Source organism: Motacilla alba, chromosome 2 (genome assembly GCF_015832195.1).
Source record: "Motacilla alba alba isolate MOTALB_02 chromosome 2, Motacilla_alba_V1.0_pri, whole genome shotgun sequence".
NCBI lineage: Eukaryota > Metazoa > Chordata > Aves > Passeriformes > Motacillidae > Motacilla > Motacilla alba.
Window position 1 is genome coordinate 136423386 of NC_052017.1, and position 144179 is coordinate 136567564.

The window sequence follows — 144179 nt, forward strand, 5'->3', positions numbered from 1 at the left end:
ATATCCAAACCACCCATCCTTCTGTTTGCTGGTTTAAGAGGATAAAATAAAAACGAAGGTCACTTTAATGTTCCTCTTATGAGTGGCTTTTCTGTGACATTCTCAAAATGCATTTTAAGACCTGTTATTTTCTAGACGTTCTTATTTGCTGTATAATGATAATATCTTTTTACAAAGAGACGTGTAACAGTTTGTGATTTTCCATTATTTTTCAAGTTGTGGGTTACAGCAAAATACCTGGAATGTCCAGAGAAATGTACTATAAATAAATGCATTTTGGAGTCATTGTCCCAGCATCCTTTGAAATGCAGCAGTGGCAGCACACTGTACCTGGTAACTTAATTTGACTGACAGACAACTGGAAGAAACCAGGAATAAACCACATGTAGGTCTGAAATTCAAATCAAATCAACAGCTCATGGTTTCTGATACCAGCTAGATAAATGAATATTTTGTAGTTTTACCTTAAAGCACTGTGTACTTAGGTAATATAATCACAAAGATTTTTCCTCAGAGGACTTTGAAAAATTCAAGGAAGCCAAGATATCATTACTGCCACTTCTATCATCAAAAAGGCCAAATATTTTTTGGGTATAAGACATTGTTTGTTAAGTGAGCAACCATTTCGGAAGCTATTTTCCAACAAAAAAACCAGGAAAAAATAAAAAAAGGTTAGAAGCAAATTAGGCTACTTTGCCAGTTATCCCCAAAATAACTTTTCTATAAACAAAAGAAAAAGTGAAAAACAGCCCTTAAATATTGATAACTGCCGAAAGGTCAGCAAAAAAATCTCATTTGGAAAAGGTATAATGTTGTGATGCACTAGATTGTTATTTGGATGCTGCACTGGGTGTTGTGTTAAACAAATGTTTCCCCCCTTTCCTCAGATGGTGTATCCCTTGATAAGGTGGTCTGTCCCTTGTAGCCCCTCCCTTCGCCCCTCCCCACTGGTGTCCCCTTGGCTGCGGCCTTCCGTCCCCGCATCCCATACTGCGGGTATAAATGTCCCTTGGGTTTGGAGCTCCTTCTCTTTATTCTCCTGGAAGCCTTACGATACGGATGTCCCCTTCCAGCTAATAAACAGGACATCAGAACCATGTGGAGAAAGAGCGCTTCTCGTCCTTTACTTCGTCCACGTAGGATCCGTGCGGGTTTAAATCCCAAGCTAGCCAGGGGGATTTACAGCCCGAAAACCACGGGTTCCTTCAGTATAATGAATAAATAAGCAACCTTGTTATGAAGGCATTTGATTTTTCTTGGCGTCAGATTGTGGCAATGGAGGTTTGAAGATATTTGGTCTCTCCCTGCATATTGCAGTGAGGTTTGAGGAGTATGTTTGGTCTCTGTCTGGGGTTGTTTGCCCCCTGTCTCGCCATGGCATTTAATAATTCCAGATTTTTCCTTGCCTATCCTCAAAAATCCTGCCCCTGTAGACACCTCTTTATCTAAAGAATTCACCGTCAGTTACGATTTTTCCTTTCTGCCATTGGTCTGTGACTTTCCCGCTCTAGGTTATGATTCCACTCCCCTCCTCCATAAAAGCCACTGTTTTTCTCTTTTTCCCGCTCTCTGCCTCTGCCCCCTCTTTGAGCTGCGCAGCACCCGCACCCCACTGGCACCCGTGCCCCGCCAGCACCCACTCTGCACAGGTCTTTGCAGCCAGCACCGCTTTCTGCCATGAGAAAGAAGAACACAGCATCAGCTGCCCTCTCCTGCAGCTGGATAGCCCTGCCGCCACCCGCGCTGCCGCGGCTCCTGCTGAGAGACAGAGATCGCTCATACAACCGCGGCCCGTGCGGCCGCTGCCACTGCTGCTGTTCATGAGTGTTATGTCATCTGCCTTGCTTCGGTGCTGTTCCTGCCGCGGGAAAGAATAACTCCAGTGCCACGCTGCGAATTCCAAGTGGTGCCGCCCTGGCACCGCTTCTCTGCGGGAAAGAAATAAAGCAGCTCCAAGAAACAAGCAAAGAGTCCTTCCTTTTTTCCTTTGCCCCGATCTTTCGGAGTTGGGTCCACGTTTATCTGTCACTTCTGGCAGTTTAGGACTCCAGCCAGTGGCCAAACCGTGATCCTGTCTGCAGGCAGCAGAAGTAGGGCATGGCCATTCCTGGCGCGCGTTCCAATCGCCTCCTGCAACCTAGACACAATGTTATCAGATGGATTCTGAAAATAAAAAATATCGAACGGAATGCAGAACAGCTCAGTTCCACCAAACTTTCACCAACAAACACCAATAATATCTCAGGGAAAAAAAGAGAAAAATATTATTCTGTTTGTAAATTATTGATGTTGGTTTACCAGAATTTTTTTTTAAAGTTCTCTTGGTATAGGGTACCAATTTTATTCCTGTATTCCGTCAGGAGGGATTGTGCCTTTCCAAAATGAAGTAAACTTTTTGTGGAACAAATTTTTAATGCCAACTTTCTTATGAAACAGAGCCTTTACAATAACACTCAAAAGAAAGGAAGTTTGCAGTCTGTTTGCAGCCGGTTCTCAGGCAGTTTTTGCTGAACTTGCTAATTCCTAAAAGCAAAAATAACATTTCAGAAGATTACCTAGTTCACAATTAGATTTATCCACAGACCAGGCATTTTGTGTATTCTGTGGCTGAGGATCACCAGGAAGAACTGAAATGTCTTCAGCCGTGTGTGATACCTGTATTTAATCAGGATGAAAATTGATCAGTTTTTGAAAATTGGCAGCTACAGCCAATATTCATGATAAATTTTAACACTAATTAACTTCTTAGACAAATTATGCAAAATTCAATAGTTTCTAAAACACAGGTTTCATTTTGTTAAGACTTAATTCTGAGAAACCCCATTGTTTATTCCCAAGCTCTGTGTCCAAATGCGACTGAGTCAAAAATGTAGCAGGGAAAAGCATGGTGTCATTTCACACTTCCTGTTCAAAGTGGTTTCCCTGCTCATTACTTAGGAATTAGAGCCCCTTTTAAATGTGTGGAGTCACAAGATATGATAAAATACAACAGTGACTGAGTTATGCATCATCCTGTTTGAGTCACATTGGTTATACTGAGGAAACGTTGCTGTAACATGGAATAGCTGCTAGGCTCTGTTTGTGTTCTCATGCTCTGTCATACATCAAGAAGAACAAATCCTTGGTTGTTGTTTGGTTTCCTTATTCTGATCTCATAGCAGAAATGTCTCTATACTTGGTTTGGCTTTGTAGAAATATAAATTCTGATCAGCAGTCTGAAGAACAGAGGGTAGGGTGGATAGCACTGTTAAAATCCTTCTAGGAGAATAAAAGTATCATGCCTGGACACATCTTGTAGCACATAAAGACTGATTTGAGCAGCTCTATTTAGTTTTCAGAGGACTGATAAGCTAGGGCATTGTGCCTCACTTTGTTCCTCTGTGATCTGGAATTCCCCTGTAATCAATCCAGAGGTTGCTTGGCTCAGTTAATACTGTCAGTGGAAAGCAATGATTCTGTTTTCTAAGCTTCATCCAAACTCCTGGGAGCATTCACGACAGCTATCATCCTTCTTGCTAGATCAGGTCAATCTTGTGTGACACCATCACCATTCCACTGTCAGAAAGAAAAAGAAGGAGGAAAAAATGCTATATATAAATTCAAGCTGCAGAAAACAGTGATGGAATATGAATTTCTAATAGAAAATTTTTGCTTGTTTATTATAAAAACCTGTTCTATAAAGCTACTTTTTCTTCCAATTACTTTTGCAATTACTTCTTTTCTTCCTACAGCAAATTCTACTGGTTGAGAACTGTAAAATACTACTAATAGCTCAGAGTGCCGGCAGATATTGGCTATAAAACAGTCTACAGGTGGCCATATAGGAAAGTGTCTACAGAGCTCTGGCAGATCAATAGTGTTACTTAGGTCTATCGGTGGTGCACACAGTAAAGAAGATGATCCAGAGAAATGCTCTTAATCTTAATCTTTCTTAAAATTAAGAAATGCCACCAAATGTGGGGGCAGTTTGTAAGCATTTCACTGCAAGTTCTCAGTGTTAGCAATTCAGTTAGAGAAAGGACAAATAGCATGAAAGCTAAACAATATTTTCACTGATGGGGAAAGTACATAGTTTTACCTTGCTGAGATAAGAATTAACTCTTTATAGTGTTAAATTATTTTTCTGCCATGCTTTCCTAAATTATTCATTGTTTTAACATGACTGTCAGTAACTTGATTTACTGGTCTGTTTGGGCAAAAACAAATTTCAGGAAGTAACACCCAGTGCTGAAAATAATTGGAAAGAACATTTAGTTACATACCACCTGTCTATATCTGATCAAAGATCTTTAAAAATAAGAAGACCATGCCTAAAAGATTAAATTTAGGCTTCTTGATGTCCTGTGCCTAATGACTCTGTTGTAGTCTCATCATACACATCTGTTTTCACAGAAAACTTACACAAGAAGTTTGTGACTTAACACATTTCTACAAATGTTTAAACTTAAATTTCTAGCAGTAAAACTTGTGTTACTGCTCTGAATCATATTTCTCAATTATTTTTCTCCTGTGACCTTTAGGAAAATATCAAATAAATTTTAAAAAGAAAATATGTTCGAATATTGATGCAGATTAAGTATCTCTTAGTGGTAAACTGCAGAGGCAGAGAATTTGCTGACCCTTCTACTGGCAATGACTGGGGTTTGTTCTCTGGTGTAAAGGAAAACTCACATAAAAGTTTGGATGAGAAAAAATCATAATTGCTGTTTTCTGGATAAATTGTATAAATATCAGCTGTTCAATGAGGAGGAAACACATTACTTCCTTCATGATCCAGACTTTAAAAAAAATAAACTCTGATCAGTGCTGTATTTTGTGAAGGGTATTAAGTAAGGTTGGACAACAGCCACGGGATCGAATCCTAAAGTCTTAACTGTGGACTACAAATGGTTTCAGAGCCCAAATTTGACATGGGCATGCTGAGTTATATGGCGCATCAAAATATGGCCAGGTCCAAGAACACACAGATATGGGGAAAGTGGGTAGCTTGAAAGTTAACAGAAAAGCAAAATAAAAGAGGTTTTTTTTTTTTACTGAAATATCTTAGAGTCACTTTGATACCTAAGATCATGAATAGAATTTTCTATAATTTATCAGTTTTGACCAAAACCCAAACTTTTTGTTTTGCTGCTTCTGAGTAAAAATTAATAAAGCCAAATTTGACACGTAAGAGGCAATAAACCTGAGTGTGGAATGCTAATTTAAAAATTATTTCTTGAGAAGATCGTTGAGGCTATAACAATTTTAGATTTTGCTCAAGAATCTGATTCAACAAATACTGTAGTTTAAAGCTTAATATAAATTGCCATATACAGAATAGTCATTCAATTCATGATCACCATATTAAAACCACATATATAACTTTGGTTTTAATTTCAGTTAAGGACATTTTTTTTAATAATGAAATAGTTTTTAGAAAATGCTACAGATAATAGAAAACAAAATTGACAAGAAATTAAATGAAGATGGCTACAACCATTGCTTTCCCTGAAAGGAGAACTGATGCTCCTTTTCAGTTCTTTTATGTTACGTGGCTCTATGTTTATATGTCAACTTCATGTTCAAAAATAATTTCATGAATACATGCAGGGGTCAGAGGATCTTTTTCTGAACACTCAAAATTTCCTTCAATAAGTATAGAATGATACACTTAACAGACAAGTTAATATTCAGTGATTCATCGTTATTTTCCTCTGCTAAATGCTTGCCATCCAGGGATTGGCATTGTTTGATGTTAAATCAGGAAATAGGAAATAAGAAATAAATATATCTTTAATAATTTTATAAAGGGAAGAAATGGGCTTCCTAACTCTGAATTAAATTCAACCTGTACATACTCAGTAGAAAATAATTATGTTATCCTTATTTTATTTAGTTTACTTTCCTCATAGAGATGGATAAAAGAAATGAATTTGGTGAATTAAATATTATTGTTACAATGAACAAATAGCTATTATGGAATATTTAACTCAATTTACTAGAAACAGAATACATAACACATATCTCTGGAAATTAATGCAGCAACATATTTTTTGGTGATTACATATATGGCTTGAGAAACCACACAGCCTGTGAATCAAAAATTTAGTTTTCTTGATATAAAATACAAAATTTAGCAACAATAGCAGTTTTGGTCCGACTGTAATGCAAATACATAATTCTCAAAGAAATAATATTTAAAGAAATTACTCCTCAAAATGCCAACTATTCCATGGAAGAATAAACAACATTATAATATTTATAATGACTTCATTATAATTACTTATTCCTGTAAAATTATTTAATTATAATTTATTAAATAATTATTTTAAAATGTGACTAGACATCAATGCCATGTCACACAAAGAATTTATTTCTTCTTAAAGGTATATATTCCTACACTTGTAATAATAATATTTTTCCTACTTCCTTATTCAGGCCTGTCAGAAGAACATTCCAAATCTTTAACTTTCTAATTTTAAGGAATTGTTTCTCCTTAACCAGTAAAAAGCAGCATACATTAATACAGTGAATTAATAAATATGGGAACTGTGGCACCACTGGGGTGTTTTGATAGCTCAAATGAAACAAACCCCAGAAAATTAAACAAGTGGATAAAAGTAAAAAAAACCCCACAATGGCTGATACACACTTTTAATCATTCAAACACTGTTTTACTACAGCTGTTATATAGATTCTGTCCAGTAAAACTACAGACCTTTAATAGCTTCCCTGGATTTGCAGATTTAAAAGCAGGCTTAAACTGGTCAGCAACATTTTTTTCAAACACAGTTTAGGAATGACACTTTTTATTTTCAAAATTGTTTACTGAGTGATCCTAAAATAAACTCTAAAATATTTTTTATTAGAATCTATTTTTTTTTTCAATCTATCCTCTCCTCATTTATTTTCAGGTGAGAAATTTCAGATACTATTAGAAACAGTGTCAGTAAAAAGGGTGGATATAGTTTAGCCAAAGTAATATTTAGGACATTAATAGTGAAATATTTTACTTTTGAGGTGTTTGGGACTGCGATACAGGAAAAAAAGAAATCTAAGATTGATTTTTGTTCAATGCTTCCCACATTTCTGTACAGGACAGAATTCCTTTTAGACATTGCAGGACTTGGAAATGTTATTTTTCTACATTTAGATATTGCTTGAGACACAGTAATTCAACCACCTACATAGCCTCCTGGTAGGACAGACATTTTTTAATATTGAAAAGTATTTTCTCTTAGAATTGATAGCACTTTTGCATGATGTTATTTCTGTGTTACATGCAAAAGGACAGCTCTCATAACAAAAGCCCACACCCATAATTTCTTTGTAATAATGTTCAAAACAAAGTAGGAATTTTATTTATTCGAGCTTTCTATTCTATTTCTCTCACAAGATTAACCTAAAATAATTGGAATTCTGCACAGATTATGTTGGATTTTCAGGGATGATGACAGCCTCACACTCCTGTTGATTAATCTCTCAGACACATTTGTAGTATGTGTTAAGCTGTATCACATAATGTTGGTTACTTCTCAGGAGCACTCGCTTCAGAACTTTATCCTAAGAAAGACTGATAAAAGTTGAAAAGAAATCAGTACATGACAGTCTGATGAGCAGAAAGACATGTTATTCAAGCTCTGTGGTGTCCATTAATGGCACCTTGAACAATAATTTGTTGGTAAAGCCAAAAGACAAAGTAATGTACCAGTGAAATGGCACAGCTATTATTTGATCCAAATAAATAAAGTCATGAGATTGGATTAATCCTTTTCAAGGAAGTAAAGTCATATAGATAGCCTGCCTGTAAAACAAATTTACATACAATAAAGTCATGAGCAACCTGATCTAGCTTCAAATTTGGACCTGAATTCAAAGCTGATCCTTCTTTGACCAGCATATTGAACTCAAGGACCTCAGGTTATCCCTTTCAGCCTACCTTATTCTTTAATTTTATGAACTCAGAAAGTAAAATCATGTAACTTGAGGGAAACATGGGTATATATATGTTCATAATGATACTTTGACAATTAAAGGACAGGAACTAATAACGGAGGAAAAAAGATCAGAAGAACCAAAGAATTATGTCTACAGTTCTCATGTCATGTGACCTTTCAGAAAGTTAAACTACACTGTGCTGTGTTTTGCTGGTGCAGACCTGCACAGCAGAGTGCAGTGAGAGCAAACTAAATGTACTCCTAAGATACCTATTCTGCTTCCTTTCTCTTCATATTCAAATTCTGAAGCTTCATAGCATCAGGGTACCTCCTGTAAAGTCTGATGGTACAAGGAAAGCCATTCCAAACCCTCTGAATTCAATTTTCTTTGCCTGTCAAGCAAAAATTTCTCATTGTTGATAGCCATTTCTGACTGCTATGATAAAGATACACCACAGAAACTAGGTTAGAATAGAAGGCTTCTATTCTGAAACAGGTTTATATCTGCTTAAGAAACATTTTAGCCTGCCAGAAACCATGAAGATATGCAGCTGGGACAGGTGACCTTACTGTAAAAAAAAGAAAAGAAAAGTGACATTACAAAATTGTTTCAGTCACAAAAATTCTATGTAGTAGCAAACGATAGTTGAGGAAGTACAGATTGCCCATCCAGGACACAAGTGAGCAAAGAACATAAGCACTCTAATGCTTCATTTCAAATATCAACATCCATTGTATTGATAGTCACTTCACCTTTACCTTTACTCCCTCGTTGTGTCAGTGGGATTACTGACACAGTGAAGAATTATCCAAGCCCTGTCTAGCCCTTTCCAGGGCACAAGATAAAAGCTTTTCTCTGTGATTGAATAATGACCAAGTGCAATTCCAACCTTTTAACTACATTCACTTGTGCAATGGACATTACCCCAAAGAAAAAAAGGAGGACATGGTGACAGAAGGAAAAGTTCCCTTCTCAAAAGTGATGATTTTGATTGTTAACATCTCCCCTCCCCAGGGCTACTTTGCCTCTGGCAATTCTTGTGGTCTCAGTCTCAGTATGCTTTCTTCTGCTATTCCCTCCCTATACTCATTATTGCTCTTTCTTTGAGATTCAGTAAAGTCCTAGAGAACAGAACACGTGAATCAAACCTAAAGTCTTATCAACTAACTTTCTCATCCCATTTTCCTAGTTCTGCTTTCAAAACATTCACTAGAACACATTTTAATGAGATGATCCCAAGATAACCAGGATTAGTCTATTTTATTTCACAATTCTTGACCTAGTTTTAAATTTCTAGTTGTATGTATACAGCAATTTTTAAACGTTGAAGACATTTGAACAGTAAAATTATTAATGGCTAATCATGTTGCATTAATCACACATCAATTTGTTACTTAATTGAAGAGCTGAAAGAAACTGAGAGTACAAGAGTTTGAAGTGTCTTATTTATGAGTGCATCTTTTAGCAATTTATGCTTAGCCTGGTGTATTTTGGGTGCCATAACTAATATGGTAATATATTAGCTCTGTCAGGCTAATTGAAATAAGTTTTAGCTGAGGAAAATAATAGGAAGTTGTTTATTGTAAAGGTTAAGTAGTATGCAGTGCATTGTCTCTGTATATAGTCAATGCTGTCACCATTAAGGGCAAAGACTGATAGTAGAATTCCTTACTAAAACATTCACTTTTCAAACATGCACAGAGATTTCAGACCACTCTTAATTCTTTCTCAGTCCTGATATATATCCAGAACATTGCCAGCAGCTCAAGGGAGGTGATTCTTCTGTGCTCAGCACTGGTGAGACCCATCTGGACTGCTTCGTACAGTGCTCAGGTCTCCAGTGAGAAACAGAGAGGGATGTATTGCAGTATGCTCACTAAGGCAGGGGAGCATCTGGAGTATATGAGGAAAGTCTGAGAGAGCTGAGACTGTTCAGCCTGGAGGAAAGAATGCTCAGGGAATCAATGTTTATAAATGCCTGATGGGGCCTAAAGGGAGAGGCGTTAAGAAGATGGAGCCAAATAGCAAGACTTTTCTCAGTGGTCCCTACTGACAAGAAGCAAGGAACTGAGCACAAGCCTAAACTCACAAAATTCCAACTAACCATAACCAATATGTCCTTTTTTTTCCTTTTTGCTGTGAAAGCTGTCAAACACTGGAATGAGGATATCTAGAGCTGTGGAATTTCCATCTTTGAAGGTATTCAAAACTGAACAACACATGTACTTGAAGAAACTACCCTAGGTAACTCTGTTTTGAGCAGGGGCTTGGATTAGGCTGTGTCTAGAAGTTTCAGTCTTTCTCTTATTCTGCATCTTTAGAAATGATACCCTTTGGCAGTGGAAATACTCAGTGGCAGGATCAGATCCTGAAAAAAGCAATTTGTGACATTGTAAATACAGAAATGCTCATGATTTAGCTGTAATGGATGCAAACAAATCATTCTCTCACCTTTAGCACTAGGTGCTGAAGTAGCTGTAAATCCTCTCCAAAATCTTATTCCTGGTATAGCATTAAAAGTACAACTTTGCCCATAGTTGTTAGATAGAAAAGAAAAATCAAGGATCGAGTAAACCAAAAAGGATTTTCTTGCTAATATGCCATGGAAATGGCTATGCAGCTCAACCTCTTGTAAATCTTCTGTCAACTGGAGGTCACTGCTTGGTATTTTATATCTAATATTTGCCTTGATATTTTGCATAGACTTAGACTTTGCATACTTTCCCTGTTGTATCAGCATATCATAAGAAAAAAATCACTGGTGGGAATGGTAGAAGCTTTTCTATTTGGCAATTATATGAAGATTTTGGACTCAACTGCAGGGATTCTGTATTGACAGAATTAAATACATTAGGAGTTTGCAGCAAAGAGGGAGATGTTTCTAGGTTAGGAGCCATTTCAGGCTCCTCAAAGAGCTTGCCAAGGGAATGTCAACTGCAGGCTTTAATCATGGGGGACCTCTTGGGCGCCTTGAGGACTGACCTGGTTACTGTGCATGAGCATCACCTTGAAAGAAGCAGAGTGCTCCATGAGGTGTCTTTGCCAGAAGCTTCTGCTTACTGAATATTACAAGAGAAACAAAATTCTTCATCCACTGAATCACAGATCAGCAAGCAACTACAGAATTTTTTTCAGATGGGACCACACACAGAAAACCCCATAATTAAATGTTTAGGGCTCTTTTAATTTGAAACCTCTCCCGGCACCCAAGGCTTAACTTTCCTGTTTCTTTCTTGGGAAACAGAACTGTGAAAATATTTTTCAGTACTTGGATACTAATTCTGCCAGCTGTGAAAATCTGGAGTAGAAAAATTATGTTCTATATGTCCAAAGGTCTGATTTCAAATAGCCCTGCATACTTTAAAGATAGTTTTCAGAGAATATGATTCCTGGATTCACTTACACTTACCTAAAAGAATCTGATGAGACACAGGGAGCTTTAGTGAATGAGTATTGGAAATTTTTTAGGCTTTCCTGATATTTTACTCTATATCTGCAGCCTAGGTAAGCTGTCATTATAAAAAAGGGAGTATTTGGAACATTTCTGAATAATAGTGATTTTTAATATCTCTCTGGTCTGGGGTGCATATCTTCCCAGAAATTTTTCATTATAAACTTTGCAGTTAAAATATTTTGTTAGTATTGTAACAGAAAATACAAACTGTACATATGTGATTAATTGACATCACACATTGATAAAAATTTAGGATGTAAATTGTTTAAATTTATTCCTATAACTAAATGTTTATTTAGTGTGGAAATTTTAATTTAGAAATATTTATTAATGTAGACATAATCCTTCTCTGTTAGTTTGTGACATTTGTATTTGTCTTTTTTTTCTTTCTGATTTTTTTCGGACTCTGAGACACATTTTTCTACAATAAAACTCCTAATTTGCTTCCTAACATTAAATCACATGTAGATTAGCTGATGCTTTTTAAACTTAACTTCTATATGGAAGACAAATTAATTCCTGTTGGTCAGATAGAAACAGCTGAATACGGGGGTTTTTTAGCTTTACAACTGGCTTTAGATGTAGCCATTAAGGATAATGTATAGTGGCAAAAAAGGTCATTAATATATCTGTTTTTATATACTGTCTCTGGTTTAATAAGATTTTAATATCATCCTTTATTTTCTGCCTTATTTATACATGAGACTAATAATCTACCACATTTTGTAGATATAGTATCTGTTGTAAATATAAGCAGCAAAAATATTTAATTAAAAGTAAGATTCAACTATTGTAGTTATCATTGAGAATTCATTGAGCTAAAATATAACAAAAGGAAACAGTTTTAATTTTTTGTCAAATTGCATGGAAAGGAAATTCTGGAGGACCTACTCTCTGTCACATCTCTTATTGATAAGAGATAGATGTGCAAGTTGCCTCTTGTTAAAATTAAAGTCAGAGATTTAAAATTTTTCTCCTTCCCTTCAATTCACTGAGGTATCCAGTGGGAAATAATAATTGTAAGAGTTTATAACTTGGTACTTCAAATTTTTCTAGTGTTACAGCAAATGTTTTATCCCCTGATTTTCTTTTCCATTGAAATAATTAGTTTGTCTCTCATAATAGAAATGGATAATTTCACTGCTTGTGCTATAATGTGCACATCTGGATTCAGGCAGGTTCCTCGGTGGTACAACTTTGCACTTCAACATCTACAGAGTTTTCTTTGATATATTTTTTTTCAGATTATTACTCTTCTTCTTTCTCCTTTGATTCACCATTTAACTGTAGCAGCCTCTACCTTTGGGTTTTTTACCCATTTCAGGATTTATGGTACGTGTGGAGGATTTGTAAGGTACATTATTTGGAGGACCCTGGAATGGGTCTTCCAACTAATATCTCATTGAAAAGTTTGTCATCCTGTTGTTGTAGAAATAATGCAATTGTACATATATGGGTATATGGTAAGTCCAAGGAGAAATTATTTCTCTCTTGTACCATTCTGGTTTTTTATTTTGTCTAAGACAAATAAGCAATTTATCTACACAAACATGCACACACAGAGTAACAGCACCCAGAAGAAAAAACTTGAGAAGCTCATAAAAACATACACATATGCAAGACATATAAAGTATAGATAAAAGGATATTTACTCTCTTTTTGTCCCTACATCAATGGAATTGCCCCAAAATTAGCATTCTAGTGATATGAAAGGGAAAGAAATATCAAGAGTCTGACAGAGATAGTCCATCAGGTTATTGCTGTTTTAAATCAAGGCATCTGTACTATTTATGACTTCCTCACAGTCGGCATCCAGTTAAACAACCTTCAGGCCATCCTGAAGGCCAATTTTTTCAAAATGCTCTGAGATTTTTCTGCATCTCATGCACTTACTTTTCTAGCACAAACAGACTTCAAACTTTAAAAAAGTGCAAATTTATATCCTATACTTTCTATAGAAGTGTGAAATATTTGTTTACCATTTCACAAAAAAATGAATGCAATTTTTTCATCAGTGAATGTTTCCTGAAAAACTTATTTTTGACAACAAAGAGCATGTTTGTTAGCATGATTTTATGATTTTTTAACATAAAAATCTTTTTTTTTCCTTCTTGCATGGACCAGAAAGTAATAACTTACAGTCAGCATCAGCAATTCCACTTTATAGGTTTTTAATTATCAGGGTTTTTTATTCAAATCAAATTAAAAATCAAATTTTCACTTAACCATCATTTCTTGTACCCTGAATAATGATCTCAAGTGTCCTGCTCTACTCCTGATCTCCAGTTTGCCTGCCTCTAAGAAATTTTGAATAAAGACTGCATTCTTGTGACACTGACATATCCAAATGGTATGGTCAAGGTTCTCAGCCTTTGTTAAGGCTCTGTGCAGGCTCAGTTTTGTACCATGTCATGCTTGGTTCATAGTTGTGCTAGATGTATAATATCTAAATAAGCCTACAGAGAATTTCTCAGTTTTGTTGCTCTCCAAAATTGAAGGACACACAGCTTTTCTCCAGTTCTACATGTTAAACACTGACATTTTTCCATAATGTTTTCCATGATGTTTTTCCTTCTTTAAAAATTTCTCTAGTACCCAAATTTTAGCCGTTCCTCTCTTTCTGTACAATTTTTGTGACATCTCATTTTGTCCCTTTTTATTATTAAGAAACTGATAAACAAGACCAGGAATCACAGAACCTTTCTTCACAACCAGTTTTAGCCAGTCATTTGTACTAAAATATAAATACCAAATACAAGACAGCAAAAATACATGCTATTCTGCAGCAAGATGTAAGAGTTTCTTCAAGTGCCCAGCAACACAATGAAAATCAGGCAGAGCCTAAATAGACTTGCAGCTGAAAGAAAGGTTGACTTACCAGTATTTCTGTGGACCCATAAGCATGATGAAACTGAGTATGTACTTAAACTAGAGTGAGCCAAAAAGCCATAAAAGTTGAAAGTGATTGGGTAAGAAGTACATCCTAAATAAAAATTAAACCAATTAGTTACTAGTTCTTACTCCTCTAGACAGCTAGTGTATTAGTGCTTTTCCTCTTTTTTTAAGAGCATAAAACTTTGGAAAAACGTCTTAAAATAAAAATACCAATATTGTGTTATCTATGTTTATAAACAGAATCTAAGAGAAATTAAACTTAAAATATACTGAGAGTAAATTGAAAAATTGAGTTAAAGTTCCTAAAATTAAAGATTGTATTTTGGATGTCTTATTGCTGAGCTGAAAGGTTGGCTGAGAAGGATGTGGGATCTCTATCGACAGAAGAATTTAAGAACAGCTCTTGACAAGCTACCCCTCTCTTAAAATAGGGGATTGGACTATAAGTTTCTTCCAGCCTTAACTTTCATGTGACAAAGATTATACTTCACCAGGCAGCTCTCAGGAAATCTGTGTTAGCAACTACTACAATGGAAAGGAATTAATTTCATATTTCAGTTTCTGTGGAAGTGCTTAGTTAGAGAGTGTAAAGAAATGAGAGAAAGTCAGGAATTCAGGCAAACAGGTAAAAAGATACTAAGTCGAAGGAAGACAAATCATATTTACATCAGGGAAAATTAACATTTCACTAAATATTTTCACTCCATTGTTGTTTTGGTTGTTTTTATATGAAATATGTACAAAATGCTATCATCTACAATTGCACTGAACTAGTGTGGTCACAATTAAACTTATGTGATACTAAAAATGTGGCTAATTATCTGAAGTTTTTAAATGTCAATATTTTGAATGACTGCTGTCTAAAATTTTAGGCTTTTCTTGTCTATCCTTTTTTCTCCATAATGATTTTGGTTGCTGTTCTCCAAACTAACTCCAGTATGTCTATCTTTCTGATAAATCACTTCCAGAAATTAACACAATGTTCCAGCTAGAGCCGCACTACTGCCACCTCATTAGTAAGTAATGTGGTAAACATTGATATTGATAAATGGGATACTACAAAATAGATTCATTCATAACTGAATCAACATTAAAATTCTGGTTTCTGGTATTCACTCCATATTTTGTAAATTTTAATCTGAAAGAAAATAAAATATGGGCTTTTTAAAAATATATGAAAAATAATTTAGTTTTTGAAAATATTCTGAGATTTCAAAAGTTAGATTTATTCTGTGTCAGTATGAGCAGGGTGCTAAAAGCAAGAGAAAAGAGCCCCAAATCAGGGCCTTCTGTTTAGGATAATGATGAAAAATGTGAGATCTGAATTGCTACTCTGCTTGAGTCAGGGTCAAGTTAGGTTTCTCATCTCCCTCAAAACAGCTCTAATTACCAAATTGTACAAGATGCAATCCCTACTATTCTGACCTTGCCGGAGTGGTGCAGTGACACAAATGTGATTAGGATATTTTTCTTTGATCTTCTCAGGAGATCAAAGAAAGGAGAATAAATGAGTAATTGATACAGTCAAATGACTGCAGATTTTTCAAATCAGAGTCAATTAAATATCTTAGTTAATTCTTATGTTTGCTGTCCAAGATACAAATTTCCATAGTTTATCTGCAGCCAATTGTTCACTTTTAGCCTCATGGACCAGATTTACAGAACATTAAGCATGAAATGTGATGGACCCACTTCATTCCAGCACAGTAGAAGATGTAAAAGTCACAGACCTCTAATTCCTCACCTCCTCTCTGAAGAGCAGAGAGAACACTGGCCATGCTCTGTCCTGAGGGCCCTCCAGGACAGCTGTCTCTCTCATGCACTGGGTATCTAATTCTGTAGCCCCCATCCCAGCCCCACCCTGCTTTTGTAGGTCCCAATCAACTGGGTGATTTTTGGTTTAACAGAACATCACTGCCTTGCATAGAATCTCTGCAAAACATAGCAGGTGTCAGCCTGAGTTAGACTGACTTTAATTAATGGTGTAAAACTCCAGATATCTCTAACTGAGGATGCCTTGACCCTGCTCTGTCAGTAGACTAAAGTGTAAGCAGAGTCCAAATATGGTTAATACAAAAATATTTTTGAAAAACAAAACAAAACAGAACAAAACAAACAAACAGAAACCCACACCAGGGACTGGAAGATAACAATTATCAAAATACTTTCATAGGTATGTGGTTGTATATGATGTTTTTCCTTTAAAAAGGATACAAACTTTTTGTAATAACATTGAGGACTGATTATTTAATAGTAAATGTAGGTATTTTGCTGAGATATACAAATTTAGAAGTGTAATTAGCTGATCTATGCTTTTGCTTTTACTAGTATCAGTGGAAAGAATACAGAAATCTTCCAGGCTGATTTTATATACCACTGTCTATGGCTAACTGGGTATTTCTGATCTTCCAAGTGAAAACAAGGAGAGTATATACTATGACTTCACACTGAATACCATAACTGAGAAAAATCATTTAAGGAAATTGTTGAGGGTCAATACTCAAGTTTACATTCAGCATAACTTTACTGAAGACTCATATTTCACAGATCCTGGAGAATCTGCACACACTTTCCTGCAGGGTAGGATTAACCTCTGTACCTTCATTTACCAAAATAAGAAACGTACTGAATAGCTCCTACCTAACTGACCAGTAGGAGAAAAGCTAAGAATAGTCCAAGGAAAGCCTAATAACAGATTAACTGGTCAGAGAATTTAACATATAACCACTTAACCAAAGGCTTTCATGTATATGGCAAAGTTGTGTATACACCTGTACTGTAGTTTCTCAAGAGATGACTCAGTTTGCATCTTGTTACATGTTCTAATAATTTGCTTGATTTAAAAAAAAATAAAACCTAACAGAACCTGTTCTGGTCAAAAAACAAAACTTAAATTACCGTTTTAAACATATATAATCCTGAGATAAATTAGAAAAATTAAGTGAAGAGAGACAATATTTTTAAATGAAATAATCTTGGAACTCTCCCCAGTCAATATGACAGCAGGCATAGGCAAAGTTTTAAATTTAATTTAGTAACCAGATGAAAAGTCTGAAGAGAGGGTTTCTTTTTCTCTTAGCTAGTTTCTTGTTTTTGCCAATGCACAAGAAAGAAATAAATTTAAATATAGTAAATCCCTAATTTAAAGCAAAAAATATGACAATGAAAGAAAACAGGGAAGGACTTTGAGATTTTGTGTAGCAAAAACTGTGGTGAAAGAAGAAAAGAAGAATCCTTTAACCTTCTTTAGCAAACCTGTCATTACAATTTGTGGTAGGCAAATCTCTTTTTCTTTTTACAGATTGGTATATGAATAACAAATCCTGGTATCTGATACTGAACTCTGTTTCTTAAAGATAAAAATCTGTTATTGTCCTTATCAAGGCTGGTGGAAATTTAGGAATGCACATGGACTAGATTAAGGTTGTTCTCTATTCCAGACACTTCTGGATATGCAGTTTAAGATTTTGGCATTTTCTGCCTTTTGCATAATTGATTCTTAATGACATTCCTGTAATGCTTATCTTCAGTGAGATGGAAAATCTGCTCAAAACTAATTTAGAGTACATCTCAGAGATCTTGGCAGATGGAGGGACCTTACCATCAGCCTCTAGGACAAAATTAATGTTATCAAAATGAAAATGCCTTCTCTAACTCTCCATGTCCTAAGAGGTCTCCTGTTTATCATTCATATGTATGACTCTGGGAAAATTAACTTGATTTTAAATATTTCTCTTGCAGACAGATGAGAGGAAAAAAAAATTTGTGAACATGTGCAGCATTTGTCTGATCTGAAAACTTCTGTGTGCCTATTTTGCATCTCTTTCAAACAAACTCCCTTTTTTCTCTGGAAAAAAAAAACAACAACTTAATAATAAAAAAACAACTTAATAAGCACTGCTTAACTTCTACTGAAAAAATCAGGTTTTGTCTCTTATTCAGGGAGTGGTTTGGGTTAGCCTACTGCAACGTAAACTGCTTGATGACTCTTACAGCACCTCTTAGGAAAGAACATGCACTTCTTTGGTATAATCTGATATATAATCACTTCTCAGAAGTTAACTCTAAGAACTGGAAATAATTAGTCCAATGTACTGGAAAATAAAGATAAGAAGATAGATTTTGTCTTTCAAGTAATTTTGGAGACTGGATTTCAGCCACTGTAGCCTCAAGACCCATCAATATGTGTAAGCTGTATAGATATATCTATAATCTAACCCATTGAACCTGAAGAGCAAACATATCCTTAAGAACTCTGGGTTCTTTTGTCTGTTTTGTTATGTTCTGTTTTGTTTTAATTCAGGACAGAGAATAGCAATAAGCTATATTGCTTTTGATGTGAAAATGGTGTGTCAGGTTCAAGCAGGCAGCTGCAAGCAACTGGGTGCCAGTGCTCAGACTGATTTGTGCACAAGATCCAAACCTTGCTTGTGGGAAAACACAGTGAAAGACACTAAAAACTTTATTATTGATTTTGATTAAGACTGGCCCAAGCACTTGTCCCACACATAGTCTGCCAAAGGAGACATATTGGAGTTGTGGATTACCAAGATGTTTTGGCACTGTACCAGACTTCAACTGTCTTGGCTAAAAAAAGGTAAAAGATAAATCTGATAATGGTGAGTAGATGAATATGATAATACTTCCTAGAACTATGTTTTGGGATATATCCCAGACTTTTGGAAGGTCTCTAAGTTGTGGAAAGCCAGATTCTCTAAGCAATTCTTGTAGCCAAAGAACATATATTGCTTCAGACAGAAAATAGATTCTCTCCGGGGACAGAAAATTGGCACATTAACTCGGGGGAACTAGAAGCTAAGAAATGAGTGCAGTTTCAAATAATAGGGACCTTGGGAAAAATCTAAAAACCTTTCATCCAACTTTTTACAACCTTTGATTAATCCTTAGAAATTGAATACTGAGAGATCTCTTTCCACTGTCTCAATCTCTCCAACGTTTCCCCCACCCATGTAGACATCCTGTCTCCTTGCCCAGCAAATCCTCCAGTCCCCTACTTCTTGTTTGGCAAGTCCCTTGTTTTCTTTCTAGTTCGTTGGGCTGTTTTTTCTGCTGCTACAGCCTTTAATCACTATCTTATGTACATATAAGTGCTTCCTAATCCTAGCTTATTATTGCAAATATTTTGTAGAGTCACTATATTCCACATGCACCTGAAGGACAGGATGCCATCCAGAGGGACCTGGACAAGCTTGAGAAGTGGCCCATGGGAATCTCATAAGTTTTATTAAAATGAAGTGCAAGGTGCTGCACCTGGGTCGGCACAAACCCCAGGCAACAATCCAGGCTGGGGGATGAACAGATTGAGAGCAGCCTTGCTGAAGAGGACTTGGGGGTGCTGCTGGGTGAAAACCTGGATATGAGCTGGCAATATGCGCTCACAGGCCAGAAAGCCAAATGTGTCCTGGGCTGCATCAAAAGCAGCATGGGCAGCAGGTCAAGGGAGGTAATTCTTCCCCTCTAGTCCATTCTCATGAGATTCCACCTGTAGCAGTGCTCTAGTGTTTCCAGCCCAAGAAAACCATGGACCTGATCGAATTAGTTCAGAGGAAGCCATCAACATGATTAGAGGGATGGAGCACCTCTCAAGTGAGGAAAGGCTGAGAGAATCAGGCTTGTTCATGCCAGAAGACTTTGGGGTGACTGAATTGTGGCCTTCCAGTATGTGAAGGAAGCCTACAAAAAAGACAGAGGGACTGTTTACAAGAGCATGTAATGACACAATGAAGGGGGATGGATTCACTCTAAAAGGGAGCAGGTTTAGATTAGACATTAGGAGGAAATTCTTTACTGTGAAAATGTTGAGGCAGTGGAACAGGTTGCTCAAAGAAGCTGTGAATACCATGTCTCTGGAGATGTTCCAGACCAAGCTGGATAGACCTCTGAGAAACCTGGTCAAGTGGAAGATGTCCCTGCACATGGCAGGAGGCTGGAACTAGATGATCATTAAGGTCTCTTCCAACCCAAACCATTCTATGATTCCATATGTGTTGTTAAGTTTTATTGAGTGCTAGGGTAGATCTGAGAAGGCTGTTTGCAGACAAAATCTGCTGGAAATTTCACCGGTTGATGCTAGATCTTAAAAACTTCCTCTACTGTGTAGAACAACAAATGTCTGTTATCACCAGCTGTGGTATGCATTAAGTGATACCTCAAACTGAGTTTTATGTGCTCTACTTAGAATTTATATGTGGTTTAATTGCAATAGTAAATTCATATTATTCCTCCATTTGTAAAAGTATGTAGGAACTGTTCGGGAGACAAGTTACAATAGATGGAATTTCTTGATTTTCAAGTAATGCAACAACTTTTGGATAAGAAGGTTTTGCTTTTAGCACTACAATGGCTACAGTAGTATTGTTAAGTTGGCATTGGATGCAGCCTGAGCGAACAGTGGCAGAGCTGTTTTGCACGGAGGTGAATATTTATTTGGCTTCACCATAAACTCTGAGCATTCCAGCAGTCTGTGGATCCACAGCCTGCCAGGGAGGAAGAAACAAAGCCTGTACTGACAAAGCTAACTGAAATGCCTGGATCAATTTTAATTTAATCTGTGTTACATGTGATAGTGTGCCTTTTAGTGATGTTCTGGATCTAAAATGAGGAACAAATCTGTTCCAAATTATGATACAGTGATTTGAAATTATTGAAATATTTTCATGTGGGTTTTTTTCTGATGATTTCACTTCCAACTAAAATGATATATATCATTTCATGTTTCAGAGAAACAAGGACTAGCAAAGGGAAGACAGAAAAACCAGCAAAGTGATTGCATGTGCAGATTTCACTTTCTCAGAGCTGATGATAGAAACATGGCTATGTAGGAATTATTGAGTCATTAAAGCAGTTAATTTAGATAATTATTTTTAAAAATCTTCCAATTTATGTTGCCACAAATCATGATATAAATTTAACTTTTGTAATGGTATAAAAATAGTAATGGTACAAATGTAATATTAGTATAAAGGTTGCATTTAACTTTACTGATTGATATTTTAAGAAATTTTTAATGAGTCTTATGTTACACTGAAGTTGTCTAGACTGATATTTCACTCTTCTCCTTACTCTTTTTCTGAAGAACTAGAGAGAGTAGTCTCATGGGTGGCTTTGCTAATGGAAGGAAACGATCACAGGCCAGGTGAGCACCAGAAGTGAGAAGCCCTTTGACACATTGTTATGACCTGCCCTGGAGATGGGGTAACTAAGGTTTGGCTAATGGATCCCTTGGAACAGATTAGAGTGAAACAACACAGAATGATTGGTGTTTTAAATATATACAGATATATGCATATTTTAAAGGAAGTATGTGGTTGTTTGGTTATTATCTATAGAAACATAGCAATAGATAAGGAAAAGAAAGAAAAACAACAGTTAAGTGTAGACAAAGGAAAGATACCACCACCCCTGGATCTAGCAACCAGACTTGATTGTTGCAATTTAGATGTCCGTTAGTTGATGCAGTGGTCACAATCTTGGTCCATCAGGGATTTGGGGGAGCCCCACAAAACACAAAGTTCAATGGGTTAATATGCACTCAGGTTCGGGTGGGAATGCCAAGGCACCTCCCATATTGTGGGAGTTTTATAGTCTCTCATGTAACACTGTAGATCATGCACAGTCTTCGGGTGGATGGCCCCAGAAACGAGTCCACGGCCACTTTGGGAGTATTTGAGACTTTGAGTATTTGGGAGTATTTGAGACTCTTTAAGACATGACATCTGCCTCATAAATTTGTATAGTTGATCCAGTTTTGTCAGAAGGGATGAATAGGATAAATACCTTCAGTCTTACATGTGAATGTGTGATCCATCCCTGGGAGGGTCAGGAGGGAGGACATTGCCACACAGGGAGAAAAAACATTACAGCTTTTTACCAGCCTTTTCTCTTATCTAGCTCAAATGTCATTAGTCCCAGTTTCTCAGGGACACAAATACTGCAAGGCTCAACCAGTTTATCTAAACAAAGGTTGTTTTGTCATTCTTCAGTGGTGGATGCACACGCTGTCAGCGCTTTGGCTGTTTTTACGCAGATGAGAGGTTTCACCACTTCATATCCAAAAACTCTTCTCCTCCCTCTTGGCTGGGGGGTTGCAAACCTGGCCTCAGCAAAGCACTTGCTGCTTTTGCAAAAGGTCAATTGCTTGAGTTGTAAAACCTTACAATTTCAGTCTCTCACACATATCAGAAAATTAACTGTATAAAAATAACTCCTTCCAAAATGCTGATTTGGATTGATCCCATGGATGCATGTTAAAATGGCAATAATTGGGAATGTGATGTAAAGGAAGGTGGAGAAGGAACCCAAGGAAGACAGAAAATTTACTTTAAAGAATGAGAAAGACTTAATTTGACTTATTGCTTGAGAAGACACCAACTTAAATGTACATTGAAACTTCATTATAATGAAATGCCAAAGAAGCAGCAGATCTGTTTTATAATGGAGACTCTTTTTTCAAACAAATGATGACTTCTAAGTCTTTAAAACATTCTGCATGTAATGGTTGGATAGCCATTTAGGAGTGCTGATTTAGGAGCTTTATTTTTTCAGAGACCTAATAATAGCAGAAATACTAAAATGTGTTGCAGTAGTTCTGAAATGGAGCTTCATTTGTCTTGTGAGTGTGAAATAAATCAAATTATATACTGCTAAGTAGTTACAGGCACTAATTCATTGCTTTTGATGCCACCTTTCATTTTAAATTAATGCTGAAGTTTCAATTCTTTTGGCTCTGCAAACCTGCTAAGTCCTGCTTTGTCTCTTTTATTCCTTTTGTAGTGTTGCCAAACAGAGAAATTCAGAGTTGGAATTCCACTTAAAATTAAGCTTACAATCAAACAGAAAAAAAAAGTGACACATCCTGAAACATTGGCTCCTCCAAGAGTTATGCAGGAGTGGACTTGAATATGATTGCTGAATTTTCACTGCTGCCTTAAAAAGTTCATATAAGAAATTTATTACAAGTATTCTTTAGAGGAGATCTGTATACCCTTTTTATACTTTTCTACTCAATGAGACTTGCAAATGAAAACACAAATACAAATAATAAAAAAGAAACCAAAAAATGCCTAGCAACCTTCTATTTTAAAATTACACTACTTCATATATTAAATATCTTCCAGGATCTACCTTGTCATATTTTCATAAAAGACAAGCAAATCCATAAATTTCAGTTTCAGAGTATGACACATAGTTTCTGACCATAATTCTATAATCATTGTAAGCTAAAGCAGGATCTGAAATAAAGCTATTGATCAACTCTATTGTAGAATTTAATACTTAAACATGTGGTTTGTTATGAAAATATAATTGGAAATTCAAACAGCATGCATTTAAAAATGTACAGTTAATCCCAAAGCTTGAAATTTCCTATGAGGTTTTTCTTGGATTCATATTCATACTCTTTAATGTATCAAATATAGTCTCACAGACAGCAGCTTATCTTTAATCCCTAGCTTCAGGGTGTGACATTCTTAAATAGATTTTTAGAAAACCTTCTGTTAAAATTTGATAACCATTAAACATAGGCCTCTACAAATTTGTATCCAGTCATGTCTGATTGCATTTCACTGCATTCCCAACATGAGAGCAATGAAGTGATGTTGGCCAACAGCTATAATATTAAACCATATATAAATTTGAGTTCTGAAATTTCCTTAATATTTTTCAATCTATTTGATTACTCTTTTCCTCCTAATGACATGAACAATTTTCCACAAACAGAAAGCAACAGTCCTGATTTAGGGAAGGTATGCTAACAAGGTTGTTAAAATTTTAACAGAGAAACTGATATATAGGTAAAATTAGGATATTTTCACATATGAAGTCAAGATATTTTAAAATCACTTTTCTGTAATAGATTTGTAGGGAAAGCTTAAGTTAGCAAGAATCGTTTCTCACATTAGCGTAACTACAACAGGAAAGCTCCTCTTGTATTATGAGTTGCATCTATGTGAAGAAATATGTCCCCATTCATGGATCACCACAGACAGAAGAATATGTGCCAGGCAGGAAGAGATGTTAGCAATGACATTAAAAATTACATCTCTTCTCCAGTTCTATCCACATCAAATAGAAACTAAATAATAATCTGTGAGATGAGCAGATGACTTTTTCTGTCTTCCCTTTCATATTGCAAGATTGAGCCATTAATTAGGTGATACCTACATTGCACAGAAGGGAAAGGTTCTAGGAAAAAATGGAAGGAGAAATTCAAATTGAATGATTTGTAAGCACAGAAATGAAGAAGAGTTACTAAAGCTGAAATGTCAAATGTCCCAACATGTATTTATGTGTTCATTCTGGTAGCTGCAGTGATTGAGGAGGCTCAGGATGACCTTATCATTCTATGCTTACCTGAAAGGAGGGTGTAGCCAGGTGAGGGTCAGCCTCTTCTCCCAGGAAGCCAGCAACAGGGTGAGAGGACCTAGTCTTAATCTGCACCAGGATAGGTTTAGTTTGGTCATTAGGAGGGATTTCTTCACAGCAACAGTTGTTAAACATTGGAATGGGCTGCCAAGGGAGGTGGTGGAGTCACTGTCCCTGGAGGTGCCTAGGGAAAGACAGATGCGGCACTCAGTGCCACAGTATAGTTGATATCCTGGTGTTTGGTCATAGACTCAATGATCTCAAAGATCTTTACTGAGATGATTCTGTGATGTCTCAGGGAACAGAAATGAGAAGAAATGAAAACCTCTTATTTTCCATGCCATTGAAGCAAAGACAGTATTCTACTGGCTCGACCCAGAAATGCATGAAAAACACAACACTATAATGCCTTATGAAACAACATTTTTTTCCTCACAGCTATTTCATGAACCTGACAGTATTGTTTTAGTTACAGTGGAGAACCTCTTCCATTTTTATACTTAATCCAAATTACTATTGAAGAGTGCTGTGGGGTTTTTTCTCTAGTCTCAATGAATGGGTTTCTTAGTTAAACTAACATACAAAATGAGCTAGGGCTGGCACATGCTTATGTTTCCCCTCATCTCATTTGAGATTAATTTCATCACATGGGGGAACTGTGAGCTTGCTGCCTATAAGATATACAAACCCACAGGGCCCAGTCAGAGGAACCAATGAAACCCTGAACTCAGCTTTAAAAGAAGATTTTGAGATCTCAGCTATTGCATAAGAAAATAAAGTCAACCAAAAATCCATTTCATATGTGAATTTCCACTGGTTTTCTTTGAATTTTTTTAATCTAATTTTTTCTGTCATTCATAACTATTGTTCAGGTCTTATTGTTGTTGTATTAAAATAATTACCTTAAAACATGTTAATGATACCTGGAATCTGTTATATTGTCTTTGACATTGGCCGGATTTTGAACTAATGAGAAATGCAGGACTAGATAAACACATACAATTTATGATGGGTTCGTTTCTTCATACTTTATTACTTTGATCTTCACAGCTCCAGTTTTTGTGTACCTTTTACAATTCATTCTGCTTTGAACAGCTGCCAAAATTCTAATTGAGAATGTAACAATCTAATCCTTTGTCCTGTTTGCCATGCCGCCTCACCCAGACTTGATTATGTGGTTTTGCAAAAGAGAACAGCAAGGAAACACACTCCAGGAGAAAGGTCAGTGATATGAATGCAGATTTGAGTTAGGAGAATATATGGAAATCCTGAAAACATGCTCTTGGAGAGTACTACCACCTTTCCCCCAACATGTACACTCCCTGCTCAAACTGGTCTGCCCAGTTTTCAGTGTTGCTTGTACTCAACATTAAGGGATGATCGTCACATCATGGAACCCAAACAGATACTGTGTATATCTAGGAAGACAGGGAGCAAAGTCCTGTATATGTGTATTTACTTGTTTGTTCATGTGTGGCAAAGAATGTGTCAAGCCCCTTATTAACTAATTTAATGTCCATGGATTCCACTAAGGTGTAAGACAGCTAGAGCTTCCTCAAAGGGGTAGGATGTTTAAGACATAAATTCCTAGATGTGCTATATCTCAGACATCTATGGTACATGATGTAAAACTGGAATTCTCAATGAGTCATTGTATATTTTGTATGTCTTGCATTGACTTATATTTCTTTAGTGTGCTCATAAATGTCTATCTTCTTTATTATATTTATCCTTTCTCTTTGACCCCATATTTTAAAAAAAATTTTTCATTGAACTACTTTTCTTCCAATCTTAGCTGATAAAACCAAGTGTCAATGTCTCCGACATTATTAGAAAAATTTCAGTTCTTGTATACTTTCTCTGGTCTGGATTTGGTGGCTTTAAGGTTGAAGGGTTTTTGGGAAGGGGTTGCCATTTTTTTGTTTAGACTTTTTTTGTTTGTGTTTTTGATGGTGGTGGTGGGATTTTGGGGGGGATTTTTATGTTTGGGGGGTTTTTTGATGGTGTTTTGGGGTTTGGGGTTTTTTGTTTGCTTGAATTTTGCTTAGTTGTAATAGTTGTTAGGTTCTCATGCTTTCCAGAAATGCCACCTGCAGAAAATATTTAAGCACATGAAATTACAACCATTTACTCCATTATGAGTAAAACTGTTCATTTAAAACCTATCATAAAAAAGAATAGGCTGATTTTCCTGAAGTGTATTCCTCTGTGTCAAACATTAATCTTACAGTGATTCAAATGAAAGGGAAGGATTGTACTTGAATGTATTTAAATAAATCTTCCAAACTTTCAATCTGCTAATATCTGTAAAACACAAGCAGATTGAATTTCAGCAACATGAGCTTTTTCACTATAGGTCAAACCTACGATGTTTTGCACAAAGAAGGATTGTGGTATTTTTCTTTCTGGTATCAGCAGGAAAATGGGAACTACGTGGAAATAATAATAGCAGCTTTTATCTTTTATTGCTTAAGACATGGAGGCTGCAGCAGCATTATAGGATGTTCAATGACAAATCAAGGATGCAGAAAAAAGGCTTGGTTGATTTGTATGGTGATTTGACCTGCTGTGTCATAGCTATCCTCCTTTTTTGTAGTGTAAAAGTAGAGACATCCTTTAGCTTCTTTTGAGAACCATTTTAGTGTTCAAATCCTAGTCAGTTTTACATTTGGGATTAAATATTGTTGCTGCACTTCTGTCATAAGAAGATGTTTCTTCAGGCCATAGACTGAAAAAAAATCATTTTTATTGTTAATAATAATCATGATGTCATTTGAAATCTATTAGTCAAGCTCCTTCAAGTGTTTTCGAATAGTTTCAAGTCTGTAGATAAAGCTGAAATTAATGACTGCAGTGATCAGACTGTAGAAAGAAAAATATTTAAGACATGGTGAGTATAAGAATATGATGATGTCTAGGAGAATATACATTAATCTGAATAACACAGGGCTAATTTGTGTTGGCACCAATACTAGTGTTAATGAAAATTATTTCAAAATATCAGAGTTACTGATTGTTGAGATTGACAATGCTCCATTTCCCCTGCCTGTTTTACATTATTTCCATCCTCCCCTGCAGAATTACTCAATTGACACTAGGGTTTTCTGATTACTCCTTGATCAGATTCATAACGGAGATAGCTCTGATCTGTACCTGGCTTTTTATGACTCCAAAAATATTGCTCACACCCCAGAGGTGGAAGTTTGGTGTACTTCAGCCACTTTATCCATTCCCTGGGACCACTACACTCTATCCCTTAGTCAGAGCTTCTATGGACTGTAATGCCTCAAGTGTGAAATAACCTATGTACAGAGGTTAAATTCAGCAAATCATTTCTATAAACACAAATGGAGAAATACTGCAAAATTATGGTTGCCCGGTGCCCCCACAACTGCTCTGTTGCTCCCCTTCTCAGCTGGACAGAGGAGACAAAACAGAAAAAAAAGCGCTTATCTAGATAAAGGAGAGGGAGACATCACTCAGAATAACTATTATGGGTAAAGCAGATTTGACCTGTGAAGACCATTTTAATTTATTACCAATCAATCAGAGTAATGAGAAATCAAAGTGAATCTTGAAAAAGACCTTCCACCCACACCTCCCTTCTTCCTTACTTCGACATCATTCACCATTTTATCTGCCTTCTCACTCCCAGCAGCACAGGGGAACAGGGAATGTGGCCTGTGAACAGTTCATCACGTATTGTATCTGTCAGTCCTTCCTCCTTTCTGGAAGGGCTCCTCAAACTCTTTCCCTGGTCCACCATGGGATTAATCCCTTGGGAGACAGTCCTCCATGAACTTCTCCAGCACAGGTCTTTCCAACAGCCTCCATTTGTTCATTAACTGATCCAGTGTGGGTTCTGCCCATGGTTGCAGTCCTTCAGGAGCAGACTTCTTCAGTACAGTCTCTGCTCTCCATGTGTCCTGCTAGGAGCCTGCTCCAGTTCAGTCTTGTCATAGAGCCACAGCCTCCTTCAGGCATCCACCTGTTCCAGCATGGGATCCTTCAGGGACTGCAGGTGGATCATCTGATCATCATGGACCTCCACAGGCTGCAGGGGAACAGCTGCCTAACCTTGGTCTGTACCACCAGCTGCAGGAGGATCTGCACTCCAGCACCTGCAGTACTCCTCTGGCTTCTTCCTCACTGACCTAGGTGGATGCATATGTGTTTATCTTACATATTCTCACTCCTCTCTCCACTGCTGTTATTCCAAGTAGTTTTTTCCCCCTTCTTAAATACATTATTCCAGAGGTGCTACCACTGCCATTGATGGTCTTGGCCAGTACCCAGTCTGTCTTGGAGTCAGCTGGCATTAGCTCTGTTAGACATGGGGGAAGCTTTCAGCATCTTCTCACAGAAGCCACCCCTGTAGCATCCCCCCAGATCCCCAGCTTGCCTCATAAGCCCAACACAATTATATTTTTACACTTTCAGAAGAGGATTATATATACTGAAAGGATATTAATCTCGATAAAAAATAAGTTTTAAAATTGTGTATATTCCTCAGCATAATTTCCATCTGCTTGATGCACAGCAGAGGTTTGTCCTGATATCTCCTCTGTCTTGAGATTATTCTTCCCAAGGAAGTTCCAGGGCTTTTTTTAAAAAAACTCATTCCTATTCCTAATTTTGCTCTACCTTCTTCAAAAGAGTTTGCACAACAAAACAGCATTGAATTATGGCAAGTTATTTCTCTGGTAAATGATTTAAGTACAAACAGGAGCATTGTCTTTGTTACCTGGTGAATATTTTCTTTCTGTAAAAGGACTCAGAGGAAAAGAAAATCATCTTAGATGAACAGAAATCGTTATCTGAGCTCTCAAATCCAATCCTTCACACAGACATAGGTGCAGAGAACATAGGGGCTGTTGACAATGACTGATCAGGAAGTATAATAATGCCAGACAGCATGCAGCAACACTCCATGGGCTCATACAGAAAGTTCATACTGGTTAAAGTGGAAGAGAAACATCTGATCAGTGTTTTATGTCAGTAGTCTTAAAGTGCTCCCAAACCCAGATCATATAAGGCAACTTTACAAGTAGAGATGAATCTGATGAAAAGTAAATACTTCATTTCCATTGAAATGCACAGCTTGCCTTCTGAAGTTTTGTGGGCATTTGGACTTCCGAGTGGTCAAGAGATCACCATAATTATTCTTCCCAAAGTTGAACACTTCCTGATATTTTAAGGCTGTAGGAATTTGTATATGTCAGTGCCACCTTAGTGAGGTCTGAAACACTTAGACCTACACACGAATATGGTCACTACAATTCTGACCTTTCCTGCTAACTTCTCCCTATGTTTCCTTATAATCAATTCTGCAAAAATTCATATAGCCTCAGTTTTATCAACCGGTAACTGTATGCTCTAGGGACTAAAAAAATCATGATTTGACAAGAACTTACAGTAGGAGTTAGACAGGACTTCAATTTGGAGGGCTTTTCAAGGAAACCAGTCCTTACTATAATATAAGGGTTTCAGTAGATTATAAATTCCTGAACTGTATTATATTTTTATCAGTTTTTTGTAGCATTTTGATTAGAACATTGCATTGAAGAATCAAATTCAAAATCTAAAAATTATTTTTCTGTTTTTCTATGTTTTTCTCCAGTCAGCAGGACTCCTCAACAAATATCTCAGCTTGCAGATGTTCTCATCAGTACATAGCAACATGAAGGACTAAAGCTTCTACTCTTACCAGCATACATGTGAATTTTCTTGTAACTATATGTATTTCTTTTTATGACTGTCCCAAATTAATTCATTCTTCAGCATATGCATCTTGTTTACCGCAAATAAATCAATCTGAAAAGAAAACCCAGTCATCTATACTTGATCTGAGTTATAATTTCATCGTGTAGTGCAAAACTTCTTCATTTTATACAGCATTCTGTTATTACTATCACAAAACACTTTAAGGGCTAAGTCAATCACGAGTGACAGAAGAGAAGGTATTAAGGTGAGATTTAGAAGAGGAAATGTGCAAATGGATCAGACAATCAGAGCACTGCAGACATGTAAAAACAATTCATGTACCTTTAGCTGTAGAGTAAGTTGGAAGACAATAGTTATTCTGGGTGGAGAAAAGAAAACAGGGTAGAGAGAGTTTATTTGCTCTAAGCTCATTTATATATGTTTCACATCACGATAAGTTTCCATGCCTCCTCAGGCCCAGAAAATATTTAATTTTCTTCTTTTTTTCTTCCTTTTGTTCCAATGTAATTTATTATGCATCACCCTTGTTATATGTTGCTCTTGTAGGAAAATGAGGGTCAAATATTTGGACTTTTAAGTATTAGCAATATAATGAGGTTGCCATCAACTGCTCATGTTCAGGAATGAGCTGTAAAAAAATGGGCTGCTTGCTGGGGAAGACATACCCCTGTATTCTGGGAGCAGTAGAGGGTATGGCTGACAAATCTGTCGGAACCCAGGACTCTCCTCTGGGTGTCCTGGATGGCCAAAGCCGCTGGCAGGGGGCTCTGAGACCCTGGCATGCAGCCAAAGACACACGTGGGGTTTTGATCTTAGCCCGTGGAGCAAATTACTAACTCTGTATGAAGAATTACAAGCCACACACACACAAGTTTAGATAGTATAGTAGAAGTAGTCACGAAGTAAAGGGTAGGATTTCTGAGTGCTGTACAGGGGGGTTTTAAGCCTTGTACGCAGGGGTCCAAGTTTTGTACGTGGGGGTCAGGAGTTCTAAGATGGAGGGACTTGGGTGTGCCCTGTCCTCTTTCTTTCTCCTTCCTAGCCTCCATGTCTTTGGTGATGTTGGCACTCACAGATTGGTTTAGAGTAGAAAGTCACCATTCAATATAGATAGTAGGTATTGGAGAGAAAGCATAAACATGTAGTACGTAATATATGATATAAAAGATGGCACCAGCCCCCTGAGAGGGCAGAGTGCCTTTGTCTGAGCTGCTGAACGGGCCACAGCAGTTCAGGAGAAGAATCTTGTAGATAACCAACAATAAACAACCTTGAGAACAGACAACAGAAGACTACTGAGTCTTTCTTCGAAGGCACGGGCTGGAGGAGGGACTTTTCCATCTTTCAGGGTCATCCCAATCCGGGGGTGAAACCCCACACAAATCCACCAGATTTCCTTCTCAGGTAGGAAGCTCTTGAAGAATTTTTCACTGGGAAGAGTTGGGACTGAGAGAAAAAGAACAAAAATTTAACTGAGTTCTGTCTTCAGAAAAGTAGCCAATAGACCTGTGAGCAGCAGTGCCCAGCCCTCTCCTTACCTGGGTGATACATAGCAGGTTCTAACAAGGCTGGCAGTTGAACAACCTAGGATATACATTTAGTTTAGCTCCAGAAACACATAGACTTTCCTTTCTTTCTGCTTGCTTGATGTAGGTTGTAAGATAGGACACAAACTTATGTACGTGCAAAGGACCATGGACATCTCTATTGATCAGATATCCTGGCTCCATTGGTGAAGAGAAATTTTGCAAACCGTTGTAGCTTAAACAGATACCCAAGAATATTTTCTGAGCAGCAGCGAGATTTCCTAAATTTACACTGTATTTATTATTTTAAATTCAAATAAATTTATCTTCTATGACCTTTGCTTAAGGAAAACACCCAGCTTTTAGGGCTATGAAGGGAGGCGTTCCCCACCCAATGTAGTGGATTTAGCTATTTTTGCCTCATTAGTTTTACAGTTAGAAATCAAACTCATGAAAGGTATTGACTGGCTATCTTCAGATACCATAGTCAAATGATCCAAAGTAATTTACCTTCTTTTCACATCTCATATTTAAGGCTGGGATTAAGTAGATGATAGTATTTCTTGCAAAATTGTTATAGAATTGTCATAGAATTGTCCTTTGTGGAGAAAATAGTGATTTCACATATTTCCTTTAATATTTTTACAATGGCTTTAAAAAATATTTACTATCACATTCAAGAGTGTACAATCACTTCAGAACTGGAACTGCCAGTTTTTAAGGGTAATGTCCAGAAAGAACTACTCAACAGGCGGTTCTGTTCAAGTTCTGTCAGCACAATATGAGACACTTGGTATTGTAATCCTTGTAAGAGAATTGTAAAAATATTTTATAATTAAACAGTGATAACCAGCATTCTAACAAACACCAGTGGAAATGCAAAAGATTTCTCAGTTTGATTAAGAAGAACTGTAAATTTTGGGCTCATGGAATAATTTTTATTCACAGATTATAAAACATCTGCTCCTTTACAATGACTTGACCGTGTGGACTCACGATAGCTTTTGTGAGATAATTACGATAATTTTTATGAGAGAGACAAAAATGACATAGATACATTTAACCCTACCTTGAATGTGTTATGTTATGTCCTGAGAGCAGTTGCAGTGCTAAAATTACATTAGAAAAATATAAAGGGTATTCATTTATTTTACCTTAATATACTTTTTAAAATAAAATGTGGATATATAAGTCTGGAAGAGAATCCCCTTGTCAGGAAATCTAGTTTGCTACCCAAATTAACGTCCTCATCATGTTCTCTCACTCAAAATGTAACATGTTCCCATTTTAGATCTAACTTTTTTGTCTCACTATGATGCGTATTAGGTGTAGAAGGTACAAGCCTGGTCACACCAAAGTCAGGATGGAACCTTTCATAGCCTTCAATAATGCATGACTAATTCTTAGATTAGTTTTATTCTAGAATAATTTTGAACCAGAATTCAAACAGTTTTTTTAATATGAAAACTTACTTTCTCACATGTTTTTTTCTTGAAGCAGTAGATTCTAAAAATATTTGAGTTCCACATGTTAATTACATGTCATTCAAGCATATCTTTATTTTACAGTTTAATTGCTGCTAGTTCCAGCACATGTTCCTTAGTTTTGTAATATAGAGAAAGACAAAGAGGATTCTGTTCCTTTTCCATATAGTTTATTCTTTCACAAATAACTTCTTATCATGCTTCCTATGAATTGTTTCTGTAAATAACATGTCACCGACATATTTAATGAAAATCATTTTGCCAGGATTTTCTTCTCCTGAGAAGCTGAGAAGCCTCAGGAGCAAAAGGTAAACAATGACTATCTGCTGCTGTGGAACGCAACAAGTAGATCTATGGTTGGTCTCATGTGACTGTTTCTAGTTAATGGCCAATCACAGTCCAGCTGTTCAGACTCTCTGGTCAGTCAACAGGCTTTATTATTCATTCCATTCTATTCCTATCGCACCTTCTGATGATTCCTTTCTTTCTATTCTTTTAATATAGTTTTAATATAACATTTTTAATATAATATATATCATAACATAATAAATCAACCTTCTAAAACATGGAGTCAAAATTCTTATCTCTTCCCTGGTCCTAGCTGCCCAGCAAAACCACAATAATATAGCTCTAATATGCTCAAATCTTTTTCCATATCAAAGTTTTAAGTAATTTTTCATCTCCTAATTTCAAATTAGCTTCATTTTTCCCTATTTCTGTTCTGTATCTCTGGAGGCGGCATGACCAGAATCAAGTATTCAGCTCAAGTAAAGTGCAGTCAATATTTTCATCTAATGGCATTAATGTTATAGAAGGACACCAGACCACATTCTGCCACTAGTGATGCCCTGTAATGTACTACTTCAGCTGCCTTAAAGTTGTAATCACACCCTTTGTTACTTTCACTGTAGATACTTGACCAAAGGAAATGCTTTAAATATTCACAGGCTAACATGAAGAAAATCACCTTTTGTTTTATCTGAAGCTGCATTTACCAGTAATGGAGAACATGGTCGCTGACTCACTTAATCTTTTAGAGAATGAAAGAAAAAATTACTGAGAAATTAGTCTGCAATAAACAAAAGCTTCAAAATCTCTTTGCGGTGCCTTTGGAGAAAGCTAAATTAAAGGCTTTGCAAGAATACATGATACAAACAGCATAACTTGAATTTAATTAATGAGGAACAGGGTAAACCAGCACTTAAATTCTATGTCTGGAGCAAGAAAGGTTCAGCAGGCTGCTGTAGGAAATTATGTTAAATATTATGGAGAACATGTTTAATATCTTTCAGTCTAATTAGTGTAATTCTTTGGCATAGTCTCAACACAAATGTGCTATAAGTTTGAGGAAGTGCATTTGCCACCTACTAATAAATAGTTCTTTCAATAGTGAACTAATGCCCTCTTGCACCGCTCTATCAAATTTCCTGGACACATTAGGCTCATTTCACATGTCAGGAGGTAGTGTGAAATGTATATCAAGCTGATTTGTGCATACCCAGAAAATTTGGTAAGTACAAAATCTTAATTTCTAAATGTCCAGTGTGGACTGGAGTTAAAACCTCCCCATTTACAAATACATCCCCTGTAGCTAGATTTGGCTCACTCTGTTAAAAGGCAAATAATTTCAGAGAGCTATGTAGATGCAGAGATCTCCAATGTCTCACACACAAAGCTGTAGGAGCCATCTACAGCCAAAGATCTTGCAAAGCTTCTTCTCTTCTGAGGAAACCAGTCAATACCAATTGTCTGCAGGAAAATGTGGGTGAAATACTCAAAATTTCAGCAGGGAACACTGTAGCATGAAGAAGGGCTCAGGGGGAAAACCTTAATACTAGGCAGTTATTCACACTGAAGATCAAATAAAAGGATATTTTCAGTCTAGGGCATAAAAAACAGTTTATGAAGGATAAGAACCCCTGTGTAAGCAGAAGTGACTGTTAAGGAATAGTCAAAAGCTTGCTGCTGGATCTGAGTTTTTGCCCCAGGTCTGCTTCTAGACATAAAACTGGAAAAAAGGGCACTAGAGCATGAGATTTCATTGCTGTGCTCAGTTACGGTGGTTACAACAGTGACAGAGTTATTCTCTACTCTCCACTTGTTGCAAGGGTAATTTCTTATGATTTCTCCAATAACAAGTGTGTTAACAATATTAGATACACAAAGTCTGTCTTCCTGGTAGTTGGAGTGAAACCCGAGGGAAAAATATACCCCATCTTAAAAGGCGACTGAATGGAAATCTGTAAGAGAATTGAAAGCAGACTCCAAGACTTAGCAGAGAATGACTGGTAATTAGAATAGTTCAATTTGGGTTAATGATTACTTGAAATTAAAGATAACGTTGTTTTACAATGTTTTCCTAAAAACATGGAGGGAAGACATGGAAGTGTTATCCAGTTTTCCAAATATTAGTACTCCACATGCCAATCAGAGGCATGAAAGATGGATAAATGCCCAGAATAGTGCTCAAGCTCTCTCCAAACAACCAAGAGATGGTGTGAGTGATTCATTAAGCGCACAAAGGTGATCATGTTGCTCTAAGGTGCATTGCTTTGGTTAGTAGCTGTGACTGACTGAACACTGTCTTGTTTGTGGGAATGCTATGAATGTCAGACAGAGAAATACAGTGGGTTTTGTTGAAAATGATGGCATGTATCTACAAAAAAAAGAGCTACCCTGTGATGACCTAGAGTGAAGCCAAGCATAAGATTTTGGGGAAAAAGTAAAATGTAGACATGATGCTGCAGATGGCAAGATCCAGTGTAACTGAGCACCAGAGTTCAACATTTTAAAAGAGCTAGCTGTCTCCAACTACAGTTGATTGGTACAGTATAAGCAAGTTCCAGAGGTAAATCAGTGACTATATAGGCTTTTGCCAAAATTGTCTTTTTTTCTCCAGCTCATTTTTATGGGTTCTCAGAAGGAAAATTCCTCCTCAAATTGCCAAGAGATAGAAAGTTATTCGAATGTCATACTGTAACACCCAGTGCAGTCACAGGTTTTATTAAAATTTTGTCTCTGTGTTTCAGGGAATTCATTTCATAGGAATTGGTATGATAGATTTCTTAAGACACTGAAATTCTAATAACTTTATGTTCTGTAGAAACCAAACTAGAAACTTTCTAGCAGAAAAGAAAATATGCTAAGATTGATTATACATATTGATAGACTAGAGCTCATGTTTTGCATCATCAAAAGATGTTAATTCTTTGGCTTGTGTCTTGCTTAAATTTTTCTTTTACGTTTCTATAATGAAAAAAATGGAAGAGTTTATCTACCTACTTGGTCCAGTTACAGGACTTAGCCAGGCTGTACAACAGGCCCATAATCCTGGGATGTGATAGAAATTAGACTGAGTGTCTTGTGATGTATGGTACTATAATACTTTTAAAAAACAGCTATCCTCTCACAGATTTTCACTGCTGGATTAGAAGCTCATGTACCTTTTACTCTGAGCTAAAAAATGTATATATAAGAGGTAAGGCAACCCACTGATAAGGCTGAACAGAAGGGGTTGTAAACAGTATGTAACGAGAAGTATGTTTGAGTCAAACTAGATCTCTTGAAGTTAGGCTATTTGGTGCTGGTAGGATCCTTACATCCTTTTTTGCTTTTTGGATCAGTAAAGGTTAACTTTGTTATCCATCTGAGATCAGCATACTGTCTTTAGCATTTTCCAGATCCATAGAGAGGTCATTTCCACAGGCCCATATTTCCAGCTGGGTGCTAGAAACCTTCAGACAACATGTGAAAGTGCATGGGGACAAAATATCAAATGCAGTTATCCCCCAGATAGCTTTCGGTCTGGAGGCACTCTCATCAGAGCACTCTCATCAGAAAAGGAAAACATGAGAGAAATGACAGATTCCAATATTTATTGTCCTGGTTTGAAACCCAGCAGGAAAATTAAATCCTCTCGAGCTGCCCCCTTTTCACTGCTCCCTTCTGATTGAAGAAAACACTAATGAAAAATGAGGAGATGGAATCACAATTTACTGAAAAATCACAATAACTACAATAATATTAATAAAGGACTGTAGAAAAGGAAGCATGTTTTACCCACAAAAGGATATTCACCACTGGGCAAACAAAAATGCTTCCTGAAAACAACACCCAGTGTGGTTTTCCAGACAAAGGTGAAACGGCAACTGGCCCTGCACTGGCCGCATGGTCTACGGGTAAAGAAAGTCAGTGTGTCAGAGAGTCTCACAGCTTAACTTTCCTCCCCACCCAGACTGAAAACAATGGAAAAATAAGAAAAAGACAAAACCAGGTGGGATATGACAGGGTTCTGAAACAGGTTAGGGGAATCTTTTCCTGGCCCTGACCTTGTAGAAGCAGTACTGGAGCACAAGGTGGTTCTTGTGGTTGCAGTGGTGGAGTCTTGCTCCACAGGGCTTTTCTGGGCTCACTCTGTGCAACTGCTGCTCTTTCCCTTTTCCTCAGAACATCCTAGGCTTGCCAGCACTGTCTTTTAGCACCTTCCTCAGCTCAGAGGAAATGGGAAAAGGAGCCACTGGTAGCAGAAAGGTGCTTGCCCAGCCAGGCTGACCCAATGGCTGCATACACCCTGCCTTGAGCCAGACAAAAGATGGAAACCCTTCCATTTCTGGCATCATCTTCCTTCTGCTGAAACCACACCATGGCCATGCTGTGGGTGGTATGGAATTAAACAGTGCTAATACCTCCAGCCCTTTCCTCTGTAACCACAAACATATAAAAAAAAATGTATCAAATTATATTCTATATACATGTATGCAAACACTATTATTATTGAAAAAACTATGGCATTTCTTATACCATATTTTAAAACCATAATTTTTCTTGCTAATATTTTTAGCATCTGACAAGTAGTAGGGATGAAGTCAACTGTGTTTACTTTATTCTTCTGTACTGAGGGAGAAATAGTATTCAAAGGTTATTTTTAAAGTGAGCAATGTAACCCTCAGATGTCCAAGCTTCCCGGTGCAGCAATGTACAGTATCACATGGAAACACCAGCTGAGCCCTTGGAAGCTATTGCATTAAAACAGCAGGGCTGTAGCATTTAACAGAGCTAATGTCTCTGCATGGTGCGAGGTGGTGGAACAGATTAAGTGTGTCTGACAGCGCTGTGAAGCGCAGCTACATCTCCTATAATGTAAAACTGGTTCCAATGAGTGTCATCAATTAGATAGCTGCTAATTTCAAACTCTAGTCCCTGTAACTGCCACTTTGGTCAACTGGCTTGAAATTTTTCTTTCATCAAGCAATAAAATAACAATATTACTTGGTCAACATGCAATCTAAAATGAAATTTGTAGAACCATAGTGTTGTTTTGACATATTTTTTCAAAGAAGAAATCTGGAAATTGGGGTTTATTTTTACCTGAATTTAAAACTTGTAGAATTCTGTGTTATAAATAAAATATCTCAACTAAAACTCTGGAAGAATATTCTCCAGAAAATTTAGCTCTGAAAATGGAATTAGACTTTGCAGCCCTTCTCTAAAATTCTCGCTTTCACGTTGGACACATTATCTCTAATAATTTGCAGTCATATTCCTGCCTTAGGAATAAAACATCAAAGGTCTATTAAAAATATGGAAACAAAAATTTGGCTTTTTCCTCCAAGAAACAGAAATTTGGCTTGGGGACAGATTTAATAATTGAATATTTTTCATACTTTGGAGCTTTGTTTTATTTATATAGAGAAGAAAATAACTCATCTTAAATGTTTCTATTGAGATTCTTGGCTCAAGAATGTATCAGGGCAATAAGCCTTCTGTGGTTCTTATTTCTGTATGGCAGTTTACAACATTTAGTTGGCCTTAAATACTAGAGCTGGAAAGTTTTACATTGATACTTATTCATGAACACACCAACACCTTGTCTCTCCTAGCAAGAAAATTTAAGTTGATTTCTTTACAAAACTATCGTATGAGAATTCTCTTAAAATTTAATGACTGCTTAATTTTATTTTTATTTTGTATGCATCCTTTGTGAGTTCTTGATCAAACTCATTTCAAGAGACCTTATAAGGACTAATGTTAAGACAAAGAATTTTGAGAGGTAAAATGGGCTTAATGCTTTCTGCTAGTTGCTGAGTTCATGAAGCCAAGAAAACATTATAGCATAGTTAATCATATTAGGGAGATAAAACTGTATGTTCGGAATTCATATTTATATTTTTGAAGAATATTTGGAGATATCTGATCCAGTTATTGAACTAAATTTAAGTTTGTCAAGAAAGCCTATTGTATATTAGCATCTCATCTTATGAGCTATTTCCAGCCTGAAGGCTTGGTGCATATCTTATTTAGGCTAATTTAGTCAGGAATAACTAATCCATTTAATGATCATACAAAATGAAAAAAAACCCAGCTGCTGACTTTTGAAGGTCAGCTGGTCCAATGTCCTCTTCTAAGAATGGTTATCTTCAGCATTAGAGACAGTTCCTCAAGTCTGGGGTACTGCCACAGATGGAGACTCTCTGAACAGTGTCTTCTGATAACTAACTCTAAAAGTTTCTTGGTTTGTTTCTGTCTTCTTAATCTTATCTCTTCACTCTCTGCTATGCAGTTATGCCTGGCTCTGTCTGCAGAGTCTTACATGATCATTTTAGGAAGAGAGCCAAGGAGCAGCAAGATGGAGGTGCTCAACTATGGGGTCAAGGACTTGGGAGCCAAGGGCCACCTTGGGGTTCTTAAAGAAGGAAATGTCTGTGAAAGTTTTTGAAAGAAGTATTTTATGACAGTCATGTAAAAATAATGGCCTCCCTCAAATTTCTGTCTTGTTTTTTAAGTATATTTTAATAAGTGAAGTAAGTCACAGTGGCTATGTATGGTCCTAAGGAAGAAATACAGAATTTTGTCATTGCTTCCAGCTGCACTAGAAGCTTCCCCTCCTCCGGAATATCTCATTAAAAAACAAACAACAAAAAAATAAAAGCAAAATTTAAAAAAAAAATTCACAGAACCCAAAAGAAATAAAAAATGACTTTATGAGTACTCCTACTTTAAGTGATGTAAATTCTTTATAGGTTGCTTTTTTCATGTGGAAACTACTTTCGCTGGTTTCCATTTATGTCCACAGAGCTGCTGCTCTTATCTTTTTCTTTAAGTCCATGGGAAATTTACTTATCCTCAATGTCTCACAACAGAGAAGTTAAGAATGGGTATTATCTTCTCTATATCACTCGTATTTAATATATTATAAAAAGAATATTCACAATCTTGAAATGTCCAAAAAGGATTAGCATATGATCAATCAAATGTAACCCTTACTCAACCCCTCCAAATTGCCATCACTTTCAATGCATTTTCTAAAATTTGTACTTTCATCTTTTTCAGGCAGGCATCTTGATTTATGTCTTCTGTGGATTCTCTATTGCCCTTTGTGTGCTTACTATAATAAAAGGGTGATAAATGATTTATATTGCTTTCTGTGTCTCTACATTCTGATTCATAAATCAATTGTTAGATGTACTTTAATCACCCTCATGCTTTTTGTTTATTCTGATTGAAATCTCTTGGATTTCCTTCAGCAGTTTTTTGCCTGGCATCTTCACAAGTAGCTGAAAAAAGATTTTCCACAAACATTGAACACATGGCAACAGCAATCAAATATGTATTGGATGCTTCATCCAGAACATGCTGCAGGAGTTTTGCCTTAAGTATAACCGGCGGTAGCAGATTCTGAAAGGAGCTGGGGTGTGTGCATGTAAAACATTTAATCTTTCAAACAGCAGGGTCCAATGCAAAACCTATGCTCTACTGCAACTAAGAAAACTGCAGCTGACAGCTTGTCCTGTTGTCATTTGCAAGATACATTAGCTTTCTCCTATAAAATATTAACACATTTATCAATTTTATGATCAATAGGCCATACATTTGTAGTACTTAGATGTTTCAAAAAACATTTCATGAAATGATGAATTGTTGCTCTAAATGCAGCAAGTGTATAATAACCTTAAATTACATAACTTCTCATCCATATATTTGTACATTCTTTTATTCCAACAGCTACAACGCAGAAAGGCAATCAACAAAAAATGGGCTCTTTCCCAGTAAAACAGAAAGAGGGGTTTAAAATGAAAAGTTTGCAAACTGTTAGTTTTGCTAATAATATAATGAATTGCACTTGTTACTATCTTTTTGGAATATTTAAATATCATGTAGCTCTTTCAGTTGTCCTCTGCAAAAAGCATAGTTTTCACCCATAAATGTAAGGCTATTCCTGTCCTTCTACAACTGATAAAACTGATATTGACCTGGAAAAGCCATGGGGTTTAATCCATTCCCTGTGAATTACAAAAAGCATTTGTGGTAAATGCAATTTTCCAGTGCAACTTTTCTCCCTGATGTATGTTTTTATAGCACAAATATTTTGGCCACCTATCACCTCTTCTTAGCATGTTTTGACCCCTATTTCTATCTTGACCACCACAGATGTTCCAATGAGAGCTGTAGGATAAACACTGTCTCAAATCACTCCCTTTCCAGCATTTCTAGCAGTTCTTAGCACTATCAGTAGAAGTGCCAATTCATCAACATTAACTTCACTGATAGTAACATAGTTGTAGGAGTTAATCTGAATCCAGATTTTTAATGATTCGTAGCCCCCTAATGTGTTTTGGGGTTTCAAATACTCTCACCAATTCACTATTCATCAATTGTGAAATTTGTTATGTGCAGGGATTCACAGTAATCTTAACCAAGCTAAAAAGACCCATTAAATCTCCTGTGTGCTAGCAAGCCATGTGCTTTGATACAGAATAAAGCCATGCTTTTTGAACATGACTTTTTAACAATGAAGGAAAGTCAAAGTGATTATCGTTTATTGTAGGCAACTGTTAAAACTTCTTGAAAAAAGGGATATGAAATCTTTGAAATTCAATTCACTCTGTGGGATAAAGATTTCACTTACAATAAGGGTAATATCCTCCTGCAAATTGAGAGTTGCCTTTGTCTGTAAATGAGTGCCACCTCATCATATTGTCTGTTACCTTTCTCTGATCAGCTGGTATTCTACCAGATGACAGCCCTAACAATATTTGCTTTGCTTCCCAAAACCATTTTTTTGCATGTCCCAGATGGTTTTCATTAAAGGACAGCAAATATATAATTTTTCATGCACTTATCTGAAAAGATCTTTGAAAGGTGCAGTGTGTTAGTTGCTTTTTAACAGGTAGTATAGGGCAATATGATTTGGATTGGTATTCAAATAAATGTTGATAACAAAGAGTATTTTTGTTATTGTTGAGAAATTCTTACACAGTCAAGGTCTTTTTTGCTTCTCACCCCACCTGTGTGGAGGTTGGGATAAACAAGATGTTGGGAGGGGATGCATCCTGAACAGCTGATCCCATCTGGCTCAAGGGATAATCCATACCATATGGCATCACACTCAGCCCATAAATTTGGGAGAAGATGTGAAAGGGGAGGACATTCAGAGTGGAGGTGGTCTTACCAAGTCACCATTACACATAACAGAGCACTCCTTTCCTGGGCATTGCTGAACACCTGCCTGCCCATGGGAAGTACTGAATGAATTCCTTATTTTGCTTTATTTGTGTGTGTGCTTTTAGTTTACCTATTAAACTCTCTTTATCTCAACTCATAAGTTTTCTCCCGTTGACCCTTTCAGTTCTTTTCCCACTGGGCAACGTGAATGAGCAGCTCGTGGGGCTGAGTTGCCAGCTGGGGTTAAATGACAACTCAGAGTTACAGAAAGATGTCATTGATGTTTTGTGTTCTTGCCAGACATGCGGTGCAACCTGATTTCTTTCCAGAGGACTTTTTTTTTTGTTTATTATTAATGCTTTTATCTAAAACTGTTTTTTCAGTTTATTTTCTATTCTACTTTCACCTTATTTCTCAGTTACCTTTCACCTTTGTTTCATGTTTTTTTCCTGCGTGTTCAATGGGAAACTGGATTCCACTGGGTTTGAGGGAAAGATGTACAACAGCCAAGAAAGAAATGCATCTCAAAGTAAACCCTGGACTTACTCTGTTGGTTTCTCTTCATTCCAGAGTGGCAGTCATTTACTGCTAGCCTAATAAAGCAGCAATTTTGTGCAGTTCAGAGCTCGTTCATTTATTTTGTCCAAGGCCTTATGTAGACTATTTTCATTAATGGAATGAATGGACAAGGACACATATTTATGCTCATTTGCCTGTACTCTGTATATGGGTAAGAGTAGAATAAAATTAATTTCAACTTGCAAATTCCATCTATATACAAAAAATTTGAAATAAAACATATTTAAGAAAATCAATGTATTTCTGTCTCTTTGCTGCTTTTTCTTTGTAGAAGTATGAGGAAACCAGGTCTTCAGAACAACATGATAGAATCCATATTGTATTACTTGGACTACATGATAGCTGCTTAAACTGTTATTGAGAAACATTGCTATCAAATAAAGGACACTGAAAAAAGAAAGAGCATTTATTTAAAATCAAAACAATTTTTTTGCTGAGTGTAAATGCTCCTAACATTTCACTGAAGGTGGCAAATCATTCAATGCTATTCTGTGAGAATTTGCAGGTTCTGTGAGTCACCTGATAACAAACCATGTACTTGTTTCAGATGACAGCCTCAACACAGAGTTCCTTTAATCTCCACTGAAGTGAGTTTCCTCCTTCAGCAGGTTTTCTGAAACTGATAACCGGTTTAAGAAGGCCAATTTTAGGATTATGTTCCTCTGTTAGGATTTGGATAGTGTCTGTGTTGCACAGTCTTTAAGAGTTTTCCCTAAGGTGCAGCATCTGGCTCTTTCTTTTGGTTGTTGGTTTTTTGTTGTTGTTTTTTTGTTTTGTTTTTTGGGTATTTTCTTCTTTTTGGTTTTTTTGTGGGGTCTTTTTTGTTTGTTTTTTGTTTTTTTTTAGTTTTTAATGGCCTATTCTTTCTATAGAGATTTTGTCTCTATGTCTATGGTCTTTGCAGGGCAGCCAGGATGAGGGAAGAGACGAGAATCTTGACTCCATTTTTGAGAAGGCTGATTTATTATATTACGATATATTATATCAAAAATGCTAAATTAAATTTATATTAAAACAATAGAGAGAAAAGAATCATCAGAAGGTGAGATAGGAATAGAATGGAATGAATAATAAAGCCTTGTGACTGACCAGAGAGTGTGAACAGCTGGACTGTGATTGGCCATTAATTAGAAACAACCACATGAGACCAATCACAGATCTACTTGTTGCATTCCACAGCAGCAGATAGGTATTGTTTACTAACTTACTAGTTATTGTTTACCTTTTGTTCCTGAGGCTTCTCAGCTTCTCAGGAGAAGAAAATCCTGGCAAAAGGATTTTCATTAAATATGTCTGTGACATATGTCAAACGAAGAGAGGTATGTGATGCTTTACTAAATCAAAGTTAAGTGTGAGCACTGGGGTAATTCATTAATCTTGTCAAGTTAGGATATGCTTGTCCATGAATGCATCACCTTACTCTCCTGCCTGGTATCCTTACCATGTCAGAAACTGTTAACAGTCCACACACGTAGAGAAACACATATACACACATAAGCTTAAGATAAATTTCTAAAACTGCTAGAGGAAAAGTCATGCTTTAAAGAGAAGTGAAGGATTCAGCTTTTGCTAGTATATGTAAAAAGGAAAAAAGAATTTATTGTTAATTACCAAACTTGCTAAAGCACCGGTGAAAGTGAGCCAAAGAAAATTAATGCAATTATGCATTTTTTTAAAGTTTCCTAGTGAGTCACCTTCAAGGAAGCAATCTTGGTAACAAAATAAACACATCATCACATGTGGTATAACAATATAGTATGCCTAAATATCAAATCAACTTCTCATGGGCAAACAAGTAACTATACACCTGCAGTATTTCCAAATGGTACAACTCACTAAGCCATAGGTTTTGCATCTGCTGTCCCACAGATGCCTGCAGTAAATTCACTAAAATTACACTTTTTAAGGATGTCACTCTGAATTTAATGATTTTCACTATGAGGGGAAGCAGAGAAGCAGCTGAAAGTCCTATCACATGCATGGCACTAACATTTACAGAGCTACCTGAGGAACAAGACCAGAGACCACATCTAACTGAAAACCTTTTCTTTTTACTGGGTCCATTGTCAACATTAATATTTATTCTGTTTGTCTCAAAGTGCAAATTGGAGTAGTAAAGGTAAACTGGGAGAACACAACTGGAGCAATTAGAAAACTGAAATTTCAACTTTTACTTGTGATGGAGTAATACTATGTCAGAAACATCTCCTGGGTTTCTTTATTTTTGTTATATTACTGACCATTGAGACCTGCTGATTTGCATCTTGGTAATAATGAGAAGTATTAACCTGCAATAAAGTCCTAAATGAAATGCTGCTGTGATGAGGTGAAATATATACTTATTTTCATGATTTTTAAGTGTGTAATAGCACATGTAGAACTGAAAATTATTGCTTGTAATATCTGTCTTTTTTTTCACAGAAGACTTCTAGAAGTATTCTGCATTAAATGTTCCTTAATTCCATTTTACACAATAGTGGATCTCAGTGAGAATACACAATTATTAGTTTTTTCTCTTTGGTGTCTAATTTTATTGCTCCCAGTCCAAACAAGCTTGTTGCTATGGAAAGGTTTCAGTTGGAACAGTCTGATTTCCATGCAGAAGCTGGATAAACATTAGATATCTTCAAGTAAAGCATGCAACCCAAAACACATGCTTAGACTTCCTCTATAATCTTCCATAAATTCCTTCATAATTCCATTTTAAATTCTAGTATGCATAAAGAAGAATAATATAAACCCATGCACCCAACCACACAAAGTGCTCTTGCAGGACCAGAGCTATTCAAGGCTGAAAGCAAAGCTGTCATAATGTGACCCATTACATTGCAAACCAGGAAAAAGAAGAAGGTGAGTAGAAGTACCAAACACATTACTATGGAAAACAGTGGCCATAATCTCTAATCAGAACTAGGAGAAAGAAGAGATCAGCCTTAAGGAAAGCAGATTGAATTTTCTGTGAAATGCTATTTTCCTCTCTCTTAAAGCTTTCAGTTTCCTGGTTTTAACTATGCTATATCAACAAAATTATTGAATGTCCCATGAAATTTACCTTGAGTACTTCTTAATCTCTTCTAAAGGAGTGAAATTAATAATAATGCCAAAAGTAGATTTACCTAGTAAATAACTCTATTTACTGTCCATTGAAATCATGCATAAAATAATTATTTCAATCAACTCGTCTCAGAACACTCCATAAATATTACCAAACTTTTCAATGTAAGGAGTAGGCTTCAATTAATTGTGTTGATACCACTCCTATACATACAAATCTGTAAAGTAGAGCATAGAAGTTGTACTAGACCAAGAGTCACAAAACACATTGCTAACAGACTGAACAATCAAAAATCTTAAGGAAGGCCAAACTCTTTAATCCTAGGTGTTATAATTTATAATTTCCTTATTATTTAATACTATTCTACCCCTAGAGAGTATTATTCCCTCTGCTTTTTTTTTTCAAGTCTTGAAATTTGTATTTTACAATACATTAAAAATACTAAGTCTAGGTGGGAAAAAATGATTCATCAGCAAATTGAATGGTGTTCGCCTCTTCTTCTCATTTCTCTAGTTAAAAAAAATAAATATACATATATATATGCATTTCAAATGCTGAAAATGAAAAACAATTAGCAGCCCCAGGCATGCATATTTATTGAAGCTTTAGAGCTCTGATTCTATTAGTTAAGGACTCATTTTCATTGAGGCAAAACACCCACAGAGATCAGTGGCAGCCTTTTATGTTCAGTCAGTTCATTGTTTCCTGTGCTTATTCAGTTGGGCCATGATCCAGCCATTGGGTCTGTGGTGTCCACATGGGCTGAACAGCAGGATCAAAGCCTGTGCATGTTATCCCTATTTTGTATGAATTCATACAGCAACAGGAAAAAGAGAGATGTTCTTTCAGAAATGAAAAAAATAAAAGTTCGGATTCTAAGTCAGGCAGGGAGCTGTAAATTTTGCTTAATTTGTCTTTTAAAATTTGTTACATTTCAGACATGAACCCAAGTTATTATTGCATAGAAGAATGAAGTTGATGAATCACACATTTCTCAAACATTGATCAATACAAACAAAAAATTTTCAATTGTTGTTACAGACAGAGTCGTATATATAAACTCTAAAAACAGTAGAAGAAAAATAAATAGAAACATTTTAAACAACTTGGCCAATAAGAGATTCAGGATAAGCAGCTATAAGACTGCCAGTCCTTGGCTGTTCCTGAAGAAGGCAACTTGATTTGAAGAGAAACAAGTAAAGGTTTATTTACATCATTACTAGTGAAATAATGCAGTCATACTTTAATGCAAAAGCCTAATAGACAAAGTCTGGTACACTTTTTTATGTTTGTGTGTGCTACACAATCAGACTTTATTGAAAATGGATAAATAATGCTTAATATTTTTAATGCACTTTGCAATGCAGAATTGAAATAGTATAGGGAAAACAGGAAAATGTATACTTGCTACAGTGGGAATAAATAATGTTTATTATCAAAAGAAACCCCAAACAACCATAGCTTATCAGCTACTTAAGACATACTTTTCAACCTAAATTTTAGCCCCCAAATTCAGACAAATTGTAAGCACAGTTGGTTAAACTGCTTTAAACTGCCCACGCAGAGAATTCGGTATCCCAAAGAGTATTTCAGCTTATTTGAAGTCTGCCATAATGTTCTATAGAAAAAATCCAGGGAAGTGACCAAATTTCTAGGTCATGTGATTCATGTATCTAATATTTAACTCAGATTATTCTTGATGAAGACTTCAGAATTAAAAATTTTCCAGAGTAGATATATATTGCCTTGTTTAGGATGTGGCAAAAGTTTCAGAAAATACAGGATGGCCAGAACTGAGAAAAGATGGTGTTATAATGTACCTAAAAGCAATAATACTGCAAAAACACAACATTTTTATTTCAAGATTTTGAAAGAGAAACATTAATATTTATATTAGATCAAAATTCTAGATTTCAAATCAAACAAAAAATCATGTTTTAATTTTTTTCCCAATTTTTATTTTTTTGCAACTAAATAAAATCTTTCAAAAAATAACTCATTTTTTTCCAAAAGTACTTGAGAAGCTGAGAATTTATTTTTAATTTTCTTTTTTATTGCCAGCCTCTGGAAGGAAGCACTTTTCTATCAATGTAGTTAAATTTTTGATGGTGTTAGAATAAGGTGTAACTTGGTAGCTTTAGAAGAAATGAAAGAGTTCTTTTTTTTTCCCCATCCTACTCATCTATACAGAGTCACAGAGTGACAGAATATTCTGATTTGGAAAAAAACCACAGGAATCATCAGGTCCAACTTTTAAATGAATGCCCATAGAGGAATCAAGCCCACAGCCTTGCTGCTAATATCAACATGCTTTCTGAGTTAACTATATTAAAATAAAGATTAATACTAAGAAAGAATATTATTTTTCCCTGTAAAAACCATGGTCTTCTATATTAATATTAGTATATGAGTCTATGTGAAAGATAGGTGAGTACATTCACCCTAGGTGAGTACATTTCAATGATTTATTTAAATGAGACAGAAATTAAACTGGGCTGTCATCAACACTTCCTATGAAATCATAATCTTTGAACTATTTCTGGTAAAGCTCAAAAACATTCCCAATTACCAGCAAAGGACAGAGTTATCAGAAATAGTGTATGTGAAGTAGTTTGTCTCTAAAATTCTCACAAGAAACTGGCAAATGAAACTATAAATCTTTTGCATCTTGGATCTTTCTCGCTCCTGCTGCCCTTGAGTGTGCACTTTGTGGCTGTGTCTAAGATGTCACTAGTCAACAGCCCAACTTTCTCTTTTGCTTTGCCATCAAGTTGCCACCATTTGCCGCCATTTCATGTAATGATGCTATTTTATGAGACACTACTTTTTCCATGGCTTCTTTCTGCATCATGATAGAATCCCTCTAGTTACCATTGCTTCTGTCTTAGTCTCACCCAAAAGCATGTTAACCATACTTTGAGAAAACACTCCTGGGTGTTGATACAAAAGAGCTATTTAGTTGATTAATTGATGTGTTGAATTTTACAGATTACAAAAATTAATCATATGATCAGAGCATGAAGGTTTTCTTCATCAGGAGGGTATGCAGTCATCATTCAAAAGCGTAGGTGATTTAGGAAGATGCAGTAGCTACCTGAAGTAATATATTAAATCTTAGCTCAATGCCCAGTATTTAATCAGATTGTTCTGAAACTGTCAAGTAAATCTGTAAATGAGTAATCTGTAGACATTAGTTAGTCCAAGAAGTTGTGCAGCTGACAATGCTAAAAAATTCTGTAGAAAGATTGACTCTCCCTTGGTTTCCTGTATCTTAGAGTATCAGTTATTTTGTAAAAAATAAGTGTAAAATGGAATCAGTCTGACACTATCTGCTTAGAGTGCTTGTGTTATTGCCCAAACCCCCTGTCATTTCTGGCAGTGAATTCTTGATCAGATCTTCACTTTACTATGAGTACCTTATACCCTCTTTGCCAAGATTCAAATTAGTTTACAATATAATAGAGAGCTGGATTGAGTAAGACAAAATCCTCAGCTGAGAGATCAAAATCTCATTGACATAGACATCAGTCCTAGAGGAAAAGAGAGAAAGAGCTACATCCTCAGGGCAAAGTCTTATCAAAAATCCAGCCTATGTGTTTAAAAAGAATAGTAATTTTTAGTGCTCACAGTTTTAGCTGTCTTTGTAAGACTTCCTAAAGAGACTACCCAAAGGATGTTTTCCAGAATTTTTTTTCCTTAAAATATGCACTTGATTTTCAGATATGCAGCAATATGCAAAATAACTTACCATTTTCATCCAAGATTAATTTACCCTGTAAATATTTTTGTTCAAAACTGGAATAATAGCTGCCCATGATAAATTTGAGTGGGATTCCTTTCATCAAACTTAAGTTTTAACTTAAGTTTTTCAAATATTAATAATTCTGTGCTGACTTTGAGGTTTCTGGAGAGAAAGGTATCCCTAAAGGCTGAATCACATATGGTAGAAATCTTTCACAGAAAAGGATGGATTGCACTTTTCAAGGTGTTCATTTCTCTTCATTGACTGTAAAAGAAACTTAGTCGAGTACCTTGGAGCAGGTACAGCTTAGGTTTATTTTATGCTGGCTAGATTGAAAGAACTGATGTTGAATGATATTACTTTGTATCCTTATTCATAGTCCGTATTAAAGTGCACTCTGCTCTGCAATTCTCACTGAAATCAAGCACTGCACATTAGTTTTTGATTGCCCAGCTTTGGATTTAGGAGCCTGTGGCAAAGGCCTGGCTTTACAGTCGTGCCTGATGGTCACATTGCTGTTGCTTTCCCTGCCCTCTGCCCCAACGCAATTTGTTGCTTCCTCTCAGTCACAGGTTACCATCGCTTGGCTGCTGCCAGCAGGAGATCATGTGTGCGCCCTCCCTCATCCTTGGCAGGCAGGCAGGTTCCACAGAGCACAAAGGTGTCTGACTTTATCTGATAGAGACTGATACAGTTCCTCCATCCTGCAAAGTGGCAGGGGAATGACCCTGAGAGCTGAGAGACAAACTGGAGGCAAAAATATCTGCAGGCAGTGCACCTACAGCCACCAATGTAAATTCCACTTCAGAGGATTTTCGTTAGCTTAGCTTTTTTTTTTTTTTTAAGAGGCAATAAATATATTTTAAACTATATCTCAGAACCTGAAGACATTTACAGCAACAATTTAAAATATCTTATTTGATTTTATATTTTTTTAATTTGGAAAAAAATAAGAGTAAATAAATAACTATTTGTAGAGATTAATTGGAGTAAAAATGGGGGGAAAGTGTCTTTTGCACTCTAAGGAAAACAGCATTACTATTTTTAAGTAGTTCTTTGTTCTTAATCAATATTCTACTGAAATAAAAATGAACTTATTAAGTGAAATAATTGCCACAAACCTCCTAAAGCATTGAAAAGCAGATGATAGACTTTCTCATCATGAATTGTTATAACAATTACCCTTTGAGGTAGGATTTGAATGAGTCATATAGAAATTACTGCATCAACTTACACACACTGAAGCCTTTTCTTATATGTTTTGACCTAATTTAAAATTAGAATTTCAATTGTGTCACAACCAGATACTAGAACATTTTGTTCTATCTTTCATGAATATATGCAGTTATGAATACATATTCAGTAAAACATTACTATGGAAGAAGTAATTTTATATCAAAACTACTGCATTCATTATGAAGAACTTATATGAAAGGTCGTACTATTGTACATGAATAATCTTTCTTTGAAGAAAGAGCATGGGAGGTTTTCAGCAGCTCAATGATGTTATAGTTTTCAAAGCTTGTAATATATTTACTATGACACTTTCCTTTCTGAAAAGTTTTTCTTGTTAGTGAGGACATTCATAAGCAAATGTATTTGGAAAAGTGGGTTATACATGTCACAGTGAGCTTTCAACTTAAGCCATCTTGAATAATATTAATTAAGCATGAACATTAATAGTATTATGTCACAAAAATATCATGGCAAAGAAAAGAGTCATCACACTTCCTTTTTTGCATCTGTAGTCCCATTTCTAAAGCCTATGAATTCTTTTATTAGATGTTTATATTACATTTATTTTAATTTATATTTTATTATATTTTTAAATTTTCCTTAAAAATATGGTATTGGAAGAAGAAGAATTTGTATTTTTATGAGTATCTGAATTTTAATACTTTGGAAAAGAAGAATCAACAATCTGAATCTATTTTTAGAGTCCCAAAACCATTGTTTTTGAATGTGTTAGTTATTTAATGACAATAGAGGACAAGATACTGAATCTTCAAAGGAGTACATTTTGCTCCCAGATGATCTGTCTGCAACTTTTTCTCTGAAATGAAGTATATAGTTTTCACACATTCTCTCTCTCTGATATCCCCTGACTCCTTTCATGCACATCTTCTCAGAGAAGAGCTCAGTACCTGTGTCCACAGTCTGCAGTTACCAAGAGAAGCTGTGCCACCACCAGCAGGCAGAGATCTTTTATGCTATATTCTGCCGAGGGTAAGCAATTATTTTAAACCAAGTATATGTTCACTTTACACTTCATCTCCACCTTTGCAAAACCATGAAGCTTAGGATCACAGGAGAACTAGTTAAAAAACAGGAGAACACACCAGCAAAGGTCAAAGAGATTTGTCTAAGACTTCTTTAACATTTCTCACAGAAAATTTAAATACGATGAAAAATTAAATCCTTTTTATTCTAGATATTTGACTTTGAGAAGCAGTTGGAAACCTTTAAGTCTGTCCCCTCTAAAACTTATTATACACACAGAGAGTAGGGAACTGTGATGAAATTAATCAGTTTTCAAGAGCAGATACAATGGACTCCTGCTCTATATCAAGCACAGTATTTTTGTTGCTGTATTGTAGGCATTATTTCAAAAAGCTGTCAGATGCCAGGAAGGAAAAAAAGTATGCAGTGGCATCCCAAGGTCAGGTTAGCAGCTGGAGGTTAGCCCACAAACATAGTAAGAGAATTTAGAGGGTGCAGTTTCCTTCCAGCTGTGGCGGGTACCCTGCTCCAGCATGCTGCGTTGCAGGGCTGCTGCTGGCATGTTCACCCTCCATACCTGAGGAGGGAGGGAAACTCACAGAGAACCAGGGTTTGTACAGGTTTGGTGGGAGTGGTTGTTGCTGCAAAAGCCTCTCTGCCTTGTGTAGAGATGGAAAGGGATTTGTTGTTTTTTAAACTTCAATGAAAGAAAACAGGTGCAAATGCAGAGTGGGTGTATGCAAAAGATGAACAGAAAGATCAGCAGTTTTAACACAGGGTTAGTCAGAAACTAATAGTGGAAAACAACTTTATGCTGAAGAAAGTTAAAAATGACCAAATTTTCTTCATATTCCTCTGATGCAGTGACTTATATAGTTCCATCGGTAGAGTTTGGGCTGTATGCATAATAGCCACTTACAAGCAAAATTACAATTTAATTCCTTTAAATGAAACTTCAGAATGTTACTACAATACATTGGTCTTTCAGAATTATCCCAAGTGGACTTAGTGAAATTCAGACTGCATTTCTGAATCCACATTGAATATAAGAATATTTTTGCTTCTTACTGTGAGCTATAATTTTCTGTCCTTGCATCATTCCTGTTTTACTCATTATTTTACTTAGGCTAATTCCTGATTGGGCTCTAGAGTTAGACTCCTCTATGAATAATTCTGTGCAAGGAGGAAAATTAAAACTAGGGTACGGACATGAAAATACAGTTTCAGATTGCCTTTAAAATAAAGGTGATGCTTAGTAAGGTGCAGCTTATCCTGAGCCGCAGACCTCATTGATCTTTAGTGTCTTTTTCCTTATACTCTTGGATAGTGTGAGTAGTTGCAGAGAGATGCAGGGATGTGTTCTTTACATCACCATTTGTAACTTTGTCTATGTTTTCCAAAAGTAAGGCATGAGGTTTTCAATAGCTTCTCTTATTAAAAAAAAAGATATATTCTTTGCAGTACCTGCAACAACACCAATGAAAAAGACAAAATAAGCAAAAAAGTCTAGTGGGGCTCATACTATTTAATAGTAGACACCTATGTTGTAAACATTAGCATATGTAGATACTCCAGATTCCTCTTTGATTAAATACAGAGAAACTGCCATTTTCGGGGCAAGAATGACTGATCTATTTTAGATGTCAGCTTTATGGTAAAATTAAATGCGCTGTAAAAGTATCCAGCGTTTTCTTTTCTTTTCTTTTCTTTTTTTTCTTTTCTTTTCTTTTCTTTTCTTTTCTTTTCTTTTCTTTTCTTTTCTTTTCTTTTCTTTTCTTTTCTTTTCTTTTCTTTTCTTTTCTTTTCTTTTCTTTTCTTTTCTTTTCTTTTCTTTTCTTTTCTTTCCTTTCCTTTCCTTTCCTTTCCTTTCCTTTTCATTTTTAACAGCCATCAACATTTAGTCAAATGATCCCCATTAATTTTGGTTTGAGTGCTATGACATTATGAAGATTGGCAGTGTCTACAGCAATGTCAAAAGGAATGTCTGACATAAAATATGTACCTCAACAGTGCTTTTCTTTTAAGATCACCAGTCTATTGCTATTATAGATCCTACAACACTTTTCTGCTGTTAAAACCTTCCCTGAAAAGATGTAAACATTGGTGGACCCACAGCTACCAAGGGTACAAGGACTGGGACATTCAGGCTGCAGGTGACACGCCTGGGACAAGAGACTGAAAGATATCCTTTGCAAAGGTTAGGGATCATCAGTTCTCTAGGGTTTTTTACTGCTTTGTTATGTGGAATAGAATTTTAGTATCCTCCTATGGGACATTTGAAAATTCATTCCCTCATATTTCCCAAATTTTTAAAAGTTTCTAAACAGCAGTCTAGTACAAGTTAGCTTGTAAGATTCAGTTGCTGGATATTTTTTCAAGGGTTTTAAAAGGGCTCAGGAATTTCTACAGGGTTGTTTTGCAAGAAACTATAAACCTGAAGAAGATTTATAAAATGTCAGTGTAATTAACTGAAAATTCATAATTCTTTTTCCTGAAATTTTAGAAGGAAACTTATTCTGTGAAGTAAAATTAATTTTCCTGGCTTAAATTTTTGAAAATTACAGTTATTTTATGCAGAATCTCCTGCATGTGTTATATTGTGGTGCTACTGTGAAATTGCTCAACTCAGCATTGAAATTCCAAAAAATATTACAATTCTGAAATATAATTCAATTAGCAGAGATGATGGGTTTGGATGTATTTTGTAAAATTAAATTTCCTCAGCTACCAGTAAGTGGTTTCATGAAATCATGCATTATGATTCTTCCTCAGCTGCAGTCTTAGTGCCCAATAGCCTTTATAGTTTTTCTTTCACCATCAATGTTTTCAGGGAGAAGGTTTGCTCACAATTTCCTTCTTTCCTTTCAGTTTTCCGAATTATTTCATGTGGTTTATTTTGTTTCAAATGTTCTGAATGCAGGTAAGGTTTTTATTCTCCTAGACCATTGAATAGATCTACTGCTATCCAATTCTGCTAAAAACTGAGGGACTAATCCATGTTCATGATCAGTTTATCCTCCATAAAGAATCTCTCTTTGTGGTTTTGATTAGGTTTGGAAGTTTGTAGTCATTCCAAAGCTTTTCTCAAAGATAAAAGTAAATGGCTTTCAGGAATATTCTTTCAGTTACAGTGTCTACCTTAAAAAGAGGATACATGCTATGCATGAATATCTTGGATACTACAGCGTTCCTTATCCATAAATAGGGCCTAATTCTTACCTAATTGTGACTAAATTAAAGCTTTCATTATATACTGAGTTTATTAGTTCAGAAGAAAATTGATGATATGGAAACTGTGATACAAGCATTCAGATCTTGGTCCTAGGCTTAAAGAAAGAAATGGCAAAGTTCCTATTGACTCTAATGGTCCATGATCTGAGACTGGAAGAATGTTGGTTGCAGAAGATTTTTATTAACGGTGTAAGACTTTGACACAGACTGACAGGCTTAAACTTGTGTAAATGTGTTTTCATTCTAGGCACTGTCTTATGAATGTTTCATATTGTCGTCACTGTAGTCCCCGCTACATTTCTCACTGTCATTGTTACAGTATGGCACCTATTCATGTAAGAAACCTATACGTAATAGAAGATTGTAAAAAACCAATGGGAAAGCAGTGACATTTTCTCAGACGCTACTGAGATCAAAGATCAATGTCTCATCCCTTTCATGTAATTTCGATAGCATATTCAACATCTGTTATGAATTCTGCATCTGTGCAACAGGAAGTAGAAAATAAAACTGTGTACATTTTAGAGACTTGCACTTCCTTAATTGTTAAATGCAAATGCTTTGCAGTGGCTGTGACTTTACAGTAGTACAGCTTGTAATTGCTTGTAAACTACACCAGGGCCAAAGTCTTCCGACTGCCATCATGCTGTCAGTCACAGACAAAGAATGATTTCTGTCCAATTAGCGTGGAAATGCATAACTCTTTAAGTTACAAAAATTCAGATACACTTGGATGAGAAGGAACTTCTATTTCTATGACTGTGTTGATGGAAAGCAACAGCTGAATTCCAGCCTAGCTGCAGGAAGACCTTACCAACCTACTGTCTGAGGCTGATGAATTTTTCAATTCCGTTCTGCAAGTCTGCTAATAATAGACACTAGAGCTTTAATCTTATTTATTTATTTGATCTTGCCTGCTTTAACTGGATAATTGTTGATTGCTAACTTTATTTGGCTTTTTCAATTAGCTTAATTTTTAGAAAATGTTCAGACTCTGGGCTGGATCTTGTCTATTACTGTTCTATAAAATGGGGGTGATTCAACAGAAATCAATATTGCTTACTACACTGTACTTTAAGGGCTGGATCCTGTTCCCATGAGCTTTCATAAGAAATGGTTTAGGCTCATAGTTACAGATTAAAAAATATACAAAGAAGATAAAAATTCATCTGAAAAAAAAATATTAATTTTTTAAGCTTTGTACTACAGCAGAGACATACTTGACAATTCTCAAAGTTAATGAATTAGACATACTAAAAATTAAAAAAAAAAAAGAAAAAAATCAGGACTTCAACTATTTTACCAAATAAAAGGGCAGGAAAAAAAAAAAAAAACAAAAAAAAAGAAAAAAAAAAAAAGAAAGAGAGGGAAGCTGGGGGGACAGAAAGAGATTTTGGTTGTCCTTGGCTTCTTAAATGAGGAACTTTGTACTTGGCTGGACTGGAAATAATTTTTGTTGGTAATGTTTTTTTTTCTGGCTGGAAAATGGGTTAAGAATCTCTCTCCCTGGCAACTTCTTTCTTTTTTTGGGTAGCTAGCTTAAAGAAACACCCTTGTTTATTTTGGCTGTCTGAATATGCCTGCTGTAGACAGAAAAATCAGAAAAAGAGGGATGTAACAGCACATCTGCAGGAGGATGATCAATCACAGTCACATACTGAAAACAGAAATAATGTTTAGAAGTGTTAGCAATGATTTGGTGATATTGTAGGTCTGTTTTTCTTTCAGAATATACATGTCCAATATATCACTGTTGAGAAACTTTACTTTCTTAGCCAATGTAAAATTATTTCCGTGCATTAGCTCTAATAAACTTTCATTTGTAGACGCCTATTTTATCTTCAAAAGAGGGGAGAAAACATCTTTCATTACTTTCCTCACCAGCCTCTCTCCCCCAAACCTTGAACTGTGTATTGATGTCCTTGACAACACAAAAAAAAAAATTCTGCATTAAACTGGGAGGAACAATACAGAATAATTAAAAGAAAGCTGCTTCCTTTCATTTCCACACAGCCTCTGGAAAACTCATGCTGCAAGAAGTATTTCTAACCATAGAGGACTGTGAATTGCACATGATAAATAACTGAGTAATCTTCTCCAACTCCTCCCTTAGAGGGGTTGAAAGGAGGAAAAAATCCAATCTTTTGGTCCATATATTGACAGGAAGAGGGAGGGGTGAAGTAACATTTTCTTATCTATCCCTTTAGTGCCATGAAAAGCACTGAATGCAAGTTGCCTGCAAACAGATGTCTTTATGTTTTGAGAGAGTGCAATAATTCGGGGAGAGGGCATTGCTAGAATGAAGAAATATTCCTCCTCACTAAAAGCCACAGGCATTTTCTTTACGTAGTTACTGTTGACATTGGCAAAAGTGCTCTGCAAAATTCCCACTCTGCACCTGTAAATTCCCCCAAGGCACATTTGAAACCTTAGGGGATGGACAGCCAGGGACAACAGACGGGCACGGTCAGGGCCTATGTGCGTGTGAGATGGTTTTTCAAGCATACCTCAAGGTCAAAGAATCCACGGGAAAAACATCCCACAAAAGTCCCTGTGGGTTCGCAGGACTGTGATCCCTGCTGACTCTGTGGGTGTCCAGACCCAACCCCCCCCAACATTCCTCAGCACATTATGCAGTGGAAACTGTGGCTCGAGCCTGCAGATCATTCTGCCTGATTTTTGGCCATCCCATGACTTTTTTTCCATGGGAGGATGTTAACTGAGCCAAAGTGTTTAACTGAATCTGGCAATTCTCAGCCATTTGCTGGCAGCCACCGATTTGGTGAATCGACATAATTTGTGACACTCTCAGTGTGGGAAACTAACTGGAGACATTTTTATTTTAAAAAGAATTAGCTCAACTCCTGTGAAGAAAAAATTAAGGGAAAAAAAAAAAAGATTTTTCCAGGACTAATTATTTCTTGTGCCTAAAATGATGACACAGGCAGTATAAAACTGTGGGATGAAGTGGAAAACCACTGCTCCCAAACAAGACAAACCATGACTGCCCACGCCCATTAAAAATTCTAGGAAACAGGGACAAACTCCACAGTTTAAACTGTAACCTTAGCAATGTGCTGTGCTGTCAATAAGAGGTAATACACAGTTACCCAGGAAAAAAAAAAAAATTCTTCCAGTCTTTCCTGCACTTCTTCTCATTGGGAAAAGAAATACTACTTTTTGCTTACCCTGCCCTCCCTTCTTCAGCCGTTCTCTAAAGTGATTTCTTCTTTGACATGCTTAATTGAGTGTTGCCCAACATAGTGTCTACTCCAGCAGCCACACTAGGCATGGAGCTGGAACTACCATCATTTGGGCTGTCTCCAAATTTAACGGCTTCCCCTTGCAAGCCTGCTTTCGGTTCTTCCTTTGTGGAAAAGAGCCCTTGCTCATTAAAAACTGCCATCATTAAACCTAATAATGAAACACTGCTCTTGAAAGGGTGCAACACTCAGGAAAGGCAAACCATGGGGGAATAAAAATCCTAAAGCAGCTTAGAGTTTACTCTCAACACAAATGCTTTTATGGCATCATACTTCAGCTGGCAGTAGCCAATAGTCAAAGTGGTTCCAGAATGCTGGGGCTTGTATTTCCACCTCTCTCCCCTCTTGCCATAGCTCTGAGCAGATTTAACAGAACGTTACTGAATCAACCTCAATCACTTAAACTGATTTTGAGCCCATAATTTATTTTTTTTTTGTCTCTGTGAAATTAATTTCACCATGCTAAAAAAGTATTAGGTGTTCATCTTTTGTAAGAAATGAAAATAACTCGTGGTCTGGGATGTTATTTTTTCCTTTCCATTTAAACAAGAGAATCATGTGAAAAATACAGCCTAGGGTTTAAAATAAGTAGGTTCAGGACTCCAGAGAATTTAAGCAAAGCAAAATGAACCTTGCAGTGCTTTCTGTTTAGCTGTGTTACAGTTGAATGTTTGGTATAAGGGCAGTGTATTATATATATATAAAAATAAATTTAAAAAAGCTATTGGCCAAATATGCTGCCATTTGTATACCATAGCAACTTACTAAAATCTTGAATAAAATCATACAGCCTCAACAAGTAAAAGTAGCATCACTGAAATCAAAACATATTTCTTCACATGGACACTAATGTAAAATGGAAGATTTGACACTAAATAAATAAATACAGAGTTTCTAAATATGTCAGTAACAATGGTGTTCAAGACCAGGTTGGGTGGAGCTCTGAGCTGTCTAATCTAGTGAAAGGTCTCTCTTCCCATGGCAGGGAGGGTGGACCTAAATGATCTCTAAGGTCGCTTCTAACCCAAGCCATCCTGTGGCAATTCTCTGTGCGCTTTGTTCCTCTTATTCTTCTCTTTTATGCTGTGTACTCCTACAGTTCCTTTTTCAGTGACTTGAGTTTTCAACCACTGAAAATGTTTAATCAGGCAAATTTTCATCTCAGAAAAGATATGAAGCCAGAGAAATGACAACATTATATTTAACAATTAATTATTTTTTCCCAAGGATAAAGAATATTTTAATAACCATCTAGGGTGTCAAATGGAGTTATAGATACATGCCACATGAAAACCAACAACAATCACTGAAATTTTAAATATTGTTTTCTTTTGGATGAAAAATATTTATTAATACAATATGCTCTCAAGATTTGGTAATTGCATTAGCCTCACATCATATAGGCTGCTGGCTGCTTGAGTGATTAGAGTGTTCATCTTCTTGTTTATTAAGTTAAAGTTACACTGCAAAAAAAAACTAGATTCATATTTTTTGTACATTTCTGAATATATAATTGATGAGTTCTAATTTTCACCATGTCCCTTATTCTCTAGAGCTATTTCTCTTTGAAACTATTTTTCTTCCTTCTTCATGAGAAACTGTCCAGTACTTTAGTGGTTACTAACAAATGAAAAATAAATCTGGAGTCAAGTGTGATTGCTTTGCTAGAAAGAATAAGGAATTTTATGCAACAATCTCTACTGCTTGTTCTCAGACAGTATCTAAGTCTCTCTGCACTTAGTTATGTCTCTAAAATCCATAAAATCTTGTTACCACAATTTCTCCAGGATTCTTTTCTATATATAAGTCTATATATGAGATGTGTGAAATGAAATTATATCTTAAAGTAAATTTTCTTTTAGTATATTGCAGGTTGAGGTGATTGATCCCATTTTCTACATCAAAGTACAATCCCCTGTGGTAATTTGTCTCTCCAAATCCTGTCCATAGTCCATCCTACTAGTAAGAGTGCTTTGCCAGAAAAGTTTTCTGAAACATGCATGTGGATGGGCTGTATACGCTTTGCCCGTTATCTAACCAACATATCTATGGAGGTTAATTTTCTGATTAAGAAAACTTGTTTAGTGTGTTGAACATATGACTCATTTGAATGTTTTATTACTTGGACACAGTGTCCCAGTCAAATTTTGGATTTCAAAATAAGATTGAAGTATTTCTGTGTTCTCGCAATTTTGTAAATGAAACCCCAATTTTAATTAGACTCGATATCTTCTGTGTTTATGAAATTCACTCTGCTTCTAGATCTAAAAACAGTTTAAGTTATCTCACCATTACAGAGGAACCTCAGAAGCACGGAACTTATGAGGCTTTGGATGTGTCATTTCTGCTGCAGGTGAAAAAAGGTGGGAAGTTGCTTGGAAGATGATAGAAGTCCTTCTCTTCTTGACATACAGAGGTTTGGAAACATTGAAAGTCACAAGAAGTTTTGCTGCTGGGAAAGATAACTCTATGAAATATTAGCCAATAGCTCACAATTCCTTGTTTAGTTGCAGCAGTGTTATTTAACACGATGCCTCAGAGCTTTTAGCAGGTGAAGTAGGAAGTCTGACCAGAGCAACTTCACTGTTATTAGCACGCTTTTTTCCTGCCTGGAATTAACCCTGACTAAGATAATTGTCAGTCATTGTTTCATTATTTAGAAGTTAGTCTTTGTTTAGGTAGTACGTGTCTATATATGCATTCAAATATATAGATTACTTGATCTGAACATGCTTGGTTTTCCCAAGACATAATAGTCAAAGGTAACAGTTTGTATTAAGGAACCAGCAGAGATCATTTCTTTTAGCCTTACCTCTAGAGAGCAGTTGAGTTTACTTAGTATCAAACCCATAGATTCAGATAATCCAGGCATATATAGGTCAAAGTACTCACCAAGGAAAAATAAAAGCATGTCGCTTCTGTTAGCTGATCTTTTAAAAGATGTCTTGTTGTCATTTCAGGCCTGGATCTTCTGATTTTCAATGGAATTGTTCCATTTTATCTGAGATGTAAAATTCTTTGAAATGGAAATCCTAAATCATTACCTCTTGACAGCTTCAAAGGATTGATAGCCCACTTTGAATCTCTTTGAAGTACTTACTTCAAATTAAAAAACAAGTTACCCTGAAAGAAGACAATTATACCTTGAGCAATAGACATTCTTTCTGAAAGGTTTCCTGGTCCATGAGCATCTTTGAAGTACATATTATTCACCAATTGTACTTCAGAGTTTAACCAGTAATAAACACTCCCTTGTAATACAGAGATGCAGTTTGACATTTTAATAGTCAGAGAGGAGTTACAATTAGTTTTAGTTGCTATGTACAACGTTGTTCCAAATAACCAAATTCATTTGAGGAAATCAGGTATTACAGGAATAGCAAGAAAAAGATGTCTTCTAACTCTCAACCTCATCTCAGACTACAAATTGCAGGATTAATTCAGCTAAAAAAAAAGTATAATGCTTCCTTACCCCATTCTGTTCCTGAGAAAATTAGCTACTTATTTTGACTCTTCATTTAACCTAATCAATAAATAATTCCTGAAATTCAAGAGCTGTAAGTCTATATTGCTTAAATTAATGTTCAGGAGATGTGTTGTTTCCAAAATTTGTACATTAAAACTGGAGTAACAAAATCTCCGTATTAAAATTCTACATTCTTGATCTTTTTTGAAGAAAATTATACATACAAAAGATTATGATCAGCTTAGATTTATGTCTCTTTTTCTCCTACTCTTCTCCTTTATGTCTTGATTTTTTTTTATCCTAATTTAGTCATATAATTAAAGACTAGGGCTGAAATAAAGATAAGATAAAGATTTTTAATCTAATCAATAACCTTTAAATAAATGAATAGCCCTTCTTTTTTTAGGACTTTAACTTGATTATAATTTTTACAAATTTTCATGATCAGGCATATAGGGGAGACTAATTATGTATCTAAGACACAAGTAGGGTTATAGTGGTGTTTCCTTATTTTTCCTACTGTACCTGTAGAAACCCCAAATATAACAAATGATCTGTTCAGTGAAATTCCTGGTCATTCTTGACTAACATCTATTTTCAGAGTTTACTTGCCACACAAAATTTCACTGTGTTTAGAAGAGTCAGCAGACTTGGGTGGACTGAAGAACTGATAATAAAGGAAAAGCAGGCTCAGTGTCACCTTTCCCATGAAAACTATATACTTGTTTCAAAGCATAGTTAATTCCATCTAGTTTGCAAGTGTAATACAATTGGCAAGTTAGACTTCTGATTTTCATGGCTGGCAAAAAAAACCAAGGGAATATCGGACACTGTATCAGGAGAATTCATGCCTCCTTAAGAGGAGGTAAGCAGCTGGCAAACATCAAAAATACTGTGATCTGGGCTTTACACAAGAAACATTATCTTGACAGTATATAAACTATCTTTACAACCCTCTCTCTAGCATTCCCTTTCAAGGGAAATTCCTAGAGAAGATGAGTAAATAAAAGCTTTTCAAGGAGGTGTTTCATACTTCATCCTCCTGTTTCATACTTCATGCTCCAAGGGGAATAGAAAGGAAAAAAATTTCACTAGTCTGATTCTTTATCCCACATATTTTGATATAATTAAGTGCAGCAGCATTGAATTTACTCATATTAAGCCACCACAGACCCTTCAGATCAAGACCAAAACGAGGTTTTGTGTATTAGTCCATTTTTACTTGTGTTGATAATGTTGATCCACTTATTCAGATCCCGCATTTTTTTAATTGGAATATGATTTATTGAAATAAAACACAACTTCTCTAGCTCTTAAAATAGTACTGTCTAGATCAAACATTCAAAACATAAAATAATATTCTTTTTACCATGCATAATAAGAGAAATACTTTATTAAGAGAGCTGATGTTCAAATAATGATGTCCAAAACCTGATCTTGTTATTCTTTCTATTAGTCACAATAGTGAGTAACACAGAATATCAGCTTAAAATGGATAGAATGAAATTCTAAGCAAAGGAAACCCACAACATCCCAAAAACATCACTTAGAGGGCACGGAATAAAAATGAACAAGAGGCAGGGAATGACATGAAGAAGTGCCCTCATCTTTCATTATTTCTTCTCTTCCATACATAAAAACAAACCCAACTATGTGAATTCAAGCTTTGGATTGAATAAAATTGGCAAGCACACTAAGAGTGTGAACATGGTCTTTTTTTTTTCCCTAATAAACACCAGCTCTCTGAGTGCTACAGACAGAAATACCAGATCTCCACGTGTCATAGGAATACTTCTGAAAATCAAATATCTCTTTACAATATAATCCAGAGTATGGGGAGATGTCAGGAGTTATAACAGCAAAAATTTCAAGTCATTGGGCCAAAAATCTCTGCTTATGTGTATGCAAGGGTCATTGACCTCACTGTAGTTAAACCATGGTGAGCTGCTAAGGTTCTGCCCTGTGCTGTGTGTCCAGCTGGATTTGCAAATAGGCACACCTATGGTTTCATCTGCTTCAGGTTTTCTCTCATTAGGGTGTGAGTGGGGTCTTTTCAGTTTTCAAGCCAAAATTTGGAAGACCCATCAGACTAATAGCATAGATGATAACTAATAGTTTTTTGGATTACCAGGAAACTCTTATTACCTGGAGAAATTGCAAGGTATCATGTGAAAATTTCTAGTGTGAGGTATAGGTGGCTCTTTTAGTAAGTCTTTATTGCTGGATGTTGTTCCTCTCATTCCACTGCTTTTTACATAGTTCATAGCTTTCAGCAGCTCTGTCTGGATGTTTTTGAAACATGATCAAGTATTGTTTGAAGGCTCCAAATTGACTCTTTCCTTTAATCACCTCCTTAAATATCTGAATTGCCTGTAAAGTAAACAAAATAAGGACAAGTATGTTTAAAAGAACAGTTTTGAAGCATTTTCACAACTCTAACTTGGCCCATAAACAGCCTTACCCATGAGTCAAAGCCTTTATTTTTCCTCATTGCTTCTTTCTGGTTTAGCTCAAATATTCTATCTCAAATATTATATACAAAACATGTCCAGATGTCTTCCTAATATGCCACCAATCCTACAAGCACCCAGATTAAAAATATTTCAGAAAATCGCAGTGAGCAGATAATAGAGAGAACATTGCTAACTCATTTTAGCTAATGTAGGACAGTTTTCTATGGTATATATTTAGTTCTTGATGTCCGTCTTGCATGAAATAGCTCCTGAAATGGTTATCTCATTTCCTTCAGGAGACACATTCCTAAACCAATACATATTACACTGCTGAAAATTTTCCTAATATCCAAGCTATACGTCTTTAATTAATTTGATCCTATTGCTATTATATACATCCCTCCACACTATACCTTCTCTTTTTGTACACATTTGGAAAATATATAGACTGCTTAGAACAAATCCTCACTGAAGCCATGCTGATTTAAACCAGATGAGTATCTGGTTCTTTATGTCTACTAAATAAATCACTTTAAATCTTTCCTCACAGCTTAGTCTCTATAGATCCCTGACTGTTTCAATTTTTAAATTTTTTTTTAGTTAAGAACAAGAGCAGAATGACAGTACTAGTGGTCTGTCTTTGGTAATATGAAATGCAGCTTTCCTCTCTCTCCACTGATTTTGTTCCTCTGTAAACTTAATAGACCCTCCAATAATTTTAGTTGCCATTTGCATACCCTAATCTCCTCCCTTATTAGAACTCAAAAGAAAATTTCTAAGTATTCTTTCCTTCTGGATTTCTATTTCCCTTGAATACCTGGGGTTTGGAAAAATTAGGCCTCATAGTTGTGGGGCAAAAAACCATGATTTGTTTCTGTTCTCGCTTGCAATAATTTTTCAGGTAGGGAACATGTCAATTCACAAATCAAATAAAAATTTACACAAGAATTGGTGTGTGAAAGGTATAAAGCCATGCTGAAACAGTAATAGAGATATGACTCTTGATGAATAAGGTTTAAATTTTGTATACTTTAAAATTCTTTCTTTGTGATTAACACTTGGGGTGCACAGATAGCTCAGTTGTATTTGGTTACTACAGTGGAATTATGTCCAGATATAGGGCTGTGTACTCTGCTTCTCCCTGTGTACAGAATGGGTAGTTACCAAGTCCTGTGACTGCTAACCTCAAATTTTAATAATTTCTTCTGTTTAAATTTTGCTGTGTTTTTGTTTCATCCCATTAAGCACTAATCTGTTGATTTTTAACAGACTTTATGACTCATTTTATGTAATATTATCCATTTGTTTTCTTCTAAATCAACATATAGTGTTCCTCATGCATAGTACATAGAGTACATCTGAAAATATTTTTTGACAGTCTAGTTTAGCCTCATTCTATGTCTAGGATTTCTGGCCCTGTTCAGCTGACTCTTGTGGCCTTGAGATATTTGGCAAAGGCCTCAGGTACAACCTAACTCACTTAAGGCATAACATGATCTTAGCTGAAGCAGCCCTGACTGGCAAGGTCATGACAATAACTATTAGTGTAATCAGTCCTAAAAGACCCTCATGAATCAAGACCTTGTTGTGTAATACCTGCTGTTTTTAACTGCTGCTGTATCTCCTGGGGAAAAAGAATGATGAATTCTGGATCCCTGCAGTTTAAAATAACTAACAGGTAACATCCCTGTGGTACAGATATGTTCTTACAAGTCTCTCTGAATCTTCCAAAACTTTGGAAGCTGCTCCAGGATCAGAGTTCTCAGCTTCTCAGAAATACGAAGAAAATTGAATTTTGTGGAAATAATAGAGCAAGGACTAAAAGAGAGGGAAGACAATAGGATTGTGACGATTGATGCATAAATCAGGAGCCCTGATAGAAAGCTGAGAGGAGTAATCTTAGCTTCTGGGAAGGTGAGAGAAAACTAGGAAATTGCAAAAGGAGTTTCAAGGAAAAGGTAGATGAAGAATTTTGTAGCACTTAAGGATCTGGAAAAAATTTAAAAGATATTCATGTTATTGGGAACTGTCATTCTTTCCCCCTTTATATTGCCTCCTCCACTGCCTTTGCTGAATTTGGGAAGAGGATTTTAACTTACACAGAGTTTTCTTTCCAAGACCAAATTTCTCCCTTGGAAATAGCCCATCATTCATCTTCTTTCCACTTTCTGCCTAACACAAGGAGACCAGATGTAGAAAGAAGGAGTAGGATCTTCTCTAACTGAGCAGAAAAGAAAGAGGTGAAGAAAGCAACAGAAGTGGCAAATTCTTCTCCTGAGATTGCAAGACCTGAAGGAAGAGGCTGAAGGCAGTTGCTACAGCCTCCATATAGAGTTGCATCATCCAAAAAAAGCCATGATTTCATGACTTCTCACATACATGATTAGCCCTTTCAGAGCAAGAAATTGGCTTTTTGGATCAGGCATTACTTGAGCAGCCAATGGAAAGAAAATGCTGTTTATTTTATTATTGTCATGGTCTCTTTTCCTGCCACAAAGGAATTGAAATTTAAATGTAAAATCTTATAGTATCTTACTTTTTCCTATCTATTGTGAAAATTGTCAATTAGTATAACCTAGACCCTAGTATCATGATATGAAAACTATTTGACTTTAAGAAATGATGTGTAAATGATGCAAAGATAAGTACCTGCAAAATAGATCACTGATCAGCAGAGCTGATTTGCAGCTATTTGCTGTTAACCTGAGGGCATTTGCTTTTGCAATACCAGGTAACATTTATCTTGTAGTTCAGAAATATGCTATAATAATAATGTTTAAAGACATAAATTACTCAAAACCAACTTGAAAATAGAAATTATGTACTGACATTGTTTAGCTTTCCTGCCTTTTATGTGTCTCGGATTGTATTTACTCAGGTTTGCCAGCTCTATTATGTTGTATTCATTGCTGCTCCAACACTGTTAAATTTCCAGTTATAGTCACACTTTTTGCTGTTATATTCTTCTGGTATAATTGATGTCACTGTTGCAGTGTGTATGGAAAGAATCATATAGCTTTGTTGATGTTTCACAGCTTGGTAGTCATAGTTATTTTAACTGCAGGGTAGGAACAATTCTCAGAAAGACTATCTTTTTTTACTGCATTGCTAACTTTTTAACTCTTACTCATGTTTTGAAGATGTTTTAATTGTTTTAATTAAGAAATGACCAGCACAGAGACTAATAATACAGCTGAAGATAATCTAGCTCCTGAAAACCAGAGGATTCAAAAGGCCGTCCTCTGTTGGCAAGTAACATGACAATGCATAGGAAGTTCCCCCTGAAAACAAAGAAGACCTATACTGTGCAGGTGACTGCCCACTGAATCCAACCCCGCTCCTGCAAGGAACTGCTCCAAGTCTTCCCTTCTCTTTTGCATTTTACCAGAGTGTTCATTCCCAGTTTGCTTAGGTAATCTCCCTCATTGTTATTACATTTCCTCACAGTTTATTATTTCAAATGGCCTGATGATATTTTGGTTAAAAGACCAGTACTGTGTAAGTCCATTCTTAGAATCACAAATGATTTTAGTCCCTTATCTCTGAGAAAGTATTTTGTCCACAGTATTTCTAAGTCACAGAGGTCATGCATAAAGACTTGTCGCACTGAGCTATTCAGTTAAAGCAAGATTGTAAAGAACACTGACAAAAAACAAAGCTCATCTGCAATGATCAGCTTCACTGAGTATGTTACAAGCTTCCTCATTTTCCATTCAGTAAGAGCTAATTATCACCAATCTACTGAGTTGGACGTCGCCTTACATACTAAGGAGCCTGCTGATCCTCTGACTTGTAAACAGCTTTACTAATTTTCTAGCTTCATCACTTATGATGTTACAAAGATACTCTGTGATGGCAGAACTTCTGACATCATATATATATTATTCAATTATTGGGAAAACATATTTGAAAAATAAAATTTAAAATGTAAATATATTAGCAATATCTTCTTTGTGTTTTCTTACAACCTGGGATCTTTACTTGCAAAAATTTTCATAGCAGAATCACAGAACAGATATTTAGTTACATAAATTTTCATATCAGAATCACAGGATCACAGAATGCATAAGGTTGGAAGGCACAACTTTGGGTTGTCAGGTCTAACCTCCCTGCTACTGCAGGGTCATTTTAGAGCCCATGGCACAGTATTGTGTGCAGATAGTTGTTGAGTATCTCCAGGGAGAGAATGAACTCTCTGGGCGATCTCTTCCAGTTCTCAGTAAGTAGAGTAAAGAAGCTCTTCCTCTTACTCAGGAGGAACTTCCTCTGCATTGTCCCATTGCTTGGAACCACTAAGAGCCTGGGTCCATCCTCTTGACATCCTCACTTCGGACACTGACAGACATTGGTGAGGTCCCCTCCCCAACATCTCTTTGTGGGGCTGAAGATGCTCAACTCTGCCAGCCTTTCCTTTTAAGAGAGATGCTCCAGTGCCTTAATGATCTTTGCTATCCTCCACTGAATCCATCCCAGAAACCCCATGTTGTCTCTTTTTCACTGAAAAGTGCAGAATTGGGCACAGCACTCCAGACGTACCTCACCATGGCTGAGCAGAGGGGCAGGATCACCTTCCTAGACCTGCTGGCAATGCTCTTCCCAAAGCACCCCAGGATTCCTTTGACCTTCATGGCCACAAGGGCACTGCTGGCTCATGGACAGTTTGTTGTCCACCAGGACCCCCAGGTGCTTCTCCACAGAGCTGCTTCCCAGCAGGTCAGTCCCAGCCTGTGCTGGTCCATGGGGTTATTCCTCCCTAGCTGCTGGACCCCGCACTGTCCCTTGTTGAGTTTCAAGCAGTTCTTTTCAGCCCATCTCCCCAACCCTTCTGAAGGTCTCACAGAACTTTGGGGTGTTGGCCACTCCTCCCAGCTTTGTGTCATCAGTGAGCCTGCTGACGAGGCATCTGCCCCTTCTTCCAAGTCATTGATGAATAAGTTAAACAACATGGAACCTTGGAGGACACCCCTAGTGACAGATCTCCAACCAGACACATTCCATTGATTACAACCCTTTGAGATCTGCTGTTCATCCAGTCCTCAATCCACCAAAACAAATGATATAAAAATACAAACAATACAAATAATAATTGAAAAATATAATGTCAAGCAATGTGAATCGCATTTGCTGGTTTGGTTTGGTTTAGTTTCTTTTGGTTTGTTTTTTGTTTTGTTTTGGTTTTCTTAATCTTATGATTCAAAAGAGAAATAATGAAATCTCTGAAACCATGATAATTGTTTCAATGTAGAAATTAACAGGTGGCAGAGCAGCAAAATTCCACCTGCTCAGAAACTTTCCATTAGTCTCCTAACTATTTTTCCTAGGCATCTTCTGTTCTCATGTCTCCTATTGGTTTTCCAAATTCGAAGTATATTTGTCTCAATGTCCCCAGTGGCTGACAAAGCAAATCTTTCATAGGAACGTTCCTGAAACTTCCCGAAGGCCTGACAAAAGCAACTTACTGTGGAAGTTCACTGGAGGAGTTCTTACCAAGGTAAATAGAAAGTGCAAATAGTATTTCTGCTTAAGTTTAACTAGACAACAGATATCAAAGAATACATTAAATTAAAACAGAAAACAGCTTTTTAATTGTTAAACATGTTTCAATGGAAATTAACAAGTCAAAATTCTAAAAAATAAAAGAGCTACAAAATATTAGTGATTCAAGCCTTTTGCTTGATCTTATCTCAGAAAAAAAGTTAATAATGAAACAATTTTATTATTCATGTTAATGAAGGACAATGTAACTGTTTCTAAATCATTAAAAGATATGAGACAAGGAATGCAGATAACACATAACATAAAATCACATAACCTGATTTTAATAAAAGCTAGAGATTAGGCTTACAATTAAGCTTACCTGTTGAAGATATAGTTTATTAATTCTGATCAGATCCTGTACATTTAATCAATTTTGCTCATTTAAGCAGTGCAAACATGCTTCAGGTAAAAGTTGAAGGAGAATAAAACTACTTCAAAAAAGCTTTAGGCTTGCCCTTACTGTGAGGGGTGTATTGCTTCTTTTGACTGTCATGTTCCTTTTGTGACAAAGATTCTGTCTTCTTTTCCTGTGGGTTTCCTTTTCCTCCTTTTCCTTCTTTTCCTGCTATTGCTGTTCCCTGGGGCCATGAAGTGTGTGACAGTCAAGGCCTTTTTCTCAGGGGGTATAAACAACCCAATTTCAGTGCTAAGGAGAGAATGGAAGTGTGTTGGAAAAGGTCACTAAACACTTCCAAATGCTACCAATTAATGTATTTTGTGGATTGTGCTGACTATAAAATATAGAAGCAAATCCCATCTTAGTTCAATACTGCAGGCTCAGTGGTCACTAGGAATGGCTTTTATAATAGTAAGTCAACAATAGTTTGAAGATTGTGAAGTCTGTTTTCTTTTTCCACTCAAAATGAATATGACATTTGTCCTGACTGTCAGCTCCTTGATATTTTCAGTCTACAGCACTGTTACTATGTTTCTCTGAGTTTTTAATCTGCATTCTCATTATAACCTTCATCCTTACTACCAAAAGCTTTATTTTTATATATACATGAAATTCTGAATTATAAGCTGTATTGGATACTTCCTGCAATAATTGCATTTCATCAAAGGTCAAAGATTGACTGTTGCCTAAATAAGACACTCCTGAGGATAGTGTTACAGTATGTTCATCTGAATCATCTGTTTTCTTCACTGAAACTTTTCATGAATATTTTGAAACTCTGTGGCAAACCTGAATAGTTGTAGTGCATTTCCTATAACACCTCTGAATTTAACATCTAGAATTTTGCTTTTGCAGTAGTTAAGATATCCATCAAGTTTTTAAGTATCAGAACCATAGATTAAAGTGTAAATGTTAGGGTTTGAGGATTTATGCTTTATTCTGTAAGTCCAAAACATTTTGATTTTGGTATGTGAAGGTGTCAGTAGGCCAATTCTGCCTTTTACCCATAATGAATTGATTCACCTTTCTGTCTTTCATGATGCCTGCATAACACCTGAATGGAGAATTGCAGGAATCCAGGTTTGTTTATTTGAAAATAAATTATTAAAATGATCTTTTTTAGAACAACAGACAACCTTTGGATTTCTATTTTCAGTCTGGTTGAACTGCCTTTTGAAAGGATCCTATCAGCCATAAATCTAAATCCTCCCATGTACTGTAAAACCATGAAATGTCTGGGCTGTATCAGTGGTTTTTTCTCATCATTAAGTCAATGGAAATGCCAAACTGTAGAAATAAAGGAATTCAGCCTTGTCTGAAAAGGACAACATAGCAAAAAAGAAAAAGAACTATTACGCAGTTTAAATTCATGGCTAAAATATTTTACTTAGGCTCTACAAACTATCACTTGATAGAAAAGCTCGATGAAGTTAAATATTTTCACTGGCATCTTGCAGCACTTCAAACAGTGTGAAACTTCAAGAAAATTAGACTGCTCTCAGTCTGGCATCTAGCATCAATGGTCTGACCACAGTCACATTTTTTTAAGGCATCATGGAAGAGGAGAATTTTAAGTTATGTCTTAGAGGCAAATAATGATGCAGCATTGCAGGAACATTTTCTACTCATCAAGAAGTAGCAAGAAGCAAAGTACAATATATTTTGTTTGGAAAAAAAATAGCTCTTGGCCAGTAAAGAAATGTCACAGTAAAAGAGGGGCCAGATTCTCATCAGTAAGGGAGATGATATACAGTGTGGGGCTAGAAAAGGACGATCTCAAAAGTGAACACAAAGATCTCAGAAGTGAAAACAAATTACCTGTGTAAGGTATGACAGACAACAGAGAGTTAGAGAAATGTTCTGAGAAATAATTTAAGGTTTTAAAGGAGGAATATTTTGACAAAAAAAGAAGTAAACAGACCTCAGAAGCCCCTAGTCCCCTCTGGGACCAATTTCCTGCAATGCCATATGAAATCTAGGTATTTGCCTAACTCTAAGCATGAGACAAAAAAAAAATCTATTAAATTATGAGTTTTATCCATACTTGATTTTCAAGCCTAGACTGGAAAAAAAGTCTAGATTCTTCTCTGACCTCCTAGTCCTCCTTTGGACAAGATATTTAACATTGATAACATCATGAGATCAGGCAGAGTTAGCCTAGGGGTAAAGAAAAGGTTGAGGTAGTCATGCTTCTTCCCAGGAGTCAGCCAGGAGGGGTAGGCACCCCACTGAGGTACTCATGGATCTCCCTTCCAAACCATGCCTTTAAGATCTGAAAGCAAAAACTTGGAAACTTTACTACCTTCAGCAGAATCTCAGTCTCCAATTTATAAAAAAATTTTAAAAAATCTTAGTAAACTTCAGTGATCACCAGTGGACCATTCTACTTTTTTTATAGTGAGGATGAATGAATGTTGTCTGGAAGGTAGATTTATTGCTTGTGAATGTTGTAGATCATAGACCAAAAAACCCATCAAGCAATAAATAAATTTTGCAGATTAATTAACTATAGTCTTTAAGGCTATCAAAAACACATTTGTCACTTTTTTTTCCCTAGAATATCAACAGTTTAATGACAAGCATTCTCCATTCCCACAAACTTTTGAGTCAATGAGTTCAAAGTTAATTCCAGATTGGTGGGTTTGGTATAGAGAAGGACTAAGCAAGAAAAACAGAACACAGCTTTCATTACTTCACTCAGGGACTGGGAAATAGACATGGCTGCTATTTACTAATAATAGTGCATAACCCGCTGTCAGGTATTGCATGATATAAACATTTGTAATACATAAAATGCCCTTACTCCAAATAGTTAAATTTATATTGTTAAAGTGAAAGCAGTGTCTCATACAGGGGTTAAGCTTAAAACCAGTCAGGAAATGATTACCAAAGTGCAGTGCACATCTATCATGAACAACTGCAATACCCATAGCAGCTGCCTCACACACAGAAACAAATTGCTGGAGTGGTGGGATGTAACCAGTGAAACCTTCTTTCATTCAGATATAAATTCTTCCTCTCTTGATCCTACTACCAGAGCAGCTCTAACTCTACACATTATCTTCCTTCTATCAGTCCACTAGCCATTTCCATATGCTAATTGGGCAATTGCATATTGGGTGGCTGAATTCTGTCTACTTTTTCCTCAGTGGTTTCAGTTAAATACAACTCCTTGGCCCCTCCTCTAATTAGCATAGCATTTAAAGCATATGTCATTTTAGACTCTACCTGTGTTCAAGGTATGACTAAAAATTATCAGATGAATCAAAACTTGTTAGGAGAACAGAGGGACTGGTACACAGACTGAAAGACATACAGACCTAAGACTGCATTTCTGGGCACTAGCCCAAGGTAAGAGACAAGATGCACCTGGTCACCAGCACTTCAAGGACCTTCTAAAAGAACAAAATTGCATGGTCATGCAGTTCTGTAGCATTCTTCTTAGCACTATAGTCCAGTTTTATCGCAGCATTTCTTGTGCTGCTTTTTGGCAAGAGCACCCTCTCTTGGGAAAATATGGTGGGATGTTATCATTCTCTCACAAGTTTTTAAACATTCATCTGGTACACTAATAAGTTTATGCATGTATGTTCACACTCTTTATATCTGCAGACCCAATCCCAGCCAAGTTATTTCCACCCAGATCTATGAGTAGGAAGGAATATTTTTCATTCCCTCAAGAGGAGAGTAGAAGTGGATTGTTTTTGTCCTAATAAGGTCAGTCTAGGTAATGCTTAGGATAGCTTAGAAGACAAATAAATTATGCTAATGGAATGTAATTCTTTCACTGACACATCCTATCACTAAAAGCATAAACCTTCCTATTGATTTTGTTTATGTGAATTTTGAGGGAAAATAAGAAAGCATAAGTAAAAATATTCTCTTGCTTCTCATAATGACAAAATAATCATTAACCAGTATGTTCCAATCATTTACTTGTTATGAGGAGATGGAAGATCAATGGGACATAGAAACAGTGCTAAAAGTTATAGGAATTGACTCTTTGCCACTTTTTTTCAGAAATTATCCCCAGAAAGAAGATTTAGATTTAGAGTTTATGTGTTTATGTTTTGTAAGAAGAAGGTTTAATAGCTTTTTATATTGATGTTGACAGCTATCTTTATAGAACTGGGGATTTTTCAGTGTAATGCTTCTCATCACAAAATCCCAAGACAGTGGGGAAACCAAACCAAACCAAAACATCCTTTTATTTTTTTAATCTCCTAGTTTCAATTAAACCTTCACATAGAAAGATATTTCAGACCAGGTTGGATTTTAAAAGCAAAAGTAGTCAGAACACACTTGAGCAGAACAGACACTCCTAGAATAATGAAAAGTCTTATAGTTAGGTTACTCCCATAAGAGTAAGGAGATTAAGCTTTTAAATTACTGCTCTGTGGGAGTCGCTTCAAGCGTTTGAATCTGGTTGTTTTTTGTAGGTGAATGATGTGGTCACAGAGTTATTGCTGTGTTCCCTCTATCCCTTACTAAAGGAGATGTACTTCTATGTGCATGTAACTAAAGATGTATTGTTTAAAAAGGTGTATTTCCATGCATTCATTTGTGCTAATTCAATTTTAGTAGTCCTAAATCTAAATATTTACAAGTGGCTCTGCATTGATAACTATCAATCCAGCAAAAATTTTGCCTATTTAATTATTTTTATTATTACTGACTTCACTGAAGGCTCTATTATGGATTACTGCCAGGTCATATGGCCAACAGAGTTCCAACTCTGAGATAATGCCTAAAAAGAAATATAGAGCCCTGCTTTTGAAACTGATGCCAATATTCTGTATAACTTTGCTTATGGGGATGTATAAGGTGTATTGTGGTCTTTTTAGTGCTGAAAAGATTCACTGTGAAACTATAGTGACCTAAAAATCAAACTTCCAGGTACTGACTTCCCTCAGGTGTAAAAACGTATGCAAAAAAAAAATCATTGGAAAGTACTGATATACCAGAGTGATACGTTAAATCAGTTAGAAGCAACAAATTTAATATTCTTTTAATGGACAATGGTTGGCAATTTCAAAGAAATCCAAAGAAATAATACTATCCATATATACAGAAAAAATCATTGTAAGGTAAATTTTATCACAGGTCCAGAGTTGCTTTGTATCTTAAAACAGGAGGGCTGTCTTTTGAAATTAAAGGTAAAAGGTTTAAATTCTGCAGTCGAAACATTAAATTTCATCTAAAATTTCAATATCTTTACTTCATATATACTTTTATAACTTTTATTCACAGAAAGCCTTTAACATTCCAATTGCCTTCTCACTCTAGACAAAAAGAAACAACCAAATATAGTAATACTGGGTCTGCTGAAATAATGGGAATTCACCTTTTGAGGCAGATCTATCTACAAGATACTTCTTACATTGTCTTTATTAGAGTGAATTTTTCTTGATTCCTAGAAGAGATTAGCTAGCCGAGAGCAGAATGTGAAGGTGTAAGGCAGAGATAATGCATACGTATTTAGAATATTTGCATTCCATAAATGAGAAGCTAAATCCTAAAGCTAATTTTGAAGCACCTTTAAAAATATTTGCTATATTCTGAATAGTGCAAATCATGCACAAATTTGAGGAATTTTAGGGATTCTATAATTTTACCAAAGTGTTTGCAGAAGTATATATCCGATACAGAATATTTCTTTAATTTATATGTCTTTACATCTGTAGAATATTTTGCTGTCACCTTATACCCTGGTATGATTCCCATTGTAATGAACAATTTTTAAAAACAGTTAATTATAGCTTAATTATGTCCTATTTTGGATGCTTGTTCAAGTGTTCCATTAGTTTCCCAAGATGTGTCTGTTATTTTCATAAATTTGTCAATTTGCACTGTTGACATTGAATAAACTTGATGCTGTCCAATTCAAAGTTTATGCTTTTGGCTCTAAAATTCAAGTTCCCTCACATGCAACAGATTTCTTCTCTTTTTCAATTTATTTGTTATAATTATTTGTGCAAAGGTTGAATTTTTGACTTCATATTTGCATGCAATGTGGCAATGCTGAGCTTGACATTATTTTTTACAACTGGAGAAAATCTTTTTGAAAATATGCATCTCATCAACAGACCAGCATGTGACCATTTTCAGAGGAAATAATTCTCATTAAGCCAGTAAAGCAAATTGCACGCTAGAGTTTTTGCCAATTACTTTTTTCCAGCCTCCTCTTCCCCAGCCCCACCTTTTTTTTAATGTTCTGCCATTTACTTGAAAGTTAGTGTGCCATAATTTAATTTAAAAGGAAATGGAAATGCCTTAAGCTTGCCTCTAAATTTGTGGTTCATTGTAAATGGTAAGTGCTGTCACACATATTCTTTGCCAATAGATTTCATATGAATTATTGTCACCTGGATGCTCAGCCTCACAGTAATGTCCAAAAATCTGTAATAAGATTTAAAAAACATTTAAAACACCCCTACAAAATAAATCTCTGAACTGGAGTATTTGTATTTATGGGTAAAAAGGTAAAAATTATATGATGACATTATTGTTTGTGTTTATTGGTAAAAAAGGTAAAAATGAGGAGATGATATTATTGTTTCACTTTCTGCTAATCCATCACCTAAAGACATCAGTTAGAATTCAGGCACTGCTGTGCTAAGCCATGCATAGAGACTTTACTTACATGTTGTTCACTGTAGCTGGAAGTAAGATGCATTTTGGTATTAATATGGTATGAAAAGAGCAGTAGGAGTACACTACAATGACCAGTGGATAAGCACAAAATAAATACATGGTTATGATAATATTTTGACTGGCAGTTACTGTTTTTTCACAATGACTTGTATGGTATTATGGTTTGTATGTGTGACCAAAACAGTATTGAAAGCATACCAGTGATTTAGTTATTGTTGATCAGTGCCCACACACTATCAAGGCCTCCTCAGTTTGTCTCTCCTCAGCAGTGACTGAAGGGATGTGTCACAGCTTGGCACTGTCCTCAGCAATAAGACTGATGTAAAAAAGGAGGAAAGGGGAACTTTGAAGTGATGGTGTTTGTCTTCCCAAGCAACTTTTAAGCCCTTTTAATAATGAAGCCCTGCTAGCCTAGAGATGCTTAAACATCTGCCTTCCAATGATGAGTAGTAAATTGATTCCTTATTTTGCCTTGCTTGTGTGCACAGCTTTGCTTTACCTATTACACTGTCTTTAGTTCAACACATGAGTTTTCTCACTTTCACACTTCTCTGCCGCATTCCACTGGAGAGTGGTTGTGTGGGGCTGAACATCTTAGCAGGGTTAACCCACAACCAACTTGTTCTCACAAACAAGGAAGAGCTCATTGTTAATGAGAAGGCTGGCTTGGCTGCAGTGGCTGTAAGAGCCAGGGGGTCAGCATCCTGTGATGAGGGAGCAGGGCAAAACCACAAGATCACGCCGCTAGAGTGCAGGAGATCAGGCTTTGGTCACTTTAGGATCTGCTTGAAAAAGGCCCATGGGAAAAGACCCTGTAGGGAACAGGACCCAAAAGACTGGTTGATATTTGAGGATCACACCCAAGCTGAAGAGCAGTCCACCTTGTCAATTAGGAAATCAAGCAAAAAATGACAGGTGGTTGTTATGGGAGAATAAGGAGCTCCTGGATAAACTGAAACATGAAAAGGAAGTATACAGAAGGTAAAACTGGGAGCAAGTATCCTGGAAAGGATACAGAGGTGCTGCCTGAACATGAAGGGATGAAGATTTCAAAGTGACAGTCAAATGGAATTGAACCTGTCCAGTAAAGTGAAAGACAAGTATTCCATAATTGCATACATGATAAAAAGAAGTTAAGGGAAAATGTGGGCCCACTGCTGAACAGGTAGGGGACCTGGTGACTTAGAGAAGGATGAGGTTCTGGATCCATTCTTTACTAGCCAGCCCGAAAGCTCACGGCCTTCTTGTATTTGTATTTTTAATAATGTCTTTTTTCTATTTGTACATATCTACTCTTGAAAACAGACTAAAATTTCTATAATCATGTCATTCATTATCAAAATGAAGTGTGTTAGAAGCAGACACCAACTCTCCAGTGGAGTTCTCAATGAGAGTCCCAATTTACTATAAATCCTATCTTGTCTAGCTTCATGTCAGGTTAATTGCTTTTTCTGTAATTTTCTATGTAAAACAAACAAATGTCTGAGATCTAGTTATTGCTTCTGCGTGATACTTCTTAAAGTTCTCAGAAATTGTGTACATTGTTAATAAAAGTTTGAGGTCTGTTACACTATTGTACCTTGACAGCACCTTTCCTATTAGTGTAATATTAGACAGCAACAGAGGGATTCGTACAACTGGGATCCTGGCAAACAGTAGAAATAAGAAGAGAGTGTCATGCACAACAGAAAAAAGAAGTATAAAACCTGAAATAAGCCAGGGACAGGCACTCAGTGAGGTTACTGAGGGAATTAAACAAAATCCATTTTCAAAACTAATGAGAACAATTACACTGCTATCACCCCTCGAGTTATGGGACCAGAGATAAAAGCTCACATGGAGTTTGCTAATAAACATATACCATTCTGTCAGTAAAATTGCTTAAAAATTTTATTGAAGATAACTCTGTCCTCCTCTCTTTCTCTCCATCACTAACACAACCATCCTTCCTGTTTATATTGGCAAATTTTCTTTGTATAAAATGGTTAGTCTTTGGACAGCTGAAGCCAGGATAAAAAGGCAAAATATAAGTAGGATTATATTCTGAAGAGATGAAATTATGAGTATATACAAATGTATATGCACATAGTGTAAATAAGGGGTTTATGCTTTTCCAGGACTATACTGAATTTGCAGGAGTTAGATCTCCAGAAATTTCAAAAATAGAAAAGCCTACCTCTATAATTTTATATTTTATATTTTATTTTATAATTTGTTTTATTAAAATGCAGAAGAATATAGAATCTCTATCTATACTATCTATTTATACTTGTCAAAATTTTAAGGTATCCTAGCTGCATCTAACCCTCAAATTGCGGAGTATAGAAAATGTCACCATTAGCAACCTCAAGTTCTTATTGCTTCACATATCTTATGAATTACCAAAATCCAAAAAAAAAAAAAACAACAAAACCCTCGTCTATTCTGAAAATAAAATTATACATGTTCCTTTACAGAAGGATAGCATATGGCACAGTCTGACTCCTCAGAACAGAAATACTTCTGTTCTTCCAGGTAACAACTGTCTTTTTTGTAGTGTTTGTTAGGTCACTTTTGTGACTATTTGTCAGCTTGCTTGCAGTAGAGATTGCGAATATGTAGTCAGCTCAAGAGAAATAGTCTTTTCAGTGCACCATGTTTCAGTTTTGTCCTTATAAATGCGGTGGTTATCCAACAAGAAATGTGTGTGTTGGCTTCCAACCCCCTATTGTGTGTCAATATAATTTGCCTGACAGCAGAGGTCTTATTTCATTACTATCTTGTCTCCTTTCTTTTGAGCAGTACCCCTTCCATCTTGGATGTACTGTTAAATTTTTCCCTGTATGAGATTAGCTTAGAGCTGATGCTTACCACCTAAATCTGATTGTGTGTATTTTGTAGGTGAAATAGTACCTTAAATTACAAATTCTAACCGACAGCAGATAATATTGAGTATGTGTGGGGGTGGGGGGGTAAATGAACTACTGAACACAAGGAGAAGCCAGCTACTTCCTAGCTGCAACCAGTATAGGCTGCACTTAAATTTTGATAAAACTTAAAGTAAACAAATTAGGCACATTCTGAATCCTCCAAGTAATAAAGGAACATGAGATAAAACCAACAATTTGGAGGGTGATCATAAATTGAACTTTTTCATCTGGACTATTTAGACTGGGGAAACTGAGTGCTTCAGGACTAAAAGGATAGTTCCGGGAAAGAAGTGGTACAAAAATATTTCTTCTGCCTTCTAATCATTTGTTTGGTTTGGGGGACTTTTTTTTTTTTTTTTTTAAGAAGAGAGGACATAGAGGTGATTGGGCAAAAAACCTTTGTACACAGGCATTTTAAACAACTGCTTGAGTATGCTTTATTTCCTATTTTATCCCTATGAAGGGTTATTGCATTCAGTTCTTGCTGCCTTTCTTTCACTGTATCAGTAAATAAAAAACTTCACATTCTCATTTCCCCCCACAATGATAAATGCTTTTTAAAGACTCATTTCTTTGTGCCATGTCTTTTATGCCTGTACTGGTTTCTTTGAAAGTCAGTAAAACATTCCCTGTGATCTTAGGACTTCTATAATGCCACTTCTCTGCATTCCAAAGTGTCTTATTTTTGCTGCTGAATAGCATTTTATTTCTCTTTTGCACCATCTCTAAAGTACTCCCTGTGATCAGGTTTCATATACCCTTGAGAAGACTAAACCTGTTAAAAGGATTCTCTTCAGAGATGTCATAATTACAACCAGGATTGCATCTGTATGCCCACAGATTGGCTTCCTGACATTGGTTTCTAATTCTTTCCTTCTACAATCTTTCCTCCATGGAATTTTCATTACTGGTTCAGAAAATCATATCTGTGGTATTATTACTTGCCCATACCTTACAGTGCTGTCACTGGTTCAGATTTTACCCTCCCCAGAAAGAACATTTTAGGAGCTACATAATACAGTGGGACTTGCCTCCTACTGCTGTGTACCGTGGCTGATCATTGCTCATTATGCAAAGAGCACACTGAAGAATATATATGCCAAAACATCAGATAACATCACATTACAGGGGTTCTAATATTTCTTTTTTAAAATTACTTAGATTCGGGGTAAATGACAGTACAAGGTCTAAGGCAGTGAGGGTTATATTATTCATGGTCTTGAGGACCAAGGCTTTAAGATTGGTAAATTATTCCACAGAGAAAGAAGTGAAACAATAGCTACAACTCTCAAGGGAAGATCTGAGATTTACTGAAAACTAGGACACATAGTCTGTTCTTGGAGCATATTAGAGCAACACCCTCTGATACATAGCTCATAAACAGCAGTTATATTACTGCTGTTCTTCAAGGAATCTCAACTACAAGCACATTAACAGGAATTATAATTTTGTAAATAAACATAAATGAGATTAATACACTGGAACTCACTGCCCATTTATTTAATCTAACAAAACCTACTTTTCATTCCAGTTGCAGTAACTGTTCCTCACTATGACAACACTGAGAGCCATTTGCCACTGAAAGTTATCCTATGGCAGAGGTCAAGTACTAGCCAACAACATTTGTTTGGTTTTTTTTCCCAGTGGCTATGTTTCACTAAAAAGAAAAAAAGAAAAAAGGAGAAAGACTTCTTTTGTAGGGAAATTTGGAGCTTTAAAAGGTGATAAAACATAATAATTTATATTTTGTATTCAAGACAGAAAGAAATAAATTATCTATTTAGAGGACTCATGAAGAAAACAATCACTGGCCAATAGCTGTGTAATTCCTTCTTCCACTTTCTTAACATGAGTTATTTGCAGACACTATCCAAACAGATTTCCCTTTATGTTTGAAAAATAGGTACATACATTACCAATGAAAAAACATTCTAACATGAAATGTGTATTAAACCAAACATCTACCAGGACTACTGAAGTAATGTTTGAACAGTTCAGGTAAGGCAAGTTATGTAATTACTGAATTTAATTTCATTACTGACAAAACAATATAAAAATAATTCAATCTTTCAGGAAGAAGATATAAGGCTAGGTCTTCCAAGTTTTCAGTAAATCAAGTATGTTAAACATGAACAGTAATCCTGTTTCCTAGTTGTGCTGAGGCCACCTCAGTAAGTATATGATTTTTACTTACTCAGTGGTTCTTGCTAGCTTCCATGCCTGATGGCTTGGCTGGATTGGTTTTGGAAGTATGGACTCCCATCTCTTATTGGTCACAGTTTTTTTTTGATTTCACAGAATGCTCTGAGTTGGAATGGATGCACAAGGACCACTGAGTCCAGGTCTTAAGTAAATGACCCATACAGGGATAAAAGGCACAACCTTGGCACTATTAGCACCACGCTCTGATCGACTGAGCTACTGTCATTAATGTCATAAATGAAGTTTGGCAGAAGTATGAGCACCAGTCTCTGCAATCCATAGAAGAAAATAGACCTATGGATGCATGTTATTTCCCATGGATTCTGGACACATTAGGTTTGTAATTTCTGTGTATGTAATTATTTTTATTTTTATATGGACCCTGTATACCTAACTCAGTGACAAGCTGTGAAATGTGCAGTAGCCATTTCTCTGGAATTTTTGGGAGCCTATTTGGAAGTTTTACAGGTCTACAAGATACAGTGGAATTCTTACATTCCAGGCTAATTTTCTAGACAGAAAAGAAAATATATTTCACAATGTATTTGAGAGTGGAACTGAGTAGTTGTTACAATGAAGTCTTCTCAGAAACCCAGCTCACCAGAAGAGGTATTCAGAGCAATGACCTCTTATACAGCATTCCGCAAAGCCTTAGAAACCTAAATTTAACACTAGCCTTTTACCAAGACCATCTGAATCATTTTCATTCTTTCTGTCCACTAAATACTCTGGAATGACACGACAATGTCAGAATCCAGAACATCCCTCTGGGTGCCCTGGATGGCCAGAGCCACTGGCAGGGGGCTCTGAGACCCTGGCATGCAGCCAAACACACACATGGGTTTCGATCTTAGCCCATGGAGCAAATTACTAACTCTGTATGAAGAATTACAAGCCACACACACAAGTTAGGTAGTATAGTAGAGATAATCACGAAGTGAAAGGAAGGATTTTTGAGTGCTTTACAGGGGGGTTTTAAGCCTTGTACGCAGGGGTCCAAGTTTTGTACATGGGGGTCGGGGGTTCTAAGATGGAGGGATTTGGGTGTGCCCTGTCCTCTTTCTTTCTCCTTCCTAGCCTCCATGTCTTTGGTGATGCTGGCACTCACAGACTGGTTTAGAGTAGAAAGTCACCATTCAATATAGATAGTAGGTATTGGGGAAAAAGTACAAACATGTAGTACGTAATATATGATATAAAAGATGGCACCAGCCCCCTGGGAGGGCAGTGTGCCTTTGTCTGAGCTGCTGAACGGGCCACAGCTGTTCAGGAAGAGAATCTTTTAGATAGCAAACAATAAACAACCTTGAGAACAGACAACAAAGGACTACTGAGTCTTTCTTTGAAGGCACGGGTTGGAGCAGAGACTTTTCCATCTTTCAGGGTCACCCCAATCTGGGAGTGAAACCCCACATCTGGCGTCCCTGGGTGGGCAGGAGACCCAACACGACAAGGATTTAGGAAATATTCAGAAACACTTTAAGACCTAGGTGTCCAGGCAACTTGTTGTAGGGACTAGTAAATTATAAAAGATGAGTCATTGGATGAAGGCCCTATATTTCAGACTATGTCTAAACTTGTGATATGGATCATATCCAATCCTCTGAGCCTGAAGGAGTTAAGAGTCATCAAATCTCACATTTAAACATGTAAGAGCTAAGTATATTTAAGCTTGTTCCAGATTTCATTGTCACAGAGATCAGCTTTTATTATCAAGCTGGCACATCACCGAATGAAAAATAAGAGAAGAAAAAGGGAGAAGTAACTGTGTGGACCATAGAGATGATGCCTGCTACTAATCAAATTGATGTGACTGTGAAAAAGTAATTGTGTTCTTAGTATGTGTCAGACAAAATTTAGGATGTGTTAGGTAAATTGCAGGTCAGCATTCTGGCCATCTGCAAGTAGAAACAACAAATTTGGGCAGAAGTGTTAAAGATAAAATGATAGGGCCTAGATAATTCCATTTCTGAAGAGTTCAAGAGCACATTTTGAAGGAGATAGTGTTATGGTAAGAAAATTAGCACAGAAAGAAGAAGGAATGTGGTCATATCAGGAAGATTGTTGAGAAACAACTCTGTTATGCTCTGTTATGTTGCTATGTTATGCCATGTCATGTTTTTGTTTTGTTATGCTCTTATGTTCATAGGCATATTGTTCTTTCCCTTCCCTTCCCTTCCCTTCCCTTCCCTTCCCTTCCCTTCCCTTCCCTTCCCTTCCCTTCCCTTCCCTTCCCTTCCCTTCCCTTCCCTTCCCTTCCCTTCCCTTCCCTTCCCTTCCCTTCCCTTCCCTTCCCTTCCCCTCCTCTTCCTCTACTTTTCCCTTCCCATCTGTCTCCCCCTCTCTCTCCTTTTCCATTTTCAGCTGGCCCAGATTCCAGCGTATACAGTATTGGGAGTAAACTTTGTATTTTGGGTTGGTGGGCCTGGAGGCTGCAGTCTCACGTAATAGATGTTATCTCCATAACAGCTTCATCTAAGTTGAATGAAGATGGAAATTGTACAATCCCACTTTTAGATATCTACAATGTATCATTATGTATTTGAGCTAATTTTTATGGTATTTTAACAATAGATAAAGAGAAAGAGACACTTGTGGAGCATCATTTATGTGATCTGTTTTTAAAGCTCTACTTTACAAGGATATGAATCTGTCCAAAATACATGTGTGGCAGCATCCGCACTAAACTAAAGAGGCCCATGGGCTTGAACTCTGGCATGTACAGACCTTTTCATGTTTAGTCACCCCTTAGCATGATTCAGAGGGATGCCAGCCCAGGTTCTCCCAAGAAAAACTCAGAGGTTCTCTATTCATCCAAAAGCAGGGGTAAGGGATTGTCTTGAGAATAGGGAAAGGGAAGAGATTTTTGAAACTGAAAAATCTCATCCGATCTGCTGGTTGCTTGTTACCCCATTTTATGTACTAATGCAAACACAGACTCAGCAAATACCCTAAATTGAAAACTACAAGTCAAAATTTACACCGAAGCCTCAGATGATGATCTTTTTTGGTGAACTGATTGAACCTCATATTTCATTTGACTTCTTAGACTTTAAAATTTTTAGAGAACTTCACAGTGACAGCAAACACTGTATCAATATTAACAGTCCTGTTAGATACTCTACTTTAGTGGGGTGCATACACACTTCTGATACCAAATACATGTATAAAACATTTCCAGAGACATGCACAATACCTTTGCTTTGCTTAAAAAATGCAATAAAATGTTAATCTGACTGAGCAGATGAAAAACTCCCAAGAGCAAAATAGAACCACTATTATATCCAAGCTTGATTACACTCTTCTACTTCCAAGCAACAGAATCACTATATATATATGCAAAACAGTTGATCTTTATGCTGAAAGTCACTACGTTTGGTATGCTTTGAACTAGCAGGTTCCAATGGTGGAATTGTCTTCATAAAAAACCTGTAGAAATTTATGTTAAGCTGTATCAATATATTATGAGATATTGATCCAGCAACAGTTTTGGTAATGCTTTGCGTGAGTAGCGGGTCTTGCCTGTAATAATGTCATAAGTGTCTTGCTCTCTATATCATCATCAACCACCTGTATTGTACCAGCAGCCTGTAAGCAGCTGGTATGGATGCCTGAGCCAAGACGTCATGTCCTACCTTGTGATACACTATTCACTAAGTGGGCTGTTGTGGTTTAAAGTGGCAGGCAGCTAGACCTGACCAGCCCATTTGCTCATTTCCTCAGTGGGATGCGGGACAGAATCAGAAAAAAGGGCGAAACTCAAGGTTTTATATAAAAACAGTTTAAAAGGAAAGAAAATTAAGGGAAAATACTATTAACAGTAAAAGAATATACAAAACAAGTGATGCACAACGCAATTGTTCACAACCTGCTGGCTGGTGCCCTGCTGGTCCACAAGCAGTGGGCCACCAACCCTCCAGCCAATTCTTTCAAAGTTTTACTCTTTGGCATGATGCCCTATGGTTTGGAATATCTCTTTGGCCAGTTTGGATCAGCTATCCTGGCTGTATCCCCTCTCAAATTCTTGCAACTCCAGCTTCTTGCTGGAAGAGAAGCATAAGAAACTGAAAATGAAAACATGGTCTTAAATCAAAAACACAGCACTATACAAACTGCTAGAAAGATAAGTAGCTCTTATCCAGACGAAAACAGGACACATGCAGGCTGATGTTACTTTCTGGGCTTGAGGAAACTGTGCTCCTGATTCCCACACCAGACTCTCATTTTAATTGCAGCTCAGATTGTTGCAGTTATTGCATTTCATTAAGTCACACAGACCAAGTCCTTCCTCAGGGTCATTCCTTTCTATACTGTTTTATCAGCTAAAGAAAAAGAAGAATGGAAGTCACTAAGAAAGAAAATGAAAAAGATCTATTAGGTCATCTGCTCCTTCTCTCTGCCAGGAGTGTGATTTTTCCTTATTGTTCACTTGAGAGTGTTTTCTCAACTGTAATTTAAAGTCATAGCTAAGAGTATTCCATTAATTTTGATAGGAAACAATTCCATAGACTAGTTAACTTGGTCAAGATGATTTTTCTTCTTCATGTAACATTTTATATCTCTTCATTTTATTACTTTTCTCCTATTGATAAGTTCTTAAAATTATAGTGTGATAAATAGCCCTTCACTATCCCTGATGTTTATGCTCTGCAAATATTTATAGATTATTATAGTCCTTACAAATTTGTCTGCCAAGAACACACATTCAAACATTCTGCTGTTTCAAAAACCACAAAAACTTTACAACGCAAAGAAAAAGATACATACAGAAATTTGATGAGTCAAGAACTTGCCCATAATATAAACTTTTAAAAGAGAAAGTTTAATCCTGTAATAAATATTAAAGCATTCAGGACACTTTTAACCAAGTGTGATATCGAGAAATTCTATTGCATATATTCCAAATCTATAGTGTCAGACCTGAAAGCAAAACATAGCCTTTATTTATAAATCAGGCAAATGGAATGTGTCCAGGACACTACAGGAAGTTGTGTGACAGTGTTCTAAAGCAGAAGGATTCCTTTAATAGCTAAGGTTAACAGTATGCCTGCATTTCAATGCAAATATATACATACTGAGTTGTTTCACATAGGATAAAGACTGCCTTCAGTCATAATTAGTGTCAGCCAGCCTACCTTTTTCAGCTGAAGTGATAGAGTCTGATTTTCTCAAGAAACTGTACAAGTTTTCCATATAGTCATTCCTAATACTGTAAAACAGTTAGAAGAGAGAGGAGAAAAAGACATATACAACTTTGAAACAGAAAATAAGCAGGTCTGATGAACTGAGGTATTAAGGAAAACTTTTTTTTTTTAAATAACTAGATTTTATTTTTAAAAATGTCAGTGCTGCAGGAAGCTAACTTGTATGCATATTTTTGTTTTTTGAGAGGATACTGCCCAAATCAACTACTTTAAGATGAATTCAGTTGATTCACATTTAGAATATGACATTGAAAATGTTAGTCTTCCAATCTCAATATATTTAAGCTTGGCAGGCACTCCCTTAAGACTTTAAAAAAAAATACCTGAAGGATAACATTATGAAATCAATGGAATTAGTGAGGAGGTATTGCACCTCTCTGCTTCATGAAAATTTTTCTCTGAACTGTGTTTGGTGAGCCATTTTGGTATTGATCAGAAAGCTACAGTCACATAACAGCTTGCACTAGACCTTGTACAGTACTTAAGCTCTGATGAAACTTAATTAACCTCACCTAGGATACAAAAGGATTAGGTTTTTTTATTTTTTTAATTGATTTTGCTTTCTTTACATCAATGCAAGGTATATGCAATGAAAAATATTGAGCTATTAATACAGTTTTTAAAGAATGAATAATGAACATTTATTTTAAAACTGAAGGATGAAACTAAAGTGTAAATTCATAAGACTTCAGGTAATTTTATTTTTTTGATCAAAGGTTTTATTTGAAATGAAGGTATGTTTCATTTCTGTATTTATAGATTTCAAGAATACTGAATTTTCAAAAATATTACATGCAGGGAAAGAGGAAATGAGACATTTTTTTGTGTTATCAAAAAATAAAAGTGTGAAAAATGCTAAATTATTATTTTTTAGTTCTGTTTATATTCCAAAGAAGGGTCATCACAAAATCCTCAGATTTATTTTTCTGTAGGTACCAGAGGAAAAGAAACATACTGGCCACTGAAAGAAAGAGCAAGAAAGGTCATCTGCTGGTCAGCAACACCATTACCAAAACTGAAACCGTCAGTAAAAAAAATTTAATCCCTACTGCTTCAGTCATCCATAACACATTAAAAACACTGCTGTTAGGGGCTTTCTGGGAATTTGTGCTAACATAGGATATATCCTATCAGACTTTGAGGGGTAAAAAAATCCTGCTTTGTTTCGAAAGCAGCTGAATGCAAGCAGAAGTATGTGAGAAAAAGAAGAAAACAAGTGAAAGAAAAAGATAGAAAAGAAAACCAACATGCAATTGAGACAAAGAGAATTTTGAGTCCAGTTTCCTATGCAATATACTTGAACAATTTTGTGTTATACCATCTACAGATTGATCCCCATTACAAGCTGCTTAGAAATATTTCATAACTGTATCCTTCTGGCTTGTACTTTCTTTCTAAGTTCAAATTTTAAGTTTTCAAAAATGTGAAATGTGCTCATTATGGCTGGAAATAATTAATCATCCACTGAAGTTATTGACAATAATCTTAAATACTGCCTCAAAGCATGGAACATTGCTGCCATCCTCAAAAATAAAAAAAAAAAAACAGAATGTTTGGTGCTTTGTTTACTAGTTCTGGAGCTCTATCAGTAGCTGGATTAGAAAGAATATGACAATGCACCTTTAAAAGCTATGTTGTGTAGCTTATAGATTGATAATAAAAATAACAACAATATATTCTAAATTAATTATATTATAATGGTATATATATGCTTAATTATCATAATTATTTTGCTATTATTAAGTAATACAATTTTAATATACCGTATTTTTCCTCAGGTTTTTTTCTAGAAACTAGTATAGGAAATAACTTGGAAAATTATGTCTTAGATATATGCATTGGTGCTCATGTAGTGAAAACTAAGGGCATGAAATCTACCCTCTCTGTGATACATAAAAACCTTGCCCATTGTATCTTCAGAACCAAAATACCAGATGTTGTCTGAAAAGCTTTCAAGTTCAGAAAAATTAGAAAAACATGTTTAGCTTTCAGGTCATATTAACATAGGCTATATAATACTGGCACCTAAAAAAGAGAAAGATGATGGCCTTCTTTCACTACTAACATATTTTATTTTAACAAAATTTCCAGTGTTTTGTCAGGAATTATGTTTTTTTCCCAAACTGGCTCATGTCCTAATTAGGAAAATAATACAATTTTTGAAGGTTAACCTTCTGATTTATCTAATTGACAAAGCTGAAATAATCCAGTGTGTTGTGTTAGTGGTTAAGGTAATTATGTGAAACAGAGAAATAAGAAATATATTGATTACTTCCTTCATACTCCTCCTTTCTTGTGCTAGACGGTATGCTCAGTAATGGTCACTTGTGTCAATAAACAAGGACAAAATTCTATCTCTTTTCCACCTACTTTGTTTCAGGTTAAGGTTTTTGGTGTCTCTGTGAGAAATACATTGTTTTGTGAAGGAAGAATACACTGCTGCCAGCAAAAAGTAGCTGTGGCCCTGCTGAAAGCAACACAAGGTACAAGCCTGCTTTGAAATCTCCTTTGTTTCCTTGGCAGATTAGGTTCTCCTCTAAGCACTGCTGTTGTATTTTCATAAATCAACAATTAGCAGACTTAGGATGCCAACAAAATAGCGGCAGCTTCCTCAACTGCTAAAGCTCAGAAAGCTGGGTATTATTGTTTATTATTGCTCATATGATCATTACACACTGGTAGGGATGAAAAACTTATTTAATTCACGTGTGTAGATGTGACTTCAGATGGCTGAATACACATGTGGTTTAACTACATTATTAAAGCATCAGAAGCTGCAGCATGATGTGCTCAGTATTCCCAGAGCCAGGAAGCTTGTTTGATTTGGTTTGGTGTTATTCAATCAAAAAAGTGAGAGGTTTGAAAAGGAGTTAACATTAGATGGTACTCTCAAAAGACAGGATTGTTTATTTCCTGTGTCCCTTTTTTCTGAAGTTGTTCTGCCAAAACAAAATCCCATTTCATGCTCAAAGGATCAACAATCATCCATTCTGATTAATGAATTTTGAGGTCTTTAAGCCTCTATTGTTCATCATATATGCTTTTGTAATGATTTTATGCTTTTTAAATTATTCTCTTGACTACCTGTTGACATGTCAGAGTCTACCACTTACTTTATTTTGCTGCATTTATTTAGAGTATTTATTTGCATATGAATGTTCTTGTCCAAGTTATTCAGAATGTCATAAATGTGTGTGACATTTTTTTCTGTTTGCAGTAGAGATCTCTCTCTGATATCTTTGTTCACATATCTAATAATCTCACTACTCATGTCATCCAATAGGAGCCATTCTCACAAAGATTATACAGTCAAGCTCCACAAATTTTAATGAAATACTTCCTATTCATTTCCCAAGCTACTCTAAGGCAACATATCACAGACCAAGTAGGCTGGGGACAGAAGAAAATTGAAATATTTCATATTTAAGACTAGATGTACTCTGTTTCTGACTTAGGCAGGGCTTTTCAATCAGAAATAATAGGTAATTCCTGGAAATTAGTTCAGTGTTCTGTTATTGTCAAAAGGGACATAAATATTCAGAATATTTACAAATTTGAGCATAACAGAAAAGATCATTATACTATTTTACAAACCATGACCACTGCATGCAGTGATGAGCATTTATCTCAGAAAATCTGTAGTAGAACTGAAAATGTGGGGAGATGCAGGAAGGATATTGAAATGTAGGATTTTTTTCTGAAGTAAATAGGTTAGAATTCATTAGTATTGGAAACAGGAAAGTGAGAGATGTGAAAGAAATCATTAAGGAACCTTTTGTGTCTGACTGTTCAGTAGCCACTCTGGCAGTCCCACTCCCACCACCAGAGACTTTCACTTGGTGTGCAGTGTTACAGGGACCTTATTTACTTTGGAAGACATGAAATATCCACTTCCTAAAGATTTAATACTATGCAGAAATGGTTTTAAGAACTGAATAATAAATTAGTAGTTAATTGTTCTGTCTTAATGTCTTCTGAAAGATTTCATTCATCTGAGAAGCTGACAGCATAATTGTTATTCTAAAACAATTGCATTCAAATTATATTCACAAGGTGTTTTCTTTCAGTCTTGAGATGGTTTTAGTTTTGCTTTTGGTATGTGTTTCTAGAGCACATGGGTAGCTGTCACTTAAACTTTGGTAATGAGGCAAGTGGCACTTGGAAAAAACAAAGTAATAGCACATTTCATCATGAAAAGAATAATAGGAACCAAAAACAAAGAACATACTGATAAAATCCAGTGGAAATGTGGAGAAGTACAATATTGATAATTGCTTGAATTGATTGCAGAACCTTCCATTATTCATATGACTCAAAGCCTTTGAAGTGATCGGTATTTTGGTGTGACTGTGCTCTGCAATATACTTGCTATTTGCTTTTCACATGGGTCTTTTTAAGCAGCTGCAGATTTGAAATATCCATGGCCCATTGTGGCAACGTCAGAAAATGTATCAGTTTGACACAGTGGTCAGAACTTTTTTCCTGGTTTTGTTTTAAACATAAGCCAATTACATGGAAATAATCTAAACTTTTTTCTTTAGTACTATTTGTGTATTTTTTTAGTAGATTTTGCATGCAAATCTTTTCTCTGTGGGTCTAAGAAATGTTTAGTTGAAATGGTTCAGTGTTGAATCTTCCTGGTATTGAAACATAAATGAAAGCATTAACAGAGGTGAAATCTGGAGGTTGGTGAGACGTAAGTTAAATATTGTCATTAATATGACAATAGAGTGATTAAATAGAGATATGTACAGTTAGTTTATGATGGTGAAAATGTCAGAAAAAAAGATTAATTGTTGAATTAATTGTTTAAAACAAAAGGGAAAATCTCATATAAAATCATCTGGTCAAACATACTGCAAAAGCAAATCCCTGTTAATTTGTATGGTTATTTTCAGTAATTTGTGTGAAGACATTATTCTTCTGTTTGGAAGATACTAACCTGAGATATTAAACAGGGTGTGGAGACAGGCTAATAAATCTTTCTAGGGTGGGTTTGGTTTGGTTTATTGTTGGAGGTTTTCTATGAGCAGAAAGAAAGGACATTAGTAGTTTAATTTTTTTTTTTTGATGAGGTATAATAAGGTTTTAGAACTGACAGCTCTGATATGCATCCCTTTTTTGCTCAAAGAATAGCAGAAATTGCTGCAATGTGTGTTTTTCCACACCCTGAAGGAGTGTGTTTCAGATTTTTGCAGAAATTACTTCAAATGCCAGGTCAGTTCAGACGCTGCTTATTCAAGCCTTTCTCTGTGCTTGATCCCTAGACTACCAACCAGGATGTCAATTAGTGACAATTGTTCAAAAGCAGCAATTTCTTGTCCCCTGGCACCAACCTGGAAATAAGGTTAAGAAACCTTGAAAGGGATCAGTTATCTTGTACACAGACACTTTCCACTAAATGTTGATTTCTGCTGTCACAAACAAAGTGGGTGGCAGTTTATTCTTACTGGCAGCAGGCATAAACTATCAACTTGCTTGCTTTGTGAAGGGAAAAAGAAAAAAAAAATCAATGTTAAACATAAAGCAGCCATGAGGCCGTGAGCAGGATGACAGATCATTGTAGAGGCTTTATTTTATTTTCAGAACCCTGTTAGTGAACAGTACAATGACTCTCAGATTCATTCATTACTTTCATAATGGCAGTATCCACCCTAAATTTGATTATTGGCCTTAAACAAAGGACTGTCCTTGAAAGTATTTCCTCTTCTCTTTGATTAAGAAGTGTCCCTACATTAATTACTGTAAATTCCATTTTTGCCTTAGATTTCTGCTGTGGAAACAAGCTGAGTGTATCACAGTATCTATCAGGCTTTTTAGAGATTATCAAGACTTCCAGAGACAAAAGGAAAGAAGTGAATAAAAAGGCATCAGGACTTCTTAAGTTCTGTCAAGGCAAAGGGATAGTACTGTATGTAGAAAAATCAGAAACTATAAAAGTAGCAGAAGAGATAAATGTACTCGAAGCTTTATGGAGACTACCTGCCACCTGTATTTGTTCGTGCAGTGGTTGCCAATTTCCTAGAGCAGCAAAGGAACCAGTCTCTGGGTGCTGGGTTGAGTTTTCAAGGGCAATCCAAGTCCCTGGTCTGACTTACTAAATGCAATTTGAGGAATGGAGAGCTGCCATAAAAGGGAAACCGTGAGTTTGGACTGATGGTTTTATACAGATGGTCAACAAGAAGCAGTATGACAGTAATGGCTACAGTAAAAAATGGTAGCCAGGACTAAGCTTTCATCATTTGAAAGAAAAAGGACACCACATTGTCAAAGGATAGCTGCAGGACATTGAAATGTAGTGAATCTCAAACTGATTACAAGTATTTGTTTCTGTGACACACTAAACTCAGTGCAAATTTGATACATTTTTTCAGGAAGCAAAGGTGATACAGACCCAAAGCCCCTTTGCCCACCTCTATTGCTGTGTGTGCTTCCCCTGCTGCACAAGGCAAGGACAACTGCACAGTTTCCTCAGTCATTTCAGCTGCATCTAGTCAGGACTGATAGAAAATATTCAGGGAAAGACTAGACATTTGGCTGGATGAGGAGAGCAATTTTCAGTGATGATAGACCTTACAAATTTAACCTTACACTGGCAGATTTGTAGCACATCTGTTATACATGCTGGAGAGTGGGGCTGATTTTGTTGTTCACTTTTTTTGAAGTACTGGCGCTATCTATTGTCAGAGTGAGGATACTAATCCAGTTTTGAATTTGCATGTGAATTGTGGCAGGTTCTTAACACAATTGCTAGCACAAATGTAGTAATGGAAATTATTGCATTTACATCAGACTAAGTGAAACAAAAAAAAAAAAAAAAGAAGGTTGATAATAACTATGAATTAACTTCCAAAAATGATACTTCACCCAGTACTGTAATGTCATATAAATTGTTTAACCCCTCTGTATTTTAGGATCCTCACAGTCATAGGATATTTTCTCAATCATTTTGGATAATTATTCATCTGGTCAGAATCAGAATCATAGAATGAATTTGGTTGGAATGAACCTTAAAGACAATCTAGTTCCAACTCCCCTGATATGGGCAGAGAGCTTTCCAGTAGATCAGGTTGCTCAGAGCCCCATCCAACCTGGCCTTGAATATATCCAGAAATAGGCCATCCACATCTACTCTGGGCAACCTGTTCCAGTGCCTTACCACCCTCACAGTAAAGACTTTCTGTCTAATATCTAATCTAAATTGACTCTCTTTCAGTTTAAAGCCATTCCCTACTGTCCTATCACTTAATCAAAAAGCCCTCCTCAACTCTCTTCTAGGTTCCATTCAGATATGGAAGGCCGCTCCAAGGTCTCCCCAGAGCCTTCTCCAGACTGAACAATCCCAACTCTCTCTCTGATTTAGAGATGGTATGTGGAACAGTGTCAAATATTCTGCACAAGTCCAGGTAGATGACATTTGTTCCTCTACCCTCATCCACTGACACTGTACCTGCATCATAGATGGCCACCAAATCTGTCAGGCACAATTTGCTTTAGTGAAGCCATTTTAGTTGTCACCAATCACCTCTTTATTTTTTTAAGTGCCTTTGCATAATTTGCAGCAGGATTTGTTCCACAATCTGGCTGGGCACAGAGGTGAGACTAACTGGCTTGTAATCCCCTGGGTTTTCATTTCTTTGTCTTTATAGGAAGGTGTGGGGTTTCCCCTTTTTCAGTCAGTGGGAACTTCACTGCCACAACTTCTGAAACTTGATGGACAGGGGCTTGGCCTCTCCACCCACCAGTTCCCACAGAACCTGTAGATGCATCTCATCAGATTCCAAGGACTTGTGCACCATCAGGTTCATTAGATTGTCTCCTCACTGCCCTAAGGATCTTGAACCACACCATTTTACGTTCATTGCATCCAATCCTGCCCTTGAGCTTCATCAGCCCCTCCTTGTTAGTGAGAGGAAGGTTCAGCACTTCTCCTTGTTGCTTCCTCTGTCCCTTGGAAAGAGAAGTTAACATGAGCACATTCCAGAAACCTTCTAGATTGCTCATGCTCTGCTGTGCTCTCCTTCTCTCCCAGATATCCAGGTGGCTGAGGTACCCCAAGAGGCTCTGGGCTTGTGCACATGAGATTGTTCCCATCTGTCTTCAGAGAGCCTCATTTACTGGGTCTTCCTGGTTGGGTGGTCTCTAGCAGTCCCCCACTATAGTAACACCTGTCCCTGCTCTACCCTTAGTCCTCGTCGATACATTCTCAGTTGGCTCCTTCCCCATCCCTAGACAAAACCCTGTGCACTCCAGCTTGTCACAGAAATAGATGGTGACACTCTTGTCAGAGACTGAAACATTATAGTTTATGACTTAAACATTTTCATGAAGGACTTTTAAAACTGTATTATAAAAGCTACAGAGATCACCACACCCTGAATGGGGCTCTGAGAGGCCCTACACCATTTGCTGATGAAAACAAGTTGTAGTAACAACTCAGGGCTGGCTGGGGACAATCACGAAGCACAAGCCTGGTACCTTTAGGGTGGAGACCACAGCCCAGGGCTAATAGCTGCCAGGCTCTCAACAGACCCACCCAGCAAAGGGTGGGGGAGAGAGGCTTTGGGTGTGTGTTGGAAAGGCCTCTGGTCAGGGGCAGTGACTGCCACCCTCCGCTGTGCAGAGGAGCCCGGCTGAGGGGCCCCTCACCCGGGGAGAAGTTTATCCACAGCAGAGGGGGTGACACGGCCCCTCAGAGGGCCCCCAAAGGAGTCCCCAGACCCTGCACCAGAGCACCAGAGAGGATGCAACAAACCCTCAGTGTTGCAAGGGACAGTGTCAAACTGGCCCCTTGCAAGCTTTTACATATCTACTGCTTTAGTTATTTGCCAAAATTTGGTTGTTATTAGTTTGCAACTATTAAGACATACTGTCTTACAACTTACTGCAATAAAACAAAAGCAGTGCTATACTTTCCTAAACAGGTTATACTATATATACATTTGATCAGCTTTACAATTTTCATACAGTTGTATCAATTATTCATTTCTATTGTGCTGTGTTAAATAGTAATAGACATAATTTCTTCTTTTACAGATGATTATTTTTCATTCACAATCTATGTCAAATGGCTTCAAATGGAAACTAAATTCAATTTAAGTGCAGAAAATCACCATCTTTAAATCATTTTTATTAGATGAATAAAAGAACACCAACTGGCTGGACACATAAGAAAATAATGTTTTCAACTTAAATTAAATTATCTGTAAAATGTATTTATAATATCTGTAGCTCAGTATTAAGTTCCTCTTGTTCTTCAGTTTTCTAGAATAAGCAGACCTCACGTTTCAGAAATATTTATTTTTTTAAAAGTAAATAAACTGCATTAAAGGAAATCCAAAGCTGTGTCTGCAGAATAGGTAGGCTGTCAAAAGGATTTTTTATACCTCCAAGAACTCAGTTTTTACAAAACCACCCAACCTGGAGGCAAGTTATCCAAAAAGGTAGTGAAAAATTTTCCTCCTGGGTTTTCAAGGCTCAGCTGGATAGGTCCTAACCAGTCTGAGATCTCAAAATGTTGCCAACCAAAGTAAACTTCTGGGTAATTCTTGGATTCTGTGATTCTACTTTAGAAATTTGAATTATAAGATGAAAGAGTAAATTGCAAGTGCAGCTTTTTTGTTTACCTTAAAATTTTAATAGGTGACAATAATTATATATATATTTCTTAAATTTATTTTAACATAACGTAAGATAATTAATTTTGAAAATTAAAAACATGCAGTTGTACACCTATTTCTTACATTCTTTTCCTTTGAGTTAAAATTAAATGTATTCACCTACTGCTTTTTTTTTTTTTTTCAATAGGTCATTTCCAGTTACAAATCATGAATGACAGAGGGAAAAAATAGATCGGTTTAAATTGCAAAAATGGACTTGGGAGGTCTGCCAGTTGTGAATTAACATTCCTGATCCAGAATGATTGAGAGGTATTAACTGGTTTGTCAGGTATTTCCTTTGAATATATTTTTGTATAATGATCAAAGTCTGGGATATACAGATAATGAGCTAAAGAAAGAAATATTTAGATTGTCTGATGAAATGATAATAAAATAATCATTGCTATCTGTCATGTACACTGATTTAAGAACAGGCCAGGTTGCTCTGTGTATTTTCAAATTGCATGTTCAAGGCATAAATTGTACTCAAAGACAACTGCGACACTGCAGCAGTTAGAACTTATAGGAATTGATACAGTCAAGCATTTATGGATTCTCTACTGTACACCATGTTTAAATAAAGATGAGATAGATTGCCTAAGTTATGCAATAAACCATACAGAACATAGAGATTTTATCCAGTTTGGAGTTAATGAAATTCTATGACCTCTGCTATGCGAGAGGTCACTAGACTAGTACATCTCTGTGGTTTAGTCTGTGCTTTGCCTCTATCAGTTAAAAGCATTTTGGGCCTTGTCAACCATAAAGATGCTCAAGAGCAATAGTAAGGGAGAAGGTTTAGCATCTCACTCACAGTTCAGAGCATATCACCAGATGCAAAGAGAAAAGATTACAGTGAATGCCTGCTTCTGTTGAGGTCAATAATTTTTTTTCCTTTATCTTTAGAGGACCAGAATTTAAACCAATTAATTTCTTGAAGATAGTGAAGTTATATGACTCCACAGGAAATATGCACTTGCTAATTAGTTTCTGTATTTGTATGCAAAATTATTTGTTGAATCATTATGTTCAACACAATGATATGCTGAATTTCTTCTCTTAAATCTTTAAATCCAATATGATCAAAACTGCTCCACGCCTACTTATTTCAATATATAAGCACTTTTTCAATGAAGATACTACTTTCTGGTGAAGAACAGAAACAAAAAAATCAGTACAAAACTTTCTCTTTACAAAGACAGCAGTAGAGTATCTAAATAGAGGCCCAGCCTTCAGTTTATAGGGGTGCCAGTGCAGTTATATATGCTCACATAAACATGACAATTCAAAAAATGTCAGTCACATCATTTGTACTTATTAAAACATGACTGTAATAGCATCTGAATGTATTGTAGGCTGCATTCAATTGAGAGTTCTCCTTAACCTATTAATCTCTGAACCTGCTATGTGTGCAGATCACCAACATTTCTGCAATAAACATAATTTCTCTAATAGCTTTGTATGCTTAGAATCTAGGAAGAATTCAATTAAACTAAAATGAAGAAAATCTTCAAGAAATAAGAAAATGTTATTAATGTTTTTTAAATCTTTTCTTCTTTCTGCACCAAATCATTCTTCTTCACAGAGCTCCTCACCATTCCTAGACAATAGCCACATTTCCCAGTATAGAACATTCTCTGAATAAATACCATCAAGCTTTAAAATTTGCCTTTCATTCAGACCATAAAGGGCAAACAAAGATCTTGTGAGACTGCCCAAGCAAGCAGAAAGAGTCTGGCTCCTAATAGTGCAAATCTTTTGTAAACAGCTCACTGCAGTCCTGTTTCATAAAGTCCACAACAGACTGCTCTGCATTTATAAGTTTCAAGCCTTCAGTGATGAACTAGCCAGTGTTAAATTTGCTTTATTCACTGTCAGTCCAATGCTTCAAAATTCCTATTAGTTCTCTGTTGGCAGTTCAAAGTCTACCATAATATGGAGTCAAGAAGTAACAGTTTTCCATGTATCTTCAGTGTAGGGATGGTTTCCTGAAGGGTAGAAATCAAGGGACGGATCTATGTGTAGAATAAAAAAAATAATTCAAGGTAGATTGTTATTTGGCACGTTTTGAAGTTAGATACCCTAATCAGAAGAAAACAAAAAGAAGTCCCAATTTTAAAGGGACAATTATCTATTAGATTGAACTGTTTGCAAAGGAAATTTATGTGCCAAGGTTATAAAGATTATAAAAGACACTATTTAATTATCCCTCAGTTGAACAAAGAAGTCCAGAAAGAGCTTGATATGGGACTAATGGACCAGCAAAAATGCAAAGTACCATTCAGCACTAGAGTAATTGGGCAGAACACAGAAAGAGACCAGGATAAATGATTACTTCATTAATTTTAAAATTAAAAGGCAAGATAAGGTGGTCACTATCATAGAGAGTTATTAAGGTAAAACTGGCTAATCAGCACAATTTAAATGTAAAGAAGTCATCCAATGCCTACCAATTTCAGAAGACGATGAAATAAAGCAATTTGATATAGCTTTATCAATCAATCCCTACAGATAAGTGGTTTAGTCTAAGAGTTTTCTAATTTATTGTAGCCTTTGTTTAATACAGTGACCACTGGAAATTGAGGATGGACATTTCTCAAAACATTAAAGGTTTGGGACAGGCTTATCCAAGACTTTGCAAATTTCAATGCTCTTCAGGAAATTCCATGTTCCTTGCTTCGATCGTGCTCCTTTAAAGAGTGTCATCATTTTTTTGACACAAATTCAGTCCCCCTACCTGTCTTACTGGCAAACATTTTAGTCTGTTCTTTATAACAGACCTTCCTTTCCCCATTTCTATTGCACTGACTCCCCTGATGCCACAAGTCAGTAAAAGTGCCTTTTCACTATTCATCTGCGAACTCACATTTTAAATATAATGCATTTTATTGTTGTTCCCTGTGAAGCCTATGGCAACATTCTTCATACAAATTTTTTTTTTTAAATGCAAAAGTTCAAATAGTCTTAAACCTTCTTCAGCTATACAGTCTTACTACAGGATATTTGAGTAAGTAGCTTAAATGATACCAAATCCTAGAATGCCTTCCCTATCTCTTTCAGTCCATCAGCAATATTCATTTGCTTACTCTAGAAGTAGTTAATATGCCTTAAATCCAATTCAGCATGCCTGACTAGCAGACTGTAACTCTTCATTTATTTATATTATATCCTGGTATTGCCATGGAAATGTAATGTCTCCTGAGAGTAAAAGCCTTGGGCCTTGTGTATTATATGCTTTATCTGTTATCAACACACCATTTTGTTTCCCCTTATAGCTATAAGTGAATTCTGGGACAATATTATGTTAATACTTTCTACTGACAGACAAGATAGTACATAATGAAAACAGGTTTTCCAGTTTATACAATGATACACTTCAACAATGATGTTTAAAGGAAAAAAAATAACATTTAAAGTGTCTAAACTTGAAACCATGCTTTTTCTAGGCTACCTGCCAAAGGAAATTTTATGAGGAAAGTTAGATAGGTGTTGACATAAAAGAAAACAGATAGAATAAAAGTTGTGACAGTATTTCTCTCTTCTTACACCATCAAATTATGACAATTTTTTTTTTCTGCGGATAGAATACTGGAAAAAAAACCCAAACCAAATTAAAAAATCTAGTTCACATTCTCTTGCTCATGTATTAATCTTAGTTTTTACACTGGGTTTCAACTGTGGCACATATATGAATTTATCTAGAAACACAGATTAAAACCACTATGGTATGCTAATTGGTGTTATTTATTGAATTATAATTAGGAAAGGCAGTGAACTGAAAAATCAAATCTGAACTGCCTGTTATTCTGAAACATCTTGGATTCAGACAAACTCTGGATTGGAACTTTGCAGTTACTTTTAAACAATATGAAGTTGAGCAGAAGAAGCATTTCAAGCTTCTATAGTTCCAAAATGTTTTTAACCCTTTATTCTAAGTTACTTTTGATTAGTATAGTTGATCTTTTACATTATGGTCAATCAAGATAAATGTAATAGATATGTCCACAGATATTTAAAAATGGTGGAACCTTGTGACTTTGGCCACCTGTTTTACTTGCACCCATTTTAATGCAGACTTGTGTGAAGGTATGTGATCTGATTTTAAAGGAGAAAACATAAACCTGCAGCTTCACCGACTTCTGGCATCCTGTCTTCTCAGCTTGTAGTGAATGGTTAGCATTTTGTGGGCCTATGACTTAAAAATTAAATCTTGTTTCGAATTACATTACTGTCCATATTTTGTGGAGGTGTCTGCCAGAAAACAGAAAGTAACTAGCTATGTAATGTTTTCATTGATGTGTATTTTTATGATTTTTTTAACATTTTAACTGCTACAGAATTAAAATGGCTCTTTGTTCCCGTTAATTTCTTTAGTTTTAAAAGAACTTGGAGTATGACTCTTTTTTTTTTTCTTCTGTAAGTAGTATGTAGTTTTTAAAAGGACTGCAAAATAAGTCATGTATTTAAATAATATATAAAGCAAAGAATTGACTATATAAAATTATACAGGGCAGAATCTATACTAGGCATGCAGACACATTCTAATGAGCTCCCTGCAAAATAAGTCTAGGAACATTGTCTATAGACAACAATGTCAAATAATCCTGACAGTACTGAAATAGGACAATGCATTATTAACAGAATAACAGCACCATAGGAATATATCTAACTTACATACCCAGGAAGACTTGTCTCATTGGTTCAGCACTGCACTGCCTGGGTTCACCAGCTTCTGTTCCCAGAAACCTGGGAACAGCTCATGGTAGGGTTCACCACAAAAAGAAGACACAACTGCTTGTGATCCACTAATACCTTTGTTCAATGTTCATATCACCAGAAAGTTTTTATTCATTTATAGAAGGGACAGCACCTACACACTGCAGAATAAATAGTGTGGTTTCTGCTGCTAACTCAAGGTGAGTTCTGCTTCACTCAAGGTGAGTGAAATTTCACTCCTGGAAGTGAAATTTCCAGGAGTTGCCTGCAGTTATGAATAACTTACGTGCAAAGGCTCTTGAAAACCAGTAATCCCCTAAATATCATGACAGCAGAAGCTAAGATAGGAAGTATTTTCAAAACAGCCTTCCTGGAGAACAACATGCTATATAAGTAGCTGATAAAAAAGGGTTTAAGTGAAGCATCCTGAGAAATGGGGTGTCCCTATTAAAACCATTGATTTGCTCCAAATCTTTGTGTTCATTCTGCAGCTTAGGCAGAGAGGCCAGCCCTGTCTATCCCTCTGCATGTGACAACAATATTCATTGAATTAGCTGGCATGTGGGGTCACACCGGGTTTCAGAGATCACCTAATTTACCAATCTGACTGGAGGCAAATTAAAAGGAAGGAGAGGTTTTCATTGGCTCTTCTGACACCCTAGTTAAAGTAGCTACCTGATCACAGTGGGGGCTCCAGTGAGTCTAATTCCTGTAATCTTTACATTCCCAAGTCTTTAATCAGTCAGTGGCTCTACGTGGTGCAATTCCTAAGCAATATTTCAGCGCCAGTCCCCAAACCTGAACAAAATCTGACAATTACTTCCAATATTGAACCATGTGCAATATATCAACACCTTTCAGTAAAGTTGTATTACTTCAGGGATGTTTGTTATACCTGTAAACAAATTCCACAGTAGCATTTGGTTACACCACTAATTACCCACAAAACCTATCACTGTCAAACAGCAATGTGTGTACAAAATAGATACTGAAAAAATAATTATTTTGATGCTGACCTTTTCTATTCCTACCAATGATGTGTATTAATAAACTATGATGTACTTGGCATAAAACACAACAGTCTATCTTCTATTTAACAGCCTTTTCAACTAAAGACAGCTTTAAGGTCTGCTATCTCCTGGATACTTGTGATTTAAGAATATAATGAAAAATACAGCAAAATGTGCCAGCTTAGCAGATAGTCTGGATGACAGGTTTAATTTATGACATGTAAGCGATAAAATAGCAGTTTAAAAGAATTATGAAACATTTGATATAATCTTTGGTATAGCACTTTCACCCTTGGCAAAGGCTCAGATACATTGTAGTGAACAATAAAGTAATGGTCTTATCTAAATTGGTTGATGATTAGGTAATTTTTACAAATGCATCTTTCTGTTGTAACTTGTTTAGTGTAAAAGCAGTGATATTCTAAGTAATGCCCTTATCAAGAGCCTGAGTTGTGCTGTGCTGTCCATTGTAATGAATACAAACAGAGCAACTCAAAGGTATTTTGAACATGGTGATAACTCTCATAATGTGCGTCTTCTATTTTTTTGTACTAAGTCACCTTGACAAGCTGTTGTTAGAGGCACAGGGAGTTATAAGTACTACCTGTATTTCTCACAAAAACTGACATTTATGAGTGATCACTGGAAGATTTGATATGAAATAAAAATTGAGTAAATTATTCCCAAATAACATATGTTTCCATGTTTCTCAGTGATGTTATTTTAATGGTTGTGCTCATTTTTTTTTTATCGCTTTATATTATCCTTTGTTAAACTGCTGTTAAAAAATGGGGGGTATTGCAACACTTTTGAAAAAAAATAGTTTATAAGTGCTTCAAAAATAATAAGTATTAATTCATTGAATTTGAAAGAGATTTCTATAAGACCACACAAATCAAATTTTATAACACAATGATCCATAAATGCTTTCTTTGCCAGCACCGGTCGCTCTGATGCATAACCATCCTAATTTTCTATGGGGTTTGTAGCTTTTACTCACCTTTTTTCTCAGAACTTCAATTTTGGTGTTCCATCAGGCTAAATACTTCCTGATTTTCCTGATTATTACCCCACTACTATTAGATTTAATTTTAGTTTTTGCTGATTATATAATCTATCTCTACTACTTGTCACTCCCGCCAACCATAAACCTGTATCACTAAAAAAACTGCAAACCCAAATAGTGGATGTCATTCTGTAGAAATGGGGCATGATAAGGGTTTTACAGATGGTTTTTGTGCAGCAAGGACCTGGTTAAGATACAGTTCAATATCAGAATAGATGGACATATGTTTTAGATTTGATTGGAAATACTATCTAGGCCAAGCCATTTAGGACTACCAACCGCTTTAAGGTTGGTAGTACTCCAGGCTCTTCTCTCAAATCTGAACTGTTTGGGAATGCCAGCTGCAATCTCAGCAAAACTTTGAAACACTGAGGGCAAGCATATTCATACCATATAATAGTCAAGTGGGAAACTCTGGCCATGGGAACTGCTTCCCAGTTTCTTCTCCTCCCTTCAACTGTAAAGGGAATTTTGGAGGAAATTAAAAGGCAAATTTGTTGCCAAAACATTAAATATGCAGAATTATACCTAGATGAAGTGCTTAAACAAACATCGAGTGAAGGATATAAGTGCTTTCTTACATATTTTGTAGAGTCCTAGCTAAAATCTGTAAATCATGTAAAAAAATTTACATATTATTTGGGTTCCTATGTCTGTAGGAGAAATGTGATTAATTTCACTCAATTTTACTAAGGGGGTAATTTTCACTACCCCCTTTTCACAAGCGTTTATCTTTTCATTACTGTGATTTCCACATTGAAGTGAAGGTCAGCACAGAAACACAACTTTTTAAATCTCTATTTTATTCTTAGACTAATTATTTTCTACAGTTTTTTAAAATTAATTTTAGCAGTCAGCCTGGGCAAGCAGAGCAAATCATGTGCCTGTTCATGTCTGAGGGAAAATCTGGGATGCATTTATCAAAACCAGGCCAAAGTTACCTATTTGTCTGAATTTTACCATTTGTTTGAAAGCATTCTGTGAATTTTTACAAATCATTATTTTCATTTTGTTATTGCTGCTGCTGTGGGAACAAATGAAGTTGGAAAAGTAGTTCACAAGGGAAGGATAAAAGTGTTGACAGATTTTTTTTTCGAAATAGGGAAAGTAGCAAATGGAAATAGAACAAGAGAAAACATGAAAAAAAAGGGTGGTGTGAACTTTGGGCCAAAACTTGCTGACAGCCAGGGAAAGGCCAAGAGGTGAGGGTAGGAACAAAAGAAACAGAGAAGCCTTCTGAGGCTTGTAAATAGGGACATTTGGCTGCAGGTAGAAAAGTTAACTAACAACACCTGGTTCCCTCCTCGAAGGATGTAAACCTAAAGAAGTGAGAGGTGTGGCAAGCACATATAAACTGCTATCCTGGATTGAAGCAGGGGTGTTGTTAATCAAGTAAGTTCTCAGCACTACCCAGCTGTTTCAGGGACGGTCTCAAAGACTGCAGGTTTTAGAATACCAGTCCACAGAATAATCTACCAAAAATCCTGTTAGCAAGAAATTGGCTTGTTCTTCTATTTTGGGTTGGTTTTCTTTCCTTTAGCTAGTGTAACTGAGAATTCTGTCAATCCACAAAAATAGACAATTCTTTTCTAATTCCTCGATGCTCTCTGGGTGTGAACCTGGCTGGAGGCCAACTGATGCTTTAAGACTTTGTCCCTGTTCACAGCTATAAATACTGGCACAACTACATTTAAAAGAGTAAAGGTGTGTGTTGTGTGCATACCCTATTACTCTATCCCGATTGGAAGATGTAAATCTTGGGAGTGTTGGGAGGGTTGCACCTTTTGTGCAACTTTGAGCAAATTATGTCTCTACTGTTTGCACATGTCCTAGTTCTAGCCAGGACAGAGTTGATTTTTGCAGTAGCTGGGAAGGGGCATGACCAGGACCCAGAGGTTATTCAGTACCACCTCCTGTCATTTCCAGGGATGGAGGGAAGGGAGCCTTACAAGGAGAAGGGATCCTTGCTGGTTGTTGCAGCATGGTGGAGACAGCAGTTGAGTATTGTTTTTTCTCTGTGAGATCATTCACCTCTTTCTTGTACCCTCTGTCATTCTTATTGTTGCTGTTACTGTTATTTTTCCTTTGCTCCTTGCTGCTCACAATAAATTGTTTCTATCTCACCCCATGATCTTTACCTTTTGTGTCTCCAACTCTCCTCTCTGTTCTGCCACAGGAGAGGGCGGTGGAGGGGGGGACAACAAACGAGTAAGAGGCACATGGTTTGGAGAGTCTCAGTGGGAGGACCATCCCTAAACAACAACAGCACATGTGTAGGATCTCAGCTGGATATACTAGAAATTTCAAAGTACTATCAAGTAAAGGGACAAATTTTTTCTTTGTGCTACATAAGATACTCTATTTTCTGTAACATCTTAAAAAAAGTATCCATTTACCTTGATAGGAGAGGACCTAGTTTCAGTTCCTCACTCTAGTAATTTTCTCTTGTCTTTGGTGACTAAAGTAATCTTTTTTCCCTTCAAATGTTTTAGAATTTTCCTTTTTACGTTTATATATGTATTGTGATGTTGGACAAACAGTGAATCCTCCTGCTATCTTGCCCCATTCTGATCCTCTTCTCTTTTCCTGCAAACAATTTTGAAGGCATCTAAGTCACTTATTTCTCCACTAAGCCAGTCTTAGTCTCATGAAAGAAAGTGCACAAGTATAAGCATACAGGTATAACTTTTCTAAGTACTGATTTAAGAGTTTGTGCATACATGGACTACGTTCTGGGTGCCATAATTCATGTATGTTCAAGTGTGAATATCTTCAACTTGTGTAATTCTCTTTTTCATTTCCTTCTTTTCTCTCACAGCTCATAACTCACTGTACTATGATTTTTTTTAAAAAAATTGTCTCTCTTTTTCAAAGATTTGTGTTCTTCATGACCTGTGTCACAAAAGTCCATGTCCCTGTTGCACATTGCAGCCTCCATCCAATCCATTTCCTTGAGTCATCTAACTAAGCAGTCTAAGTCAGATGTGTTACTGCCCTGGGCTGTCAATACTTCCAGAATTTCATTCATTTCTAAAGTGGGGTGAAATACCTTTTGGAAGTTCCTGTACCTTCACCTGACAGAAGAGGTGCCTCAGGTAACACTGTTCCTAATTTAAGCAATATGTGAAATCAGGTGAAACTGAAACAAGTCCCACAGCTTACAAATAAAATCCTGGAAGACAGAAGACTTTCCAGAAGAACAGGCAGTTTCAATTACAATTCAAGTAGATGGGAAAGAAGGAAAAAATAGTCTTCATGTGGCTCTGTTCATAACACATGCTACAGTGGAGGCCAATGTTCTAGTTCCTATGATCATTCTGTGATGATATAAAGCGTCATATTTCTTAAAATATACCTCCTCTGTACTAGAGAACGGAAATAATTATTTGTACTTTTATATTGTGAAAACCAGAGTAACCAGAGCAGAAGGTCCCTGATTGTTCATCTGTATTAAAAGCCAGATCTGTCACAAGAAATGTGTATGATTAATATACAAAGTGGAAAAGAATAACCCATTCAAGGATCTGAGATTATGCTAAGATATACTTATCTTTTCTTATAAGAAAAACTTATCATCTTAGATAAGTGATATAGAAAGCAAAGGCTGTTACCATGTATCCTGATTAGAAATTCAACTATAAAATTCCTTTCTTCTTCAATACTTGTAATAATAGTCCTTGCATTAAGTACTGAGCTGTCTTCAATGTTTCCAGTTCTATATAAGTGTGTAGTTTGTATTTTTTCCATCTCAGTAACTAAGGGCATTAAACATCTTCAGATGTCATATTGACTTTGAGTTCAAATTAGTAAATTCTGGTTCTGTGTCACTGTTAATTCTTCATACCAAACCAAACCAGACAAATAAATGAGGAAAAATAGAATGGAGTCCTTTTGATATACCCCTTGCAAAGGCACTGCATATTAAAGCTTGCATAGTTAGCAACATGGTAAAACACTCAAAATATGTTGGGGTATATTTTGCGGTTTTTGTACAGTTTTCTTCCCACTTACAAAGAAATACAGTTTCTAGTCCGTACAGCAGCCCTAATCAATAAGTATATCCTGATAGCCTAGATTTTTCACTGCTTTGCTAGTGTCATATTGTACACAGCATCCACAGCTTTTTCCTGCTGTACACTTGCAAGCAGCAGCTGTTTCATGTTGCTTTCCACTATGGCTGTCCCCAGGCTTTATAATCTCATCTTTTAATATTATCCTTCAGCTCAGTGCCTGAAATACAAATGCTTGAAGACCTGATTCCAAATGTGTTTATGCAGGAAAAGTGGATTTCTCCATCCTTTGTCATGGTTCCTGTAATACAGGGGTGATGAGGCTTATAAAATGCAGAAATACTTCACCTTTTTTTCTGCAGAATAAATGAATCAGGCAAATAAATTAAATGAAAGATTCTAGTGAATCTGAACTGAAAATCACACAACTGGGGGTCATACAACTCAGGCTAGAGCTAAACATGCTGCTGAGGTAGGCATTTAGATGACACATGATTCACTGCATTCGTGATGCCTGTAGCAATATTCATTTCAACCACACAGTGTCTAGTGACTTGAAATGAAATGTTACACTTCCATTACGAGTAGCCAGTTCTGCCACCTTCCATAGAGAAGCAGAATGTACAAGACTTCCACCTGCTGTTGGGCCCTCAGATTCCCTTCAAGTTTGAAAGGCAAACCGGTGAAGGTATGCCTGGACTACATAAAGCAAGGAATTTAGGTGCAGTTGCAGGGAAGTTGTATAGCTGGTGAGCACATGTCTGCAGGGCACCCTTTTAACTGCGTAAAGAATAATTTGAATGAGGACCAGTACAGAGAAAGCTACAAAAGAAAGGGAGACCCTACCTTTGAGGGAAAATTAGAGAGCTTGACTAGGTTAGTCTAGCACCATGAAAGGTAAGCAAGGACATGGTAGCGGAACAGCTACACAAAGTACAACACCTGAAGTACTTGAAGCAAATCTGTGATTCCATAATATGCAATTGCTTCTGTTGATTGATGCAGAACACCATTCTCCATTGCCTTACTCAGAATGACCTAACTTCCTTAGCTAGGACATTTAGGGGTTAATCATTTCCGTTACCACCTACTTGCACCCTGTGGTATACAGCCATGGCCTACATGCATGAGATTTTCAAGGACTCAGAAAACCTGTATAGTTACAGCAGGTCTGGAGACCATTTCCTCTTGGAACTGTGGTAAAACCAGCTTTGAATTTGATAAGAGAAATCCATGTTACCTGTGCAGCTCCTGGTTTAATTTCTCTGTACAACAAAACCCATGGCAGCCCTCCTTACCCAATGCTTTCTCACCCCTGTATGCAGTTTTAATTAAAAGACTTTTACTTTACGAAGCCATCTTGACGTCTCTCCAGCTCTCTTCTCTCATGCAAAGTTTTTGTTTACAGCTCTTGCAGAATCAGAAATCAGTACCAGATGTTCCCTTTGTTATAATTTAGCATCTGGAAAAGGATTTGGTTTACATATACATGCATGACAAGAATTTATCAGATTAAATTGCCCTCAACTTACATCAACTAACTATTAAATTGCTCTTTTTTTCCCAGCATTTTCAAATATTAAAAAAAATGTTACAAAGCAGGTTCCAGGTTCCTAAGCAAATTAAAGAGCAAAGAAAATGTGTAATAGGTTTTTCAGGGGCCACTTGAATAAATAATTAAAAATACGACATGCAATGGAGTAAGCAAATGGAGCAAATGGAGTTTGAGTCCTCAGTTAATTCAGTAGCAAATCATTTTTTTTAATTGCAGAGTGGAATATATCAGAATCAAGCAATTCCTGTGTGATGCTGCTTACTTCTACACTGTATGAATTCATCAGAACTGTAGAAACAAACTCACAATAGAAACAAAATTTTAAAACGTCTCAGAAATCTTCCCATCAGCAATCAACTTCACAATTTTTCTAAATCTCAATAAAATTTAAGGTTTTGATATAGTATTTTTATAGACCAATATAAAACCAAGCAATTATGAATGAACAGGAAAGCCAACCATAAATACAGCTGCTGAAAAAAAAAAAATACAGTGTCATAATTAAGAAGCAGCGAGCAGCAAATGTAAACACTCTCCATATGCTGTTAATATCATGGGAAATTAAATATTTAAAGAAGGAAAAGGCTGCCAGTACCACATACGAGCACCTATCAGCTTAGTTTGATAGAATAGCTTTAAGGTTTAGATTAGATTTAAGTAAGAAATTCTTCGCTGTGAGGATTGTGAGGTGCTGGAACAACTTCCTAAGAGATGATGTGGATGCTTCATTCCTGTCAGTGTTCAAGGCCAGATTGGAAGGGGTCCTGAGCAACCTGGTCTTGTGGAAGATATCCCTGCCCATGGCAGGGGATTGGGACTACATGATCTTTAAGGTCCCCTCCAACCAAACAATTCTATGCCTCTATCATTTTATACAAAGTAAAAATGGTCCAGATCAAGAGAAACTTTCCCAGTTCAAAACAGGTTTGAAATTCAAAAACATTTTTCTTGTACTAGAAAATAAGTTGAAAAGATATTTAGCCCAGATCTGTTAAACATGTGTCCTGGAATAATTAAAAACAAAAAAATAAAGGAAAAAATAAGAATAGGATTGAAAGAGAACAACCTTATATTTTAAAACGATAAGTGTTTTTGACCTGGAAAACTAAAATATTGCTTCCTTCCCAAGGCGTTTTTGTTATGATCAATTAGAGTTTATTGAAGAAATTAATGCTAAGTGAAAAAATGTAAATAAAATAAGCGGTTTTTACTTTATCTAGACAAAATAACATGAGAATAAATTAATATTAAAATTAAAGAATTTAAATATATAAATAATTTACAAAGAAATAACTAAAGCTGAATTTTAGGAATTTATTTCTCATATAGTAATATTCTACTCTAGAAGTTTCCAGTGGATTCAGCTCTGATAAGGATTCCATCAAAGTCAATGAACTATAGCACACGTGGATTTTTCCCCAGCATACATCTTGTTTATCTATACTAAGGAACATTTCCACTTTTGTTGAATTTGCGGATCTCATTTCTCTAGGAAGTGTTGCAGTGTTGACACCCAGAGGCTTTTGATTTCCTTAAGGCTTTAGAGTCTGAAAAATGATCTCAAAGAACTTGTAGGTACATCATTAGCTTGGGTGATTTTACCAGTTATATATTAACTGACGAAAATTTTACCTGCTTTCATGTCCAAGGGTTTTGTTTCTCATTTTGTTCTTTGTCTTGTTTTTTGTTATTTGTTTCATGTTTAGTTTTGAGTTTTGGTTCGTTTTGTTGTTGGGTTTTGGTTTTGGTTTTTGCTTTTTTTGTTGTTTTGGTGGTTTTTTTGTTTTTCTTTTTTTTTTTTTTTTTCTGGGAGGAGTTGTATTTCATTTAGGTAAGAATCATAGTATAAACACTTTTTTTTACTTTCCTTCTTTCAAGACATTGAAAAATCAAGGGCATATTTTTTCTCAATTTTTGTGGTTTGAATTACTTCTGTCATGTAGAAACATTTGCCTCAGCTGATGAGTTCTAGATTACACATTGAAAAGAGATATTACGCAATTTCTGGGAGAGCTTTGAAAATTTCTGCAAGACTCTGTCAGCCAGGTTTGCTACTGAGACATGAAAAGAGTGTACCATGAAGGAGCAGCCTATCTCATATTAACTCTGCATATGAACCAGGGGAAGTCTAAGACCTAGCAAGTCCATATTATAAGAAAGACAATCCATATAACCCTGGCAAGCCAGGGTTAATTCTCTCTTAACATGGCCTTTCCTCTCATTTTAGCAGATACTGGAAGGCATTTAATGCAAAGAATTGGCTCACCTACTTTTTACTGACCATGGCCACAAGTTCTCTGAACTTCCTGCTGGCCTTCCAAAAGATTTCTCACTCTGCACAGCACCTGCGGGTGACAGTTGACAGGACTTGATGAGAATGATACCCAGCAGAGAGTCCAAACAATTGGAAAAAAACAGGTCTACTGTCATGGGACATAGAGGTCAGAGAGGGTTTTCTAATCTTCAGTCTGCTCTGACTTAAAGTTCACAATATCTGTGTAATGACAAAGTTACCACGTCCTATAGAGGTCTTAAATCTCTGTTTCTTGCTTGTTGTGAGGCAGCAGTTTCTAACACATCTAAACCTAATTAGAGTCAGCGTATGGATGCTAAAATTTCTAGTCCCTTTCCCTGTGCAGTTCTTCTGTGTGTTTAGTATGTGTCTCTTAAGTTGTAGGCTTCAAGGTCACAAAAATTGTTGGAATTACAATGCATTTACACACTGTGTTTAAAAGTACATAGGACCTGAAAACACTTTTACTTAAACATACTTAACAGCGTAGGAATTTTACATATGTAAGAAGAGAAAAATCTGAGTAGTACTATAATTCACTGTGTAAACTTAAGTGAATAGATACAATAAGGCTTCCAGGCTAAAAGAAGTAGTAGTAGCAGTAGTAGTAGTAGTAGAGTTAGTAGTAGTAATTGTAGTAATGATAATAAAAATAGTATCCAGACTCTCCCACTCCAAGCTTTTAAGGCTCATTTTGTAGTGCCCATTGTGCCTACCAGAATTATGACAGATGTTGCAGTATATGTGTAAGAAAAAAAGAAGCTGACACTGCCAAAAAGACTGCCCAAAATATTAAAAAGGGTATTAGTAAAATAGCTAATAAGTATGAGGTGGTTACTTGTTTGTAGTTTACACAATAATCATATTATTTTGTAAACAATCATCATTCAAATTTTGCAAGGAAAGTAATTTCCATTACTCTATCGTTGATCCAACAGAATTGAGAGGCATGAATGTAGCAGAAAACACACGCCAACTTTTTTTTTTTTAAATTCTGTGATGATTAAACTTTGTTTTGTTGAATCCAGGGCATAAACTGGAGATTGGAAGTGTGTCCAGGTACAGCTGTGAAGGCTGCAGTGAGGTGACCTCTCTTACAAGAAAACAAAATGTGTCATCATGACTGTCTGAATAATGAATTGGTAGAAAGGAAATGATGGTGATTTGCTATTTGAGGCAAGGTACTACTGTTAATTGATTACAATTTTTTTATGCAATTACAAAATCAAGGAAACTGCAATTAATAGACAAAGGGATGGAGACATGATTTTTCCCACCTTATATTAAATTAATGATATTGCATATAACCCTTGGAAGACAATATCCTTTAAAATTCCTTGGGGTGAAAAGGGCAGAGTCACTGAAAATTGCTTCCAATATAAGTTCCAGTGATTACTCTTGGGGTTTTTTTTTCAGTTTAAAGAGCATTGTAACAGTATTGAATGTGGCTTGACATAAATTTTGCAGAAACGTACCTTGATTAAAATTTCAGCAGAGTAAAAAAATGTTAAAAGTATGCGAAGAAAGTACTTATATAATAATAAAATAACTTTCAAATGCTTGCACCCTACTTTCTAATGTTTTATGGAATTTAATAACTTTCTATATAACCTGAAAAGGAGAACAAAACTGACATAACTGAAAATACTTGTATTTAATCATAATCTTATATTGAAACAAAGAAATAACACTCATACTTAAAACAAGTTTGGTTTATACCTGAAATGGGCTGACTTTAGTGAAAACTAGAAAGTTCAAAACCAAAAGAGTAAGCAGAATATTTTTTCTGATCTTTGCTTAATACTTAAACACGAAGACATAAAAAGCTGTCATTTTCTTGTCTGTCTTGGCACTAATGGTGGTATATAAGGATATATGACTCACATATTTAATGCCTAATTGCATTTTTCAATCATTGCCTAAGACAGTGAATAAGGAATTGCAGAGGTGCTTAGAAATAACAGAAGTTTTCTGATTTTTTCAGATTCCTACTTGTTGAAAATAGAGAAAAGAGCTTTTCTCATTATTTATTTTTCTAACTTTTTTTTAAACAATGCAAGAAGGCTTCCCACCAGGCCATTTGTTCTCTGCTAGGCAAAGAAAGAATGTGGAAAAAACATTCAAATTGAACCCCTCAGAATGCAGTTTTTCTCAATTGTGAATGAGGCCTAAATTTCACTAAAGTGGCAAAAAACTAGCAGGCCTAGGTGGAAAAGAAAAAGAATACAAACTCTGTACTCTTTCATGAAAAGTAACAAATTTCAAAATACACCTTGTTTAGTAATTGCTGCAAATTTTATCAATGTAGATTTAAAAAAAATTATAATTAAAATATTTCCTTTATGTTAGCTGCATCCCTTCAAAGGAAAAATAGTTCTTTCATTCTATAGATAAAATATCAGTAACAATATAAATCCAGGTCCAGTACTTCTAGGTACCAAAGCTTAAAGAAAGTCCAAGGAAAGGTTTTACTGTGAAAAAAAATTCTACATGTAAATCCTGAGTCTTGCCAATGTCAGAGCCAGGACTGCTTTAAATGTATTCCATTAATTTCTGAGCAACCAATATTCATATTTTTGATTTTATTTTTTTCTGACCACTTTCTCCGGGTTTTATCTTTTGGACCTTTTGTGTCTACTTTCATGAGGGAGCAGAAATTTTCCGGCATGAAAGAATCTGGCAAATACACAGATGCAGTTACAAGCCTAGCTCATATCCTAAAGGTGCTTTCGGCCAACAGGAGGTATCTTATTCCAACACATTTAATCCTTTTAGCTTCAGTATAAAGAGATTCTTTGTTGTCAAAACATTAAAGTTTTCTGCAAATACCAGTACTTGAATAATCACTGAGCATCTCATTTCACTACTTTCTAGGATCACTTGGATTAACACGACCATTTAAATCAAAAGAGAGTATGTCTGGATAGTTGCAATAGTATGTCAATGAAGATAGAAGAAATTCATTTCACTGAACCTCCCAAAATTTGCCATGCTTGCAGAGAAAATACTGTTGTTATTTCAACTCTGATTATTCTTCCATTTGAGAATGCTCAAATGTATATAGTTTGTTATTTCTTTAAAAAAATAAATGATTTTGACCTTTCAGATTTTTAATGGAAATTCAGAAATAAGGTAAAAATACAGAGTTGATGTCTGACAATCAATATTCTTACTTTCCTTTTGAAAAATATTACTTATGCCATAAATTAAATTGCTTTTTAAAATTATTTATTACTGATACTTTAAACATTTCCTTTTGTCTCTTTCTTTTAGCTTTGTGAAATATACACGCACGTGTAAAAGAATACTGAATAACTTTTTAATAATGTCAGGGACTTTGTTGAAACAAAGAGATCAAATGTGAAGGTCAACTCCTTCCAAGGAAAAGCTGTTTTTCTTTGAAAACTATAAATATTTTAAAAAACCTCTTTAGAAGTGCAAGAAAAAAAAGAATTTCTATTTTAATTACTAAAAACAGACATAAAAGCTAAATTTTGGCTATTAATCTGAAAACCAAAGTGTTTGCTTTTAACAGCAACACAAGCATTTTGGCATTTTTACCATTACTGCTCTCAGGTGAAGTCAGGAAATATTTTATCCACCTGAGCAAAAAGAAATCAATAAAAATTTAGCCAAAACTGTGACTGAAATATGGCTTTATCTGGGGAATGAAATTCAGAGCATCACTTTAGGTTTGTTGTGATTTTTAACACAGATATTATTTGCATTCATGTCACAGCATGAAATTTATAAGTTCTTAAGTGATAATATAAATTTCTTGTGCAAAATTATCCATCTTCGAGCAATAGGCCCATCATGAATCCCTAAATTACTCAGTTCATTAAAATATATCCGCCAGTTTTGAGTCCTCACAAATTCCTCTGTGCTTTCTGTTCTTTTTTTCATTTCTTTCAATATAGAGAAAGAAAGCAATTTTCATTATTTTCCAGTAGTTTGGCCCTGTGTAAAGAAGAGCAAGAGTTTGTCACAGATAGAATTAGTTTATAATTCTTAGACTATGTCTAAATAACCATAATTTTTGTTCAGATTTTAATCACATAGAGTCTACCCAGGAAATCCTGGTCTGAAATACCATTCTTGTGGCTCAAATGAATTCTTTTCAATGTATCTTGATTCTTTGTTGTGTTGTATCAATATCAATAGTACCAGACATTTGGAAGCAACATATAAAGTGTTGAGATGGAAGCATCAACAGCATCTTTTGATCAAGGACAGAAAGAACATCTCATAACCAATACTTCATATAAAATATTTTATACAATCAATGAAGACAACAACCCCATGTAATGTGTTCAGAAAATCTGGGTTAGAGCAGATTTGGACCAGTCAAAGTTTTGTTTAATGAATGATTTAAAAAGCTTGTATTCTATCTGAATATTTGGCAAAATTCAGGTAAAGAAAAGTACTTGGATTATTCAAAACTCTTGAAAACTTCTAAAATTATTTTCCATTCAGTTTGTATTTTCAATTAACACCTTGACAGACTTTTTTGGAAATGAATATCTAGGAATATATACTATTGACCACTGTACCTGTAAGAGGCAAGAAATAAAGCCTCCCTTAGAGACATGAAAAGATATTCATGATCACAGAACCTAGACATCATAGGAGACTTCCACCCTCCCAATATCTCCTGAAAAGAGAAGAGGCCTGGATGCCAGCAGTTCGGGAGATTACTAGAATATCTTAGCATCAACCCCTTCATGCAGGTAACAGTTGACTCAAGGGTTTCTTGCTGTGCTCAGGCAAGGGGGAGATGGCAGAGAATGCAAAGGTCAAGGGCAGACTTGCAATCAAGTGATTGAGACAAATAGTGCCTGACCAAACTGATTTCTGCCTGACCTTGCATACAGCTGGGAAGTGTTGGACGCCTTGGCTCAAGTCAGGCGTTTGACAGGCTCCTGTGGTGTCCTTCGAGCAAAATTGGTAATATATGAAATGGATAACTGGAAGGGGCTGAGGAAACTGGCTTCATCACTAGGCTCAGTGTCCTGTGATCCACAATATGAAGTCTGGATGGTTATCAGGAGCATCCCTCACAGATAAATATTGGGGCCAATATTATTTTATGTCCTTACGAGGACATAGAAAATGGACTTGAAGAGAGCAGCAGGAAGTGGGGTGGAGGGGCAGGGCATGGACTTACCATGAAGATGGTCAAGTACTAAAACCCATTTTTAACAGAGACTGTGAAGTCTCTAGCATTGCAGATATTCGGGATTTTCCTGCACAAATACTGTCTGGGCTCTAACTCGCTTTGAGCAAATGTGTGAATCTTCCCAGACCTCCCCAGATCCTGTGCATTTTACATAATTCAATGATGTTATAATTCTGTAAATAGATCCTTCTCCTTGAAGTGATTGAAAGAGTGAAAATAGTTCCATATTACAACTCTACATCTCTTTCATCAAGCATTCCATTGCTGTCTGGAGTTCCAGTGATATTTGCCACAGAGACAAGCTCTGAGTCTGATTTAATCTCTAATTAAACAGTTTGTATAGCTGCTAACATTATTACATTTCTTTGTCGCATTCACGCTTTGTTACATCTTGCAGGGATTTTAGATAGGGATTTCTTTTGCTTACTCATTATTCTCTCTACTTTTTTAAAATTAGACCAAATTAAATAATTTTAATAATTTTTTATCCTTTTCACTCTTAAAGGAAATGACGTGACTTCCAAGAAAACAGTACAGTTTGATAAATACCAAAAGAGTATTTAAAATAGTTTCATCGATCTGACTAGAAGTAACAACAACTAGGAAATTCAAGGGTGAAGCATCACTGTTAACTCACCCTTAAAACTCAGTATGAGGAAAACATTAATTACTCCAGGTATTAGCATTTATATATATCAAATTTTCTAAATTTTCTTCAATGTGAAGGACTCTTCAAACAAAATATTTAAATATTTTATGCACAAGTTAAATGATGCAAATATTCTTTTTGAAGTTCAGAGGATGGCTTGTTCATATGAAATACACCAGTCAAAGAAAAGAAACAATATATTGCACAGTAGAGCATAAATGCATACAACAGCCATAAATCAAGAAATCATAAATTTAATTACTAGGATAAATGTCTTTCTCTGATATGTGGAGAAAATAAAAATTGGTTTGTATATGTTTTTTCACCCACTCCTCACTTTCTGTCAATTTGTAAAGAGCATTTTGAAGGAAATCACTTGCAACTTTGATGGTAGTAGTAGCCTTTCTCAGCCTGAAATTACTCTTTCAACACAAAACATAATTTTTCTTTTATTCATTTTTTTCATCTTTGCAATTCTTGTCTTAATCACTATCTTTTTCAAAAGAAAATAACATTTGTTTCTGTGGTGCTAAGAAAGGCGAGAGATAATGTGTTTTGTGGTTTTTTTTTTAATTGGGAAAATAGGGGTTTTTTTAATCAAAGAATGATCATATCAAAGGTTTGACCCACCTTTAATAAACCTGGGTTGCATTTAATACCATTTTGCATGCATAACAGGGGCTTTTATTCTGCTTTTCTTTAAAGCTGTAGAGAGGTCATGTTAGACCCTGAGAAAACTCAGTTGGTTACAGCATGGTGCCATGGTTCGATCTCTATATGGGCCATTAAATCAAGAGTTGGACTCAATGATCATCATGGCTCTATTCCAACTCAGACCATTCTTTGATTTGCTGTGATTAGTATCTCTACAACTGCTGAGATTTAATTCTCCAACCTCCTTTTTAATTACTTATAGAGCATTAGAGAGTAGAGAGTACTACTCCACTTCAACTATATTTATTAATTAGGCTTGGTACAGGACTGTTTTCATGAGTCAGTTCTTTTAGAAGTAGGATAGATAATACTTTATTTTCACTATTTGAGCAATTTGAGCATATTGATCTATTAGAGGTTTGTTTCCTTCCTTCTGTGCATAGTTTTCTAAATCTTTCTTTCCATTAACCATTTTGCCTCTGTTCTCACATCAGCATTATAATTTTAATGAAAAGGTTTTTCATCAATGTTACCAGACTTAGATGCTCAATATTAAATTTTTCATTGTCCCTGAAAAATCCAGTTCCTGCATCTCCAAAAGACCTGCAGCTCAGTTAAAGCCTGAACCATTAAATCCTGAAAATATCTGCAGTAATACTTCTTCAAGTGCAGCCATAACCAGATTGCCAGAAACAGTAACTGTCTTGTTTTCCTATTTTTCCTCTAGTGGAAATGAAAAGGATTACCTAATAATTTATTCACAGAAAAGAGAAAAAGGTGGAAAAAAATCTAAATGTATCTTATCAAGACGCTGTGATGAAAGATCCCTGGTAAGAACAGTTTCTTCCTCAGATATATTGGCTGCCCAGTGAAGATCCAGTATTGGCAGAAGAATGGCTACCAAATAATTCTAAAAGGACTAAATACTCTATGCAGAAGATGAAAACAAAAGAGCCTTTGAGTTTCTCCTCTGACAGACATGATACCCAAAAGCTGGGAAATTATATTTAAAAAAACCCCAAACTATTTGCTGGGGTAACTTAGTGTGTGGAAAAAAGATAGAAGAATCAAATCTGGATTTTAGCATTTAGCCCAAATTAACAGGACTGTACTGCTATGCTTGTGCTCTCTTTACCTTTTCAGGTACCTTTTTTCTTTACCTTTTTTACCTTCCTACAGCAACGCATTAGAAAATGCAGACAAAGGTGGGCGACAGTTTCTCAGACTAAAAGGTGTGAGGACTGTAAAATATATCATGGTGAATTTCTACTTCTCTCAGTCTCTATATTTGTTCATAGTAACTAAAAGGGGTTGGAAAACCTGTATCTAAACCACAAGGTGCCAACCCTGGTAGACATTCACATTTGGATTGATGGACCCAGTCATGACACACAGGCTTGTATTCAGAAACAGAATGGTTCTGAAGTAATATGAAATCCATGAAAATCACAGCCAAATAGGATAATAGCACAATTTGATGGGTCTAATTAATTTTAAACTGCCCTGAGGTGCTGGGAATATCCTGTTCAATTAGTCATATAATGTCTTAGCCCTAGTTTCAGTACATGTTGCAGCCAAATACTACTCTGATTAAAAACATAAAGAAAGAAAAATGTCCTCACTCGTGAAATGCATGCACCCACCCAGCTTTGGTGAAATGTCAGAAGCAGAAGCAGCTTCCAGTGAGCAGAGTTCTTGCCATTGATACTGCCTCCTGCATGGTGAATATTAATGAGGAAGGATTTCTGCTAAACAATGTTCTAAAAGTACTCATCTTTCTGATGCAAGCTGGGACTTCTGCTTTATTTATGGGCTTAATTGCTTGTGTGCATTGTGTGCTGCAAATCTCACTCTTCCAGAGAGACTGTGAAACAGTCAACTTTAACAACCTCCTTCTTCCAAGACACTATGATGACCTTCCCACCAGCACGTAAGGAAGTCTCTTACAGAACTTGGAAACCCTGTTCTCCAAGCAGGATAAGTATAGAGGTTTATGAGGTGTCTTCTGCATCTCCAAAACCTTTGGATGTGCACAAAGTTCTATGTGAATTAAGTATTCTAGCTTCTTGGCAACCCATCGATCTGAACTGCCTGAAAACTAAATTGTCTTCCCTTTCCCTTTCCCCTACTCCAGTTTGGCATGTGTACATAATGATTATATTCCCAAGAAATTCTTTAACTTGTCTGTAAAACATGATAGTTACTGCATTTTAATGGGACATAACAACATTTCCATATTAAACTATCAATATAGATTATTACCATTATGTGCAGTAGATAGCAATAAAACCACCACCTGGTATTAGGCTTTTGCAAACCCCTTGGCTTATTTTCCTTGTAAAAACATAATAAATGTACAGCAGGATCTGCTGTTACACAAAGAAAAGAAATTATTCACACTTATTTTGCACATTGCTTATGCTCACGCAATAACTGTGTTGGCTAAAAAGGATTGGAAATACAGCAGTTCCTAAAGCTAAGGGGTCCCAGAGAGGATCCACTCCCTGGGGAAAAATAAAAAAAGGATCTCTACCATTTCTCTCAATGTTACTTGGTTACTGCTGCTGCTATTGGTGACAACAAACAGCAGAAAGGCTTAATGGCTTTCTGAGAATCTCAATGCAGAACAATTTGCACGTGAACACTTTTCCTTCTCAGCGCTCAGTCTTGCTCAGTCTTGCTTTTCATACTTGTTCTTCTCTTCTAGCAAGAATTCACCATCATTTTAAAACAAAATACTTCATTCTGCAGTTGAATTTGCTCTTTCAGATACTCTTATACCTACAAAGACAAAATTTGGTCACATATTTAGGCTTTGGCAGCAGCTATTTTTTTACCAAAATAGTAGCCAAATATTTTCATTTCACATTTATTATAAAATTTTTCTTAAAATTTTACTATTTTCTTAAAATCCTACTCTTTTTAGAAGATCTCCTTAATTTACTCTTTGTTCAATTGTTCGTATTATCAGAATTTTAATGAAATCACCATGCTCGTTGTGAGCATTAACAATAAGAATAAACTCTATGAATCTCGCTAGCCGAAAAAACCACTTGAACAAAATTTCTGTTTCCTCAGATAATCAGATAATAATTCCTTTAGATAATCAAGATTATAAAGATTTATGGAAGGAGGCAGTGATAAAATTCAAATAAAAGAATCAGGACAGGAGCCTCATAAAACTTGTCTGTCGGGATTTTCAACTTTCTTGGCAAACTTGTCTGCCAGACTGTTGTGTGTGATTTGAAATACTGGGGCTTCTGTGATCTCTGCTGGGGGCAGACCACTAGACAGACTGCCTTGGAGTAAGGATGCTATTCCCTTTCATCAATGCATCAAAGCTTCTGTTTTGTTTTTTTTTTCCCCCGATGTGGAATGCAACTACATTTCCAAATTCTTTCCCAAACCACACTATCTTTTTTTACTCAGTTCTCTAAATATGGTTTGGCAAGTACGATGGACATTCAACAGATATCCCAAAAAATTAAGGAAATTTGTAATTTGAGGCTACATCTCTACAGTTCCTAAAATGCACACAGAATGTTTCCAGTGACAGATATCAGGCATCTGAAAAATTCCCTTCTGCTAAAAGAAGAATTACAAATAACATAAAAGAGCTTCATTGCTGCCTGAATAACAATGGTAGTCACATGCATGAAATATTGTTCAACATATTCTACTTTAGGTGCAAACATCTGGACATATTTACTTGTAGATATTTCAGAAGAGAAGTACCCTGTGTTGAGATATGGGAGAGCTTTATCCATTTTTTGGTCCATTTTGGTTGTCAGAATCTCTATTTTTGCCCATATTATTTTTGAATGCCAACCCAAATCCTATTCTCCCTTCACCATTAGTGTTATATTTAAATTGAAACACTTCAATGCCTCAGAGTCAGGAATGCTGTAGCATCAGAAGTGCCTCACCAACCAAATGCTCTGGAAATTCAGTTACTTGTCTTTCACAATCCTTGCTTGGATGGTCAGACATGAATTGTAGACCTAATAAATCTTAAATAAAATTAGTGATTGCCTGGGAGAAGAATTTCTCCCAGTGCAAAGGAGATGATGAAGAAGATTCATGTGACTTTTGAGCTTAACGAAGGAATAAATCCATGCTTTTCAAAGTCTTACATTAACTAATCTGACAAAGTTGGATTATTTCACCAAATAGTTTTGTAGAACACTTTCACATCCCATTTACAGATCAATCTGTAGCGTAAACATATCAACAAATTTATATAGTGTACTCTGGTACAAGCAGCATTATAGCCATTTTAAGCATCAGAGAGCAAGGTAACAATACCAACAACTAAAGAGAAGCAGGAGTAATTCTCATGAAGTCACGGTCCATGAGAATTAAATGGATACAAGACAAAATTAGAAGAAATTTTCTTCCATTATTTTTTACTTGCAAATATTTGGCCTGATTCAGGTAGGACCAGTCCTCTTGCAAATAATTAACTTCATATACACAGAATAATGTTCCAAGTCTTTTTGTGATACTGATGCTCTTTTTGCTCATGTAGAACAGCATAACTGAAGCTAGCTTCCATATGGTGGTAGGATCTTTGACACAGGAAATTAGAACTATTCTCATTATTGTGATTTCACAACTTTTGGTTAATCTCTTCCATCAAAGCTGCACATCAACATTCTTCCCAATGGAGCACAACTATGACCAAGAGTTCAGTTATCTGAAAGGAGAGGATTCTTTTTAGATTTATTACACACAGTACAGTCTTCCTACCAACTCCTTGTTTTCTGACTCAGCGATTTTTTTAACACGTTTCCTCTGAAAGACATAAGTCAATTCAAACACAGAGAAATTTATTTTAAATATGAATTTTTGAACAAGATCTCCTCTCAGAAAGAGCTGTCCTTTCAAACTCATCCCACTATTTAGGTATACGTGCATTTCCTATTAGCTTTAAAAGGATTTGAAGAATGGGCTTAAGAACTTTAGTAACTAGGTATGGAACAGGCATGTGCTTTCAGGTGGGTCTTTAGCAACCTTAGCATGTAACACCAGAAAAATCACACAAAAGAAGCAGACATTTTGAATTTGAAGGCATTGAATACTGAAAATCTTTAGCATCTCATATGCCAGCATTACTCTTTTTTATTAGCATAGATCACAGTTCCAAAATAATTATGAAATTATAAGGGTATATCAGAACTGTATATCTTTGGTATATACTTTTTTATTCTGCCTATCAAGAAATTATAGCCATCATTTTACATATTTATCAGCATGATGCCTGATTTCTTGAACCATTATAGCCTTAGTTTTCTGAGAAATAAATAAGATAATGACATCTGCTGTAAGCTGATAGGGCATGGCCTTTTTCAGAGTGGACTGTTGTATTCAGCATTTCTGAGAGCTTTCATGAAGTGAAGTATTATAGGTTTAAGAAACTCATTGCAAGCAGACTGTTTTGAAATTTTAGAATTAAACAATTAGTTATGCATAAGAAAACACCAAGTTCATACATGAGGAAGTTTTTCTTTCATGAATAACTTTGAATGTTGCATTTTGATGATTAATAAAACTTTCATATATATGTAAAAAAGGGGAAAGAAAAACAATGCAGTGAAAAATGTTCATTCTTGTTTCTAACCTTAGCTGTCATCATTATTCTGAATATAATAGGATTGCATAGCTCCAAGTTATTAAAATGGTAACATTTACATATGCAAAAATGTAAAAATATTTGCTTTAAGAAATTCAGTTTAATGCGAAAAAATTTATATTAATTTCTTCTGAATATATTGCAAGCAGTATAATTTCTGTGCATCTCCTTAAAGGAAAATAAGCAATATTAGTCCACTAAGAGGAATTGCTCTGCAGATCAGGAGCAATTCAATCATGTACTTTGATTATCAGCAGTGTAAAGTTTTTACAAGGGAGAGATGAATCAGATCTTTACATGTTTTTCACTTATGCCATGACGCAGTGTACCAGAGGCATATAAAGGACTCATGAAACCAGGAAGCAACCCAAAGCTATTTCTATGGAAACAAGCTCTGGCTGCAGAGAAAGCAGTAAATCAATCTCCTTCATGTTGTGTTTCAGACATGTTTGGATGATTCCAACACTTGGCTGCCAGGTTACCTAACCAGCTAGTGTCTCAGGATTTAGTGCTACTGACTGAATTCCTTGCCCACCTGTTGGACAATGCTACTTTTGACTGAGAAAAGCAGGCAGACGTAATTTTTTTTTCTTATTTTTAACTGCAGAAATAGTGTCTACTGATTTTGCTATGTTGTTACACATTACACACCTTTTTCTTTTCTAAAAGACAAAACCCTCAAGTAAGAAAACAAATAAAGAAGCAAAAAACCCCAAACCCCGCACAACAACAACAACAAAACTCCATTTGGGGTTAAATAGAGCTAGTACCCCAGGCTCCAAAATTATGCCATCATCAAATTGCTGTTGGTGAGCACAGGCTGCAGAGGGCAATGTCCCTCAGCAAAGCACTGTGCTTCCCAAAGAGGAGTCAAGTCGACCTTCTAAGTACATATTACTTTTTCCTGAGTTGTTAGTTGTTTGCAGTATGAAGAATCGGGTCTTAATCACAATAAGTAATTAAGGGAACACTGAATAAGTACTGTACATGTTTGGTGAATAACACGCTTCCCAGAACATTTCAAACAAAATTGAAACTTGTTATTTCATGATTTGACCATTAAAATAAAAACTTGAAACTTTGCTTTGGTTTTAACTGGATAGCAGGAAATTCAGGATATCCAAAAAAATGCTAAACCAGGTAGGAATGGAAATGCCCTTCTTTGTAAAAGAAAAAAAAAGCTAACAAAACTCAGTTTTTCCATAAAAATATCAGCCAGCTATATTGGAGAGAAATGTTCCAGATTTAAGGAATATAAAAACTGCTTTTCTATTCAGTCTCTCACAGATGAACAAGGTTGGAAGAGCTCCATGCAATATTGCCAACCACAAGCCTTCAGAAAACATGAAGCCAGTCTCCAAATCGTATGACCAGCTTTGAAACCAAAAAATCTTCAAATAGGAATAAATAATGTACTTTCCTTATTGGTTAAGTTATTTGGGTCCAATACAGCCTCCCCAGAACAAGAAGTTTTTTGTTAAGAAGTAAAAGCCAAACATGCCTACTGGCCTGCAGGACTAGAAAGGAAGAACAGTTAAATGGAAATGAATGAAGTAAAAGAACAGAAATGGGGATAGAAATGGATAAAAAAGTTCAGTAAGAGAGAAAAGGGAAAGAGTAAGATGTAAAAGGGACTGCAGTTTGTATGCTGTGTAACATGGTGTTTTGCCTATATTGCTTTAAGTCATAGAGATGGTAAAAATCTCTTAAAAGTCATTCTGGTTTACTAAAAACAATGTGTGGAACGCTGAGTGTTGAATTCTAATACACACACTGAGTACAGATCCATTCTGCCATTCTCTGACTCGTAGTCATATGAGCATAGATTGCCTATTTGGTGCATTAACAGCAGTTTATTGGACATGATACTGTCTACCTCCATCTGGAGCTCACAACAGTTTCAGTTAAGTACATGATGTTATGACTAACAAGTTGGAGTTCTATAAATATCTAATATCTGCTGCAAAGTTATGGGTGATTACTCTAAGAAAAGCACATGGAGAGAAAGAAAAAAGGCATCAGAAGTTTATCATGATTTTTCATTAACAGCAAAAAGAAAATTGTTAAATGAAGAATAAACTAACGAGAAACATCTTCAAGCTGTTTCATATATAGTCAGGTATTCAGATATTCCAAAATCTCTGCCTAACTATATTCTCAGATACTAATGCAGTATTCATATCCAAAATAATCAGGTTTTTGGTATTTAGGATAACATAAATACACTGACTTAAATTTTCCCATCTCTTCCACCTACTCCTCCTCCCTCAATGCTTTTAACACACACAGAATATTATTTTTTCCATTGAGCTCTCTTCTCAACACTGTTCCCCTCTCTTCTCAGGCATAAATGAGGTGCTGGGCAATGTTCTGACGTCAATGTGGTAATTGCCCCAGGGGGGAAACAGGAGTTTAAAATAGAAATGGAGACACAGACAGACACATTCATATAGACAGACACCTGTGGGTGCCAACAACACTGATAGACCCAGACTTCTGGGAACCTGTGGCAGACTTCAGATGCCACATTGGTCTCTGAACCTTTATGGCATTGTTCTCCCTGTGTCTTGGCAAGGACTGAGCTACAAAATTCAGGACTGGCATTGGACTTGGAGCTGCTCCAAATCTCACCAAAATACATCAGTATGGCTGAGGTCTGTCTCTAACTATAGTTGATTTTTTCTTTGAAAGCTGTATCTTGCATATTGTACATGTACTTTTGATTTCATTTATTATAAGACCAAAACTATTCACAGATCTCTGGGTAAATGATATTCTAGTGTTTAATTTCTTCAACATCTCTGATGCAAAATCTCCTGAAAAAGGGGTAGTACTGCCACCAGCCACACAGAGTACTCTAGTGTGTCAGATTTAAAAGAAACATAAAGGCATAACATCTAAAAAAGAATTTCCAGAGACAGGAGGCAAAGGTTTGGATTTATTTATCTTGTCCATTTCTGTTTTAATTTACAAGAAATAGTAATTAAGACCAGAAAAGGTGCAGAGTAGCTAAATAAAGAAATAAAAAATGGTTTGTGAGCTAGAAAGTTTGGCTTGTTTATAGTCTAAAAAAATTATGTCTGAGAACAGACGTACTGAGTGTTTCTGAAAGAATCACCATATTAACTATCAGATAATTAGCAACAAACAAATGGGAAAGAATTGGCAATGAATGTATTTCGATTGGATATTGGAAGACTTTATAATCATCTTTCAACAGAAGTTCTGGCATGTCCTTTTAATAAAGAAAGGTTGTTGGGATTTTTTTGAGGCAGCTTTATAAATTTATGCCTGAATTAAAAAACACTAAAAGAAGGTAGTTCTTTAGACAAGAAAGAGGAAATAGATGTAACTCTTCATCAAAGAATGCTAAAGATCAAAAACCCTAAATGAATTCAAGAGACCAGGAAATATTTTCAAGAGAAATCCACAGAATGTTTCTAAACTGATAAAAAACATGGAGCTGAAGAAGAAAAAGCACACTGGGGAAACATCATATATATTTACCCTGTCGTTACTTTTCTCTCATGGCCTGAAGGTGATTTACAACATGCGTATATCAGTTTCTGAGAGAACTGTGTACCTAGCTGACTTTGTACATAAATCATACCTCTATTTTTAAGTTAATCCCAGTGGAGTTGAAGACCAAAGTATATTCAGGTTATTCTGTACTCCAAGAAAGAAGTAGAGAGAGGACCAGAAGATCTGCTGCAGTTTTTGTGTGCAACTCCACAAGGTGTTGGTACTTGTGTTCCTAATGTCTTTATCATCAGGCCAGTGTGTTCTGCACATCTTTGTTCATCTCCAAATAAAGTTTTTGCTCCAAAATTCATAAAATATTTCTATCTTAAACAGAGCCAGGCATTAGATGTCACTTGAGAGTACATCAGTCTTTAAAAATTAGACACAGTGTCCACCTTAATCAGGAAGCAGGCAACCTGAAAAGAGGCCTTAAATATTTTGTGGTCTTCCTCTTGCAAAGACTTTGGTATGATGAAGAGACCAGGGATGTCCATGCTGGGTACAGTTGTTCCTTCCAACAGACCCAACTCAGGACACAGATGAGCCCATCAGCCAAGCTGGGCTTTGCTCTGCAGAAACATTCAAGAAAGGGCATAGCATGACTAGAGAGTGACGAGTGAGGAATGTATGAAAAATAGCTCTGTGAACAACAAGATCAGAGAAGAAGGACATTCCCCTGTAGGATTCAGAGGATCCAATGTTTGAAGATATGGTCATGCCCTGAAGAAACTGCAGCCCACAGACAACCCACACAGGAGCAGGCTTCTGGGAGGAACTACAGCCCATGGAGGATCCATGTTGGAGCAGAGGAAAAGCATGAGAAAAAAGGAAAAATAGAGAGAAATTATGAATGGAACACTTATTCCTCCACCCTCCTCCCATGCCTGTCTGGATGTTGTTGTGGTAAAGGAAATGGCAGTGAAGGAGTAAACTAGATCCCAGACCAAAAAAAAAAAAAAGGAGGAGGAGGTGCTAGTCCAGTTTGTCTTTTTTTCTTACTACACAGGTCTATTTTAATTGGCAGGAAGTTAGTTTAATTTTCCTCAAATTGAGTCTGCTTTGCCCACAACGTTAATTGGTAAGTGATCTCTTTATCTTGACCCACAAGTTTTTCATCTTTTTTTATCTACTGACCTATTGAAAAGGGCAAGTGAGAGAGCAAGTGGGAGTCCAGAAGCTAGCCAAGGTCAAACCAGCTCACCATTCAGGCCACTTCTCATCAAATACACTGAAAAAGTTGCTTCCAAACAACTTGGAAGAAAATTTTGGGAAGAGGTGTTTATTATTAAATATCTTCGAAGAAAGTGTTTCTCAAAAGTTTTTAGTTTCTCATATTTTCTTTCATTTTAGTTATGGCAAAGTCAAAAGGAGGGGGTGATTAAAAAACCAAAAAAACCCTAAAACCCCCATATTTTTTCATGTACCCACCCCCCCGCCCCCTTTTTAGGCCACTTCAGTTCTTGCAATTTAATTCATATTTTTAATGCTTCCACTGTGTTTTCTGCAGCCTTATGAGAAGCATTTCTTTTCCATGTAGTATACAAAAAATCAAGTTCTTGGAGTCAGTCTGGGCATCTCATGATAATTAGAAAACACCATGTCACCAGTGTGGGCAGAAATCTTTGGAGTAGAGTTTTTAACTTTTAAACCTCATATCGACCACCAGCTGCTGTCCTTGCTGACTGAGACACTAAACTCAGCACTGCACTTCCTGCACTGCAGGAATTTGTGTATCTGTCAAGGTAGCAAATGCAAGAAAAATATTTTGCAGCTGCTGCACAGAATCAGAGGACTGGAAAGCAAAAGGCCTAAGTACGATGGAAGAAGAACAGACAGCAGTTAGCTTCCCCTGCAATTTTTCCCTTTTCCCTTGTAGTCAAAGTACTGGAAAGCATCATCGTAATCTTCCTTCCCTGAAATGTACTAAAAAAAGATAAATCTTTATATCAGTTGTGGGACCTTGAATTAGCCACAGTTTTTTGTCATAGAAATAGCTGAAGACCTTTAAATACCTAATAATTTTGAGAGCATAGACTCTATAACATTTATTTTTGGGGATGGATTAATATATAGATGTTGTCAACACCTTGTTTCCCAGGAAACCTTGCAAAGCCAGTCATCCTCTCTCACAGTCCAGAATTTTTCTGTAATTTCCAAAATTTAAACAAACCACATTCAGCCTCCTTTGGGCTCTTAGATAAAGACCTGTTCTTCTGTGCTTTTGGAAGTCTGACTGTCTTCCTGATTGGAGATTTCCATCTGCCCTTGTGCTGCAAGCTTGGCATCTTCCTTACTCCCAGCCTGCCTCATACCAAAGACCAGGCACTGCCTTATCCCAGCTCTCCTTGTCCAGTAACTGGAGATGCAGAAATCTCCCTTTCCTACTGGGGGAGTTTCCTCACAGTTTGGTGTTTTCTTCACTTCAGTAGCATCCAAGGCAAACTGGCAGCCTTCATCTCTGCTGCCCACAAACATCTTTGTAACTGAACGTAACATTCTGCAAACTGAACGGACAAAGCGGGAATGTCATCCACCAGTCATAACATCATACCTTATTTGTTTAAAAATCCCAAACAGGCACATCTTTCAAGACACTATTTCTTTGTACACACTCACATAGAGGTCTCCAGTGCTGAGTACAAATGCATGAGTTGTTGGCACAACATGTCTAACTACAGAGCAAATCCCACAGTACACAGCTCAGGTTCCTCTTTTTAAATGCAGCTGTCTAGTGGCACTCTAACTCACATTGTTTGTTAAAGTTCCATTTTGTAATACCAGGACTCCTGTGCGTGCTCTTCTTCCCATTCCCCTTCCTTCTACCTCTAAATCTAACAGCAGTTTTCCTCTTACTTTGTATGTCATGTTTCTCCACATCCTTGCAGAGTGTGTGTACGAGGGTAAGTACACACTTGTGTACTTTGTTACATGAGTGTGTGGACTCCTGGGAAACCAGCTACTATGCATGGCACAGTAAAATTATAGCTTGGTTCTTGTGCCCACAGAGGCGTATGAAAAAAATGTGCTTTCCAGAATTAAGTCCAGCTCTTTATTTGTCTGTATTTGCAGTGTTTTTATGGAGCATTATTGCTTAATGCCAGTGAAACAGTTATCAGAAATTTATGATGAAAGAAAATCAGAGTTTTGGAAAATTAGTGATAGGATTTCAAATTCCTTGGTTGTTTTATTTTTATTCAAACAGATTTTTTTTTTCTTTTTCACAAGACTAGAAAACATATTTACAATTAGGTAATTCAAGAAAACACAATTCACTATTGTTTTATCTCAACTATCAGAATAAAAAATAATGCCATCCCTTGTTACTTTTAATACATGTTTTTCAAAGGAGTGAAATCCATTACAGTGCTATTACAGTGAAATGGAGAAATGCACTCATCATCATAGAGAAGGATTTCAATGGGCTAGATGATACACATACACGTACACAAAGGATTATTCTGTCATTTAAATATTATAACTTTACAATACTATTATTTCAAAGAAGGATACAGCAGAAGAACAGATTCAATATGATACACTGTTGGTCAACATGCTAGAAAGTCGTCACCAGCTATATTGTCAGTAAGGATTTTTAGGTAGACATGACTGAAAAATAAAGTCTTAAAGATACTTTTAAATAGGGCCGTTAGATTTATGTTTATTCATCTGATATAAATCTGATAGACCTTACATAAATGCCTGAACAAAGCATTTATTAATCCTATAAGGAAATGAGAGATGAATTATTAAATTCGAAGGTATTCTCATTACCGAGAGGAAACACACTCTGATAGAAAAAGTTCCATATATGTCCTAGAGCTGGTCAAGCTAAGATGTTGCTCCTGCACGCCATTTGCTAGTATTTAAATGGATTATGGATTGATGCTTTTCCTGGAGAAAAAAGAAGAAAAGCTATTAATGTTAATGAAGACAAAAAATAAAAGTTAAATCTGCTGACATTGTTGCTGAATAGCATGTTCAGGATAATGAAGAGGTCTTTCTTGACATTTCAGTCTGTTATTGTGTATAAATTTAAATTTATTTTGAATAAGTATCTGAAGAACATATATCAAGATGATTAGTATAATAAATATTGGTAAGTAGGATGGTGATTTGATTTATTATTTTTTAATTGGAAATAATTGATTAAGGAGTCATCCAAAAGGATAATACTTATTACAATGTATTTAGGAATTCCATGAAAAAACAATTATTTATCATTGTGTTTTTCCTTAAACTTGTTCTAAAATTGTCCCTTTAATTACTTTCTCAAATGTTTCCTAAACCAATATGTTTGTACTGACCTTAAGAGACATTTAATAAATTTCTTCCTTCTCAAGTGTCCCACGTGTTAGTGACTCACTGCTACCTGTAGAATTCAAGCTATTTTCTTTTCCTTACTTAAAAGAATATCAGTAGCATGGCTAAAGCTGGAATTTTTCATACTGTATTATATATATTAGCTCAGTTGATTAGACCCTGATGCCAATAACACCAAGGTTGAAGGTCCAATCCCCATATGAGCCATTCACTTAAGAGCTGAACTTGATGATCCCTGTGGGTCCCTTACAGCTCAAAATATTCTGTAAAATATGCTATAGACACATTAATTTTATTACATCACGGTACTGCTTGACCTGCTTGGTTAAAGTGACAGAAAACTGTAAATTATAAGTAACATGGTTGAAATATATTGTGTCACTCATGTGCTGGATATCTGGGTGTTTTCTTAAGATTCCCTTGGAATACTTCACATGTACATTTTTTATGACTCTTGGTCTTCCTGAGGGTTCAGTGTGTTATTCTGATGTACAGCTATATTTATTTTTAGCCTATTTAAGTATCTTTTGTTTGAAAGAGGCAGAACTTTCTATATGCATGCTTGATACATGATCTAATCATTTTTATTTGCTCCAGTCTTATTTGGTTCATTACAAGTAGATGCTTCATTATGTTTCCTACTAGTTACTGAGATCAATACTTCCTTTCATGACCTCATGAAAACATTTTCTATTTTCAAAATCATTGATGAAAGACCTTCACATGGCGGCCTTACACACCAGTTGGTCTCAGTCAAAATAATCCCACTACTTTTAGGAGAAGATGACAGATTTCATCCTACTGCACAGCAGATGATTTGTTTAGCTATTTACTTGCAATGAAAAATCTTCATCTACTGTTGTGAAATAGACATCATGGGATAATAAACATTCACTTTCTCCCTGTTATAATGTCTTGGAAACCTTTGGCACAGTAATTTGGACAATAGATACAATAATTTTGTTAAGATTAACTTTAAGCAATAAATACCAAAATGTTACCCACATTCCAAAAATCGCTTCTAAAATTAAAACAATATGTATACTTACACATCCACATTCTAAGGCATGAGCTGAAAATTTTTGTATATATATAATTATAAAATAAGGAATAGAAAATATGCAAATAATTCCAGAGACAAACACAGTACTGAGAATCTGTTAGGAAAAAATTGCATTTTCTCCTTCATTTTGATTGGTCCAGAGACCAGGGCAAGAAATACACTGTTTCCAGGAGTTTCATCCACTCTTACTGTCATGAAAATTGGACAGCAAAAAAGACCACCTGTATTTTTGCTGACTTATACTTTTCCTGGATAATAAATGTCAATGTAAAACATCTGGGACCCATATTAAAAGCCTTTCAACACTATTTTTGCTTCACACATTCAGAAGTTTACTACCTTTCCTGAGGCGAACGAGAATTTGACCAAGAAAAGATTTGGTGTTAGATCAAAGCTGAAGCACTCTTTGACACTAATATTTCTTTTCAAAGATCTGCATCTGATCTGTGTCCATGGAACAAGCCATCTCATGAAAACTATTTTCCTGATGAAAAATAGAAGGATGACTGATGAATGAGACAATCATTCAGAGAAGATGGGGTCTAGATAGTGAGATCCACTCATACAAAACTAGACACTTTGGAAGAAATTGAGAAATCTATTTCTGTATTTCAGACTTTGTAAATAAATTTATTTATCCATATCGTAGCATCATTTAAGGGGTTTTTTGGGACTCTTTACATAAACAGGACAATCAGCAAATTTCTTTAATTTATTTAGATTGTGGCCTAAATTTGGGAATGTTTAGACTCTAGTGTCTGGGGCCAGAGAGGTGAAATTATTAAACAAGTGCAACAGACAGATGGACCAATAGGAAAATATTTGGCTGCATCTGTGATGCCACTAATTGTGCCATCCCAGGAAATGCTTATGTCAGCCTCTGACATCAACTTTCAAACTTTACGGTGCTCTGGAGCTTTTGGGTTTTAAGGAAAGCCTATCTAAGCCTCAAGTTCAAAAATGAGCAACCTATTTCCCAAACTGCTTAATTTTCATTGATTAATTGTTGGATCAAATCACATAAGTACATTCTAAAATGGCACAGTCACACATGTTGCATTTTGCATACAATTTGAAAATTTGAACCAGCTGGTGTATGATTTTTCTATTAAAATGGCAGTGGATTTAAAAATCTGCTTCTCCTTCCATCATTCTAAAGAAAAAAACTTTAAAAGCTAAAATGACCACTATGCCCAATCCCAAATGAAGATCTGTCAGATCAGTGAATTTATACTGTAACTTTATATGGTGGAATTACTGAGCAGCAGAATCAGTAAAATGTGAAGAAGATTTTTTAAACTTTTTGAAAATGTATGGAATTCATGTGTCAGAGTGCACCTGGCCTTCTATCTGAGAAATTCAAGGTGCAGTCTGGGTTTTAATTTTCCTTTCCATTTAGGTGGGATGTGTTGCCCTAAAGTACAAAATTCTGAAACAAAACTGTACTTTTTTTACCATTGTTAGAATCTGGGCCCATCTCTGAGCAACAAGTTTGTCCAGTAACCTTACACATTCAGAACTGGAAATAGAATTGATGATCTTCTGCCTAAGGAGTGCAGACTTCTTCTACCTGCTAAGCCAAAGCAGTAACTTAGAAAGTAAAAAAATGCTTTTCAGTGACTTAAACACATAGCATTATTCAGAACCAAATCACAGCATAATGCAAAGAATAGACAGATAAGAGAGAATGTCTAACTCAAGGTAATTGCATTAAAATACCAGCTCTCTCTGATCCTTATCCAAGACCACTGGAATATAGTAAACCCTTTTTGCTGCTGTGGTCCTCAGACTGTGATTTTGTGCAGTCAGAAGGCAATGCAGGGATGTATTTTAGCAGTACTCAAATGAGCAACTTTCATGGAAACATATCCAAACACGGATATGAGAGAAAGTGTTTGTGACAAAAGCTAAATTAAGTTGTTCTTTGGTTGGAAAAAAACGGAATACATTTCTTCACTTCTCTGAGGCTCTCTTAGCTCTCTTAGGGAATGGAAACAATATGTAAATGACATCAATTTTTCTTTTGTTTCTTTTTTTAAGAAAAGCCTGTGATAATCCCTATGAGGACCATGTACAAGGCTTATAAGCAACCAAAATAGGGACAAACAAAACTTGTGCAGTCTTCTGGCACTTTTTGTCTTCTACTAGTCAGAGGAAGTGCCTTACAGCCAAACACAATTGGGTCCCAAATGAACATTTTCAATTTTTCAGGGAGTAGTAGTTCAATATTTTGTTTTACTTCTGGGATAAACTGGAAGAAAAGCTTTTTTGTTTGTTTTTTGGTTGTTTTTTTTTTTTTTTTTTGTGCTTTGCTGCTTTGCTTGGCCTTCAATCCTTATTCATGCATGCATCTTTATTTTTTTCTTCTCTGAAAAGTTGTTCTTCAAAAGCTGCAGAGATCATGCACTTCAAAGCAGCCGGGAGATTCAGATGGTGCAGGGCAGAGCCATCTGCTTAGACAGACTGCACCATGACTCACAGATGCATTCAGGAGACCTAGGTTTAATTCCTACCTTTCTAAAGAAGTTCTGCCAACATATTGCTATGTGCCTCAGTTTCCACAACTATCAAATTAAAATAATTAGTGTTTACTGTATACGTGCATAATGTAAATGAATTAGAGTGTGAAAGCCATGATATTGCCAGATATCTAAAATGAAGTTTTTTTACAGTGATGTGAACATAGAACTACTTTTTTATACACTGTAATATCCAATACTAGGTCAAGATGGTCCTGACAAAATTGTTTCTGTATTCTTGGACATGAAGGTACAATTAAGAACAGAGGCAATAAGAATGCACTGAAGTGGAACAAAAAGCTCTGTGTTAAAAATCAAGCCAAACATTTTTACTTGTATCCAAAGCATCTTTTAAAAATTAACATAAAAACGAAAGCTAAGACATGATTTTACTGAAAAATCATGCTAATCACTAGCAACCTGGAGCAAAAGTTGGGGAATATATTAATTTGTCAGCCAGGTGGCCTTTAGTGTTTTTTCCTGGGGCCAAGGATGCATATGGCTTGGAGAAATCCATTTTGTCTGTAACCCAGCTTTCTGAAGCAGAACTGCCGTCCAAGCAGCAGCAAGGTGATCAAAGGTTATTTGTCATTCTTTCCTAATGAGCTGTTTGGACTCTTCATATGTGGTGTAAGTACTGATCCAGGCATCCCAGGTCAGTTTGATATAAATGATAATCTCACTTGGGCTGAAATGCCTTGGCCATCTGTACACCTTTCTCATGGTCATTCCCACTTCCTTGGAATGAACACATCTGGCCCAGGCTTATGCATCCCTTCACCAACTACATCTTTCCAGGGGAGAAATATTGGTAGTCCACAACTCATCATTGTACATAGCAACATTTTCCAATTCTACTTACAAGCTGAAATCCATCCTCTAAAATACACAAGCATAGCTATAATGAAAGCATCTAAAATCTCAGGGTTTTTTCTAAAGCAATCGAGCAAATTATTGACATAAAGATCAGAATTATACTTTTGTAGACATAGATGAGCATATTCCTGATACTGGCATGTTTTGTTATGTTATGATTTTGTTATGTGTAACTGTACTTCAGATTGGAAAGGTGCCAGTTAAATTTAAGAAGTGCCAAAATTTAAGATGTTCAAACAACTTCAGTTCTCCTTCTAGTATATTATAAAATATTTAACTACATAATTGTGTACTTGGGTTTTTTTTTTCCATTGGCCCTTTATCTCTGCTCAGAAAAAGCTGGATTTTTAAAACCTTCTTCAGCCTATTGTGACTCCAAGCATTATTTCATTTCACTGTCCACTCAATATATGAAGGCATATTAAGATTAAACTAAAAGTGATAACCCTTCTATTGACAAGGTACTGTATAGTAAATACTCTGTTTTCTTCAAAATAATTAAAATTCTATGTAACTCTTTTTTTAATAGATTCTCTGTGAACTTACATAGAGAATGTTCAGTACTTCTGCAAATAATAGCCCAAGTACTTCAGAAATAACTACCAGTGAAGGGCTAGGTTCACAAAAAATATTAAGGTGCACTCACATCTATCACTTAAAGCAACCAGCACAAATCACTGCTCAGCTGCTGCTTAGTTTCGTTGTTCACGCATCAAAGCATGTATGAGTCAGATTGTTGAAAGAGCTGTAACCTGATATTTCTCATTGGCCAGGTGGTGTAAACTGAGCAAAACATGCAGTCTTGTATTAATGAACATTTCCAGATTTACTGGTGAAAAACTGGTACTCTTTTTTAAAAAAGAAGTAACCTCCTTCTGCACCTGCAGTTTTCTCCTCGATGAAAGTATATTTTCCATTCCACTTAAAACTTACAGTCAGTGCCCAGTCTGTGGCAGACTGAACCTGTCAGGGAGAATTATTTCTAAAACTAAGGAAATGGATTTAGTGTCATTTACTTAGGATGAAAGTGATGTGAAGCCTAAGAACATTTGTGAATACTCAGAAAGCAGTAGGAGAAGGAGAATGGGTGGGCAGGACGAGATGTGATCACAGAAAAATTGGTCTATGTGTGGTTTTTTATTTACTGTTTATGAATATTTAAGGATTTTATCTGATTAAGCAACACATTAACTTCTGAAATATTTCTTGATCATTCTTCCACTATTACTTCTACAGTTATACAAATTAATATACATATTAACCTACTTGCCACAGCAATCATGAACCAAACACCAGTGACATCCTGAAAAAAATTTATTGACTATTTATTGGAGAAAATACACAGATGTAAATGAAAGCAAATATTTATTTATATACAGCAGATTCTGTTGAAGATAGAAAGTTTATGGAACTATAATTTTACTAAACTCTATTTTTATGAAAATTAAAATTGGCAACAAGAATATCTTAGAGGACCAGGGGAGTCTGATTCTCCAGTATAATCCTTTATACTTGACCAGTGAGAAAACTGCTACAATTGTTCCTAATGCGTGTAACATGGTGCCAGCTTAGGTTGGTTTAGTTAGATAGCCAAGCCCCAAAGTGTCTTTCTCTTGGAGTAAATACCATAATTAAACTTGCCATCTAGCTGCAAAAAGATGAGTACCTCAAAGCCCCGAGTCAGACCCCTAATCAACCTCCAGGGGCAGAGGTGGCTGCCCAAAACAGCTCCATGGAAGCCAGACTGCTGAACAGAATGTTCTCGAGCAGATCTTTAAGAGTGACCAAAGTGAATTAGGCATCCACCTCTGGCTGTAGGAAGACAATCCCTTCCATTTCCAATTCACAGCTACAAAAACTTACTAAGCCACACACACGCATCCTGTAAAATATGCCAACAGCTCCTGAAGGTGTTCCTTTTACATTCAGCAGCTTGTATGGGATGAAATGGGATGGCCTATGGGATGAAATCTTTATACCTCACCATCCTTTGATATGTACTCCAGTGGGTGGCTGTCTTGGTATAACTCAATTACTTCTGTCCTCTCTGTTCAGTCAATTCAATTGCACATTTAGTTGAAGACTCAGCATGCTAAAGAGGAAGAAGAAGAGAGTGCCCAGGAGCAGAGGCATCCACTATCAGCTCGCATCATGTTTTAATAAACTAACCATTGTGCTCACAGCACATTTCCCACAAGGAAACAGTGAGAAAAATAAGTTCAAGTCTGTAAATCTATGGATCGGAAATGCAAACAAGGTACTTAAAGGGCAACATAGTTTGCGTGTGGGCAATTCTTGGAACATCCATAAGGAGACATTTAAGTACCTAGATAAATATCAAAAAGCTTTTATTCTCTAAAAAGTGGAAGGAGCTGCAAGGTTAGGCAGAGAGAAATTGAACGGGATCTTGGACTTTGATGCTGCTTTAAGTGCCAAAGTATTTTTGTGGGGCCAGCTCAGAGCATTCAGCTATGCTGAGTTTACACTTGTCACAGCTGAGGGGAAAAGGTAGCTTCCAAACCAGCTTTATACCTCTCTTATTCCTGGGAGCAGTAATGTGCCAAACCACCCACTGGCACAAATAAATCAAAAAATCAAAAGCTAGCAGGCAGAATTATGGGTAAATGACATGCAAATAAGGCTGATCAGAACTGGCTTTTCTTCTTTCCTGCAGAAAGAAAACAGAGTATTCTTTCCTCAAGGCTTTCTGGCTAAGAATCATACAAAAGATAGTCAAGTGTCTATAATCATTTACTATTAACTGGGCTAGACTGTGCAAAACTTGCTTCTGTGGATGAATACTTATTCACAGTAGTCATTGAGTTTTTTGTTCGGCTGTTTTGTGGTTGGGATTGGGGTTTTTTTCTCCTATTGAAACTGGTAGCTTTCTTTCCTTGATAAGTTTTTATTAATATGAATAAAGACTGCGCAATCAAGCCAAATCCATATTTCAGGTACACAAAAATACAAGCTTGTAATTTTCTCTTGTTCATGCCTTTTATGCTGGGAATGAGCTTGATCTTATTCCAGCCACCAAACATAATCTAAGAGCTCATGGAAGAAACCAGTCTCAAAAATGTCAGGCATAATATAAATGTGTGAAAGCATTTACCTAAAGCCATTCCTGCAAGTGCAAATCTCATGCAATCTGCATCTTTTAGTTAAAAAATTGACCCAAAAGCAACACCTAAGTATCCCAGAACAGTTTATTCTGGATTTTAGCTGTGTTTGTTGGGAAGCTTGTAATATAGAAAAGATTTCTTAGGGTGCCCAGATTTTTAAGCTGTTTGACTCTTTACTTATGAAAGGATGCATGATGGATAAAATACCATTATTTATCTCAAAAGAAGTTGTTTTTTCCAGGTTAACTCTCAAATAGTGGTGAATAAATAAGATATTTTTTTAAAAAGGAAATCAGCTATGGGCAATTTGAGAACTCAAAACCCTTAATTCTGACAGAGAAACCCTATCAGGCTATGCTTTCTTCTACTTTGACTGAGACATCTAGCCTTGCCTACAGACGTTCATGTCTACTCCAACAGCATTATCAAATACTGGAGTTATGCAGCAGGCAAATCAAAGATGTTTTTACTTTACTTACCCAAGGGATTGTATTGCATCATCTTTGAAAAAATAAAGCATTTTGTGGAGAAATATCTCAGCTTTCTAGATGAAAAAGGATTTAATTTCTATAGTAAACTCACTTTAGTTTACAATCTAGTAAATAGTTCTAATGATTTCTATAGTCATCTGCTTATATTTGGTGTTCATTTTATTGAAATATAAACTGTTCCTCTCCATCATACAGAAACACTTTACCACTGCACTCTATGTATTTCTAGACACTATGATGACAAAGTACTGAAAGGATAAATTTCTTTCAAAAAATCAAGCTGACTAAAAGATCTTTTTTCATCTTCCACGTAGCAAATAATTTTTTTTTCTCTATTCATAACTGACAGAATATAGCTGAGTTGGAACCATAGCAGTGACAAGAATTAGCTGCTTTTCCTGGCTGGATTTGCAGCTTTTTGTCAGTATTTTGTTTTTTGAGGGTTTTGGTTTGTTCATTGGTTCAGGGTTTTTTGTTTTTTGGTTTGTTGGGTTTTTTTTAATGTGTCTGCCTGGGTGTGTATTTTTGTCTGAATCACCTGACAGTTGAATTACCAGAAAGAGTCAACTGACAGTTATCAGGACACTTATATTGGTTATTTTATCAATAATTATTGAGCTATGAAGTCTTATGGCAGAGGTACAGACTCTTTGGCTTTCTTGTCCTGCTCTATATCTTTTGCAAGAGAGTTTAAGATCATGATGGCACCCTTGAATACACCAGTAAAATACTGGAAAATACCCAAATTATACAATAGCTCTAGCAAAAGAATAAAGCAAAAGAATAAAGTTTACTAAAGCAAGGAGTGAACTTCTTCAGGCAGAACAAAGCACTTTGTTCCTTGCTTGACTGGAACTGTCATTTTCTGGTCACACCATTATTTTCAAAATTCTCAGAGCAGGCACACACCAATATAAAGAAAATTCAGGAGAGGTAAAATCTGTCACAATTCTGGAGTTTGGTTAAAAATTATAAAGAGAAGTTTGTTTTTCCATTTCCTTTTAAAGAAGACCAGTCACATGGAAGGCTATTTTTCTCTATGCTTTTCATAGGCCACTAGACTTGTATTTAGCAAATAGCTTATTACCATACCAAAATTGATTTCTTTTTCAAAGGGTGCATTTTCTTTAGGGAGACTTGCATCAGAAAAGTGCATTGATTTAAGTTATGATGCAAAGTCATTACTGGTTTATTTCCCTTGAATCTAAAATATAGGAAATTTGAGCGCATGCATCTTGAAATTCAGTGCATTACTCACAAATTTTCTTGTGTTCTCTAGTGCATTCTAAATGTCAATTCACTTTTTGTTGCTTTGAAATGTATGTGCTATTTTTGAGAAATACCAGAATTTTATAGTAGCTTGTCAACAGTAATTGCCAAAAATTGGGAGACAATACTAATGTGCCTCCCATTCCTCTTTAGCAACAAAATAAACAAAAATAGCAAGACCAACTGAGTAGATGAAAAACTAGAAAACCTTCAGAAAACAATGGGAGGCAACAGGATTCCAGAATGCAGCTGGTTTCAGCCAAGAATATCGTTTCCATTTCTTGCAGAAAGGAATCTGGTAAAAACTCAGAGTACAATGAAACAAACTGGGAAATGGTGCAATAGACCTCCCATGTGGATCACAGTGCACAGCCCAAGTGGAAAACAAGAACAGTTATCACATACAGAACAACCACATGAAAGGGAAAATGTTGCATCCACCAAGTGACATCTTGCCCATGATTAATTTGATCACCTGTAAAACAAGCTATCACCCTTTTTAATCTGGAAAAAAAAAAAAAAGAAAAAAGAAGGAATTCAAACATATGAGCATTTAATTTAGAAACATTTCTTTTATGACTAGCAGCTTCTAGATTTTTTTTACTACATATATTTAACAAGTTTTGATCATATTCCCTGAATGTATTTCCTGCATTAACGCTCTAGAATGAGCTCTGCCTTCTTATTTCATAAATTTTTAATATATACATCAATGGCAGGCTGTTATGGGCCATTCAGCACAAGAGTGCTTGACTTTAGTTTAAAAAATTATGTTCTACCACTCTGTGTGAGAAGGTAGAAGAATAAAATACTTGCATCTCACTACTGAGATCAAGGTTCAAGGCTGTGGATGACCTTCATAAAATGGATTTAACTCAGCCCCTTCATCTGCCATGCCAGGGAATATATCACCATGCAGAACCAACAAGACAACTTAAATTGAAACAAGGCATGAACCTATGAAGAAATGAATAATGAACTAGTTCTCAACATTTTCTGTTGCTGTTGCTTTCAGGTAGAAGATGAGGTCAGTGTTAGGTCAGTGTTCTGAACTTCATCTATCACAGCTTTGGATGTATTTAACTGGTATCAGTTTAGCAAACTTTATAGGTAGAAATATTCACAATACACAATTAAAAGTAATGATATCCTCTTGAAAACATATTTACAGAGTGCAAAACACCAGGACAGCTCTGACAAGGCAATTATCAGGTAAATAGCATGTGTTTTATTTATATATATTTACCTATTATACTGGAAGAGTTATTAAGACTGCCTTTTCAGTCCCTTGTGCATGATAGGCTTTTAAAAATAGGAGCTAAAGATATGTTGACCTGGGCAACATTCAGAGGATAAGTCATTTTATGTCTTCCTATAATATTTCTAGCAGAAGAATAATTATTAAAATGACAAGTTTGTACTGTTGTAACAATGATGGAAACATAAAGGAGATAGAATGAGGCAAGATTAGACTGCTATGCTATATGTTACCCAACTTTTATCTAAGTGAGGATGCTCTAGGCTGGAACAGCTTCCTACAAGCACCATACATGTTCATAGAGGACTCCAGAATACCCCACAGATTTTTATGTCGTGCAGGATGACAATTGTTTGGGCACACTACCTAATTCACAAGTAGTAGCCACTCCATGGCAGGACCACACATATTTATCACATGACATTATCCCATCAGCCAGGACTAAAATATGCCTCATAAATGAAAAAAAGCTTTTTCCTATGAGTTATGGGACAAGTTAAGGAAAATTTGGGTATTTTGTTAAATATTGCATTTATTGTGTGCTAATTTACTCAAACTTCTACTACAGGGTTTAGAGACCAAATGGAGCACAATGTTATGTTGATGTATCTGGACCATTTAAATTTTTTTATTATTTTTTTAATTTATCTATCTAGCTGGCCATTAAACCATAAATATGTTTGCCACGGAGGGATGTTACAGATGTGTTTGGGAATCCAGGCACGTGCCAGTGCAAAGATATATGGCACAGCACGCTGCAAGGTAGAATATTGAGACTGTATCTGTTCAAGAGCAGGACGCATGGAAGGTGACCCCCTTTCCCATGTCAGTGGGTCAAGGGACACAATAAACTTTATTCACTTCATTCCTCTTGATTTCTGATTTTGTGACAGCTTACAATAGAAAACTTTGCTGTTCTCTGCCCTACAGTCTTCAGACAAGTTCTCAGATATAATTCAGCACTCTGTTACTAGAGAGATGTCACAAAAATCTCCCCATGCAAACTCTGAAAGTCATAGAAGAATGAAGCCAAACTTCACTTTCCTATAAAGCAAAAGCTCCACAGTAATTAAGCAACATCAAGAGAAGTATTTTTTCAGAATTCAAGCAGTTTATATAAATAGAAAATTATAGGCTAGGCTGTACAAAGGAACGTAAAATGCAAAAAAAAAAAAAAAAAAGTGCATCCAAACACTCCTTAGGTTTGCATTTAACTTTCTACAAAGTATTAGGCTCACAGTCCTTGCATTAGACTTTTCCAAATAACTCAGATGCCAATCTTTTCTGTACCCAGCTCTGGAGATGAAGAAAATAATCTTCTCTTTAAGACCAATCACCAACACAGCATTTTAATGAGGGAATGAGACAAAATGAGGCTGTGAATCTTTCCAGAGAACCACCTTCATACTGTGAGTTCATCCTCTTCTGTAATAGCTTTGGTTTTAAAAAGACATAGATTTCCAAAGACAGCCATTTGCAGATTGAAATAACCCTGCAAAGAAGTGGGAAAGCTGTTTGTGGCAGTGGAAGCAGTATGACTCTGCCTGGGGCTATGTGCGTTATACTTGTCACAACCTCT